Here is a 113,340-nt window from a genome sequence, read left to right on the forward strand (position 1 = left end):
CCCCCATGGCCGTTACAAAACAAGCCTGAAACTAATGTATATACATCTGCGGCGCCAGCCCGACATAGTCAGCTCGCCGGGGGATCTTCGGGAGGGACGGCTTCATCCTCCAGGAGCTTCGTTAAGGCCTCCGCTGGGGTGAACACCGACGCGTCGATCTCGTCCAGCTCAGCCTCGGAGTAGCCGGCGGCGTACCCCCCGCTCATCCCAGCGAAGTTGATGCCGGAGTAGTGGGAGCCGAAGACCCCGAAGGCTCGCCTCACGCCGGTGTGGAGCGCCTCCAGGGCGATCTCACGGGCTCGGCGGTAGGTCCCGAGGACACGAGTCGCCAGCAAGCTCGTCCCCTCCTCCTGGACCACGCTGAGGCCGTCACAGACGACGCGGACCGCATCCCACAGGTTGCCGTGCTCAGCGCGTTCCGTGTCGAGCGCCTCCCTCAGCCGGGTGAGCTTGCTTGCAAGGATCAGCCAGAAGAACCCGCTAAATCAAAAATCACCGCAACATCACAAAGACAAAGAAATGAACAGAGTCTTACCCTCGGACTGGGCCTTCAGCTGGCGCTCCCGGTCGAGCCCCTGGGCCACGGAGGCCTGAAGCTCCCGCGCTTGCGCTTGAAGCTGACCGACCTCCGCCCCAAGGTCGGCCACCGCCTTCTTGGCCTCCTCCTTCCGGACCTTCTCGGCATCCCGGTCCTGCCAAGCCTTTTGCCGCTCGCGCCGGATGCGCTCGACGGTCTTCTGGAGGGCTTCATGCCCCCCCTTCAGCCGTGCGAGTTCCTCGGCGTCGTGGCGGGCCTTTTCGGCAGTAGCCTGGAACTCCTTGCGGTCGAGGCGGGCCTTGTCGACGACGGCTTGGAGCTTGGCCTCCTCATGCGCCGCCTACTCGCGCCTCAGCAGGTCGTTAATGGCCCCCTGGGCGGCGGCAACCTGCATGGTTAGGTCCCTGGTTCGCTCCCTCTCCAAGTTGAAGCGCTCCCAGAGCCCCCGCTCCAGCCGGAGGAAATCAGATTTCCCCCGACTACACTCTTGGAGAGCCTACAAAGCAATACACCATCAGGGGCAAGGCAACGGGAAAGAGACAATCACCTACAGGAGGGGCGACGTACCTGTCTACCAGGGAGGACGACGTTGTCCAACTCCCCCAACACCAAGGACAGAGCCGCGCGGGTGTTGGCGAGGCTGCCCTGCACCGCCTGCCACTTGCGCCACTCCGCGGCGTCGTCCAGGGTGAAGAGGTGCCTCGGTGGGTCCTCACGAGATGTCCAACGCAGGACAGACCCCCTCCACACCTTGGGGACGGAGGTGGCCAAAGCCGAAGCGAGAGCCGACCCGGAAGCCGCCGGGTCCGCCGACGGTCCCGGCGCCTGCGCATCTGTCGCTGTCGGGGCCGCCGCGGACCCGCTCGATGGCGCCACCGCCTCCGACGCAGGCGGCGGGACAAGTATCCCCGCGGCCACCTCACTCTCCGCCACAACCGCCGAGGTAGGCTCCTCCGCTCCTGCCGAAGCCCCTCGAGCGGGCACCTCCACCTCCGCCGCCGGCGCCACCTCCGCCGGGACCTCCGGGGCGGAGGTCCCCGCCTCCGCCACCGACGCCTCCTCCGCCGCGGCCGCGGAGGCAGGCACTCCCTTCTCTGTCGCCGCCACCGTTCCTGTCGCGGCTGCAGGGACACCCGTCCCTGCTCCCGTCGCCGCCGTCCCCTCCGCCTCGTCGGCATCGAGGTCGATCACCTCCCCGGCCTGAGGGCCCTGGGGAACGATGCTCTGCACCGAAGGGTCGACCAGGGAAGCGGAAGGCGGAACAGGGTCCACACCCTCTCCCGCACCCGATGGCGCCACCACTCCGCCGGTCGCCGTCACGGGGGCTGCTTCCGCGGCAGGATCCGCGACCTCACCAGGGACCCCGCCGCTCGCCGTGGGCGGGACCGCGGTCCGCCCCCCAGAGACGGACGACACCCGCAGCGCCTTCTTGGGCGCCAGCTGCAAGACGAGACCACGGGGGGCGGCGCTGCGAAACAACAAATAAATGTTGGCGGAAACGAACGCAAGGTGGGGAAAGGAGCGAGGTTCACGAGGAAATCCAACTTACGTTCCTCCGGAGCAAGGACGGCGCGCGCGCTTCGCCTCGGAGCCGGACGCCGACCCCGGGGCATCCGGCAGCGGCCGCTTGTCGCCACTCCGCTGCTCTTGAGTCTCAGGCGCGATTGTGGGGGCGGGATCCGTGGACCTCCGAGGAGCGCTCCGTGCTGACTCCTGGGGGGCGCCCCGCGCCGGCTCCTGGGCGATGGTGGGGGCGGGCTCCGTGGATCTCCGGGGAGCGCTCCGCGCTGCCTCCTGGGGGGCGCCCCGCGCCGGCTCCTGGGTGACGGCGGGGGTGGGCTTCGAAGACCTCCGGGGAGCGCTCCGCGCCAGCTCCTGGGAGGCACCCCACATCGACCCTTGGGGCATGGCCCCGGAGCCTTGCGGAACCGAGCTCCGGGCAGATGATCCTTCCGCCTCATCCCTCACGGCCATTTGCGAGCGCGCCTCCCGGATTACGAGCGCACCCGACCGAGGAGATAAGACCAGCTCTTCCTCCTCATCTTCCTCCTCCTCCTCATCATCATCGTCGTCATCATCGTCCGACACGACCTGCCCTCTCCGCCGCCGTTGGAACTCCTTGGCGGCCTTCTTCCTCTTTTTCGCCGTCTCCTTGTCCTTACGGCGCTTCTGCTCTTCGGCAAGGAGACGGTTTTGCATCCGCCGATCGGCGTCCTCCAGCACCGGCAGGTGCGAGTCCACGACCTGGGTCAGTATGCCCTGCAAACACAAAGTGGCACCGCGTCAGAGCGACAACCAAGAGACACGAAAAAAGAAGGTCGGTGCCCCAATCCCTTACCAGGTCGACGAAGCCCTCGTCCGGGCGCATCGGCGGGTGCCCGGGCACCGGGTAATCGGCGTCCTTGTCCTCCAACACCTCCCGGATCCGCTGTCAGATCTCGGAGGCAGCGAACGCGCCCGCCGCCAGGATGGTGCCCTAGGTCGGCGTGCCCGGAGTCATGGCGGCGAGCGAACGAACCCGGAGCATCATTGGCGCCACCCGCCGGGCATGGTATGCCCCAATGACCCCAGTGCCGGTAAGCCCTCTCCTCTTCAATTGATCGATGGCCTGCAGCAGGTCGAGAATCCGCTTCTTCTCCTTCTTGACCGGTCCGTACAACCACACCTCCGGCGCCACGTCGATGGTGCGGCCGGTGAACCCTGGCAGGGGGGAGTTCGAGTAGTTCTTCACATAGAACCACTAGTTGTGCCACCCCTTGTGGGACGCTGAGGTCTTCATCACCATATACTCCTTGGAGCGAGTATGGCGGAGGTGGATCCCGGTGTACCCGATCGGCACCGGGGGCGACCGCTGCTGGTTCCCCCTCGTCTCCGTCTTCTGGTACAGGCTGACCGCGAGAAGTATTTCCACAACGAGAAGTTGGGCTCAATGCCCAGGACCCCCTCACACAACGTGACAAACGCCGCAATGTGCTGGATCCCGTTGGGGTTGAGGTGCTGAAGCTCGAGCCCGTAGTAGTGGAGGAGCTTGCGGAAGAAGCGGCTCGGTGGAGTCGCGAACCTCCGCTCGTGGAAGTGAGCGAAGGAGACGACGTAGCCGGCGAGAGGCGTTGGCACCTGCTCCGACCCCGGCAGCTCCCACTCGCCCACCTCTGTCCTATCGCAGAGGAGGCCTTGCCTCACCAGGCCCTCGGCGCGTGAGGAGTTGAAGTGAGAAATCGCCCAGGATCCCATCGTCGGAGGAGGAAGGAACTTGACGGGGATGGGAAGAAAGGGCGTAGCGCTGAAGTGGAAGAAGGCGAAGCGGGCGCGGATGAGCTGAGGGCGAGTTCAGAGGGCGAAAAGACTTGAAAGCAGAAGGCGGGCGGAACCAGTGAGGCGGAGTTTTCGTTTTATAGGGAAGGCCCGAAGGGAGCGGAACCGACGCCCTTGTCGCCATAAATGCGGCGCCAGGTATGCCCCCGTCTCTCCTACATTCTTTTCGGAAACCACGCGCACGATCGGCCACAAAAACATCCTCTCCTCCTCGATTCGTGGGTCGGCGCCCTCCATAACTCCGTCTCCCGGAAGACACGCCCACGACGTCCCCCACGTTCGGCCCAACACACAATATCCGTCCTAATTCAGCCCAAGGCCCACCAAAAGGTAATAAGGGATACGGGGATGGAAACGCCCCTACGACCCATTACAACACAATATCCGTCCCTCACATTTGAAGGCTGGCCCGCTACAGGTTCGACAACGCCTCAGGACATCCCCCGAACGAGGGGTGAGAAGGGACGGGTCCGCTAGCGGCCAACACCCAGGCGAGCGAAAGCCAAGGGCATCCCGACCTCACGTTCGAGTCCAGACCGGCATCAAAGTTCATGGTTTTTCCATGAGAAAAGGCAACGAGCCCTCGGATCCGACCGAACGGACTCGGGAACTATATGAACTGGCCGGCTGGAGCCTGGAGTACGCCACCAGCTTGGCCCGAGCCGGACCCCTCCGAACGGGGACCGGGACTCCACTCGAACCGACCCGTTCGCAGCTCAACGAGAACCACGGTTCGTCCAACAAGGATAGCATGGCATGGCTCAACCCCTCCGTCCCAGCGAACGGATGCTTGAGGGGTAACGATCAAAAGCCGATCTAGCCTCCCGATCGGCCTCCTGCAACGCGTGGGGGCTCGGGGGCTAGCGTTGCAACCAACGACCACGCGTGTGGTCGCGATTTGAGGACTCCCTGGCCAAGCCAGACCAACAACGCTCCCTACCCCTGATCAACCGCGGCTTGCAGGACGAGCAGAAGATCTCCGGTGAAACGACGAAAGAAGCCTCTGGAGGAGCATTCTTGCTCCACCACAGGCTCGGGGGCTACTGTTGGGGGGAAATATTAACAACCTCCTAATGCCGCTTAAAGCAGCAGTCACGGAAGCCCAGGTCCATCTAAGGTAACGAAATTGTCGTCGGCCCAAAATGGAAGGGAGAGGCCACGTTCCGCCTCGCCCGACCCGGGGTCCTGGGGTCGGACACCCCCGACTCCTTGAAGACTAAACTCCGCCTCGCCCGACCCCGAGGACCGCGGTTGGGAGCGCCCGACCCCCACCACGGAAACTCCGCCTCGCCCGACCCTGGGTGCGGGGGTCAGACTCGCTCGGGTCCACAAGATGAATATCCGCCTCGGGCGCAGACTGGAGGATCAGGATGACGATCTCGTGGGTCCCCCTATCGACCTCGCCATAAATGCGCCGCGGCCCTATCAGGACGAAAGGGAGCGGCGCCCCCGACGCAACCAGTCCTGAATACCGTTGCGCGGCCGTGCGGTGCGGGCTGCAGTGGCCGCGGCTCCTTCTGATTCGCCATAGGGTACTCATGAGCCGCGCCAAACGACACAGGAGGGTGTATCGCTTGCTCTCGTGCCCCGTGCTCCCAACGGCAGTGTCAGGGATGCAACGTCCAAGTCTTACGGTAATCGGTGGGGCAGCAGAATCAGACCTCCTCCCGGGCGGGCACAGATGCCGAGACTGAGGCTCATCATCATGCTCGACGGTGACGGCGACCAGGGAGATCATCGACAAGATCAGGAAGGAATTGTTTCCCCTCACCGGGCATGCTGACAGGGACCGGAGGCCAGAGCAAGAGCGGCGGCCTTAGGACCCTCCCCTTGTATTACTTTGCTACTTAGCTTATCCTTCTGCTTCTTCTCCAGAGGTCCGCCCCAACTATAACCTCGAGCTCCCTCTTGCGCTATAAAAGGAGGACCGGGGGTCAGGGGACGGGGACTTTTTTTCCTCAAGCCAACAGTACACTCTCGCACTCCCTTAGAGCACAAGCACACTCAAGAGACCTGGGATCAGTTCCCTCTCTCGCCCATCTGTAACCCCTACTACAAAACCCCGCGTGGGTAACACGAGCAGCCTCGATACTAGACGTAGGGCGTTCCCTTGCCCGAACCAGTCTAAACCCCATGTCTCCCACGCCACCATCCGAAGCCTTACGCGCATAAAAGAAATTTACTAGTCTAAGTCTCGATCCACAAATCTTGACAACGACACTAACATAATCACTCAACTCCCAAATTAAAATAAGAGGGGGAGAAGTATGGTCACTAGGGATATAGCTTATTACAAGCATCCGCGGAAATAGGGGGAGACATCCTCAAGGATAGTAAATGCAAATCAACATCATTGATGTTGTTAGACACTTTATAGATATTGAAATCCAAAGCCTATGAATGTTCAACATTCAAAATCCCAGTACATGTGCACATAAATTGAGGCACTGAGTCATTGGAACACCCTAACTCTATCATCATGGGAAATGAGATAAGAGTTCTAAAGGGTTAATATTTCACATGCTATATTGGTTCCAATGAATCAATCATACAAAGACTACAAATTGTCGACATATGCCCCTCAAAATTGCTATACACCTTAAACTGGATCCAGACCAAAAAGTCCTAGGCAGAGTGTATCAACACTCAAATTGGGTCAAAGCAAAGGCTGCAATTATGGAGAATTTCTCTCGTTCATTGGTGAGAGGTATTTACCGTAGTAATATTATCTTCTCACAAATGCATTCTTTATGAAAGTAAAGGTGGTGAGATAGTGAGAGCTTGTAGCAATGGTTTCACGTAGAGACTAAGCAAAATATCCTCGTGGTCTATGTAAAAATTATGTTTCCATATTTGTCAATGTGACAGATCAAATAACTTTTATAGGTTTGGATATACAAGTCCTCAACAGACTTCACATTCTAAATCTAAATAGAAATCACAACATATGTTGTGTATAACTCAAGTAACTCCATGACTTGAAATAGTCAAGTTGATTGTGGTACAACTGATTAATTAAGAGAGTATCTTCCATAGAAGGATTAATCCAATCAGTATGATTGCATATGTTTTCATAAACAAATCCGACTTGGATTTTCCATCATCTCAACACACAAACAAAAAGCAATCATTTTATGACGGAATTTGAGATGGAAATTTGGGTAAAACCAAACTATGCTTAAGTTTACAACTTATACATTTATATCATTTTATCAATATTCAATTAATATTGTATACCAATATTCAAATAATATTGGACAAGCATATCCATCAATACTTATGTTCATTTAGTCCCTAAAGATGGATCAATCCAGTACTAGAAATAGTAGCTTCCATGACGTTTTGCGCATGATGTTCTAAAATTTCGTAATTGAACATGCCACATCTATGACGAAAATCTCAGGTTCTTCATAGATCATCGGCGGGAGCCCTCGGCCGCTACGGAATTATGATGGAAAAAAATGCGCTTCATAGAAAAACATCTCATATCATCACAAAACGGTGTGCATATCTGTGACACCAGCGACTCATCATAGAACCGGTAGGCCACATGCAGCGTTGAGACCCATAGGTCCATTTGTCATGCCAGAGGGTCCAGCATGTCTACATGGCTGCCACGTGTAGTGACGAGGACCCGTCGGTCCACGTGTTAGGGCTATGGATCACATATGTCAACGTGGGGTCCACTAGAGAGGTGGACCCGGTCATCCACATGTGCGAGTGTGGTCCAGCAGGTCGACGTGGCTAACACGTGTAACTGTAGTTCCTGGTTGACTAGTCCAACATTTGTACCTGGCAGCCACGGGTGGTGACTGGGACCCAACGGGGACCGTGTCAGGGGTGTGGGTCAAATATATCAACGCGAGGTCCTCTGGATAGGTGGGACCCGGCCGTCCACGTGTACGAGTGTGGGCCAATAGGCCAACATGGCTACCACATGTAAATATTGGTCCCGTTGGGTGGGTCTTGGAGGTCCACATGTACGAGCAATGGGTGCAAAAGGTAGTTGTGGCAGCCACGTTTTGATATGGGGCTTGGCGGATTTATAAGCCCGGCGGTCCACCAGGGGGTTACCCAAGTGGTTGATTTGTAGGTGGAGGCGATTATGAAACCAAGAACTCGAAGGTGATCATGAGAACACAAGGGACACAAGGATTTTAGACAGGTTCGGACCTCTGGAGAGTAATACCCTACGTCCTATATGTTGGTGGTTTGTATTGCTTGAGAGTTGATGGGATTTTTTGGGTTGCCCTTGGGAGGCTCCCTTGGCTGCCTTATATAGGCTAAAGTCGGTTTGAATCTAATCTACTCGGTCGTTACATGGAAGGTGATCTGAGTCCGAGTACAATAAGTATCCCGCAATATCCGAGCTGATTTGAATCGCCCGACCTCCTTGGCGTGTACTCCAAGTATCTTCATGTCCTTGGCCCGCACATTCTGGTCGGACGGGTCCACTTGTCAGGATCGGCTAGTATCCTAGTCGGTGGGAACCCATGGGGTACCCATATCTCTCAGAGCTTGCTTGCCCGGTCCAGCGTGTCCACATCGTGGCCATGTGTGATGATGAAGCCCGCAGATAATAAGGCCTTGGCCTGTTTGAAAGTAAGGCCTGAAATGAAATTGTTGTGGAGCTAGTCTAGGTTTGAGTGAGCCACCAGGATCCACTTGATCCAGCACAGGAAGATAAACAAACCTACATTGAATAATAGGTCTGCCGAACGAGCCCTAAAAGGGGAGCAAAATTTTTGCTGCCGCACAGGTTTGAACACGGGCCAAAGGCGGTGTGGCGGATGCAATCAACCATTGTGCTACTCAAGTGCTTTTTACTATCTACACACTTGCAGTCTTTTTTAGCAAAACACTCACACAGGCACGACGGTTCCTGTTCCCACACACGTTCACTGAGACGCGGTGTCGCCTTAACTGTGAGTAGAGAGGCCGGCGGTCGGCGGGAGTTTCAAGAGGGGTTTTCAAGAACTCCTCGCTGTTGTCACCAGCTCCCACTCCAGTTCACAGAGGGGATTTCATGAACTCCTCCTATTGTTGTCCTCACCATTTCCCCAAAGAGGGGTTTTTAAGAACTCCTACTGTAGCCCCCGCTCGGCCCCCTCCATCACCCCCCTTTGATCACTGTACGTTGCGCCGCTCCACCTCTCTAGTGCTCCGGCTCACCAATGTCCACACGCCGCAGCTCCATTCACGCTGTTGCGTGAGCCCTCGAGTGCCCCCCGTGCTCTACGTTACGTGACGTCGACGCTGGCAATAATCATGGCGGTGAGATGGCATCCATCATCGCTGGTGGAGCTCCCTACCAAGGTGTCCATTGAGATTGCAGGCCATCTCACTGCGACCTCAAAGCGGCCCATGGAGGACCTCCGCAGCCTATGAGCGACCCGCTCGGCCATGCACTGCATGTGCGGCAACCACGCTATCAGCTGGCGCGTGGCACTAGACCAATTTGCCGTGCAGATGTAGTGGAACAACGGTGATGACTACGACGCCCTCCTTGCTCGCCTGACCCAAGCCGGCAACCCAATGGCCTACTTCCTCACTGGGATGGAAGTCGTATTCGGGAAAAACCGCAGCCCCCAGCTCTGCCTCAACGAGCTCACCCGTACCGTCGTGGGCGAGCACAATGTGGCAGCCTATGTGGTCGCCCTCTTCCTCTGCAGGTCCAATAGCGGTGCCGATGACGATGACACTGCGATGCGGTACATTAGACAAGTCGAGGGCGATGAATAATTGAGGGCGGCGGCAAACCAACAGCGACGTCGCTAATTTTGGGGAACTTGGGGTCTCTGCACCGCCATGGGCACGCCATAGAGGTCTAGCGAGTGGCGTGGGCTGGGGAGCGGGGGGCCACGCTGATGCCAGTGGTGGCGCGTGGCAAAAATCCTCGGTGCGCAGGTGGCCTCTACAGCATGGGGTGATGGGTAGAACTGTTTTGTAGTGAGGAATATAGGATTCGTGCCGAATGTGATGTGTTATATCAGTCGAATTGGACATATATATCCAAACTAATTCGCCGGATTAGTGTACCTTTTGCTTGATGAGGTTGAGGACTGGTTGCTTTTATGTTGATTTTGGTTGATGAGGTCCAATCCAGCACTGGTGATTTTCTATTGATGTTGCAAAGGTTTTTGGTATTTCTTCTAGTTTTTCCTAGGAATAATGAGATTATTGTTGTAGTTATGCAAAATTAGTAACTTGGAATTGATCTAAAGATAATCAAAGTATTACGCGAGAAAACCCTCACCATCCTCGCAAGAAAACCCTCGATCACCTTCAATTCCTCCCCTTCGTCTCCACAAATCCACGGCAGTAGAGGTCTGCAGGCGGCACGCACCGTTGTGGTGTTGTTCGGTCTCCGATGACGATGCCATCGCCGGAGTAATCGAACGACGCATGCCGTAGTGCAGACGTGGAAACAACTTATAGAACAAATTAAACACCGAAAACAAACAATTAAACAAAGAACGAATTGGCTCCAAATTATGACGACTAGATTACAAAAACAAACAATTAAACCCGAGTTCCACATCTCAAACAGGTAGCATGCAGTGCCATCCCACTACAACGACAAATTGACAGACTACTACTTCAACTGAAATTAGCTCCCGTGTGAACTTAGAACATGTGGAACGGTAGGTAGCCACAACAACAATCGATGATGACGACGATATGGTGCAGCGCAGAGGCACGCTTAGGCACGGCGCGCCTCGCTCTCACATCCACCCCACATTCTGGGCGACAACGCGGTGGTGGCTCCACTTCTTCTTGTTGTCGCCCCTTAGGGCCACAGACCTTGCCATTCCTAGGACGTGGTCCTTGATCTCATTGTAGATCCTTCACCGGTGAATCCTGGTGGGGCAGACGGGGTACCCGTAGGTGTTGTCAGCATGGCAGTAGATGCGCAAAGCATCACCACAGGGGAAGGGCACACGGTAGCTGCGGCGACGATCATTAGATGAGTCAATCTCTTTCTAGGACTCGGAGTCAGAGTCGAACGCTTCAGCTGGAATGGTGACCTTAAAGGTCAACTTCAGGGGTGGCGACAATTGCGCGGGGTTGGAGGAAGCCGTCCCCGCTGCCTCCGAAGGCTACAAACGCGCCGGGGAGCCCCTAGCATCTCCGCGGCAACCATCCATGGGCGACGGCGGCCGGTTGAGGTCACCGGTGTCGAAGCACGACCCTGATGACGAGCGCAATGGCCACCCAAGGTCACCGGTGTCGGAGCGGAATCCAGACGCGGAAGCGCCGACGCCCTAGCTGGACAATGACTGCGGCGCATCGAGGTAGCGTCATAGAGCTGCCGAATAGTTGTGGCTGGCGGTGCGGCGGGAGTGCAACAAGGAAGCTCCACGGGAGCATGACGACAAGGAGGAAGCATCGGCGGATCGCTCATTGTGTGAGGGGCAACCGGTGGGGGAGAGGCGGCGTGACAAGGAGCCAGAGGGGGCGGGGGTCGAGGGGGAGACGGATCGCTTCATGGCGTCGGCGGGGCTGCAGGGGTGAGACGCGCGCGTCGAGGATGAGATGGTAGCGGAACTAGCGACGAGGAGGATGATGGGATGTGATTTAATATTTTGCGCCGGCTTCCCTGGTAAGTTAAGGCAACTGGCACCTCTCAGGGATGGCAAGCGGCTCCTCGAGGAATGTGCGTGGGAATACGAATGTGGACAGCTGCCGTTGGAGGCTAACTCTTTCTGAATCGTCAACTTGGAGATGAATGGCTAGGCAGAATCGGGCTTCAGTAGAAAAGGGCCCACGGTAAGTTTTTCGATCCATCTAACACAAACATTCATCGTATTTATCATCACAAGTAATTTCAAAACTAATTTAAAATTGAACTATGTGTGCTTCCAATAAGATTCAAAAAATTACAAAAAAAATATTTTCAGGTTCATTTATACCATTATAGCCCAAATTCTAGAGATAGAAACAAAATTCAATTGTTTGACATGGATAATTCAACTATCACTATCTAAGTCTAAACTAGTACAAAATAATTATAATAATATCTAAATTTTGTCTGAAAATTCTACAAACTAAGACAACAACATATTTTAGGTCTATAAGCTTGTCACAAAAAATTCAAATGGTTTTAATAAAGTGAGGCTATACATTGTTCACAAATGAATACATCTCACACATAGTTTCCTATAACTTGAGGCAAACTTTCAAGTTTGCATAGCTCGGAATATGTTTGAACTCATATACACCTCAAATTTGGACACAACATCATATTTACCTTAATATTGGGAAATATGAAGTTACATTTGCAATTGTTACACAAAATCATTTGTTTATTATTCTACTTTGGTGTAAGAAACTAAGCGATATGTATAAGATCCAAAAAATAGTACCTAACTTGCAAACATACACCATAAAATGAAAGAGTGTGATTTTTGATAAAATTAGGGGAAAATCATCAAATTTAGAGTTCTTATGAGGGAGAAATACCAGCTAAAAGTTTTAATTCCAGATTAAAAAGAGAAAGATGGACTATTTACGAGTTCTTATGCCTCTAAACCAATCACGCGCTACCACGTGGAGCAGTAGGTGACGCCCGCATCCTCACCGCCTCGGTGGCACATTTTCATTTCCATATTGTACTATATACTTAGAAAGCCAATGCCTCCATAAGCGTGCAATTGGTCTGGTGGTAAGGAAAGCCCATCACAACCATGTGGTCTTGGGTTTGATTCCTAGGGAGCCACTTTTCCTTGCCATATTTTTTGAATTTTCCACCAGAGTATTCAAGGAGTAAGAACACTAACAAATTCACAAACAACCTTTTAATTTTTGCAAGTGCCTCAGGGAAATGCAGACAAAATCCAAATGGTTCACCATAGATAGGAACATAAAAAATTCACACAAAGGGAAATATGTTAAGATTGTTCACAATACCTACGAACTTCTCAAATTCATATATCACGCTAGCATCTAGAAGTTCATGAAACTAACATCCACCAAACTCTACTGATCACGAGCCACCTCACCAAAAGAACACTAGCAGTTACTATTACTAACTAGCTATCCACATCACTCCTTTGCATTTTCAGGTGCTCTGATCCTTTTTTTTTGGCCTTACCAAGTTCATCTTCAAGTGAAGTAATCTCGGCTCATGCTTTTGCAAGTATCTTGCACTTCAGGTATATTTCATCACCGATGTCATTCATGTGCTTCCTCAGGAACTCGATTTCATTGAAGGAGTCTGAGGAGTCGTCGTCGCTGGAGTCGAAGGAAAAGTCGGAGAAGTCGTCGCTGGACTACGAGGAGTAGTCATCGCCGGACTTGGTCTTTGGCATCTTCGGTGGCCAACGGCCAGCCTTTGGAATCCTCTTCCTGCCCCGTGGGATGACACAGATCTTGGCCTCGACAGCTCCTTCTTTGGTGGCCGGCCGTGGGGCTGCTTATGAGATGGCGAGGTCCTCGAGGGAGCCACGGGCTTGGGCGGCCGTCCGCGCGGTCGCTTCCCCGGCAGCGAGGCCGCGGAGGACGCCTTTGGCTTGGGTGGGTGATCGCAAGGCCGCTTGGGCGGCAGAAGCAGCGGCAAGGTTGGCTCCCTTCCCGCCACCACCAGCGGCTCCTCGGCTGCCCTGGTGTTACCCATGTCAGAGTCAGAGTCGGCGTTTACCTCGATGCGGACCATTCCACTAGCCTTGTTTGCTGGAGTCGAGAGAGGAAGGGAAGAGGGAGGAGGATTAAGGGGAGATGCTCAAGGATATTTAAGTAATTGCCATCCATTCAGATTTTTTCTCACAATGCGTTTAAGCCTAGGTTGTTGATGTGTCTCACCACATCCCACGCAAAAGGACCCTTCTGTCCCTGCCTTATCCTTTAGGCTACCCCCGGAGCCAGAGCCATAGCTAGAGCCAGAGCCTCACTGCTGCTTCTCTGCTCACTGCCTGCCCTTGCTGCTAGAATCTGCCCCTGCTCACCTCTCGCCATTGCCGCCGGTGCGGAAGGATGTCGCATGTGGCAGAGTCCTCAGCTGGAAGAAGGCAAATGTCATCAAAACTTGTTGGCGAGGAGACTGGCTTGTCCATGGTGATTTGCCTGATCTGCAAGAGGGCAAGGGTTTGTGAGGCCCGGTCAAAGAAGGAGAATGAGAATGTCGGTCGGGTGTATGTCAAATGCCTGGTGAGTGGATTTAGCTTTGATTTGGTTTTTGTGCTTTGAGATCTCTGATAGGGTTTAAGCAATGGTTTGTTGTTCATTCAGTGGTGTGGCTACTACAGGTGCCAGAGGGGTTACTTGCATGATTTGGTGGAAGCCAAGATGGTCCAGGTGTTTGTTGATGAAGAAGAGATTCAACAAGTCCAGTCCATGGAGCAGATTCATGCTGCTGGGAGCCCTGCAGCAGGTGGTGGCAAGCTGAAGAGCAATGAATTGGAAGCAAAGGTGGAGAAATTGACCCAAGCTATGATGTTCTTAGGTCTCTTGGTTGTAGCCTTTTTTGCCATGGGACTTGGGTATGCGTTGAAGTAGAAAGTAGGTGTGATGAACTATCGTCAGATTTTTCTTTTGATATGTGATGAGCACAAGAGCTTAGATATGTATCTGTGTGTGATGAACAATGTGAAGGAATATGTGTATGTTTTCACATTCCTGGCATTGCGCATTAACAGGAATTAATTAATTGTATAAGGACTTGGTTGAAGTCCAAACATGGTTTCCTTTTTTCCTATCAAATAATTGAATAATTCAGAAGTTTCATTAGTTTTTTTAAGCCAATTTTTTTTATTTTCCTTCTCACACTTTGAACCTAAATGATCAAATACGGATTCATCAAGATTAAATAAATGCATAATTGTTGATTCATTGTTATATATGGTAGTTTAGTTTATTAGATAGTACTTCCTAGCATATATGTGGCTCACCACATGTATAATGTTACCTTGGAATAATGTGGACATGAATGCAACATGGATACAAAATGAGTATTTGCTATGTATATATATGATGGCATATGTATATGTCATGTGTACTTCTTAATTAGTAATCTCAGTGCATGTACACAGATATATAGTAAGTATCTCTACTTACATTAGAGAAGAACACCACATTGTCAAAAAGATCGAGTCTATAAACACACATGTTCATATCCACGCAAATAATATAATAGAGCATACAATGCAAGTAGTATTCGTCCTTTCAATATCCCATACTCATCTTTTGCTAGCCATAGGTGACTATATATATAACCAACTAAATACATACCTTCCATATAGAACTACACTAAATAAACTATCATGTGGAACACATGAAACTAATTCGAAAAAAATTAGTATTGTAGGTAGTGTATTGAAGTAGTATGTTTGACCAAAGCTAGAGTGAAAGAACCATGCCAATTTCAAAAACAGAGTGCATTTTCATAGAAAAGAGATTAGACACAAAGCAACAATTGGATCGAGCTTGATTTTAGATACACTTTACAAAAAGAATCAAGTCATTTGGAGGTTTCACGAGGGAGAGAGACTAATTAAAATTTTAAATCGGAGATTAAAAAGAGAAACAATGTTGTTCACAAGAAATGGTTGCAGCATTCATATGGAATTCTAAGAACACCGACATGTAGGGTCCATGGGTTAGTGGGACACCATAGTCCAAAATTTTCACCGAGCGCCAACTCTGCCGCCAAAGCCAAAAACATTTCTCGCAAAATGTCCCTTGTAATCTCAAGCAATAAACACACCGCTACCCCATCCATCAAGGGTATTTGTGACAATCTCACTCCACGCCCCATATCCCTTGCCCCTTATCTATCCCTTCGCTCAGATCCGCCTCCACCTCTCGCCTTTCCCCTCCACCTCTCACCTTTCACCTCTGCACTAGCACTCGACCCCTCCCCTCCACCGAAGGCCACCGCGCTAGAGCTTCAACCTCGTCGATGATGCTGAGCGCACCGAAGCTGCATCCCCATCACCGCCGCACCAGATCTTCTTCCCCGTCGATGACTACCAGCGCACCGGATCTGCTACCCCGTCAACGACAACCGTCGCACCGGATCTGCTACCCCTTTGACTCTGCTACCCCAGCTATGACAACTGCCGCACCGGATCTGTTACCCCTTCGACGACGCCCGTCACACTGGATCTGCTACAACGTCGACGACGACCACCGCATTGTAGCAACCTCACCATCTTTGACGAGCAACTACCCGATGATTGACAATGGTCAAACGCTGATGCCCCGCAGCAAGAGGTATGCAAAATCCATCTACCTTCTATGGTTCTAGGTAGTGACACATTCATCCACGGTTTGGGGTTGGAGGTTGTAGTGGGTCTGTATTCTAATTCTAGTCATGAATATGAAATCAAACTAGGTCACTAATACTTCGAATCTGCTTACACATGTTAGAACCTTCACAAAATGAATACGAAAGAGAACGGGAAGCAACTATCAGGAAGAATTTAAGAAGAATGAAAGAACTTGGCATTAGTCGTTTATCATTAGCTCTTAATTCATTGTTAAGAAAAAAACACTTCAAAGGGGGAAAGTTCAAGCAGGAAGGGAAAAGGTCTAGGAGGAATGCTTGTCATGGTGAAGGTTCTGATTTATCATATTACATCCCTGAAGTTGAAGAGCCTGATGATGGAGATGATGATACAGACTTAGAAGAGGAGCCGATACCCCTAGCAACTGAGGTGGGTGGGGGATGCATAGAAGGAGCACTAAAAATTTCCATTTCTTAGAAGGAGAACTTGATATTTCCAAAGCTTAGAAGTGCTTCTAATTTGTTCACATGCTTACAACTTCTGCTTTTTGAAATCTGCAGGGCCCTGTGCGGACTAGGCGTTGGAAGGTCTGTGCGAAGAAGAGGAAAACAAGTGGTGCCATGGCTCCTGAAGGTAGACCTGCCAAGATGGTGAGGTCAATCCCACCATAGAGGTCACTTTTAGAGCTTTATCAAGGTTACTAAAAAGGCTGCAAATATCAGGACCATGTGAAAAGCCTGTGTAGGAAGAATTGCCACCAGTTGTAGAACACTCTAGTGGTGATGACAATGTTGTGCAGGAAGAATTGCCAGCAGTTGCAGAAAAGACTAGCGGTGATGGCAATGTGAACAATCATTCAAGTCCTCTGAGGGACTGGTCATCAATATGATACAGATCGTGATGATGCTCCTAACCTCAATGAAGATGAGACCGGTCGGAATACCGACTCTGGGTAGCCAGAGTCCAGAACTGAAGATTGGTTCGTTGACCCTCAAGCTTTTTAGCGCCCATGGTTCTATATTTGATTAATAATGAGAATTTGAATGAAATCTCCACAGTAACCACACAAAGAGGTGATTCGAGGAAGGCAAGGCTGGCAACCAGGGGAATTTTGCTTGACAAGATGACCAAATCTATGGGGAGAAGGATGCCCATCTTTGTTGCTGAGGGGAACACTAGGCCGCATGAACCGGTGCAAGCTGCCAAGTTTTTGATTAGAACAAGCGAAACTGAACTAGAGTAAAGTGGCCTCAGGCAACAAGATCTTGTTGCTACATTGCACAATTAAATTCATATGTAAGTGTCAACAGTCTTCTAATGTAACCATTTCATTCTTCTGCTTCAATGTGAATGATTCATGCCATCTGTCAATAAATCAAAGTATTAGGGTATAGTGTTTATCAGTTCTTTCTGCTTGATTGTCATGGTTTTTCTGTTTGTCTGACCACCACTTTGGTACATCAGTTCAAGAACAAGAACAAGGACACAGAACCCGTTGAAGTCAACGAGGATGAACCCCAAGAACAAGTTGATGGAGCTGACAAAGAAATCGATGCAGTGGAAGCCTTCAAGGTCTACCATACCACCCGCAAGAAGGGTATGAGTGACGCGGCTAGAGAAGCATTTGTAAGTCCCTATACATGCTTATTTGCTTTTCCAAGAATTAGCTATTTTGTTGGACATTTAGAATTTTAATTTCTGTTGGTTGCCATGGTCAACAAGTCAGTACCAGCATTGAATCTCCACGTGGTCATTTCACCTGCATCCATATAATACACATATAAAGTTGAGTCCATTGTTACGTCAGTCACTTCCATAAATGATAATATGCCATTAACCTACATGATTCTTAAACCATTTATGAAATCCTTCTTCCAGACTTTTATCCTTCTTTCTCCAACACTTCTATATACATGCTGCATCATATAGTTTTAACATTCATGGCTGCCCCCGTCTTTCAGTGGTGTGTTATATTAACACTATTTAGTAGCAATTATCCAATCTGCCTTTGTTCCCAGTTTGTTTAATAATCCTTTTTTTACTATAATTAGTATACTAATAGTTCATCTTTGCATTTTATAGGCGTCAATGGAAAATATGCGGGCAGAACCTGTTGCTGATGGGCAACCACCATTGCCTAGTGCTGATGTGGTTTCCAAGGTCCTCTCACAGAACATCTCCAACACCACTTTCTTGAAGAATGTTGGTATACCCACAAGGTCCTCCAAGTCTCAGTCAGCTGGTGAAGAAGTGCTTCGTCAAGAACTTACTTCTGAAAGACAAGGTCTAGTTGTTCTCTATCAACAAGTGGAAGAACTAAAGAAGAAGACTGAAGCAGCAGAGGAAGTGCTGGCGAGAACTCAAAAATAGTACGAGGGCATCAAGAAACAACAGGATGAGAGCAATGTCATCCTTATGAAGATCTTGAACCTGAACACCCCTGATACCTCTTCTCAGCCCTGATCCTATGTGTGTGGAGCTGTTGTTAGCACTACTTGGCATTCCACCATGACCTCCGGTGCTTGTGTTATGAATTTATGTGGCTCAGAACTGTTAGTTAACTAATGGTGGTGTCATGAACTAGTTGTAACTTAATTATGGTGAACTTTCTATGAATTTTGTTGTATCATTTGGTGTTCTATGATGATATGGATATGTATGAACGTGGACATGCATGATATGGGCACGTGTAACGTCTAGAAAATGACACGTGTAACATTCAGAAATGACATGGTCCAATAAGAAACTGACACATGTACTAATGGCGAACTGATGCGCGGACCAATAAGAAAAGAACATGTGTCATAAAAAGAAATGGAAACGTGGACTGATCAAAAATTGACACGTGGACCAATAAGAAAAAGACACGTAGGGCAGTCGTGAAATGACACGTGGACCAATAGTAAAATGACACGTGGAACACTAAGGAATTGACACGTAGAATCATAAAAAAAGACACGTGGACCAATAGAAAAATGACACATGGACAACTCGGGAAAGGACACTCGGGTAAACTGGAAAATGACACGTGGACAAACTAGAAAATGGCATGTCGCCAAATGGGAAAATGACACATGGACGCGTAAGGAAATCACACGTGGATGACGACACGTGTTCATACGAGTGTGCGACACGTGGGTGAATAGAATACTGACATGTGGACTTGCCTCATCTCGACACGTGGCCTTATGCTAGCTAGCCACGTGGTGGTCCTCTTTGCGCACGTGCTGGCCGACACATCACTTGCCAGCGTGGACAAAGCCACATCACGTGCCAGCGTGTTCGGACCACGTCACGTGCCAGTATGGACGGTGCCACATCACCTGCCAGCGTGGACGGGGACACGTGGATCCGGAAGTTCAGTTATGATTTTGCGACGCGTCATAGAACGCGAAATGGTTCCGCGATAAAAGTTGTTTCGTCACGAAAAAATCAATTTTGTGACATTTTTTGTTAGTTCGTCACGAAAGTACATACTTGATGCTCGATTTTTTACGGACTGAAATTCATCACAAAACTTGCTTTGTGATGAATTTGGCCTTCACAGTGATGAAAACTGTTCATCACCAAAGCTATGATTTCCACTAGTGATCCATTTAGACCCTGGGATGATATACTTAGTGCCAACAAAGTGCTTGTGTATTATACAAAATACAACAAACCTGATACTGCATTTGTAGATACCATGCTATAGCAGAAATTAGTGTAACCCTACCAACACCATACTGGTGGGAGTCAAAAAAGGATATCTACAGATATATAAATGGTACTAAAAAGTCTTGATTTATTATTTCGAGACATGACTGTCGGTGTTTTAGACCGGCAACCCGCCTAGGGGTACCCCTAGGTGGTATTTTGTGCGGCGGGTGTCGTCGAGAATCAAGGAATCGATGGTGACGCAAGGAACACGATTTAGACAGGTTCGGGCCGCTAGATCGCATAATACCCTACGTCCTGTGTGTTGGTTGTATTGAACTTTTTAGTTGTTTTCTAGAGGGGATCCCTGCCCGTCCTTATATAGTCAGGGGAGCAGGGTTACAGGGTGGAGTCCTAGTCGAACATGGTTATAGAGTTCTACTCTTAATCGGTAGAGTAGTTTCCTTGTGTATTCCGGCTAGTATTCAGGAGTCCGTGCACGCTACGTTACCCTACGGTGTAGCCTCCCGTGTCCTGATCACGTCCGAGTACGTCCCTGAGTGGGCCGTACAAGGCCTATTCGTGGGCCTGGGGATGTATGCTTGACAAGCCCCTGAGTACTTTGTAGTCGGAGGAACAGCTCTGGGTACTTAAGGACGCCGCCCGAGTTCCCCTTGGTGCTTTCTGAGTAGTAGACGCGGCCAATCCTTCGAGTACTGGTGTTGTCGCGTGACTGAAAGGTACTCCCAGCATCCCCTGATGTTTGCTTTGAGTAACCTTCACCTTCAAACTTTTTTATATGGTAGTGCGATGACAATCGCACTCCATATGGAGTAGCCCTCGAGCCTTAGGTTCAATCGAAGAATCAGGCTGAGTGTCAAATCTGTGATTTCGCTCTGACTTATGTAGTCTTCAGAAAAAAAAAGAAAAATTTATCCGACGGGTACGGTATCCACAGCCCCCGAGCACTTAGGCGATTACTTGTAGTCAGTGAATGGGTCAAACCTTTGGCCAGAGTATCCGTCAGAAATTATGGTGGTAAATCTGATTTGTATCTGACCATTGCTTGATTGACGCTAGGAATCCGGAGGTGATGCAGATATAATGGGGGGGCCTTGTGGTGATTAGCGGTACGTCATTTTTAGTAGATCTGTATTTTGCGCCCCTTTCCTGTGCATCCAGTGCCACCGCTCTTCCCTGCGCCACCGCCGCCATTGTTGCTTTTTGACTGTCCTTTGAAAGAGATCTGCTACAGCTCCTTCCCTCCTCCATCTTTCCCGGGATCGACTGATGCGCGTCAAGAAGATGGGGAAGAAACCGGAGAAGACCCAGGGGGAAGCCGTGGCCACCAGTAAGTTGAGATCTAAATCCAAAAAAGGCAAAGAGCTCGCGCTGCCAGCGCCAAAGTGTGGTCCAACAAACAAGATTGCGCCGCCACCCGCTGGGATCACCTGGCAGCGGTCCAGGCTTTGGTCGACGCAAAACTTCTTCAACCAAAGGTTGAACTTGAGTGGAGGCCTGCATTTGGGAATGCGTGGCAGTTTGAAGAGCACCCGAAGGAGACAGTCATGCTTGCACATTTTGTCGAGAGAGGACTAACAGTGCCCACCTCCGACTTCTTCAGAGGTATTCTCAGGTACTACAACCTTTAGTTAGTTCACTTGAATCCAAATGGTGTGCTCCATATGGCTATCTTTGTACACTTGTGTGAGGTATACCTGGGTGTTCCGCCTAGTCTTGATATTTTTAGAAAGTTGTTTCGCTATAAGCCGCAGCCCAGTGCAACTAGGATAGAGGTGTTTGGAGGGGCTGGGTTTCAGCTGAGGAACTCGAGTGCTTATCTCGAGTATCTCTCATGACGACTGGAAGAATAGATGGTTTTATGTTGGAAATCATGATCCTGTCTTGTAATTGGTCACCGGCCATGCTCCAAAGCATGCGGATAATTGGGTGAGCGAGCCCGAGGACACCCCTGAAATTGCTAACCTGCTGACTCAAATTGCCAAGTTGAGGTCGTTGGGTTTAACTGGCATCAATGTGGCCGCCAGTTTTCTCAAGTGGAGGGTTCAGCCTTTGCAGCAACGAGCTCGCTCAGGCTCAGAATACTCGGGTTTTGATGACCCGTCGCGAATGTCCCCTGATGACATATCTGATGATGATGTTGAGGCATTGTTGGGGAAGTTATTCAAGAACTATCAAGGGGTACCAGTACTTCCAGGAGTTCTTCGTCAGTTTGATAGTTGGTATGGACCAACAGAGGTATGTTCCTTTGCTTAATTTGTGAAGTCGAGGCATGGTAACACTTTTTCGAGTAACAATTGTTGGCTTGCAGTCTCGGGTGCTTTTTGGCTTCTTGCCATCGTCTGAGGGTAGGGAGATTGCTGTGGTTGACACTGACGATGATCCTTCTCTTCCTACCAAGAAACAGCGAGTAGTTCGAAAGAAAGCTGTTGTTCAGCCTATTTCCTCATCGAGTTTGACCCCCGAAGGGTCACAGAGTACCAAGGTACGTAGTCGTGTGTTGTACTTTGAGTACTTTTTTGAAAGTTATTTCTTTGCAGAATGCTGATGATATTAGTCGGTCGGGAACGCCGACGACTTGACCATCGGCAGTGATGAGGCTACTTCTGGCGAAGTAGTCTCGATTGCCAAAGATGCAGTTGTCAATGTCGCAGCTGTTGAAGAGTTGCCTGTGGGGGTGCCACTTTTGAACTTGGAAATAACAGCCTCCGAGCAGGTAGCATCGGCGTCGGCAGCCCTCGAGTCAGTAGCCCCTGAGATGGTTACCGAGTCATCCGTTGATAAGGTTACGTCTTCTGAGCTAGCAAATGCCATGAGGACACCGGTGGTAGCTGCTGGTGCCTTGTTGTCTAATGTTATTGCCAGTGGTAAGTACTCTATTTATTTTGGTAGTCGTGCGTACGTAGTCTCAACCTTGGTTTTTTCAGGACTCGGCGAAGGAGTGGAGGTCGTTCCTCCCACAACCCCTTTGGTGCCGAGTATCCAACCAGCGGTAGCTGAAAAGAAACGTGTTCGATTGCCGCCGCGATCATCCCGGTGAGTTCTTTATGTAATCTTTCCCTTTGATTATTTTTTGAACTCTGACAAGCAGATGATGATCTCGTGTTTTGATTCAGGGATGCTGAAGATACTATTACCGTGGAGGCAGGGATGGAGGCTGGTCTCCCGATTACGCTCTCTTGTCCCTTAGTCAACTTGTCGATGGATGACGCACCGGAAGTTGAAGACACAAGTCATCTTGGTGCTACTATATCCATGCTGCAAGAAGTTATCCGCTCAGTGGAGGGCCCAACAGTTCCCTCTAGTTCTGGAGGTGTGCCTTCTTCAACGACTGCTGGTGGCACCTTGGCTTTGATTGATGGGACTAGAGTGGGTGAAGTTGGCGCATCGGGTATGTTGCTGGAGTATAAATGCTTTTGAAGGGGATTTCTTTTGTATCCAATAATTACCCATGAGTTTTTGTTGTCAGGAGCTGTTGTGGGTGAAAGTCTGGAGCCTCAAATTACTAAGAATACTGGGGTCCGGTACTCGAGCTATCGTCAGAATCAGAGTTTCGAAGAGCTATCAAGAGCTTTCAGGTGTGTATGAACTATTTTCTTTGACTTGATTGTGTTTTGACAACTCTTGACGACTTGTTTTGAGTTACTTGCAAGACCTGTGTGACAGAGCCCAAAGAAATACTCGGACCCTCCAGGAGCATAGTGACGTCGTGCAACGGGTGGTGCAAATGGAGCAAGAATGTAGCCGCCTTACAAAGTCCTTGAGAGTTCATGAGGAGGCTGCAAAGTCTTTTGCAATCGAGCCGAATGATCATGAAGTCCTCCAGGAGCGATTGGAGAATCGCTATAAATCTTTGAACAAGAAATATCAAGGTGAGTACTCATGATCTTTTGAGTATTTTTGACTGTAATGGTAGGTTCTGATCTGTGATGCTTGGTGCAGAGCACAAAAGAAAAGAAGCTGTTGTGAGTAGCCAACTGCTTGATTGGAGGAACGCTCATGACCGGGTAGCTGATGAGGTTGCCCATCTTAGGGCGTCGCTGGCTGAGGCTCAAGCTGCTTATGAGCATGAGAGGACCAGGAATAATCAGAATGGAGTAATGCTTGCTATGGCAATGGTGGCATGTAGGGACCACGGTGTAACTATAGGGAGACTGCAAGGCGAGCTCCAAGAGTTGACCAGTGCTGCGCAGGACGTAGTCAATGCCATCGCTCCACTTGAAGATGATGTTGGGCCTCGCTCACTAGTTGAGAGACTAAGAGTTGCCCTGGGTAAAGTTGCTGGACTTTGTAAGGTTGTCTGCAAACAAGTCCTTGCGGTGGTCAAGTCGTATTACCCAAGGGCAGATTTGTCGGCGGCTGGTGATGGAGTTGCTCGAAATTGCACAGAGGATGCCTATGTGCAGTATCATGAGGAGGCTGAGCCGATTGCTTCAAAGATGTCCGAGTTTGTATCTTTAGAAGAGCCTTAGTTTTGTTGAACTTGAGTTGTAATCTGACGAGTACTCATGGGAGTACTCAAACTATTCTCAATGAATTTTATTTGAAGTCCGAATTGTGATCGACGATCTCTTATCTTGGCTGATCTTTGTAGTCGGGAAGAACAAGTCCAAGTACTCGAGTAGTAGTATCTGTTGTGGTCGTCAATTATTGGTGTTGCTTTTGAAGGTACTCTGACCTTTCTTTGTACTTTGGGAGGAGTGCATGGGCGAACTATTCACTTTTGTCCGTTGTGGTTGAGTGCCTTCACGTGAGTGGAGTCAGAAAAGCATCTGGCTGACCTTTGTCAGTGTTTCAGGCTAATTGTCACGAGCGAGCAGTAACTTCTGAGTAGTTGGTGGTTGTGGTATTTGGCTATAAATAGGCCCCTGGGGACTCGAACAAGGTCATGCTTCTCCGGTGTAGTGATGGATTGATTTAGGTTGCTGTTGTTTGATAGTATAAAGCTTTCAATGAGCATCCCGGTGCTAGAAGATTCCTCGTAGATTAGAGCCACCTTCCCTCCACATACTCTTGTGCTCGTAGGGATAGCCACGATGCTAGAAGAATCCTCGTAGGAGGGTTTGCCGTGTGCCTCATCCTACAAGTCGCGATCCAGCTGAATCCATGCTGGAACTCGCGAGTGATGGGTGATGAGCACCGCGGTCTTTATCCGGCTCTCTGATCAGAGGTGGAGGTGTGGCATACAGTATGGATCTATACACTGAAGCTAGCAAGGGAGCACTCTTGGTATTAAGATACTAGCTAATTGATCCCCATAATGCCAGATCATAAACTGATACAGATAATAAAGTTTTTATGCAAGTCATCATAATGGACTCTAATAGAAACTTTTATCTGTCATTCTGAAGTATCACATGTACATGTATGACTTTGGTGAATAATAAAATGCGATTCCATCAAATCACTAAACATTGTCTATAAATGATAATGAACCTTGTATTGCTTGGATGAAACCATATTACATTAACTTATTGCCCAAAATATTTTATCCTCATTTTTATAAAGTGAGGGAATAAACATCTTGCAAAATATACTTACTAATGTACTTATCCAACACTACATCGTAGAATGGTATTCATGGTAAATGGTGAGTGACAACTTAAATTTTGCAAGGATCAGGGGGAGACTTCTTAACCTATCGTCAAATTGTATTCTTTTTCCTATACGAGTTTTTCCTCGTAGAGGTTTCTCATAAAAGGTTTTAATGAGGCAATATCAATACAAGAATATATGTCATATCACCTATTTTTCCCACCGGGATTTTTAAAGATGGTATTCAAGACATTTTATATGTCATATCTTATATTTTCTCTACAAGAGTTTTTAAGGAGGTATAAAAGACATACGATTCCTTTTCATATTTTTCCATTGGGTTTTGGGGAAGGTTATTCGAATATGATCTTCACATCATAATATTATTGATCTCCAAACTTGCTTATGAGTTTTCCTTTTCAAGGTTTTTCTTATATGAGTTTGTAACGAGATTTTAAAGAAGTTTTAATATTATATGTATATACAAATTGGTTTCTCCTCAATATTTTTCTCATAGAGTTTTTGAAGGAGTTTTTCCCATATGATAATCAAAGATGATTGAACAAGAATTACATGAAGCTTGCAAGGAACTAATTGATCAAGAGGGAGTGTTGTGAAACACATTATTAGTGGTCAATTAATATTATAGGTAATTGTAGAGGACCTTTCAAAGGGTGTGGATCTTTCATGAAGAGGCCAACTCCCAAGGGATATGATGATCTTTGGGTATGTCCTTTCCCCTTTTATAAATAAGTAACCAGACCATTCATTCAATTAATGAAAATAATTCTCAAATTTATTCTTTCGGTCTCTCTTCCTACCATAAGAACCTATTGTTGTTGGTAGCCCTTTTCCATGAGGTGGCTTTGCTTGCCGCTGATCACATGCCAAAAATAAAAATAGTCAAGTAATTCCTCGTAATTCTTGTATCCCTTGCATGCCGAGGTATTTACTCTTTCTGGTCATAAATACGTCATGTTTGGTTCCAGAAAGAAGATACTTCTCATTTTAGTCAGGATCTTATCCAACTTTTTGAACTTTCAGTTCTCACTAACTTTTAATGTATCTCACCAGGAAACATAAAAAAGTTGTGTGTGTACTTGCCTATTTTTTAATTATAATGGATGCGTGGAATTATCTTAAAATCACTTCTCTTAAGGTGTTTGACAGCATTCCACAAAATTATCTGCCAAACACATCCAGCTCCATAAACTCTAGCTCTAGAAAAAACGTGAAGCTAGATATAAATCCATATTTTTCATGGAATATCTTAGAAGTGCATACCAGTTTCAAACTTCTCTTCTCGAGTTGGACCGTTACCGCTGAGCAACTCCAAGAGTATCTAAAAAATTCTTCCCCAAAACTATGTATTGGGGGTTCTCCTAAAAAAATTTCCCCCAAAAGCATACGAGTCCACAACAGATCGCTAATAAATAGCCCCCAATATTTCAAACACAGGCCACGTCATCGTATTGGGCCCATCGGACGGGACGCGCGGGTGTGCGGGAATCAGGATTGGGGGAGGAACGCCAACGCTAAAATATACGCGGTGGCAGGCTGTTTTTTAGCGTCGCTAAAAAATTGGGGAAGGTTTAGGTGATTGTTGGAGTTCATTTTTTCTCTGAAAAGGTATTGATGGTAAGATTAGCAGTCTCTCTATTTTCCGAGCCCCCGAGCCCCCTTCGACATCCTCTTTTTCGTCGCGCCGGAGAAAAAGGCCCTGGAGCCGTGGAGGACAACAGCTATAGAGAGGGCACCGCCGTCGGCCATGGACGGCGCCTGAGGACCTCCGCCGGGCCGTCACCCCCAAAAACGACTCCGCACGCCGAAGTTGCGCCGTGGCCTGAGCCTTCACTGCACGATGTGACCGAATCCCCGCGCCGCCCCTGCCCCCTGCGGCGGCGGCGGGCCGCGCGCCATGGCCGTGCTCCGTGGCCTGCGGGGCTCCTGGCACCGCCCCTAATCCGATTCAATCCTCCGCCATGAACTCGCTCCAGTCCTTCCTCGCCCTCTTGCCCATCACCCTCTTCAATCCTCCGCGGATCCTGTCGATTTGTGATCTTGATTCTCAATTCGTGGATAGAAAGAAATTGCTCTTGTTATTGCGGCTTGCCCTAGCCCCAAGTTTCCTCTTCGTTTTGTCAGTGCTTGCCTGTCTGTTTCTTTCTTTCTTCCTTTGGTCATGTCCGGAGTTCCTTCCTTCCCTGCGCCTGGATCTGGGGCTGAAGCTTCTTGAGGAACCACCCAATCCTATCCTGCCGTCTCTTCCTCTTGAGCTGCTGAGCAGAGGCAAAGCAGAGAAGGAGATCCGCTGATGGCTCTGCTCCTCCGTGTGGTCTACTTGTTCTGCAATTATCAGGAATCACGATGATTTCTCGTAATACAGACAGCAGTGTCCAAAACTGAAAAGAGGAGAGAGGAAGAGGAGGTGAGAAAATATGATAGAGTGACACGTGCACCTATTCATATAGGGTAAAATAAACTATCCACAATGAGTTCCTATGTTTTTGGAGTTGAAGCACTATTTAAATCAGCCAAACACGTACAATAACTTCATACTTTTTGAAGTTGATAGAGTAAAGCTGCAAAAAGGATGGAGTTAGTGGAGTAAAGCTGTTTTTCTGTGAAGCAGAGTGCTGCTAATTACCCTTATCTCACAACACTCAGCAGGCACATGACAACGAACTTAAGTGGGTCAGTCGAGCATTTTCCGTGGACCTGACCGGGCCGATATAAACTCAGGCCTAAAATTTATACCCAAGCCCACCCATGAGCAAGCACTGGGCCTGGCTTTTCCGGCCGAGCTAAACTTTAGCCGTGTCGGGCTTTAGCATGCCAGGCTCGATCGGGCTAGGCCGGACCAGATTTTGCTCAGATCTGATTTTTACAAACACATTGTGTTTTTGTTTCCTCTCTTATCTTCCCTCTCTCTTTTTTTCTACAACGAAAGGAAAATAGATACCCCTCTGTTCCTTTTATATATGACTTTAATTAGCTCAAAAGTGTTTTAGCATTGTTGCAATATATTGTTAAGAAGTGAGCATTGATTGAATTTTATCACTAAACACTATAAAGCCATTCACATCGGGGTTTGTAGAAGTTTTTCAGGATGAAAACTAGGTGTATGTTATATTTAAGACTATAAAACGCGTAAAAACTTGTATAGGGAGCTAGAAGGTTTCATTTCATCCAATTCCGTCCAGTTCCCTGCCACGCAATAATGATATAACTTGTCTATGAAACTGTTAAATGAAATTGTGCATTGGAAGTCTTTTCATTCATCAACCTAAATTTCTTAGATGATGCGTCACTCTTGAAAATATTAAAATAAAACCTCTCACTTTGGATGACCTAACCAATTAAGAGATGCCCCGCTATTAATTGTAGCGATCGAATTAAGCTGACCAGATGCTAAGCAAATGGGTATCTATATTTTTATGTAGATATACATAAGATGACGATAAATGTTTATGGTGATTTATAAGGATACATGTTCATATACATATACATACATAAGTGTATGCGTATTCGCCTATGTGATTTATAAGGATAGATGTTCATATGTGTATATATAAATAAGTGTATGCGTGTTCGCCTACGGTGGTTTATAAGGATAAATGTTCATATACATATATATACATACTACGTATATATACACACGTGTATACATATTTACTTATATTTAAAAAACAAAACCTCCAAGTTAACTCATGTGCCACTAGAGTAGCAGTACAAGTGTACAAACAGTGTCGCAACAAAAACTAGCCAAAAATCGCAAACGAGAACGAGATTTTCCCGAGAAGGGAAAGAGGGAAGGGCGCCCCGGCCCCGCGGTAAGCTCCCGGACCCGTTTGCTAAAAAAAGTGCGACCTCTTCACCGCGTCCGACGATCCCCCGCCTCGGTTCCCCCACCGCAATCCCTCTCTTCCCCGCATTTCGCAATGATCCGTGCAGCTGCAGTGCCGCGGCGCGGAGGAGGGTCCAGTGACCGGGGCCAAGATTGAGGGCGGCCATCACGCGCGTTCGAGCGACGAGCGGCGGAGGAGGCGAGGGCGGGGATGTCGCGGCTGAGCCAGCGCCGCGCCTCGGACCGGCTCGGCGAGCGGGTGGAGTTCAGGTTCTCCAACCTCCGCGCCGTCCAGGTGACGTGGAGATTTTGCGTTTTTCCCCCCTCATCACGCATTGCGTTTCAGCCGTTCGTGTGAGGTCTGTGCGATCGGTGGTTCCCGTCGCGAGAGCGGCTGCATTGGGGATTTTGAGCGATCCTTATTCTGGGCTAGGAAATCCGTCGTACATGATTGGTTAACCGCGAAGAGGTTCAGGTTTTTTTAATTAAAAAATCTGTATGCGGTGATTGGTGATCGTGCAATGGATCAGAAAATTGATTGATGGTATACATTGAATGCAATCTTAACGTGCATTGCTTGTCAGTAGGAAATGTATATGCACTTCATGCAGTGGAAAAAAGCTTCCTCCTTGGCGTTGTTGAGCGTGGTTCAGTTTAGCAATAAAGGTCACTGGTAGTTGTAATGATCAGTGGAAAATTCAGAACATATTATAAACCATGAGGCTATTTAAATGATCACTCTTCACTCACTCGAGATAATCAACCCCTCCTCTTGAATGGAATAGAACATAGTGGACGCATCTGTAGGTGGCACCATTTCCTTATTCTGTGGGGAGGAATGTGCTTCCATGCCATTGCTAATTGTAATGGTCATGAAGTTTTATGAAGTTTAGAAATAGTAGCTCTGAACTTCCAATGAAAACATTGCAATAGTTTGAAGGTCGTTTGGAACTTTGATTGTACAAGGGGCCTTGACATTTTTTACTCAGTGGGTTGTACTCATTCTTCTTGGAAGTAGGCATGGTGGCACGAATCATAGCATACAAGTGAAACAGTACACGACAATTTTATTTGTTCCATGACAGTGACAAAGAAACACCATTCATATTTCATGCCTGTGAACTTAGTGTTTATTTTTCCCTAAAAAATGTATCTCGGTGCATTCTAGTGGTAATATTGGGTGATGTCCGGAAATGCTCAAGTTTATTGACGTGATTGTTTTAGGTGCTCAGCAGGTACCATTGTTAATGTTGTTTCTAACTGATTTTTTTTCTTTACAGGTGCCAGTAGTATCTGACAGGCTGTTAATATCTATCATCTCAGTGGACACAGGAAAAACAATTGCCAGGTCCAGTAAAGCTGCCGCTCGAAATGGAATCTGTCAATGGCCTGACTCCATCCTGGAATCACTTTGGTTTTCTCAAGATGAAGCATCAAAAGAATTTGAGGATTGTCAGTGCAGGATTGCTGTTTCCATGGTATAGTACTGTTGCTAGTACTTGTGTTTTCTGTAAGTTTTCTATTGGATTTCTGTCTACTATACTACTGTGGTACTTGCAAAACATCTCCTATTACAGGGATCAACAAAATCTGGTATTCTCGGGGAAGTTTCCCTGAACCTGACTAACTATCTGGGCTCAGTAGACCCAACTGCAATCTCGTTGCCATTGAAGAAATGCAATTCTGGAACAGTTTTACAGGTTGATCTCGATAGCTTTGTCTTCTTTTCCAAATAAGAGAATTCCAGAAAGTCCATTGTTTTCATACGTTTCACTCGTTTCAGAAATTCCAGAAGTTCATTCTTTGTATGTTTAGCCTTCAACTTGAAAGTTGAAACATGGAGTTACCTTGCTGTTCTAATAAGTCGAACTACTTTGCTGCTCTCTTGACCTGCATCAAAATTGTATTACTTTGCAGTCTTACCATTCCTGCACAATTGATAATTCCATGAACTACTTTGCTGTTCATGTGATCTGGCATCAGAATTAGTTGGTTGTCGATGCTCATCGACAGGTGAATTTGTTTATAGCTGCAAGAGAGTGCTGCCGTGCTGGTGCCACAAATGATATACTATAGCTTGTGGTTTGCAGTTTGCCACTCTCTGCGTACAACGGTACAACCTGGTGTTACTAAAATCGTGCAGTTTGTGCATTCAAGACATTATCCATACTCTTTTTGATTTAACCATCATTTAAGTCTGCAAATGAGCTCATGAATCAACTTTCTGCCCTTTTGTCTTTGTGAAGATTCTTGATTGTATGCAATAAATGTTGATACTAAATCTTTTGGATTCTGAGATGTTCGTGTGTCTTATAATTTGCAAAAAGTCTGCACTTTTCCATCCGGAGAACAAAAATACTAAATGTTGTAGGTTTTGAGATTTCAAGTAGTGGTTGAGCAGTATCCCATTTGTGCGACACAACTTTTCTGTCCTTGGGGTGAGTTGGGTCCAAGTAGCTTTCTAGAGGGAGCTAGCTCGGGTTGTCGAGTTTGAGAAACTTTCAACAGAAAAGAATGTAGTTGTTTTCCCATATATTCACTTATAACTATGTAAATATTCTTATGTGCAGCTTAAGATTCAATGTCTTGGCATGAAGTCTAAATCAAGGTACTTGATTATTCCTGCTGTTGCTTTGGTTATATCTTATGTCTTAGGTGATCACCTACTTGGTAGTGTTAACTGTTACAACCTTTTTTGTGCTGTTGATTGAACTTAATTTTTTTCTTTTTCTCCACTATACGGTGGTATGAAACTATTCAATGAACTATCTCCTCGTTTCGGTGGCCATAGTCCAACTGATGATGTTATGGACAGCAAAGCTGATGATTCTAATAGCATGATCTCCAGGAATGCTCATTTTTCGTCAAGAAATCCTTTAGGTGTTGTTCATCAAGACGAAGTAGGAATTAGGGTATGATTCCCTTGCTCAAAACTCTTTTTTATTATTAATTATTAAGATTACTATGTGTAAAACCAATACATACTGCGAAATGTATTTCAGGACGCAAGCTTCACATCATCCCCTAGGGATGATTCCGATGGGGGATTGTACATAGGGAGGCAAGATACTGCTAGTTCTTTTATCGACAATATTAGTGTGGATCATGGTGATCTGGTTTTTAGATCTAATGATTCATCTTTCAGTTCTGAAACTCCAGGTCAAAACATGCTGCAGGAGAATACTGCTGAGTCATCCTTAAGTGGTCTTGCTCATTTATCGTCAGGGGCATCTGGTTCATCCAAAGATCTTCTTGACACTGCTGAAGAAACAATTGAGGAACTCCTTGCTGAGGCACAAATGTGGGAGGCTCATTCTCGCCAGTTGAAAAACGACCTAGAGACATTGCAGAAGGAATGTGATGAAAAATCTGAGAAACAGTCTGAGCTACTCCTGGAACTTTCTGCTTCACAGGCGGAACAGGAGTCGTTAAGACAGGAAATTGAAGAATTGAAATTGTCTCTTGAAGTAGCTACAGCACGACAAACTGTTGCAGGACTTGCCAAGTCTGGTGATGCAATAGATGTCCAGCATGAACTAAAAGATGAGGTGCAGTTTCTGCGAGAATCAAATGAAAACTTAACAATACAACTGAAGAAGACTCAAGATGCAAATATAGAGCTTGTTTCTATTCTTCAAGAACTGGAAGAAACAGTAGAAGCACAGAGAGCAGAAATCTCCTCTATTTCTCAAATGAGCAATGTGATTGATCCTGAGTTACCCATAAATGCATTATCAGTTCAAGAAGATGCAGAGTGGGCAAGGAAGCTGTCACTGAAAGAAGATGAAATTGTAGAATTGAAGGAGAAATTGGATCGTTTACTCAATATAGAAAATGCAGGTGGCGCTGGTTCTGATGCTATATATCTTGAACTGGAAAAGGAAAATGACTATCTGAAGGTCAAAATGGAAGAGCTTGAGAATGATTGTTCTGAATTAACAGAGGAAAATCTGGAACTTATACACAAGTTGAAAGAAGTGAGTGGGGTAGAAGGACAGGATTCCTGCATCTCTGATATTCAGGAAATGTTAAATGCTGGGGATCTTTCTGGGACATCAAAATCTAGAGTAAAATACCTACAAAGAAAATGTGCTGACCTTGAACTGAGGATGCTGAATTTTCAATCGGAGTCCAGAGAACTAGAAGAGAAGTTCCAAAAAAGCCAAGAGGAGCTAAAAGAGAGAACTCTTGAATTATCTGAACTAAGAGAGAACCTTAGCAATTCCTGTGCTACAGAACTGGAGGAATCTGAATCTGAGTTGAATTTGCTGAAGGGTAGAGTTCAGCTCAAAGAAAGAGAGATTGAAGGCTTGCAGCATTCTAAACTAGAAATGGAAACCTTTATAGATAATGTTCTTCAACGGAAGATACATGAGCTTGAAAACGACAAAGTGGAACTAGAATTGCATATATCAAGGCTGGAAGATGAAAAAATAGAATTGTCAGAGTCCATTTCTGGAATGGAGGCTGAGTTGACTAATCTGACAAGTGAGTACGAGTCATGTATAGTGCAAATGGATGATTCTAGAACACTTATCATAGATCTCAAGGATAAAGTACAATGGCAGCAAGCAGAGTTGGAAGCTCAAAAGGTAGAACTGAAGCAAAAACATCTGGCATTTCAGAAAAGATTTTCAGAAGTACAGGAGGATTCAGAGACTCTAAAAAGATTGAATGCTAAATTACAAGCTAAAGTTGACAATCTTGTTGAGGAGTGCAGTTCTCTTCAAGCATTGACAGCTGATCTAAAGAAGCAAAAGTTGGAATTGCATAGCTGTGCTACACAACTAGAGCAGGAACTGGAGCACTCGAAAAGGAAGACCACAGATTTTTGCAAAACCGTGGAGTTCCTAGAGGCAAAGCTTTCTTCAATTCAGAAAGATATATCTTCAAAAGAGCAATCTTTTCTCCTGGAACTGGAGAATGTATTTCAGGAGCACAAGGAGCATGAAGAACGGATAAACCGTGCACATTCCCTTTTAAATAAGATTGAGAAAGAAAAAATAATCGAGGTAGAGAATCTTGAGAGGGAGATCATGAGCCTTACTGCACAGTTGTCTTCAACACACGAGGAGCGGGAAAGTTCCACTTTGGATACTATTCGTGAGGCCTCCATCCTTCGAGCAGACAAGGCAAAACTTGAGGCTAATCTTAATGATGTCAATGAACAGTTGAGACATCACGAATCTCAGTTGGAAGATATACGTAAGGAGTCTAAAAGCAAGATTAAATCCCTCCTTGATTCACTCAATACATCAAAACAGAATGAAGAAATGCTGAAAACAGATGCTGAGGATATGAGAAGGTTGATGGAAGCTGCTAAATCCAATGAAGAAAATTTAAGAACAACTTCAAATGAACTAGAACTGAAGTTTAAATCTAGTGATTATGAGAAACATCAAATAATGGAAGAAAATTCTGGACTAAAAATTCAAGTCCAGAAAATAGCAGGCCTCCAGGATGAACTTTTGAAACTGCAAAGTTCCCTTGATGAGTCTAAGTTTGAAAAGGGAAAACTCGAAGAGCTACTTAGGTTGTTGTCTGAAGAATGTGATGGACTAAAGGTACAAAAGGCCATGTTAACGGACAAAGTTGCACACATGCAGGATACTTCCAACAACATCGGTGACGAAAAGCAAAGTAAAACAGCCATTCAAGCAAAGCATGAGAGCAGCATAAAACAGGTGAGTCATTTAGATTTATTATCCAACAATGGGAAAGGTCTAATGCTTTCAGGTTTTTTGTTCAGTAGAGAAAATTTTTGTTCATTTCTGTTGAAACATATGGAACTTGTGTTATGCTAAATTAGATTTGAAGTGTGAAAACCGACTTGACTAGTTTCTCTTGGCCATTTCCTTACCTTTTTTAGGGGAACAATGATCTAGCTACTGACAGCGGAGGTTCTTCTCCAGTTAATGAGGAACCAGACCTGCAAACAAAGATCAAATCACTGGAAAGTAGACTTGCCGAGGTTCTGGAGGAAAATAGCATGTATAGGACACAGCTGAAGAGGTAATGCAATTCAGCACATACCTTGTCGCTTCCCCAACTTCGTACCAGAAATATACACTCTCCCCGAGATTTAATTTTCTATGTATGCATATCAAAGTCTTGATTTAGTTCCTACATTCTGTGAACGAAAAAATGTGAGGCTAATACTGTTAATCATTATTGCCCTGAAATAGTCCTTGCCATACTAATTACTAACAAGAGAGTAAAGACTGTTGTAGAGTCTGGACAAATATTTTTCTGTTCTTTGAATTGGTATAGACTATCAATCACTATTAGAGATCCAAATAAGTTTTTAGGCTATAATGATAATCAGTATTGCCAAACAGGATTGACCAACTACCAACAAGAAAGAGCATCATTCTTCAGAAACACACCAAATCTGCGAACCTGTCATGTACGGACGTACGTATACCCGGCGTAGACGCGCACGCGACGTTCGCCGGGCAGCTGAGCACGCCGGGCAAGCCTTGACGGACTCCAACTCTAGCTCTTAAAAATAGAAACATAGCAGTACTTTCTATACTTTGCTTAGGCCTTTGGCCATATATATATTCGGCTGTACTCGTGAACAAAAAGCAAGCAAGAACTATATTTTCTATCTATCTCTCTCTGTCTACTAAGCCTACGGTTGAGGGGTATAACCTCGCCGGAGAAGACGGCCGACGGCTACGAGCTCCGTAGCCGCGGTCCTGCCAGTCGAGGGCTCGACGTCCTTGACAACTTGGTATCACGGTCACGCCGGTCCTCTCCCACCCGTTCCACCCCCTCTTCCACAGCTGCCGAACTCCTCCCTAGCCATCCACCATTGCCGTCATCTTCCTCGACGTCCGCGCCGCCGCCATCCACCATGGGCGATCCCTCCCTCGCTGATGTGATGGAGTTACTCAAGTCCCTCTCCACGGAAGTGACTACCCTGAAGGCCGACATGGCGGCTATTAAGGAGAAGCCGTCCTCGTCCTCAACCAGTGCCACCGGCGGCCGTCCGGACGGGTCACGCGACTCCGAGCGCCCCCCCAAGTTCCACAAATTGGATTTTCCCCGCTACGATGGCAAGTCCGATCCGCTCCTCTTCCTCAACAGGTGTGAATCATACTTTCGTCAACAGCGTACCATGGGGGAGGAACGCGTGTGGCTGGCCTCATACCATCTGGAGGATGTCGCGCAACTCTGGTACACTCAACTCCAGGAGGACGAGGGTCCGCCGCCGTGGGGGCGATTCAAGGAGCTCCTGCATCTGCGCTTCGGCCCTCCCCTCCGCTCGGCTCCGCTGTTCGAGCTCGCTGAATGCCGGCGTACAGGGACGGTGGAGGACTACTCCAATCGTTTTCAGGCTCTCCTGTCACGCGCCGGCCGCCTGGATGAAGCTCAGCGCGTCCAGCTCTTCACGGGCGGGCTCCTGCCGCCACTCAGCCACGCCGTCCGCCTCCACAACCCGGCGACACTCGCGGCTGCCATGAGTCTGGCCCGTCAAGTCGAGCTCATGGAGAGCGACCGCGCGGCGCCGTCTCTTCCTCGGGCGCCTCCGCGCGGCCTCCTTCCCGCTCCCGCACTCCGACCCGCGCTTCCGGCGCCCCCGCAGCCCCTGGCGCTCCCAGCCCCTCCGGTGGCTGCCCAGCACGGCCGCGCTGAGGGCAATCCGCGGCGCCTCACCCCCGACGAGATGTCGGAACGCCGCCGTCTGGGCCTCTGTTTTAACTGTAACGAAAAATACACACGGGGACATAACCGGTTTTGCAGGCGCCTATTCTTCATTGAAGGCGTGGAGCTTGCGGATGCCGGCGACGCCGCTGATGACGAGGAGCGAGACGCCGAGGCGCCCTGTTTCTCCCTGCAGGCGGTCGCTGGGGTGCCCATGGCGAGCACCATGCAGATCGTCGTCGTCCTCGGCGCCGCGTCCTTCGTCGCCCTCCTCGATTCGGGCAGCACGCACAACTTCATTTCGGAGGAGGCAACGCGGCGCTCTGGTCTTTGTCCCCGCTCTCGTCCCCGCCTCACCGCCTTGGTCGCCAATGGCGAGCGGGTCACCTGCGCCGGCGTCATCCGCAGCGCGCCCCTACTCATCGACGGCGAGTCGTTTCCGGCCGACCTCTACGTCATGCCGCTGGCTGGGTACGACGTCGTCCTCGGCACCAAGTGGCTCGGCGAGCTCGGACCTATTGTCTGGGACCTTGCTCACCGGCGCATGTACTTCCTGCGCCAGGGGCGCCTTGTCTCCTGGTCCGGCGTGGCCAGCCCGTCAGTGCCAACCTTACACGCTACAACGGAGGCATGTTCGCTCTTGGAGGCGCTATTGCTCTCTTTTGGCGGCCTCTTCGCGGATCCCGTCGGCCTTCCTCCCAAGCGCACGCACGACCACCGCATCATTCTCAAGGCCGACGCCCAGCCCGTCGCCGTCCGTCCTTATAGGTACCCGGCGGCGCACAAGGACGAGTTGGAACGGCAGTGTGCCGCAATGCTGGATCAAGGAATCATCCGCCGCAGCGACTCGCCATTCTCGTCACCCGTCCTCCTCGTCAAGAAGGCCGATGGCTCTTGGCGCTTTTGCGTCGACTACCGCGCGTTAAACGCGCTCACTGTCAAGGATGCTTTTCCGATTCCGGTGGTGGACGAGCTCCTCGACGAACTCCATGGCGCCAAGTTCTTCTCCAAGCTGGATCTCCGATCCGGGTACCACCAGGTGCGCATGCGCCCGGAGGACATCCACAAGACGGCGTTCCGCACCCATGACGGCCTGTATGAGTTCCTGGTGATGGCATTTGGACTATGCAACGCCCCGGCGACGTTCCAGGCCCTGATGAACGATGTGCTCCGGCCGTTCCTTCGCCGCTTCGTCCTGGTATTCTTTGACGATATTTTGATCTATAGCAGGACATGGGCTGATCATCTTCGCCACCTCCGGGCCGTCCTCGACGAACTTCACCGCCACCACCTGTTCGTGAAGCGCTCGAAGTGTTCCTTTGGGGCCTCGTCCGTCGCATACCTCGGCCATGTCATATCGGCGGCCGGTGTGGCCATGGACCCGGCCAAGGTGCAGGCAATACATGACTGGCCTCCTCCACGTTCGCCCCGGGCGGTGCGCGGGTTCCTCGGCCTCGCCGGTTACTACCGCAAATTCGTCCACAATTACGGGGCGATCGCGGCTCCTCTGACGGCCCTGCTGAAGAAGGAGGGTTTCTCCTGGGACGACGCGACGGCAGCGGCATTCTCAGCACTCAAGGCCGCCGTCACATCCGCCCCCGTCCTTGCCATGCCCGACTTCGCCAAGCTGTTCACCGTTGAGTGCGACGCATCAACGGTGGGTTTCGACGCGGTCCTTGTCCAGGAGGGTCATCCGGTTGCCTTCTTCAGCCGGCCTGTGGCCCCTCGCCATCGCTCGTTGGCCGCATATGAGCGCGAGCTCATCGGACTCGTCCAAGCAGTAAGGCACTGGCGTCCGTATCTCTGGGGCCGGCGCTTCCTCGTCAAGACCGACCACTACAGCCTGAAGTTCCTCCTTGATCAGCGCCTCGCCACGATTCCTCAGCACCATTGGGTAGGCAAGCTGTTGGGCTTCGATTTCTCGGTGGAATATCGTTCGGGCGCCACGAACGTCGTCGCCGACGCCTTATCCCGTCGCGACAACGAGGATGGGGCACTGATGGCTATCTCGGCGCCTCGATTCGACTTCATCGAGCGTCTCCGCCACGCCCAGGCGACTGACCCGGCATTGGTCACCTTCCACAACGAGATCCAGGCTGGTACTCGCACCACACCGTGGGCGCTGCTGGACGGTATGGTCGCATTCGAGGGTCGCTTGTATATTCCACCGGCTTCTCCATTGTTGCAGGAAATCATGGCAGCCGTCCATAACGACGGCCATGAGGGCGTCCATCGGACCCTCCACAGGCTCCGGCGGGATTTTCACTTCCCAGCTATGCGTCGCTTGGTGCAGGACTTTGTGAAAGCTTGTGTCACATGCCAGCAGTACAAATCAGACCACCTGAGGCCGGCCGGTTTGTTGCAGCCTCTGCCGATTCCGTCCGCGGTGTGGGCAGATATTGGCATCGACTTCATCGAGGCGCTGCCGAAGGTGCAAGGCAAGACGGTCATCCTCTCGGTCGTGGATCGCTTCAGCAAATACTGCCACTTCATTCCCCTGGCGCACCCCTACACCGCCAAGTCGGTCGCCGCCGTCTTCTTCGCCGACATCATACGCCTCCACGGCGTGCCGCAGTCCATCGTCTCGGATCGCGATCCCGTGTTCACCTCGGCGTTCTGGCGAGAGCTCATGCGGCTCACAGGGACGAAGCTCTACATGTCGTCTGCTTTTCATCCACAGACGGACGGTCAGACCAAGGCCGCCAACCGGGTCATCGTGATGTACTTGCGCTGCTTCACCGGCGACCGCCCCCGGCATTGGCTCCGTTGGCTGCCATGGGCCGAATACACTTACAACACAGCGTACCAGTCCTCGCTCCGCGACACTCCGTTTCGGGTGGTTTACGGCCGGGACCCCCCAACCATCCGCTCTTATGAGCCTGGCGAAACTCGTGTCGCCGCTGTCGCCCAGGAGATGGAGGAGCGCGCTGCCTTCCTCGACGACGTCCGTTACCGACTGGAGCAAGCTCAGGCGGCTCAAAAGCGTGTCTACGACCAGCACCACCGACCGGTCTCCTTCCAGGTGGGCGATTGGGCTCTCCTCCGCCTCAGGCAGCGGGCAGCAGCGTCCCTTCCTCACTCGGCCAAAGGGAAGCTCAAGCCTCGCTACGTTGGACCGTACCAGGTAACCGAGCTCATCAATGACGTGGCTGTGCGGCTCCTGCTTCCCCCTGGTGCCCGTCTTCATGATGTGTTTCACGTCGGCGTCCTCAAGAAGTTCGTCGGCTCTCCACCGGCAGTACCTCCGCTCCTGCCGCCACTCCTCCATGGTGCTGTGGTGCCGACTCCCTCCCGGGTGACTGGAGCTCGACTGGCCAGGGGGATTCGTCAAGTGCTCGTTGAATGGCAGGACGAGCCGACTGTTTCCGCTACATGGGAGGATTTGGACGATTTCCGGGCGCGGTTCCCTTCCTTTCAGCTCGAGGATGAGCTGGACTTCGAGGCGGGGGGAGATGTCATGTACGGACGTACGTATACCCGGCGTAGACGCGCACGCGACGTTCGCCGGGCAGCTGAGCACGCCGGGCAAGCCTTGACGGACTCCAACTCTAGCTCTTAAAAATAGAAACATAGCAGTACTTTCTATACTTTGCTTAGGCCTTTGGCCATATATATATTCGGCTGTACTCGTGAACAAAAAGCAAGCAAGAACTATATTTTCTATCTATCTCTCTCTGTCTACTAAGCCTACGGTTGAGGGGTATAACCTCGCCGGAGAAGACGGCCGACGGCTACGAGCTCCGTAGCCGCGGTCCTGCCAGTCGAGGGCTCGACGTCCTTGACAGAACCCATACTTTTATTTTCTAGAACACACGAGAGAAACGTGTATCTTTGCATCAGGGTTGAGTTGGTCATGGCACAAAGTCTGGTTATGAGAAAAATACTTTGGCTGGCTTGGCTAGGGTGTTCAACCGGGCAGAGCCAGAGGCCACTGACACCCAGGTGGTGAATGGATCATCAAAGAGGGAAGTCTGTGGTTGCAGGCCAGAGCAAAGCTTCTGGCAGGGATCGATGGCCGTGCGGTTCAGCACTCAGCATCGTGATCATCTGATCAGCTGATCCTTGTTTCTAGCTTTTGGTTGTTCTAGTCATCCACATAGTCCTCGCATGTGTAATCCATTGTGCATGTGCCTCTTAAGGTCCGCATTGTAAAACTAAAATCGTTTCTTCTTAATACAAAGATACACAGCTCTCCTCCATATACTCGATCAAGGGAATACAAGGACTTGGCTGGCTTGGCTGAGACCATTTCAGACAATTCATACACTGAAAGAGAACTTAAAGCAAATAAGAATCTAACCACTAAGAAACAAACTATGACCAACTCTCATTTGAAATATGCACCAACTAGATATGCAAATTCTTCTATTTTACAGTCTCCATGCTGTTTCCGGCAAACAGTATAAAATCACTCAAGTCTGTATTACATGCTTCTGTGGACTGATGCTTCACTTGACTGTACATCATGTCCTGTTAAGCATGTATTACTGTCTCTGAATAACACAACATAATGCTCACATCATGAAAGTTTTTCTCATTTGAACATAATATGCAAAAAAAATGTTTTCCTGACCTTATTGCGGCTACTTTCCAGTAGATCATATTATTGTTTTTTACTCTGTGCAGTCCCATGCCAGAGGGGCAATCTGGGAGCAAGGACGGCGAGGAGAATAATGATGATAAAATAGCACAACTGGAGTCAGAACTAAAGGACATGCAGGACCGCTTACTCAACGTAAGCATGCAGTATGCGGAAGTAGAGGCTCAGCGGGAGGAATTAGTGATGGAGCTTAAAAACGCAAATGCAAAGAAAGGGCGGTGGTTCTAGCAATTAGTGACAGAGCTCAAAACCTACTGGGTGCCATAGTTATGAGGGCTACAGGTCCCAGCACAGTGAAGGTACCTGCTCCATGTATTCATATGTTTGTTTGAATGCTGATTGCATTTGATTCCACAAAAACAAGTGTATCACACCATCTTGTTTCTTACTTGTGTTGAACTGAAGGAAGCCATTTGTTTTCGGAATCAAGGGCAGGAGCTCTGTCATTCATATCAAGAAAACACACCGTCCACAAAAGGGAAAAGAAACATATCCTGGTAAGGCATATTATCATATTGATGGACAGGTCACCGCAACACCTCACCTAGGAAGCAATTTTTCTATTGATTAGTTTCAATTTGGGTACATGAGATAATGAGATTTTATTTCCAAAATACAAAACCCTCATTTCGGACACCTAGGCTAATTCCTCTGCTTTACTTGATGAACACCATCAAGCAGCACAACACATTGTTTTTGCAAAAAACTGTCTTTATGCTCAAGGAATCATTTCAATTCTTCTGCGACAGCTGTATAGCATTAATCCTTCTCTTGTATGTAACCCGTTGCTTGTCTAATTGCCAGGAAGAATGTTGTAAAAAATGGCAGAGGCGTCCAGATCCTTGGGGCTGCCATCATGTTAACTAGGCAAATGCACCAAGAACTAAGGCTCTCCAATCCGAGACACAAATGGAACGACGACTATTCTCAGAACCTGGGATTCCCTGATACATATCGGACACGTTCTGAACTTTCGACACTATGTGACTGTATGGGTTAGAGTGATAACTCATGTTCATATGACCACACGGATCACCCTGCCTTTTACATCACAGACAACATAGCTGTTGATTGATGTAGCTCCTCCTGTGGACTGTGCCTGAAAAACGGATTAGATAGATGGTATACAGTAGTTCATCTCTCTCTTCAAAGAACTTGTAGGTGACTCTTCGTTGACCTATACATATGATTCGTATTTGTCTATGTAATCCCTTCACGTGCCCAGAGTCCACGTTCTTTTTTGGGCTGCTGCATGATCTGAACTCTCTGGTGAATTGGTGTGATAGCCTTTTCTTCGATGATTCAGAATCGGGCAAATGAATGTCTGATGCCCAGCCTGGACGGATGCCAGCTTATTGTCTTTTCACTCGCATAAGCATTGAACAGGACACAGGAGTGCTACATTCAGCGATCCGTATATATGAATGATCCCCGATCTTGTTCAATTAAAAGACGTTGACAAGTACCAGTAATTGTGAATTCGTGGCGCGTAAAAAAGTGCAAGCTGTTGCTAGACAGAGACAGAGATTCAGAAAACTGAGGCTACCATGTTTCCGTGCTTGTGCTTGCCTACGAGCCTTACAAAATAAAAAAAAGAAAAGAAAATTATAGGAAAATAAGATACTCTATCACACCTGTCACTGTCTATCAGCTTGCACCCGTGCGAGTGACAAATTGGCACGTCCTATAATTGGCTTTTTCTCAAAGGTCCGTTTGGATCCCTTCATTTAAAGGAATTGGAATCTACTTAATGGAGTAGGCTAATTTATCTTGAAACGTGGCATCCACAATTTTCCAAAGTTTAGATATAAGCCTATCTTAAATTCATGGGGTGGGAGATGAAAATTGATTCTATAGATTATAATTATTAGAATGGAATTCAATTCTTATAGCACGCTCTTGAACTCGCTTCTCTATATAGAAGTGCAGCACATAAATATCTCTCCCATATCGCCAACAATAATATACAAATATATTCCACATACAATTATATTAGCTTAGTTAATTTGTGTCTAAATTATGATTATTAGAATGGAATTCAATTCCAATGATCCAAACGGGACCAAAGTGAAATTGGCACATCCTATACCTGGCATTTTGTCAAACAAAAAATGTAACCCAAGGCACCACCTAACCTAACCAGCCTTGTCATTGGCCTCCTCCGAAGCCTTATTCTAACATGGAAGGGCGGCAGGTGAGGGGTCGGCGATGATTCTACAGCTCTCTTTTGCCTCCGAGGAGGAGGCCTCTTTCTCAATTTCTGGACGGGTGTCCAACGGCAGAATATTTAGATTACGCAGACAAATTTGTATGATTTGATACACCTGGGAATAAAGCTTCGCTGGGCTTATGATTTGTCCAACTAAAAGGGGTTGTTGGCTATATTCCCCAACCCAATATGATCAACCACTACACAATTAGTGGAAGCTGAGATACCAAAGGGTTATGTACTTGTGGGGTTATTTTGTCCATTGTTGCTTGCTTGCATCTAATATTGCCTCTTGTGAACCTTGCCTTGGTGAAATGAACTGTCAAAGTAGGTACGCAGCAACACTAATTACAGAGCATTTAAATGGTCATGACCATTTCTTGAACCAGTAAAAAAACATCAATCATCTCACGCTAGAACTTCAATTATACACAATTCAAGAAAACTTTGCTGTCAGAAAATGGTGAGGTGAAGAATCACATCAGCTAGCCCTATCTATATGCTGTCACACCGAAACTACAAACAAATTTACCCGCTAAAGTTAGCTGTACCTGCACCGCAAATATGTACGCGTCACGACCCCTCCGTCTCCGCCGGCAGCGCGCGCCGGGCCGCCGCCGCCGCCTCTTCTCTCTGTTCGTCTCGTATGGCTTCGATCATCGCGACCACGCGCTCCAGGACGGCCTCCTGGTCGTCGTCGTCGTCGTCGTCGTCGGCACCGTCGCGGGCGACAGCCACCGCCACGGCGTCCCTTGCGCGGCCGGCGTCGTAGAGGCTGGCCACGGCGCACCGGCACACGGGGCAGGAGTTGCGCATGTCGAGCCACCGGTCGATGCAGGGAGCGTGGTAGAGGTGTCCGCACGCGGGGACGACCCTGACGCCGTCGCCGTCGCCGAAGGGCTCGAGGCAGATGGGGCAATCCTCGGGGAGCCCCTTCTTGGCGGCCCCCGCGTAGGGCACCACGGGAGGGAACGCGGCGGCGGAGGGGCGGAGGAAGAGCGCCGCGCCCGGGACGAGCTCGCGCATGACGCGGCGGCGCGCCCCCGCGATGGCGCGCTGCCGGGCGCAGCGGCAGTAGGTGCAGAGCAGGATGAAGCAGAGCACGATGGAGACGAACACCACGGCCGTCGCCGCGCCCGAGGACAGGTTGAACTGCGTCCGGCCGCCGGGCGCCGGGCCGACCGCCGGCGTGGCCCGCGGCCCGTCGCCCGCGGCGAGGCGCCTACTCGCGCGCGCAGTGGCCATGCCCCCCGGCCTCTCTAGCTGCGTGCGCGGGGCGCGCGGACAGACAGGCGACTCTGTTTGTGGGCGTGGCAGGTGTAGGGGGAGAGGGAGAGTTTTGCCCGGTTCATGCGTGGCATGTTTGTAGCTGAATGTTGGCTTGGCTTGGTTTCGTGCTGTACTACGACTAAAGTTTAGTCTCCCGAGTGCTAAACTTTAGCACTGTGAGGTGTTTAGATAGGAGGCTAAACTTTAACACTTTGATTGTCAAAAGATTTTTTACCCTCATTTATCTCCTCTCCTCTACCCCTCCACAACTCCTTCCTTGTCAACTCCAATCGAGCAAGCACGGCAGCCACATCCTCCTCTCATCCCCGGCGTTGGCGGTGGACCACCTCCTCGCGTAGCTCGACCGCCGCACCCAGATCCCACGTCCTCCTGACAGCCGCCCTCGTGCGCCGCCAACGTAGCCCGCCTCCGCACCGCAGCCAACACCCCCGCCCGCCGCACCACCCGCCTCGAGGCCCGATCAATGGATTAACAGTGGAGGAGCGGCGGGGCAGCGGATGCCCCTCTCCTCCGCCTCCTCCTCCGCCTGCTGGAGCTGCGCATGGAGCGCCGCGGCTGGGGCTCCGCGGGGTCTGCGAGCCACGCCGGCGGATGAGTTGTGGGGTCGACCGGCGCGGAGGGGAGCCCGCGACGTCGACGCGACTGCGCGGAGGGGACACCGCCGCAGGGGGCTCGCCGGGGCAGAGGCAACAGCTCAGCCGGTGGAGGCGGCGAGTGGTCGTCAGGCGTCTGGGAGGAGGAAGCGGCGGATGCGGCGTCGGAGGAGGAGGAGGAGGTCCGATCCAGGCCCTCCCCGCGCCGCAGGAAGTGGATCCAAGCGGAGGCAGCTTGGGCACCGGGGTCCGGTGGAGGCGGCTTGGGCGGCGGGGCAGAGGTGACATGCCGGCCGGAGGAGAGAGAAAGGGTGCGGGAGGGGTAAGGGGTGGAATTTAGGACAAGGGAACCACTTTTAGCCTCTTTAACCCATTTTAGCACCCCTTGGAGGGACTAATGGATTATGGGGAGCTAAAGTTTAGCCCCTCCATTTTAGTCCTGATGTTTGGATGAGAAGGGCTAAAATCTAGCTAAAACGAGGGGGTTAAAGTTTACCCCCTCCCAAACACCCCGTAAGATCTGCTGATTTTACATGTCAAAGAGAGAGAGAGAAAAAAAGGCGTGATTGTGCTTTCGTCTTTCGAAGTGGTTAACGATGTTAGAAAGCGTTAAAAGAACGTGGAATGGACATGCTGACTTTAAGTTGTTTTTCGGGGATTCATTTCGGCGACTTTCTCGAGTTTGGATGCAGATGCCTGTGCATATTTTCCGCCCATTTTTTTATCCTTAAAAAAGATGACTTTGTTCCGGTTTCGCTTGATCAAATAAACTCCAGGCTCCAGCGCTAGTGCTAGTCTCAGTGCCGCTTGTTTATGACAATTCCACAACTAATCTATGGCTTTGCAGCGCGCCACCATAGTTATCCAGCAACGTAACCTTCGAATTCAGTCGCTGTCGCGGTGGGGGACGGGCGACACAGTCAGACAGTGAGACAGCGGCGCCCCTTGGCCCGGCCTGGCCCACGCGACGAAATTGCCAGCTTCTTTATATCCATGCCGTCTCACGACCGGGACAAGCGAGTAGTGACGTCACCCGGCCGCACGAGCTCGGGCTTGATAGCTCCCGTTGGGCGGTTTCTTGCGCTGCGCATTGCCAAGCTGGCACAGCTCCTTTGGTTTCCTTGAGTGCCGTGGCGAGCGGATTCCACTAGGTTTAGTTGATAACCTGAATAAGTCTACGTGACCAATTGTTGTCTCCATCGCCGCCATATCCTTGTACTATACGTCCAGTGGAAATAAGAAGGTCGCATATTGTAGCACTCCTACAACAGTTCATGAATGCTAAGGTGCTTTCCCTGCAGGAGCCTTCCACGGCCTTCACAAAAGAACATGTTTTGCAACACCCAGCTGGTACAGGTTCGTGAGCCCCTTGTCCGCGTCAATGCAATTGTGTCCCGTACACCATTCTTTCTGTCTCTGCTACGTGAACCATGGAAAAATAATGGACACCATTCTTTGGGTAGTGTGGCGCAGGAACGGCTGAAGTCTAAGCCAAATAATCACTTCCCACGGGCCAGGCCCAAGAAGGTACACAGACCTATGGCTGTATTTGGGCTATGTGTGGGCTACAGGCTGCGCCGCCCGAAGCTTTCACAATTGTGTCCTCCTGTATTTGACCTCTAGATCCGGAGCTCCCTCCCTCGATGGCTGCGCCGCCCGAAGCTCTCCCTCGACGGCCGCGCCGCCCCGAAGCTCTCCCTCGACGGCCGCTCCCTCGAGCTCATCCCTCACCTCCCGTCCTCCCTACATCGACGACCGACGGCAAAAAAGCAAAGAAAAGCTCCCCAAACAGCCAAACAGGTGACATTCGCTTCTCCCAAAAGCTGCTACTTGGGGAAGCAAGTGGAGATTTTCCAGGAATCGCTTTTGGAAAAGCAAAAGCTCCCCAAACAGGGCCTAAGCGTCCCGCTGTTTGGGAAGTAATAAGATGAAGGGAACAAATGATTTGCTATCTTAAAACCTCATCACAAAATCAACAATGAATTTATGCTAAAAATACCTTTGTGACAGAACTCGTAGGGAAAAAATACCGGAGCAAACTGTAGGTTTCTTTTAGGGGAGCAAACTGTAGTTCTTTATCGGTTCTGTAAAAACAAAGAAGAGTATAGAACAATATAAATTTACCTCAGTGCTAACTCAGCTTCTTGCTGAACTTTACGCAGGCTTACATTCATATACAGTCCCTGCAGCAATAAGCATCTTATGAAGCCATTCAGACGTGCTATCAGATTTGAAACAGAAATTTGGACTAGAACAGACCCAAATGAAATGAGGGGCTTCTTGATTCAAAATTTATCTGTCATTTGGTTCTTTTTTACTTTCTTGGAGAAAAATTTGTTGAAACTTGAGAATATAACTTGGCTATGCTTTCGGGTTTTAATAACTGAATCAATTCAGTAGTGTTCAGAATTTTAGTTTTGTCATCTGGTTGATGGTAGTATAGAGAAACACCAGGAACTTTGACCCCTTCCCTTTCAATTCCATCTAATGCGCCCCTTAAGTAGCACGCTTTTGCTATAGTTCTATATATAGAACAAAACCAGAGTGGTGGTGGTGGTGTGTGTGTGTGGGGGGTGGGGTGGGGTGGGGGGGTGGGGGGGGTGGGGGGGGGGAGGGGGGATGCATAGCAGTTTCCTTACATTTGTTGTATGGATTGTAGCTCCAGTGGTCATGTTAATCTTTTGATCTGGCACAAGCTGAATATCCATCTTCTGCAACACAATAGCAAGTGCCACTATTGCTTCTAGGAGAGCAAATTGATCTCCAACACATTTCCGAGGACCTCCACTGAATGGGATAAACCTGGGAAAGAAACGTTGCAGGAGCATGGCACAGTTCAATCACATTTGCCAGATGACATAAAACCAATCAGATGACAAATGAACATATGGATAGGATAAAAACAATATATTACAAGGTTGTATTCTGACCTGAAATCAGTGTTTGACTCATTTGGAACAGGTCCCTCTAAATCAAATCTCTCTGGAATGAACTCATCTGCTCTATCCCATACCTTTGTAGAAGGAAAAACAATTATTATAAAATGCAAGAGTGCTAAATGCTTACTTAGGCATTGCTATAAATGGATGAAAACATCATATGAACAGAGCTCTAGCAATGACAATAGGCATAGCAAAGCATACTTCAAATGATAGCAAAATATGATAACAATGTAATATGATAATACTTCAAACTTCAGGTCTATTTAGCAGCAAACTAACTCAGTATAATAAAAATAATTTTCCTGAAACCATGTTACCACTCTATTGTGGAAACTGATAGAACAATGTAGGCAGGACAGAGAACTTCTGCTAGTAAGCGATAATTTGTATTTTCTTAGTAAGCCTCCAGCAACTTGGAAAAAGATCTCAGTATAATTCATCGAATTACACACAACTATGCGATATTCCACTATGCCATCCTATGCAAAGCAGCTGCCTTAAAGAGCTCAAAGACTGCCAGTCGCACATGATTCATATTCAGATGGAGAAGTACCTCAGGGGACCTGTGTATATTGTACACAGAAATCATAATATCTTGACCAGCCTTAACCTTGTAGTTTCCAGGAAGCACATCATCAACTATTGCACGCCGCAACAGCACCTGCCAATACTTACGTCCATGAGTCACAAAAACCAATTAGAAAGTTGCTTGTCTCAAGCACAAGGAATTTACAGGAGGGTGTGGATATAGCCGCATAGACTCATTTATACAGCGCATCAAGTACTTCAGCTCCTTTACATCCTCATATCTGGGGAGTCTACCCTGTAGAACACGATCAACCTCATCTTGAGCTCTCCTTAGTGCAGTCAGATCCTTCAGTAGTGTAACACTGAGCAGTCAACATATTTGTTACTTTGGTTGATAGATGGTTTACTGCAAGCAATATAGCACTACAAGAGTACCTTACTTAGAAGATAGATTGTCCATGTCAGTACGGAGCCTGTTGTTTCATGACCAGCAACTAACATCGATAAGAGATCGTCACGTAACTGCACACTGCTTACCTGGAATGCATGTAATGTAAAATGGTTATATGACACTGCACGCAAATCGATCATGAGCAATTTAGCAACAAAAGCATAAATAGATCTTGCATTGTCAAATTTTAGCAAAACAAAAGGATCGAAAGAACTCTATCTGGAAGTTTTCACTCTTTTATGATAGCTGTTCATAAATCGATGGAAAAGAAAGGAGTAAATGCTCCTAGCAATCACCTTTGTACAAAAAGAAATGATGTGCTGCTTCTAATAGGTAAAGCATCATAATCCTAACTTATAGAGAATAAAAACAGTAGATATAGACTTCCAGTGCACATTCAGAGGGAGAGGAAGTGGCACGCTAAAGCTACTCTACTTTTTATTCAACTGCATATAGTAATATGTGTTAGGAATAGCACTTGTATTCATAACAGGGGCTCTAACTTTTTTTTTTTACTTTTTTTTTTTTACTTTTTTTTTTTTTTACCAAACTCCTTCAGGAGTCCTTATCCGGGCACGCGCACCACACCGCACAGCACAGGCGGCGACGCAAGCAGCGAGACAGCGCGGGCGTCAAATCCGCCGGGCGGCGAGGCCGGTGGGGCGGCGCGGACGGCGAAAGGCGGGGCGCGGGCGGCGGAAACGGCGAATCCGCGGCGGCAGCACGGGCGGCGGGCGGCGAGGCCGGCGGGGCACCGGGGCGGCACGGGCGTCGAGACCGCCGGGGCGGCGCGGGCGGCGGCGGGCGGCGAGACCGTCGGGGCGGCGCGGGCGGCGGGCGACGAGACCGCCGGGGCGGCGCGGGCGGCGGGCGGCGAGACCGTCGACCGCCGGGGTGGCGCGGGCGGCGGGCGACGAGACCGCCGGGGCGGCGCGGGCGGCGGGCGGCGAGACCGCCGGGGCAGCACGGGACGAGGACGAGTCCGGCGGGTGGAGAGCCAGACGGGCGGCGGCCGGAGCTGACGAAGAAGAAGAGCACGCAAGTGCAACGTGCGGGGAAAAAAAGGAACCCTAAGGCAGATTGGGAAGAAATCTAACCCTAGTTCGGCTCTAATACCATGTTAGGAATAGCACTTGTATTCATAACAGGGGCTCTAGGCCCATATATATACAGGTACAAGAAGGGAAAAATATACAGAAAACCCCCTAATACAAAAGGTAAATCACCAACAGTACATATACATCTAACAATATGTTCCATGCTAAACGTATCCTTTGTTTCCTGAAGATATTTTGAGCTGAATGACACCATGTCAGAAATTGCATGACCAACAAATCATCATCCCATCGTGCAAGGCAACAAAGCTAGCATTAGCAACATTTATGAGCTGATCAATCAAATACATGGTTTTAAAAGCCTGGTAACTCAAAATTTGATGGACCAGTAGAAGAATGGATAATTAAAGCCATAATCAGACAAAAGTTATGGAAAGTCACAAGCAGTAATATGTCAACTATTTTTCATGATGAGTGAGTAGCTTTATACAAGTAGAAAAACTGCAGAAATCAAAGATAAAAGAAACAAAATGTTGTAAAAAAGTGGAAGAGGTTAATCACCTCATCTCGGCTAGCAAGTAGGAAGCGTAGAATGCTAGGGTCCCCCTCGTTTACATATTCCTCGCCCTCAATCTGTTCATTTTCAGCCTCGACTATTTCTTTACATTTCATAATCAGCTCTTCAACAGTGTTCCTTATGGTCTTAACTGCATTCTCTGCTTTTATCTGTCTTGGAATTATTTTGCACAGAAAATCAATCTGTCACATATAAACAAGGATTATGTGAAACATCAGTCGAACAATTTATCTTTTCTTCCAGTTAACTAGAAAAACATAAGTGAGGTCCAAAATTAGAAGAATGAATTGAAAGAAGAACCAACCTTCCAGTATGGCAAAAGATCTGTAGAACGAAGCTCTGCTTCTTTGAGCGCAGTATAAACAGCATCGATGACAGGACTATCTGTTGTGAGGGAATCAAAATTGTAGTTGAACAATGACAAACCAATCACATCCAATGTCAACTGAGAAAACCTCGCTTCCATATTGACAGGTTCCCCACTCAAAGCATATGGCTCAAGTTTCTGTATTAATCTCTCGGTACATTTGCAAAATACCTTTTCCACCATGATGGACAAAAATCTTTTGTGCAGGGATGGCACAACAGCTCTGCGTCTCACCTAAAATAAATAACAAATTTGTAGTAAGATGAAGGATTAACTTACAGTCCAATTGAACTTAGCTCCCAAATACAACAGTGCAAAAAATATGCAAGATATAGCTGCAGCAAGATAAGAGATACAACCCTACTAATGTACTGCACTACTACTACTTATCAAATATGTCAGCCCTTGGAAGTTTTTTTTTTTCTCGAACACGCAGGAGAGCTGCGTATCATTTATATTAAGAAGATTAAAGGGTTTAGAAACCCGTACAACACCACACATTCACACCCTCTACACTCGCCTTTTCATACAAATAAACTTGACCTTGACCTGACAAAAGACCTAGTCATTAACTGGCACTAGAGCAAGGAGATGGGAAATTCCTCGAGCCCCGGCCAAACTCCAAAGGTGTATCTCTTCTCTTATGGATGCCATAACTCCGTTCAGGTTAGGCAGGACCCCCTCAAACACACAGAGATTACGATGATTCCAGACTGACCATGCTCCCAAAATGATCAATGAGTTGAGTCCTTTCTGTATCTGACCATTCACTCTATCAGTTACTCTTGCCCACCAATCATCAAAGGAATTATCGCTGGGTTGTGGGGAAGAGCCTGCAGGCTGACCTTCTGCAGTAAACCGAACCACATTTGTCGAGTGAAGACACATGATACTAGCAGGTGGTCGATTGTTTCCTCAGCTTGGTCACAAAGTGGGCAGCGTTTCTGCCATTCCCAACCTCTGAGATGATGGCCATGGAGAAGAAAGCCTTGACCGAGGGTGGACCTGGATGGGGAAGGCAGTCAGGTTCTGTGTTTTGCAACTAGATCCACCGCATTCTGAGGGCCCATCCTAGATATTGTAGGTGAGAAATGCCAAGACCACCTAATTCAGGTGGTCGAGTGACTGTCAATAGCCACCAAACAGTGCCCCCCATTCACATCTCTTCTTCCTTTCCACAGGAAACCTCTCCTAATTTTGTCAATAGCCTTGAGAACCCAAGGTTGGAGGTCCATAGCCATAGCCAAATAAACAATCATGGATGTGAGCACAAACTGAACAAGGATCTTTCTTCCTGCCCAAGTTAGCAAATCAGCTTTCCATCCACGAAGTTGGTCTGCTATCCTGTCAGTGATCGGTTGGACTTGGGCTCTTGTCAGTTTGCGCAAAGAAAGGGGTACTCCAAGATATTTGCAGGGAAATTCTGAGAGTTGGCAGGGAAGATGTTCTTGTATTGCGGCATTGTCCATCTCAGTGCATTGTATAGGGAATACATTGCTCTTCTGCACATTTTTTTTTTAGGCCAGAAGCTTCACCAAAGAGCTGGAGAAGGTTTAGTGTGACACTAATGTCGTTGGAAGAAGGGCGTAGGAAGATTACCACATCATCAGCATATAAAGATGTTGGAAGAAGGGCGTAGGAAGATTACCACATCATCAGCATATAAAGATATCCGATGCTGCAAGGCCTGCCTAGCAAGAGGTTGCAGAACCGACTACTTTAGAGGCAACCATGCAACAGGAAGTATACTCCCTTTATATGTATTAAAACACCATCTAAACTCGATTAGAGGCAAATCATGTCAAAACAACGAAACCAAACCGTGCAGTTCTATACAGTTCAAAAAGCAGAGACATTGCATCACCCCACAATGAAAACTAAAAAACTAATCCAAACAGCTTAGATCTCATATACCAAATAATGAAAAAGAAAAACAACGCAAGACACCAAACTAGGGGCTCTCTTCTTTGTCTACGAGAAACCAAAATCAAGAACAAAACCATTTTTGGGATGCAACTAAACTGCATCCAATAAAAATCCACTGCACATTTATACAAACTACCACATCCAAAAAAATATCAGCCACAAAAGTCGACATGGTGATCTATCAGACATTACATCCTTGCTTGAACAGGAATTGTTATATAGGATTGTACCACTGCATCCTTTACCACAAAGGTGGCAAGCACTTCAGTGTGGTTGAGGAGCCACGACCTCTAAGCCAGAGCGTGACAGACAGGATGGTTTGGTTGTTGCCATCCAATGGCAGTAGAGGACCGTCCCTGCCAGGTTTAAGCCTGGTCAGGATGGCTCAGACGTCTGATAGACCTAGCAGACACTAAAGTAGGGTTGCAAACATAACCAGATAATGTAATTCTCGTGGGCTGTGGAGTCTGGACCCATCAGGAAGGCCTAAAGACCAACATAATAACTGAACATAAAAAAACAAGAACAAACAGAAAATACTAAGAATACTAGTAGGCATTTGTTCCGACTCGTTATAGAGCCCTACAACTGTGATCGACCATTCCATTCTCTAAAAAGTAAAACTACAAAGGAACCCATCTAAACACAAATTCAAAGTGAAGCAGTGGCGAACCCGGACCCAGAGAGAGAGAGAGAGAGCTTACGGTCCATAGCGCGCCCTCCGCGGTGGCGAACCCGGACCCAAAGAGGAATTCGGAGACCTCGGCGACGAGCCCCTTCTCGTAGCGCGACCCGTACCCGCGAAGCACGTGCTTGGCGACGGCGGGGTCGCTGACGATGACGAAGTCTCGCGGCCCCGCGGCGAGGCGGTACACGGGCCCTTCCTCGCGGAACCATTTGAAGAGCGGCAGGAAGAGCGCGCCGCCGAGGAGGTCCTGCACGTCGTCGAGCTTAGCGGACGCGACGGGGATCCCCGAGTCGTCGGCGCCGGCGCGGCCAACCGCGCGCGAGAGCGACGTGAGCCAGTCCGGGCTCACCCACGGGGTAGCCGTCGTGGGCTCGTCGCCCCCGCCCCCATCGCTGCCGCTCCCGCTCCTCGGCGGCGGCAGACGGACGCGGGCGCGGGCCTGGCGAGGAGGCGGACGCGGAGACCACGGAGGCGGCGACGCGGAGGCGGGGGCGAAGGCGGTGGCGGGCATCGCGCGCGCCGGCCGATGCCTCCGGGCTCCGGCAAGGGTGTAGGAAAATTGGGATTGCCGAGGTGGGGAGAGGCGGGAGGAGGGGAACGGGGGATTTGGGGCGTGGGGAGCAGCCGGAGAGGAATGGGGAAGGGGATGTGGTGGGGCCCGCGTGGAAGTGGGTGGGAGAAGCAACTGTCAGCTCACGGAGCGCGTGAGTTTTTGAATCCGTTGGTTTTTGCGGGTACCGTGGGCCAAATGTGACAGCGGGCTCTCTCTAGTCGGCCGCCTCACGTGGGCCGTATTGTCCGTGCAGTGCAGCCCAGAGTTCTATACAGCCCAATGCGGATATGCACAAGCACAGCGAGCAAAAAAGAACTCAGGGACTTCTAAAAAAGTGTAAAATCGCATACGTATGCCATCATGCCAGTTCAGCCAGACATGTTGTCTTGTCTTGTATCCTCCGAAGAAAAAACTTGTCGTCTTGTACGACAACCCAACGGCAACTCCTCTGTCGCTCTGAGACAGCAATTTTCTACACACAAAAATTTAAGAAATTAGGGAGCAAGCACATAGGATGCCCTGCCCGTCATTTTCGCCTAAAGCCGCCGACGGTTAGGCGTTTGAACAAAAGGTTCATTTTCCCTTCTTCTTTTTTCATTTTTGCAACAGAACAAAAGGATCACTTTCAGACATGCTAACGCGACGGCCATGCCATTGCCACGGGAGAAAAGCAAGAAAAGGTTTCGGACGCGTCGCTATCGTTTCAGGGACGGACGGAGAGGGTTCGGCCGTGTCGCTGGCGCCGGCCGCAAGCATATCACGCTTGGTCCCGTCGGCGTCGGCGTGGGCATGGTCCACAGTTCCACACGGGGGGAGAGCAAAGAGGCCTAGCATTGCAGCAAAATTTTAAAGTCTGAACCGAACTCGGATGATGGGGGGATTGTGGGCTCTGGCTCTGGCAGCGGTGACGGGGCAGGAGTACTCCGTACGTTGTAATGGAAGCTGACCAGCGAGCGCGCAGCCAGCTGCGCTGCGGATTCGGGCGCCGAAACCCATGCGCCGCAGCAGCCAAGCAGCCCGCCGTCGGGGCGCTGAAACCCATGCGCGGCGGGCCGCATCCTATGCCAAATCTCTTCCGTCCCCCACGTGCACGCACTGACCGCCACCACCAAGTGACAGTTACTGCCGACCTACTGAAGTTACCGGCCTATCCGCGCGGTACCTACGTACTGCTGATTATGCAATGCAGAGTTTCAACATGCATTTACCAAAGTAGCACATCATCAAATGATTTTTGAAACTATGAGGTCTCACAATGCAAGATTTCATTGCACTATTTTATAGGTTAGGCAAAGCATTAAATTGTAATATGGTGTTGTGATCAAATATGTTACATGAATTATATAGCATAGTATTGTGATCGGTCTGTACTCAAATTCATGTTCAAGGTGTAGCATTCTCACTGAAGAGTGAAGAAACAAGCATGAGTCTTCATAAGAAAGCAGTATCATTCACATTAAATAAAATATACTATGAGAGAGGAGCACCGTACCAGTTTAGGCTGGAAAAAAAATTTAGAGTACTGATAGAAAATGAACACATATACGATATATTGACTCTAGTAGTAGTCAGTAGGTTCAGAGCAATAGGCTGCAAGCCTACAAGGTAAACATTCAGGCGGGTGGAGAAGCAAAGACGGGTGGAGGACAGCGGGAGAAGCAAAGACGGGTGGAGGAAAGCGTATGAGGATGAAATGATTTCCTCTCGGTGCAGGTTTCACCTGATCTCAACGGTATTGGTAACTGTGACGGGAGAGTTTCATCATGATGAAACTCTGTTGCTCTCTCTCTCTCTCTTCATAATTAGTATGCCAAGTCAGCAATTTTGCTGATGTGTCGCAGCATTTAATGAGAATGAAACCCTGATGAAATCCCTATTGAGACTGGCCTTACAGTACTGTACACTGCACGCACGCACCGCCACTGAGTCAAGCCACTGTTTGCCGATCCCAACAAAGGTGAAAAGCAATTGCAGGACCTGCTGGCAATAGGTTACTTGCGCAAGAGTGACGTGGCAAGGGTTTTTCCACGGGACGGCAAGGTGGAAGTAGTGTTCATGGACAAGAGAATCATTCTAGCTCGAGCATTGGGTGACATCAAGTAGCACACGCACTTTGGGGTTGTCAACCAGCCAGCCTCGAGCTCCATAAGCATAGGCTCCAGCCGTCCTCCAGCGATTCCAAAGGTTGAGGTTCAAGTCTTCGAGATATTCATTGGCTCGAACGAAGCTAAGCCTGCCGTCGTGTGTTGTAGTATGAGTGAGCATCATCGAGATTAGAAGCTGCCCCTCTTATCTGCTTGATCTTTGCATTCTTCTTGTACTGTTGCAAAAAATGTTGCTAGCTTTCTAAGTAGTAGTACTAATAATATGGATGTGCTAGCATTTGAGATCAAATAAGCTCAGTATTCAATACCGACATAAGCACATTTGGTGCCAAAATGGAGTCGGACGGATCGGGTGACTTTGTAGCTGGACATAACTAAAACAAGCTTAGTAAAAAGTTTATTATGAGTGAAGTCATCTTGCCCGATGCTCAGTATTGACTCAGTACGCTTGGATTAGTTTTAGTCTTGGCTCCAAACTTAGCCCTTCTCAAGCTTAATCCTTTGGCAACCCTACTTGTGGATAGCTTGGTGAGCATTCATATATGACAAAAAAGTCTTACCAACTAATGCACGGATGGAATACATTACTGTACCATCACGGTTCTCCCGCGTCCAACATTGTTCACCTCACCACCGCGGAGTGCACCACAAGAAAATCGACGCAACCATGGTAATTGGGGGTCCTTAGCTCCTCAAAACTTTCCCCTCGATCCCTTGTTGCGCTTATTCTCCTCGATGGATTCTATCTTAAAACACACATTGCTAACACTAGAAAACTACTCTTTTCTTTCTATTCTATTGAGATGACAAAGGAGAAAAGGTGGATTTCCGGCTGCAAAATTCAGAACAAATTAGAACCATTAACTATAATTTTAATTTTTTTTTTGAATTGCAGTAGTGAACGACTCTTAAATCGGTATTCTCCCCCCCTCCATTATTTTTAATGGCATAATAAAATAGAATAAATGTTTCCCTAAACTGTATATAGGGAAATTCCAGGTCCAAATAGCATTATTATCTATGGATCCCCCTTCTAGCTCTCCCCAACATCGGTGGCAACAATTTCACCGCTCTCTTGCCCCGAATTTGAAGGGTTGTGGACTAGATCCATGTTTGTCTGGTTTGGATCCAGCCACGCAAGCTCCTCCTTCGTTGCAAATTCACGTGGGACGTGCTAACCCTGTTAGCAGTAATGGCCGGGGTCATCATGTGCTTGGACATGGCACTAGCGAGGGCCACACAAGAGCTAGAAGGTTGCATGAAACTATGGTAGTTTGGCACGTGGCACCAGCTGTTGTCAAGCTACGAGCTCGTGTGTACACATGGTGTGGTACGAGCCATGGCTATGGAGGTATCGTACTACGTCTACTGATTTTGAACGGGCGTTCCCGCATCAGGCAACGACTAAGGTCATGCAAAAGTGTCGCTGCAAGTAGAGGTTGGCAAAGTCCACTTACCGTTGGGGGCATAGGGCATCGTCTTAGCTGCATGCAGTGGGTGCCTCAGGCTCGTGGCGATGAGGGGCTTGCAAAAAGAACGACTATAGCGGATGCGTGTGTTGGTCACTACCTACACACTACACTAGGTGCTTGGGCGATCAATGGTTGTTGTGCGGTATTTCTACCCCTTTTGTATAGGGCTAAGGTGGGACATGACGAGCCAAAATTCTCAACCACTATTGTTGGGCCGATGATGACAACGCGTGGTATCGTATTCTCATTGGAGGCATTGCCTAGGAGATCCCACACCGTACCGCCTCGGTGGATATCATTTAGTGCGGGCATATGTTGCTAGTTTGACGAGGCCCTGCCTCCTTGAGTCCGTCACTTGTTGCATAGGTATGTCACTAACTCTCTTGGGTGGCTTACGTTTGTTGAATCAAAGCTACTTTGCTGTGGGGTATGTTGAACTCAGCAACGATGACATGCCATTGGTATTTTCATCTTTTTTGGGTGGGAGGGTAAATCATATGTAGGTGGCAACACTTGGGGGCCTTTGGTTGATGTTTGCTGTATGAAGTTGGAACTGCTTATCTTTGTTGCAGCAAGCCTACGATGATGACACATAGTGACCTTTGTCGGTTGTGTGTAGCGGTGAAGCCAGAACAAGATATAAGAGGGTCACGTAGTGATAAACGAGTTGTTAGAGGATTAAAAAAAATCCTTGATATATATGGTGAAATCTGTGTGTGCATTAGTGAAGTTACATAGCATAGGGGTCTGTGTCCCCTTCCCTAGCTACGTGGCTGGCGGGTTGATCGATAGTAATGTTGTGCTTGTTATGTTTTTGGATGGTTTATAAATAGTACGAATGTTGCTTGGAAATTAAAGAAAATTTTACCAAGAGATTAAAAAAAATTTCACGGTCAGTCATAGTTTTATAAAGAAAAAATTTCCTAGCAATAGTACGTGTCCGTAGGGATGAGAACTGCCAGAACGTCTTCCAAACAGAAAAGATCAAATACGGTGGATATGGTAGACGCCGGCGCGGCGATGCGTGGAGCTTCGTCACACGTAGTCACGTCGACATCCGGCGGGGCCGCTAGCTACTGCTGCGAGGCGACGACAGGCGACGTGAGGAAGTGGGCGGCGGCATCCGAGGCTAGCTCGCGCGTCCGCGGCGGCGGAGGCGGGGGCGCAGCCGCGTATGGGCACGCGTGGTGTGAGCCCGCGGCAGGGAAAAACAGAGCTGCGGACGCGTCGTTTTCAAAGACTGCTGACGCCGCGCATTGCAGGCAACGCGCGCGCATGGCGCGAGATTGGCGACGCGACGGTGGCCGGCTCTGGCCGCAGCCTCGATCGCGTGGTGTCGCCGTGGTCCGCCCTTCCAAAGGACAGGCCCCTGGAGAGTGGAGACGAGGTGAATCCGAAGCCCAACTGGTGGTGGCCCTTCTGCTTGCGGTGTAGTAGTAAATGGAAGCTGACCTGAGCAACCCACTGCACGCCCGCGCCAGCTGCGGATTCGGGTGCCGAAACCCATGCGCCGGGAGCCGCATCCGATGCCGGGCGCCCCTTGACCCTTTCCATCCACACGTGCAGTGCGCGCCCAACACTAGTGTGGCAGTTAAAACTGCCGACCTGGAAGTTACCCCCCGCGCTCGAACAAAGTTACTGTTTACAGATCCCGACATGATAATCCTGGCGATAGTAAACAGCGCGCGCTAGCTTAGCTTAGCTTAGCACTTGCAGTACTTGGGAATAAAGTACTTATGATCGGACGTGGCAAGGATTTTCACGAGGTGAAAGCTAGCAGCTCACGGACAGGAGCATCAAGGTGGCTGGAGCACGAGTGACATCGAGCCACACGCGCTGTTTAGCTAGCTAGGGTTGTCGATCAACCAGCCTCGAGCTTGGTACCGGATTGATCCGAGCGTGTAGCTGCGCAGGCTTTGAGGTATACTATTCCATGAAGCTACGTAAAAGCCTAAACTCCGTTCAGTGTGAAAGTAGATTTTAAAGGTTTGAGGCGTACGTACACGTACTATAAGCTTATAAATTTATTTTCATTATATAAAATATAATCCCAATGAACTCAAGCCGGTAAATTCAGCTGGAGTAAGTTTCAGCCTAATTAACTTGCTAGCCGGAGCTCATATTATATACGACAAGCTTCTCCCGATTGACCAAACGCACCCCCTCCTTTTTTTTTTACACGGCGTCAGTATTCAAAAATTTCACTGCACTCAGGTACGTGTAACACCCTCCACAACGACGAGTACCTGTCACGAATTTCTTCTCAAAAGAAAAGTTAATTAAAAGAGCAAAGCGCGCGGTGGATTCCCTCGGCGAGTCGGCGCTGTCCGCGGCGCGCGTCGACGGCGAGGGGACACGTCGACGGCCGGGCGCGGCCGGCTAGCGGCGAGGCCACGACAGGCGGAACGTGGCCGGGCGAATAAATCAACGCGCACGGGAGGAGGCATCCGATGCTGCCCGGCCGCTGCGGCGGGCCGGGGGGCGCAGCCAAGTACGTGAGGCACGCGCGCCCGTCAGGGCTGAGCTAGCTGAAGCTGAGATGAGTGTGACAGGGACAGGGGGGGCGAGCCAGAGCCACTGCGCCTATCCGGAAATTCGCGGCGGCTCATGGAATCCCAGGCGCGGAGCGGCGATTATTTTACGCGGGCAACGATGCGGTATCCTATGATCGCCTTGTCGGCTACCTCCGGCCATTTTAGCTCTACCATGGTCTCTCTTGTTCTTGCATACAAGTCCCCTACGTTGTTGTATTCGCACAATGGTCCTTGGCTGAATCCTAAATGGGTTGGGAGGAAGGACTAGCTAGGTCAAATGTGACGCCTCCAACGGAAATCCTGGATCCTGCACCTCTAGGGGCAAGGCTAATGTAACCTTCAGAGAGAAAAAAAATAAGTGTAGTGGCTATAGAAAATAGTACTTCTTCGTAGTCAGACACTCAAATTCACTGAACTTTTACTAACACTACTTTAACAAGCGAAGAAGATTAGGCACGATCTTTCTGAATCTATTCCGTGAGATATTTTCTTGTAAGCAGATAACTAGGTTTTATTTTCAAATCTAATCCGAACGTATGTTGTAGGTCTAAATTCAGGACATGCATTCCTTCAAAAAAAAATTCAGGATATGCAAATTAATTGTGAAACTTTTTTTGGTGGTGCTACAACTTTATTAGGCCTATAACTTTTGCTAATTAGCAGCTGGGGAGACATTATACCACTTTGAAAAAGAGAAAAAAAAGGAACTACCACAATGAAAAGTACTCCTAATTGTGTTGTGACTTGTGAGAGAAAATTCTTTGGAAACTGTCCAAATCTATTTTGATTTGTACGAGCCGATCAATTCAAGCGAGCAGCCATGATATCGATAACAAAGGCGTGATGATGAAGGCCCACGATCCGGATTGCCCTTTTGGGCGCCTGGAGTGTGTGGACGATTCATCTCCTCGAAGGGGCTGATGGTTCGGTCGTGCTCCATTCCTACTAATTTTTTAATGGAGTGAGATTCAGCTTAAAGATTTTTGCCGAGTGAACATAATGATTGAGGCGAGTGGGGGCATGGGCCGTGCGTGTGCGCACGATTTCGGGTGGGGGCTATCAAGGACCTAAACGCAATAACAAAAACATTCAAACGTGCTAGGTACAAAAGGACACCCGCCCAATACAAAAGGGCCGATACAAAGGGCCCTTTCCCCCAAAAGCAGAACATATCCCCAAGCAAGAAGTGCAGAGCAGCAACCAGCAGCAAGAAGAAGTAGGCAAGTGCCCCAAGCAACTCGCGCCGGCCCTGTCCTCGTTTCCTCTCCATTCCACGCTCATCCCGCCACACCACCACTGTCTCTCCTCTTCTTCCCAAGAAAGAAGCATCACAGGACAGCCCGGGCAGCCGATATCCGCCATGTCTGCGTCGCCGGAGTTCTACAAGCCCGCGCCGCCGGCGTTCTCGCCGTGCAGCTCGCCGCTTCTCCTGCACGGCGCAGGGGCGGGAGTGGCGCCGGAGGAGAGCGCCGCCGCCGCCGCGGCGACCGTGTGGCAGGAGGAGGACTACCGGTGCCGGACGCCGACGAGCGGGGAGAGCCAGGTGAAGCCGCCCGGGACGTGCCCGCCGGCGCCGCGGAAACCGCGGGCGCCCGCGGCCCCCGCGCCGTGCCGGAAGCGGCTGTTCGAGGTGGAGGTGTTCAGCCTGCGGCTGGAGGAGCTGGAGCGGCTCTTCTGGCGCCCGCACCCGACGCCCCCGCCCGCCCAGAAGAAGCGCCGGAGGGTGGCCTGCCCGGAGCCCAAGAAGAAGAGGTAGCTAGTAGAGTAGCAGCTCGCGATGCTAGTAGTAGAGTAGCAGCTGGAGCAAGCCAAGCGGCTTTGGCTTGTGCAGCTGGACCAGTTTAGGAAGTGCATGGTAGGATGTTAGGAGTACTGCGTTTTTACTGCTGTACTTGTACTACTATATCTCTCTCTAATCTCTATAGCTAGTTCTACATACTTGTACTGGTTTAGTGTATGTGATGATAGTATTGTTATGGCTTCAAGGTTTAGTGTGATAGGCAGGCAGCTGCATGCCTGAATCCGCTTCCATGTGTAATAGCCTGTGTATTGAGAAGCTCAGTTGTACCACTAGCATCATACAGCAACTGCCATCCGAGTTCCCAATGGACAATAGCTTTCTCTTGCACGCAATAGCATTCATATGTGCTTAGTTTCCTCCGTCAAGATCGCTAAGCTAAGCTTGCTTTCTGCTTTCGACCTACTCTTGCTTGTGTAGAAGGCTGAAGGCAGACCAACAACGGGGATTCTGGTAGGAGAGGAGACAGCTCGTGCTCAACCACGCACAACTCGTGTTTTCTTGTTATAAAACTGATGAAGAATCCTTGTACTTGTAGCACTAGGACTTCGCCTTTTTTTCCATATGACGGAGCTGACGCACAACCGCTGTGCAAACTAGAGGCCTTCGTTTCGTCCAATCCCCAGCTCGGGCCTCCCTGCCGCAGCTGCCAACAAAGGAGAGGGATCTGTGAGGCGACAAGCGGAGCGATCCAAGGCGGGTAATCATGCGCCAGCGAAGTTAACCGAAAACCGGCAGCAGCTTTGCCCAATTGCCCGCGCCTGGCAAGCGCTGTGCAGGGGGCTGTGCGCGCAGGTGCGGCAGCGTGGCGGAATAATTTCCGCGAACTGTTGCTGCGTGTGGGGGATGGAGGGTGGGGAGAGCTCAGGAGATCACGTCACAAGCGAGCAGTTGCGGTTACGGCTGTCCCGCGTCCAGGGGCGGTAGGATGGATCATCGGCAGGCGGCGGCGCGCGCACGAGGGACGTGAGGGGGACACCGAGGCCGCGAGTCCCGCTGCCATGAGGACGCTGGACGCCCAGCGGTCTCACTTCTTCTTGCAGGTTGCAGCGGGCCTGGCAATGGCGCCAGCGGATCCATATCCCATCCACTGGGTTTGTGGACTCAGTGGGCTGGGCTAAGATCCTGTGGGCACGCGGCTATGCAAGGGCCGAGGAAGGAGTCTCCCTACGCAGTCTGCACAGTGGCGGTGATGATGGCAGGACGAGGAAGAAGGAAGGGGTCAACTGGAAACACGGACGATGATACAGTCCACAGACCTGAAGCTGTCTTAAAACTTCAGAGGAATCCTGCGGCTTGAATCGCGTGCGTACGAATTAGCCAGAGCTGCTAATAAAAGTTTCTGCCCAAATCTTTTAAGAGTTAATACATGGTCGGTACTTAAGGCTGTGTCACTCGTATCCTCGTACTCTCAAAATGTATATCAGGCTCTTTGGACTCGGGTGTCACTTAGGTCTTTGTACTCTCAAAATACATATCTTACTCCCTAAACTTAGCTTCAGGTGTCATATAGATCCCTAAACTCTTGAAATGCAGTGTCATTCCATGAATACAACATGATAATATCAAAGTTTCAATCAAGTCACTTTTTTAACTTGTTTTATAGTCCCTTCAGATTTTCCTAATATTCATTTAATAATTTATCTTATAAACCTCTAATTTTAGATTAGTAAGTGTAACTACCAGTTATTCAAATTTGAACAACCTTCTAAGAATAATAGAGCACGTCTGTCGTGCGCACCTAGCAAGTAAAGATATTGCCTCCAAGTAAAAGATCATCAGTCTTTTTAGATTCAGCACATTAATATTCTCCACACACGTTGAGTTGAAATTCAATTTATTTGACTATAATTAAATTATATCTATGTAAAAATAAGTTTTTATCAATTTAATTGAGATGACATATGCTTTTAGAGAGTATATGGACTTAGATGACACCCGAAGTCAAGTTTAAGGGGCTAGATCTGCATTCTAAGAGTATAGGGACATTAATAACACCTGAGTTCAAATTTAGTGAGCTATATATGCATTTTGAGGGTACGAGGATATAAGTGACACAGCTGTACAAGTTTAATACTCCAGAGGCCCGGAGAAGCCACACCGGCTGTTGGCTCACCACGCGAAGCCTCTCACCTTAGTCATCAATCAGCATATCCTTAATTCTTCTTGCTGCTGCATTTTCTCTTCCCACAGCGTTGACAGCAGAACGAGTATGAAGGCTACTGCCTACTGGCAACACGGATGCAAACAGACCTGATGTCGCTTTTAAAGCCCTGTGAAAAGTCGGAGGTTTCGTTACACACGAGGTACGACGATCGACGATGAAGCAGAGCTCAGACGGCCTTAAAGCTCCTGTAAATCCCGAGGCCGGTGCTGCACGCTGTACCTGTACGTACGAGCAAGACCAGAGTCGATACCAAACGTTCAGCACGATCCAAGACACGGAGTACAAGAATCCATTTACAGCACCACTGATTGGTTCAAGAATACCAGAGCTTTTACTCCCTCCAACTCATATTATTTGACGTTGCTCGGTTCATTTTTGAACTAGCCAACGTCAAATAAAATGATATGGAGGTAGTGCTATGCATCTGCGACGCATTCGTGCGGTCATTCAAGCCGCCATCTGCGGAACGCTGCTACAGCGATGGCATCTATGAGAGTGAGTGGTATTTATGAACCATTCATCATATTTATTGAGCCAAATGCTCCATGTAAAGGTTCAGTACACAGTTCTCTTCCTTTTGGTAAATGGCAACTCGACTCGCCCCCACATGCTTTGATATGATACAGGGTGTCATCGCTTAAATATACACCATGGATGGGCGGGTGATGGCCTGATGGTGATGGGGTTAGCAATCAAAATGGCCAACAGGTGAAAGAATCGACAAAAATGATTATAAAAAGGAGGGAAGAAAAAGAAAGAGAGAATAAGATACAGCTCTATGTGCAGCAGTTGAAGCAAACAAAACAAAATCAATCACAGCAGAACCTTCCGCCGGGTCTACGAAGCCGCCTCAATCTTCTCAACTGTTTCTAGTCTCGTCTTCCGTTTCCATCCTTTCATGGTGGCCACAAGGTTAACCAACCCGACGACCTGACTTTTGCTATATTCCTGTAGAGTTAAGAGGCAGCAGGTGCTTAATTTTATTTGTCTCAAGTAAAGCAATCAATCAATGGGAGATGAAGTTTCGCAGGGTTCTTACTGGATGAGACCGTGCCCAGTGAACGTACTCGGTCTCCGGCAAATAGTAGGCCTGTTTGATCCGCACAAGAATTGTTAACGGTGATTCCCTTTGCCAGGATTTCAATAATGTAAGAACAAAATGAACATAAAAGGAAGCTGCTTATTGCGGAGGACAGTAGAACTGCAGATTGGTGAAATGCTCGAGGCAATTAGCGAGTACCACCATTAAGTAACTGGTACAGTACAAACTATCTACTACTAATTCGCTCTTCTTACCTTTATGAAAGTGTCCACAGTTTGCAGCTTCGGCCTTACATTTGCTGATACAATGTGCTGCAACCCATTAATTAGTACCTGAAAGCACATCAAAGCTCACTATGGATTCTTTCGTGGCATTGACTTCATCACGAATATGTGATAGATCTGAATCAAAAGAATCAAACCTGCAGGTCAAGCGACATCAATGCACGCCCTTCATCAGTGCACCGTTTCACTCTAGAGAGACCTTCCACCAAGACTTCTGCTATGCTCTCTATACCGTACTCCATCAACAGATGTTGGAGCTGGGAAGCACACAAGTTAATTCACTCTGGGTATTGGTAAATTCATCATCAAACGATTCAAAGTAAGAAAGCTGAACATTCCTTTCTAGATGACAAAGCAGAACGAACTCTATTAAGTTTGAACTACTTAACACCAGCATAGAATTAAAGAAAGGGGAACAAAAAGACAAAAAAGAAGGAAATACTAGTCAATTCTCACACTCTTACCTCCTTAGAAATTCCTCCATGGTCTAATCTTGTTTTGTAGTGTTTGAACTCACCCAATAACAAATCAACATATCTGCAAATAATAAACACCTAGTCAGTGGCGCAACTAAAAACCCACACCAGTAATTGCACTCTTTGCCCTGGTTATGATAATGGCAATCAATTTCCTAAAGCCTCCTATACTTAGAATCAGGCACACTTAATCCCTGTCTATTAGATTGCAGATTTTTCTATACATTATCACAACTTGCAATGCATTCAATTACATCATGCTCAGCTGAATACTTCAGATGCGAATTTGTTAGCACAGGGCTAAAAGGTGCAACTTTCTCAGCAAGTATGGAGAGATATATACAGGAAACACTAAACACCAGATGCGTGCCAAATATTTACAAATTCAATGGTACATGCTAGATGGTCTGTTCATCAACTGCTGAAAGAAAATGAGCACAAATCGCTTTCCTACAGTAATAATATAACGAAGACATTAAGGCTTCCAAGATTAGATTTAGACATGGTGAATTACTATAAAATTGACGTACAAATGATTATTAAAGGTACCTAAGGAGTGTTCAAAGGAAGCATAAGAAGTTAACAACAGTAGCAAAAAAGAGCAAAAAAAAAAAACAGATACCTAAACAAACAATATCCAAATTGTTCATAATGAGAAGGCTTAAACATAAACATACCCATTGTGCTCTATTCCAAGCTCCTTCACCTCCCATTTAGCATTTGCAATCTTATCTGGATACCTGAAAACACATTCAGTACACGATTCAATTGAGCATACATGTGAGGTGACTCAAAACATCAATGCGTGGCTGAGCAAGGTACTATTGATCTAAATCCAAACACCATGTCATTATCCATGATGATGCAAATCCCGCACAGATTTTATATGGCCAAATAGAAAAAAGAGGAGACTGGATGATTTAACATACCCATCAATATGCAAAAGCATCCGTGCACTCATTCTGTGAATGTGCTCAGTCAAATCTGGAACAGAATCCACCTACCACAAAAAAGGGCAAAGTTTGAAATTATATTGCATCTTTTGGATTTACAGACTACCAAAGGGTGTTCACCGGGATCCCACAGGAAAAAAAATACTGCAAAGCCTCCCAAAGTAAAGAGACGTACCAGTGTTCTATAGAACTCTTCAACAGCATTAGTGTTATTTTTAGACAACACTGAGTGCAGATGGGCTTTAGATCTGTTCAAAACTCGAGCAACCAACGATACTGTTTCAGCAGCTGCACATCTCTCCTGAAGGAAAAATAAGTTGGCATGCACTTTTTAAAATGAGGACATCGAACTAGGGAGTCACGTACATGAGGAAGCTATCTTTCCAGACAAGTGTAAATAAAAAGGTATTCTAGCATACATAATGCTATCCCTTCTTAAACACCTAGAAAGCAGAAAGGTAACTTCAGAATCACAGATAGTTTCAGTTCAGCCTGTTAAAGTTCATTAGGAATGTTTACAATAATAGTGATGTCGGTGTTTAGACCCGGCAACCTACCGAGGGGGGTGCCCGAGGTAATGTTTTGGTTAGTGGGGCTCGCTGAGATCAGGAACTCGAAGGTAAACGTAGATACACGATTTAGACAAGTTCGGGCTGCTGAATAACGTAATACCCTACGTCCTGTGTGTTGGTTGGATTGAATTGCTTTCGAGGGGGGTCACTACCTCACCTTATATTGCCGGGGGCAGGGTTACAGGTCGGTTGGTTACAAGAAAACTAGTCGGATTCGACTGGATGAGTCCTACTCTTATTGCTACAAGTAGTTTTCCTAATCCTCGACTAGTTCCTCTCTTACGACGTAGACTACGCCGTCCTGCACCATAGTCTTCATGTCAGATACGTCTCGATGTCCAACCTCATATTTAGGACTGTCCGAACCTTCTGGTGGGCCCATAGATGTATGTACGACAAGTGAGACACATCCAATGGCTTTACAAGGAATAGGGATATTATCATAAATAGCTTAAAGAAAAAATAAATAGTCAAAAGGACCCAAAATCTCGTGCCTGCACTTCATTACTTCTCCCTAGACATCCATCTAGATTATTTACCTTGTCACTATTTTACACACCATTTGCTGAAGAAATTCATTATATGCCTACTTTTGCCCTCCACTATCTGCCACACTCTTATTTTAGAAATATGCTAATCTAATTGCAAGTCCACAAATAACCTCCAAGGGCTAGACACTCGCTAACCCCTTCTACATTGCATGCCAAAATTTTGCCATCCCAACAACCTGCAAGCCTATAGGCCTATTGCTTATTTGCATGCAATATTTGTCTCCAGACAATCATAATAAGCTAGTACTGTCACATCATCACTTAAGTTATGGCAGCATGGAGGCCACAACATAGAAATTAATTACTAAACAGAATATGTCAAACAAAATAGGAAGAATGGTCTCACGGAAATGTGAAAAACGTACATACTAAAAGCTGCACAGCTACCAGATATTTTTGGCTTGTATGCCTACTTTGAAACAGTTAACATGATAAAGATAATAAATGATTCTTGATAAGTTGCTAATACTATTGAGAGAATAGTGAGAGCAGATGAATCATATCTGCAGTGAACTTAATGGTACATATTCAAATTTTAGAGTTTAAGACCATAGGAGTTAGCGAACTTGAACTCTAATGAGGCAAGCTCAAGTCAAATAAGTAAAGAAAGTTTCACTTTTTGTCTATGACAGGGAAAAACTGCATAGTAAATAACTAAATAACACAGCTCAGTTCCACATGCAAGAAAACATGTTAAATCAACAAACAAGATGGAATTACATATGATTATGTAAGCATAATCATTAAAAATAAGTAGTTACCTTTAACCCATAGGAAGTGAACATTGAACTGGGAGGCGCAGTAGGCATCACATCCATTTGACCAAAAGTTGAACTCATTGACAAAGGGGATGAAGGTGAATATGAAACATTATGTGGTTTTGTCCACTGATCAGAGTCTTGTGTTATTTTTGATAAAGCAGCTTTAAGCCGAGCTGAATACAGAACAAGCATTAATAAGGACAATTACAAAAGTCCATGAGAATTTTTTGTTGGAGACCTCTAAATTCTTACATGATTGATGATCTGGTAAATGCCTGCCGCTTTGACTCCTGTCTTGGTGCCCAAATGTCTCATATACATAGTGATAAAAGATGCCAAACAGTTGGGAGATACCCTGAAAATTTTGTCGAGCATGAACCAAAGATATTCCACAAACTTCTTCACCCCGCAGTTCACTACATGACATAACTAACCTTAAAAAGCTCAACATTGACAATTTCCAGCTTTTGCATTAGCCTGGCGTATTTGTCCATCATCCTGATTCCAGTGGCAATTTAGCTTATGCAGTTATGCATAAAAACATTCTTAAGTTAACACAAGAATTTAATACCTTAACAGAGAAAGTGACGAGCCTGTCTGCGATGAAATATCTCCATCTTTCCAATGTGAATAATTGCCTTTTACAATTTTTGCTTTTGGTATCCTACTAGGCAACTGACTATCTTCATCGATGAAATCCGCTAGAAGGTCTTCATTCTCTTCATCGAGAGATGAATTATTCCCATTGCCATGATTATTGCTAACTGATGAGTCGAAAATCATATTGGACTTTGGGGATTCGGCAGAGCCATTTTCTAGCCTAAAAGAAAATGGATTTTCGATCTTAAGCCAAGAAGCGAATCCGAGCTTTTGCTTTCCCGGATTGGCTGTAGTTGAATTCGCATGGTAAGAATTTATTGGCAACTTGGAACTTCTACTGGTAGGAGAGCACAGTGCAGCACCGTCACCAGTTAGGCCAGCTAAACTAATTATCTGCGACGCTTCAGCAGACATTATTGTCCAAGATTCCTTTTCCAGTACCATCTTAAGTGCCTGCCAGAAGAATGATAAAACACGGTAAGTTAAAAATGCTGCATGCAAAAAAGACACAAAGTGAGTCCTACAATACCAATGGAAGAAAAAAGAAGCCTGAAAATGTTCCTAAAGACTACAGACACCTCATGCACTGCATATGCTTTTAAGTTATGTTTATGGCTACAGTTATAATAATGCTTAAATAGAATATGAGTTATTTGACGTACATATACATTTTGCCGGTGAAAGGACACTACGTAGTTCAAACAGACAGTCTTCAACTTCTGGCGGAACTCACTAGCTTCAAACCCACAAAATGCTTCACCCGCCAAAATGAAAATTGCAAGATCTTCATAGTTCTTCAGGAATTGGTATATGCTAGTTGAACAAACAGCTGAACTAGATAATAAAACAGATAAGCGACTTGTTGCCAGCTGCCAAAGATTTCTTCGTCCTCTTTGAAATGTTTGCGCAACAAGTTTTGTAGCATCTGTCCTCAGCTGATAGAATGGAGAATCCGTTCCTGATGTACTAGCATCAGGATTGCTGACCTCGGATGATGATGCTCTGTCACTTCTTTCAGCTGCAGAACCATCCTGAATGACTGCTGCAATTGACTGACCCCCTCCTGAATCAACTAAAGCTTCATCGTTATTCTGAGATGTCTCATTCTTGTCTGCTAGATGCGGGCCCTTGGACTCAATATTCTGAAGAGTAAACAAATAAATCATGAATAAGCGCATAAAAAACCTCGTACGCAAAATTAGACTAAGCATATATTGCACCCGACACATGCATATATATAGATTATTGGATCAATGGATCAGAAGACAGGTGAAATTAACTTGATTTATTTCATACGGAAAACATAAAATTATCCATCATACATCCAACATATAGTGCAACAGAAAATATAGGACAGTTCCCCAGCTCCGACTCCACACATAAGCGTGTTTAAAACTGATAGCATTTGACATCTTTTGAACCTTTCACCATCAATATATAAAGAAATGCATAGACTAAGATAGGTGTTGCTAGATTCATCATGAAAAGTACATCCATGATTTCGTATCATCTTAATTTGAGATGTCAAATTTTTCATATAAATTGCTGGTCCAAGTGTCACCTCGTAGACCATGTGGATGTCCTAAACATCATATATTTGAATCAGAGGGATATAAGAAGGATACTGAACTGTAAGTATCTGATTGGTTTAATTATTTTTATCTTCTTTTGGCTTTCAAATGTGACTAAATAGTTCATATGTTCAATGAGGCAGAAAATAAACTTTTTAGTTTCTCATATTAGTTTATTTTGGCATGACGAGCGTCGGAAGCATATGCCACTCAGTTCACATCTGTTAATCAGAGATATATGGTGAAGATGTCAACAATAAATGTTACCTTATCTCCTGGGGAAAAGCTCATAATAGCATAATATGAGCACATCAATGAAAATAAGCTCTCAAGGGTTTTCAACAAGCAGGGGCGAAGTTTGGGCTCAGGAACTTGAACACAAAGATCACTATATGTAAACCTGCAGGAAAAATAAGTATGGTTATGCGAGTGCTTTAAACTGGGGATGTATGACAGAATCTCTTCGGGACCTGCTTCTAGTGTCTATTCCAAACTCATAATCGTCTAGAGAAAAAAAAATAAAAAAACAAAGCAAACCATTTTGGGGGCCCAAAAACAATTTGCCACACAGACAAAAAAAAAGAAACTGGATCAATCACTGATAAAATTCAACTATGAAGTTGTCTGACAAAACACTAACCATATCTATATTCCATGCAATATTCATATCATCCAAAGCACTGTAATTCTATTTAAGCTTAGAATGCAGCCAAAAGAACCGAAGATAAGGGGCTGAATACACACCTATTTTTCTGCGTATTATTTCCAACCTCCTGCAATTACTTCGCAATTAGAATACTGAGAACATAATATATCAAGATATTGGTATGGACAATCATAAGAAAAAGTAAAACAAGACAGAGCATGCATAAAGCAAATCTAATACCTCTTCCAACATTTCTTTCAGGACATAATGTGTCCGAGAGAGTACTTCCTGCAAGAAGAAACTCTGCATCTTTTCAGCCATGCCACTAACATCACCCATCAGTGCATATGCATCAACAACCTACATTCATAATTAATTGTTAAATAATTTCATTTAAATAATGTTATTCTAGCGAATTAGACACAGCATAATTACCATGTCAATCCAAAAACCCATAAAAAATGATCTTGAGAACACTCACAGTTATATAGCTTTCTTCATTGAAAATCTGACAAATACCAAGTAAATGGGTGTCCAACTTTTGGATTGTCCGAGCTAACCATGCCTGCAATGTAGTCAGAGAAGAAATATTATCACAAGGATAAACATGAATCAGATCAGCTGAAATGAACAATGCATATAACTAGATTAAATTTGAAGGTGCAGAAGATTTTTCTCTGTTTGAATATATCTATATACTACCATTAAAAGAAAACAAGTAGGTGGTGATGGTATGTCTCCCATCCGACCACTCAGAAAGGTGAGCCCAGGCAGTCAGGAGACATGACTTTTCTCATGCTGTTGTTCCCCACTCTGCAGCTTCTATGGCCTCTGTGTTTATCCTTTCGATGGGACCCTAGTACCATCAAGGGCTGCTCTGTGGCTTCTGGATCTGTTCGTTGAGGGTGCCAACTGTGTCGCTCGATGCCTCGTTGCCAGCGGCAGCGACAGGATGGGGTGGGCGTATAAATCAGTCTCATAAACTGCTGCTGATTTACTGGGAGGCGGCTGTTATCATCGAGGATCACCAGATGTGATGATGCAATGCCAGCCTGGGGTAACAGATGCGGCGTCTCTGAAGAAATTGGGAGCACTGGAGAGATGAGGGCTATGGCAATCAATTTTTCTGCCAGTGCAAAATTGGTCTGGGGCAAAGTGTCTATGGAGGCGGCACGCCGGCAATGCTACCTGCGCCAGAGAAGAAACAGAGAGAACGGGGAAGGAGGCGGCATTGTGACTTGTGAGGACTGAAGCAGGGGAATAAGTGGGCCAGGAAATGGCAGCCCATTTAATCTTTTTTCTTTGTTATCTCTTCGCTAATTCATTTTTTGGAGTGTGAAAGAATGATGGATAGTTTTTCCTTATTTTGCATGAAACTTCTACCAGAGTTGCACAAAAGCTGCTTAAAAAATAATTGCACAAAGCTTTTCACATTTGTGAAAAAAAAAATCCATGTTGCAACTTGCATGGATGCAGGCCTGAATGCTACTCCCTCCGATTTTAAATATATGATGTTTAGGACAAGCCAGTCATGCATTTAAAAATGGAGGGAGTATCTTCTTGCAACTGGATACCGTTAGCTAGATTCTCTCTTATTTAGCACCTATCCACTAAATAGCAACATAGAGTAGGAGAACAAAGATATTGGTAAAAAGTAACTCAGGTAGGGTACATGATTTATGACCTTACAGTATTCATAGACACAATGACCATAGCAGTGCACAGATACTTAACTAGATAATCGTAAGAATTTGGTGTACTGGATGTTCCGTGGCAAAACACAGGCAATTAATTAGTACCACCAGAAGTTCAGATAGATTAAGACAACTTAAACTTTGAAGATTTAGGGAGGTAAACATCTCAACAGCAAAAGAGTGGTTATAGTAGGTGAGCAAAGAAAAAGATAATCACCTCGATCCCACGTCCCATTTCTTGTACAGCAGAAAGGCCTGAATAATTCTCCAAAATTTGCAAATATTCTGGCAATAATTGGAACGCCTACAAACATCAATAAGATAGCATTAGAGACCCAACATAATTATTGGAGGAAAATTAGTATTTAATAACATAGAGAACACAGATATTATGCTTGTTCTAGTCAAAAGGCAACAAATCCATATTCCTAGATGTGATTTATGGGTTTGAAATTTATCGTGGTAGAATTAAAATGAACAGCTCTCATATCACCTTAGAGTAAAGAAGTATACTAATGAAGCGAGAAAAAAATAACAATAGCTAAATTAAGCTCACCTGAAAGTAATTGTCTTTCTCAACAAAAGTTTCAAGTTCCATCTGCATGTCTAGTGCATGACGAAGCTCTGTAAGAATAGGAAGAACATCCTGCATTACACAAAAACTAACTTATTTATTTATAGATCTTCAATTCGATGTACCCACAGCTAGTGATAGTGGAAAATAAAAATATTTGAATTTACTGTGTCACTAATAATTTCCTCCTTAAGACATTAATTCATAATATGATGTTAGTTTAGTAGTCTACAAGGAAGGGTTTGGGAACAGACACCAAGCTTTCAAGTAAATGATGCAAATTAACATAATATATAAGAGCAAGCACCTACCAGCAAAGCTTGTTTCTTCTTTGATTTTACATTGACAACCAGATCCCTCGACAACTCATTCTTCGAAGAGGTTATATGCCTTCGTCCATTCTGAAATATTGATTTAACTGTAAGGCCTAGTGCGTAGATATCTAAGAAGGTAGTATCAAGCAAAGCCAGAAAGGACAGAGTTTCATGAGATATTACCATGCATATTACATTTGCAACCTTTAAGTCTTGTTCTAGTTCCATCACTAACTGCATCCCCTTCACTGACCAAAACTAAATATCAGTAGTCTGAAATGTCTTTAAAAGGGAGTCAACAAAGGTCACATTTTGGTAATATAACTGAGCCAAAACCAGCAATAGATATCTTCATTATTTTTCATAGCCAAAGGGAATTAAAGTCTGAACATGTTGAACGAGATGGAAACAAAGAAGGAAATATATGCATTGAAAACTATCCCATCCTATACAGAGAAAAAGATAACCAAAAACTGAACCTCTTATATACTCTAGCGTGAGACATACCCATTTCTTCATGGTGGCCCATAACATGATGTGACAATCGTTCTGCAATCTTGTCAAGCTGCGCTAATCTCAATGTAGACTGCAAAAAAGAAAATTACATTACCAAAACAAAGCACATTAATTTGGTTAAAAAGCAGGACGTTTGTTGCAAATTACGATCATGGATAACTAGAACGCTACTAAACGACAAAAGGGGATTGGTTTCTTCTACAGAGGTCGTACCTACCATTGTTGAAACCGTCACTAAACCGTTACAAACATAGCTACGCCTACGTGCACATATGCATGCAGACGTCACTCAATGGTATGGTAGATAAGCATCGTAAATAATGCCTTAGACAGAAAAACATAAGCTTTCCCCACCAACCTGCTTATCAAAATAGGTGGCATCACCGCCTTCTTCTGGAATACTTTGCAGAATGTAATTTATTGGATCGAACTCCTGCGAATGATTCAAAATTCAAACTCAAAACACAGCAATCCTAGCAGGGACAGACAACCACATCCATGCAAATGCAGCACCCACCTCCTCATAAAACACCTCCTCGAGCTCCTCCACGGGCTCCCCCTGTGGGTTACTCCCGTAGATGGAGACCAAGTCCTCCGAATTGGCCGGCAGGTTGATCCTCTCATGCGGTGGCAACCCCGCGATCGCACGTGCAGCAGCTGCCGCCGCCGCAGCTCGTTCTGGAACCTACATAAGGTTCAACAAAAATGTGAGCAACTTCTACCCCATTGATCCAACGAGGTGCGAGAGAGGCAGAGCGTGAGGGACCTCCGGGCGGGGAGGGGGCGCGGCGGGGATCGGGGGGATGAGGCCGAGGGAGCGAGCGGAGCGGACGGAGCTGAGGAGCTTCTCGCCGACGCGGGAGAGGTCCATGCCGCCGCCCTGGATCAGGAGAAGGGGCAGGAAGACGAGCGGGCTGGGCCCGGACTCGAACAGCTGCTCGCCGCCGCCGAAGAGGGATGACGAGGAGGCTGAGTGGGCGGTGGGTGGCGGCGGCGCGTCGCGTCGCATCTCAGCAGCGCCGCCGGCCGCCGCCGGGGACCATGAGAGGGAGCGCCGACGGCGGCTCCCAGATCCGGGCGGCGGTTGGGGTCGGGGCGCGTCGGCGGTGGCGCGGTTCGGCTGGATCGCGCAGGGGGAGGGGATGACTGGACAAGGTGGTTGGTCGCGTTGGGTCTGGGAATTCGCGGGGGGTGTGCAATAAAGCGGGGAGGAGACTGGAGGAGAAGAGGAAGAGAGCGGTGAGGTAACACGCACGGGGCCAACCGGCCAAGGAAGGGGATGACCAGTCCAGTCCGTCTCCGTCTCTCGCTCTCACTCTCCACTCGCGAGGGAGTGAACGACTTGTCTCGTGCTGTTTTTCTTTTTCCAGAGTTTCCAATGAGAGCTGCTTTTTTCATCAAATACCATCCAGCATGAGGCATCCACTACTCTGCAATTTCCACCATGCGAGTATGCTCATTCGTTTTTTCTTAAAAAAAGAACTTGTTCCAGGGCATTTTCAATACTCTATGATGGCATTTAGAGCTAGCAATGTCCATAATCAACGCCTCATGGAGAATCCTTGGAGAGTGAGTGGCTTGCCGTCTACCAGAGTCACATGCTGAATGAAGGAGGGTTGGGTTGTGTTGGGTTCCACAAGAGGATAGAGTGCGCGATCCAAGGTAGTTTGTGACTGCAAAGTTGTATGCATGCCAAAATCGATGGTCGATAATGGAAGTGAATGCAGAAGGTGATGAAACTACTCTAGTAGGATGCCATGTGGAATGCGATGTCAACTATTGGAAAATAAGAAAAAATTGATCTCACAGTATCAAAAGATCGTCGTTTCCGCAAAATACTATCCAAACTTCGCCGCTCCGTAAAATAGCATCTGAAGAGGTGTTTGGATACCAGGTGCTAAACTTTAGCAGTGTCACATCGGATGTTCGGATGCTAATTAGGAGGACTAAACATGAGATAATTACAAAACTAATTGCACAGATGGAGTCCAGTTCGCGAGACGAATCTATTAAGCCTAATTAATCCATCATTAGCAAATGGTTACTGTAGCACCACATTTATCAAATCATGCACTAATTAGGCTTAATAGATTCATCTCGCGAATTAGACTCCATCTGTGCAACTAGTTTTATAATTAATCTGTATTTAATAACACTTCTAATTAGTATCCAAATATCTGATGTGATGGGTGCTAAACTTTAGCCCCCAGTCCCTGAGTCACCTGGAAATAGCATTCACGTTCGGAGGAAACGCCGTCGCCTCCGTCAACCTCCTCCCCATTCTGGCAAGCGCGCTGCTCCACCCCGACCCCGCTGCCTCGCCGTCCTGCCCCGACGAGCTCTTCGTCGGCGGCGTCCTCCTCCCGCTCCCCGTCCTGCCCCCGAAGCCGGCGTCGTCCCACGCGGAAAGGAGCAGCGGTACCAGCCAAAGCGTGCCGCCAGCTCTGGAGCCGGAGACGGAGGCCGAGCCAGCGGAGGCGTCACTTCTTGCAACCGTCGCTCCGCCCACGGCCTCCATTACTTCGCCGGCGCCACCTGCCGCCGCCTCCACCGGAGGGTCCAAGCGCTGGACGGGCATCTTCTCCAAAAAGAAACCCGCAGAGGTGAAGGACAAGGAGAAGGAGAAGGAGAAAGAGAAGGAGAGGGAGAAGCGCAAGGACGGCGCCAGCGGCCGAAGGCAGGCGGCGCACGCCGGTGGCAGCAGGGGAGGCGGGGCTCGGAGCTGAACATCAACATCTGGCCCTTCTCCCGGAGCCGCCCGGCCGGCGGCGGGTCCGGGTCGTCAAAGCCGCGGCCGCCCGCGCGGAAGGTCAGCAGCGCGCCGTGCTCGCGCAGGAACTCCCGCGGCGAGGCCGCTCCGCCACGGCGGTGGGCGGCGAGCCCTGGCCGCGCTGGCGGCGGCGTGCCGGTGGGCCGGTCCAGCCCGGTCTGGCAGATCCGGCGACCTGCGGCCAAGCCCGCGCCCTCAGCCTCGGAGCTGGCGTTTGCCGACAGGCGGCCGCCGCCGCCGCAGACGCACAAGGACAGCAAGCCCGCCGGCGCTGCCGGCGGCGGCAGGAAGCCCGGCCTGGTCGGCGGCATCACCCGGAGGAGAAGCTTGTCGCCCGCCCTCGCCGTCGCCTCCCTGTGCGACGCCCCGGCTCGGATTCGCCGATGGAGGAGAGGGAAGCAGAGGGAGGTGAGGTGGAAGAGGAAATGCTTGGCGTGGTGAGGCGCGGGAGGAGGCGCTTCTGGAGCTGCTTGGCGCCAGCTTCGGGGGCAGGACGGGGAGCGGGAGGAGGACGCCGCCGGCGAAGAGCTCGTCGGCGCAGGACGGCGAGGCGGCGGGGTCGGGGTGGAGCAGCGCGCGGGCGAACTTTGGATGATATTTCGCAGAAACGGCGATCTTTCGATGCTATGAGACCAATTTTTTTTTTTTTTGATAAACATTGGATCTATCACGATGATGCACGAGGATGACATCTTCGTATACTAAGTTGAGAAAGAGATACGATTATGTGCAAGTATCCTATAATCATATGATGCCATGAATCAAAGGGCACTTACATTGACACTCAGCACTTATAGCATCTACATAAGAGCACAAGCTTCCAATAAAAGCATATATTCTTTCTTGTATGTATTAACAAGTTTTTAAAATGAAAAGGCTAACTCACGTTCGTGTGTTTTGGCCGGCTCCAACCGATGAATGTCATAAACTGTGATGGGAGTTTTATATTCACTAAACTTCGAGCCAGGGTTTTCACTAAGGAAGTGTTGGGAACTTGGGATTAGAGGGAAGAGCGCTAGCACAAAGCTAGCCTGACAACGGTGAGCATGGGAGTGGGGCAGTCATGACGTTGTTGACCATAAGAAGAGGAGGATATTGATTGGACACTGCCGAGGTGAGATCATATCAAGGCGTGACAAGTTGACACGACATTTGAGCTCACTGCCGAAGTAGGTTAGATTGCTTGAGCTCGCCGAAATAAAGGAGATTAGAGAAGATAAATGGCTCGAGGTATAAGAAGCACTCCGGCCATTGATCTTTAACTGAAAACATCACAGTGTACAGTAGAGGAACCCTTGCAAAATCACATGCTACTCCCTCCATCCTAAATCATAGGTTGTTTTGTTTTTTCTGAATTATAATTTTTACTAAATTATAGATCATTTTGTTTTTTCTGAATTATAATTTTTACCATGTACCTAGAAATAGTGTATATCTAGGTGCATAGTAAAAAATATGAATCTAGAAAAGTCAAAATAATCTATAATTTGGGATGGTGTGAGTATATCTTTGCTCCTTACACAGTTACACTGCAAGACTTGTTATTTTTTCCCAACAATTTCTTCTGACAAGTGGCTGACAATTTTAGTATATTTGTTAACTAATTACAAAACTGTGGGCAATGATGTCGTGGGGGATTATGTTGTTGGCAATTTTGAAAAAACTGTAGGGAAATCTAAGAACCATACTTAGAAAAATGTTGGCCATTGGAAAGAAAACACTAATGGATACTAATACAGTAGACCATTTGTAGAAAACTATAGGAAAAGATGTAGAGTCTTGTAGTGTTACAAAGGGTCGATGTCATATTATAAGCGTATTGTAGATCTTACACGAAAGAACCATAGTTTCTTTTGTAAGCATCTCACCAAGCAACCTTCCATTGAGCTTTTTCTCTGCATCTTTTCATTTAGAATTTTGTTCCACGGTTGTTTTTTTACCATTTGCATTCGAAAATGTAAATTGTTTTAGTTTGTTTATAATTCAAATTTCTCTAGATCAAATTTATAGAAATATATATATAAATAAATACATTTAAAATATATTTCATGGTGGATTTAGTAAAACTAATTTGATGTTATGATGTTTTTTGTTGTGATACTATAATTGTTAGGATGTTTTTCATACATTTGATTAAAATTAGGTAAATTTGATTTATAAAAAAACTAAAATAGCTTATATTTTTGATGAGGTATCAAATATTCCAAGGCGCAGGCATTGACAGTTCGACACCTCCACACAAGACCACAACTCCCACATCGCTGTCCGTCCGTCCTATCTCCCCCGTCCGACTTTTTACCTGCTCGCGCGGCTCATCCGCTCGCATGCGCCGAGGCGGTGACGCCTATGCAAGTCATCGAAAGCAGCAGGAAGGACAGAAATCTCACGACAGCAACAGCAGTGCAGAACTGCAGTAACAAACAATATCTCTCAATAAACATAATTATTGTGCCTCCCTCTCTTCTGGGAATTTACATGTACAACGATGATCAGGTCAGTATGCATCCTACCAAAATTTTGCTTCTCATCCAGCTGCCCTTTCGTGGCAGATGGGGAGGACGAATAAAGAATAAGAATCACTGCAACTATATGGCGCAATTTATAGCCTGTCTACGTGAACAGGACAAAAAATTGATCAGCTATTCCCCATCCCCATCCTCCCAATATCCTCCAGCTTCACCAAGCTCCTTAGGAGAGGGAGATCAAGGAGGCGTAAAAAGAATTCCTATTCACAACAATGGTGCCTTTTATGATTTACCTCTTCTTCCGCGAGATCATGGTGAATTGCTGCATCAGAAAACAGGAAGCGAGAGCATTGTCCGACTGAAGATGCACCCAATGGTGGATCATAAGAGATCTCGGATTGTTAGCTTCTTTCAGTGTCATTGTCCCAGGGGCTTCTGCTTGTAACCAGACTTCTGCCTTTCGAGCAATTTCACCTTGTTCTTGAGCTTTTTGTCCAGCTTTTTTATATATTTCTCCTCCCTTTCCCGATCAGCAATGCCAGACCAGAACACCTGACCAGTTAATGGCCACAGCCATTGATCATTTCCAGGATGCATGCCATCATCTGCTTCTTCTGCTAGATCCTCATCCATGCTCTTAAGAAGGGTGAAATTGAAGAACTTTACCCACATCTCATTCCTTTCACCAAGTGGATGCTGCTCTCTGGTATCCCCAGTGACAGGGTCAAGGTAGACCATCTTCCTTCCACTGTGATAAGCCCAGATATTTACAAGGACTTCCAGGATTCGACAATAGCAATGCCTTATCTGAATTTTTTTTAAAAAAAAGAGTACCAAATTTAGCTAAAATTTCATCAAAGCATATTGATAGTACTAAAAAAAAAAGATAAGGCCACCTCAGGTTCTGATGCTCCAAGCAAACATGCAGCTGGTTCAGTACTGTTTGCATTCAAACTATGAAGTGAATCGACAAACATTCTGCACAATGCAACCCAAAATCAAAATTATGAACACAAAGTGAATTGTCTCCTGAAAATGATAAGCAAAGTGAGAGAACTCAGAAGTTACCTTGAGAACATGACAAATTTCAAAAATGATGGGGTGGGCATCAACCAGCTATGAAGAGTGGACCATTGATCGCCGTCACTGGGCATTGGTGGAAGGGCTGCGACATTCTCTGGCAGTCCATACATAGTCCTAAATGCATCTTCAAAAAGAGATCTGTGACAAGAAAATAATGTTGAAGATAATGTCAAGATGGAATAGTGGCCTCGTGCAGTGCACCATAGGAGTTGCACAAGTACAACAAAGAGTGATTGATAAGGTCCTGAACATGAGTGACAGTGGTTGAGTCATCCTTAAGCCTATTCCCTAAACACATAGTTTAAGGAAGATAACAGTAAGAAAATAGAAAGGAACATGCCAGCACTCAAAAAACACCTGCAATTGCCTGCATTTAGGGAATCGCACATCGACCAAAAGTCCAAAGTTTGGTTAATATCCATTGGTGACCAGTAGTATACAACATCCCCGTTATTTTCTCCAGTCGTAATTTCCTCTAAGGTTTCTTCAGCACTTTCAGACAAGGATACCTGATAAGAGGAGACAAAAACGGCATTTATCTATATCCTTCTGAACAAAAAACAACTTCATTGTTTATGCCAGGCTTAGCAGATCCAATACATGTGGGGAAATGTAAAAATGTTTTCAACATATTAACAATAGTACATTCAGGTAATGTGCCATTTGACTACAGGATGAGTGGTACTGCTAAATATATCCCATTTCGTGTGCTCATTGTTGCATTATGTGCTAGCCTAAGAAATGGTTGGCTGGTCTTTTTAATTATAGATCTACAGATCAATTTTTAGTATTGATAATCCAAATAGAGGTAAACTGAAATACCAACTGTATTGAGATCTAATCAGTTATCAGTTCAGAGTGGAGCAATATGTTTTAGCACAAAGTAATTTAGATCTGGCCATTATTACCATCCACATATACAGCAAACCAGAATCTATAGTTCAAAAGTTCGTTTCAAAAAAGTATAAAAAAAGTTCGTTTCAAAAGATGTATATTCCCAATCTAGTCTCTAAAAAACAATCTCGAGTCTGATCATCCAAATCATCCTTCACACATCAACAAATTTACGGTGCAAATAACATCTTATTTTTGTTGTGAGGGTAGTTTTGCTATATAGTTGTGATGTTGTGACCAGGTTTTTTAGCCACCATATGCACCTTTAGAATCTTTCTACTAACTTGGTTGCAGGACAAATAGTTGATATCATCAGATGAGCATCAGGACTCTAGATAGATTGATTCAATTAAACTTGACAAAGATCTACGAACTGTCAAGGGCGAACATGGCAAGATCACCGAAGTCTGATGCTTACAAGTGTCACATGAGATGGAGACTCAACAGCAGCAAGCACAATTGGATTCAGGTTGTCATGAATTGTTGCATGTGGAACACACTGAACCTGGGATATGCATCAGCACAGAAGATTGTGGAGGACACTGTCAAAGTAGGATACTCAACGGATCACCAGCTTGACCAGATTGGGAGGAAGCACCTCAGTGTCAGGTTAGAAGCAGTTTGAGGAGGGAGAGCAGCATGAGCTTGCCTTGTGGAGCTGCATTCATGTCAACGCGGTGCTGAGGTTACAAATATGGTGAAGGGATGTGAGTAGAGGGAGTCTGCCAGAGACAGTCAAGTTGCTGATGGCAAGCTTCGCTACAGGAGGCCCTCATTGCAAATTCTCTGCTGATGTTATTAGAGGGAGCAACAACATAGCAAAGGAAGCAAGAGATGGGAACTGACACAGGGTGCTGACTTGCATCCTATCGCAACTAGTGGCATGCACCTAAGAGACGACTGGGAAGGTAACTAAACACTTGTGGTCAAACCACTTCAACACCAGATCGGAAGTGAGATGGGCTCAGGGGTTACTCTCTGGTTTTGATTGTTCAGATATGTCAATATACGGTTTGTTCAAGTCAGCGTGAATTTAGAACTTGAAGAGTTCAAAGGGAATATGTACCATGTTCTTTATCTCAAAGAGTACAATTCTCAAAAAGCAGGCATATCCAATATGACCAAAATTGACATAAAAATCTATGAGAAATTCATACCTTTCTTCCAGCAGCCTGCCATGACTGGAAACCTATCCATGGTAACTTATGTACAGTATCAACTCTGTTTGCGATGGCAAACATAGCACCAAATTCACAAAGAAGATCACGATAGTATGGGTTGTCTAGAACTGAAAGCCTGGTAACAGCATCAACGTCATCTGATCTCGGTCGCCTGCCTCCTTTTGACTTGAGACAAAATGCAAAAATAGGCATAAGCTTTGAATGAACATGTTCACCAACACACATGAAAACAGAGAATTTAACTGCTGTGGAGGGTAACAATTGCAATAAGTTCCATCTTTGCTATGTGTACTAATAAATGCAAAAGCATTCCAGACAATACTAACTACCAATCATTCAGTGTATCAGTCCAAATTAAATTCATGCTGGATCAGGGTGATGGCAATTTGCTGGAAATATCTATATATAGAGGACACCAGTATATGTTCAACAATGCAGACAGACTGAACTGGGTACTCCGATGCTTCCCTAGTACAAAGTATGCGTATCTCAAGCTTTATATATAGTGATACAGATGATGAAAATAAGTGATGTATAATATTATAGAGCACCACATGGAAAGTGGAAAATGGTAAACTTCCAGATAATACATGCAGTAAAGTAAACTTAACAAGACTTACTAGTGTAACACCACGATATAAAGATCCATGGTGTAAAAATGGCCATGCCCCCTCTCCATTATAAATCTCATATATACACACGGGTTGCCCAGTCCTTTCTAGTTCACCTTCATCACGTTCATTTACTTCCGGCTTTAGCCTTTCTGATTTACGAGCATTTCTGTAGACTTCATCCCATGATAGCAAAGGTCTTTCCACCCTTTCATCAATCTACATTGCAAAAAAGAAAAGGCGGATTTGATTTCTTTTGCCTATTTAGAAAAAAAAAAGTCTTGTTGGAGAAGATAGGAGCATGCCACAAGAAGGGGAAATACTTGCCTCCTCCATTTCTCTCCTTTCAATGTCTTCAAAGATTTCAATTTCACTTAAATCATTCCAATCGGATAAATTAGGGTAATCATATGAAGTATCATTGGTACCAGAATAAGTTGTTTGGTTACTTTGAGGGAAGTCTCTAAGAATATCAAGAGTCTTTATGCTGGTATGGCTTTCATCTTCCAACAAACTATTTTCTAGTGCAGCTTTCATCTCGAAAGGATCCCATAACCATGTTCTTTCTTGAACTTTAGAAGCAGAAGATGGTAACTTTGCATATGAAGGAAAATGAATAACACTTTCAAGAAGCTTAATATGAGCTGTAATACAATCATGTGCTAACATGTTCTTGGAAAGTAGCTTCCCTTCCAAAGCAACAGAATAGGCAGTATCCAAAAGTTTTTTTGCTCCTAAAATCTGTATGAAAGCTGAAGAAACAGTGCTTGGGTTGGCAGAATCGAAAAGGAAGCCATGGACACCATCAGTGAACTGGAACAACAACACGTTGTTAAAAGTAGCGTTAAAGATTTACAGGTGAATAACATATTATGAACCGGATGAAGTGGCATACATATTTTGTTATAACAGTAAGATTTGGTGCAACAATCGGAATCTCAGAGGACATGGACCGCAATAACAGAGGAGGGAAACCAGGTTCCTGTTTTAAAGATCCGTAGAGAACAATATCCACAAACATTAACAGGTTTCTAATATCATGAGTCATGGAAAATTGCTTTATGGAGCCATCAGGTAACCCCATGAGCGAGGCAAGTTCCTATACAACAAAAAATTAGGATGATATTAGCACATGACTTTGTAAACACAAGAACAATGAATTACTCAACAGATACACCAGTTCCCGTTCTAACATGTTTTTGGGGACAAAGGTTTGTTATGGCTTATGTATTGCACTTGTATTCAATATGAGAGCTCTAGGCCGCCCAAATATATACATGTATAGATGTGAGTAAATATACACAAAACCCTTATACAATGGGGAAAATACAGAAAGGTACATATACATCTAACAAGGTTAACAGAAATTAAATTACCAAAGTAATTAGGATACTCATTAGCAATAAATAGCTAAGCAAAAGAATGCCCAATGAAACAAAGGCTTAGAAAATTCAGAGAACTTGCTTTAGCAAAGTTAAGAGATGCAATGCATAGCTACTCTAAATGCCAAGAAAAAATGTGACGGAGAAAAGGAAAATTAAGAAGGCCTAGTTGAGTTAACTGCCAATTCTTTTGACTTGGCACAACATGGTACAGATATTGGCTGGACAAACCAGCCTAAGCAGATACGATAAAGCAAACCCATAACTGAGATACAGATGGTATTTCTAGGAATGTTTTGATAGGCAAGGCATTTCTCCCAAAGGTCACTGGATATCTTGTGGAATATTCATTACCTGGAAAGCAGAGTTGTAGGCATCAGAGCCATTTCCACAGAAAAAAATAAACTGCACTCTCAGATTTTTAGTTTTGGCTATATCCAAAATGTGTGGAGCTGATGCACGCATGACTGTAGCATAATCCCACGGTAAGTCATCAAAAAACAAGTAGCTTCCAACGACCAAAATAACAACGTCATCTTCTTTAATCCCGTGCTGCTTTCTTATAGTCTCTTCAGAATGTGATGAGCCAAATCTTTTAGCGGCCCAGATATCAACTGGAGAACCAGAAATGACCAAAAAGTTCCCAGAATCAAGAGGCGAGTATAAGAACTGAAATCATATATCTAAAGGTCAGACAGAAACTCCATTTCATCAACTATTCTAAAGTCTTAAGTTGCGGGTGGTACATACAGGAAGGTAGCTATCTGGAAACACAACATAAGCACATGCATGAAAATGAGCCCTCCAATCCTCAATGACTTTTGGAATGGACTCCTGTAACTCTGCATAGCTTCTGAGATGTTGTCCAAGAGTGTCTTCATGTATAAGCCATACCACTGGTATAAGTCGAAAAGGTTCCTGCATAAGACTGAATATAATATGAATTTGCTAAGTGCCGAATAAATAAATGCTACAGAAAAAAGGGAAATAAATTCCAAGAATGGGAGATTACATGAACAAAATGACAAGTCATTTAATGAAATAAATAATTTCACAAAACAAAACAAAACAACAGGAGTACATCAGGTTTTTTTCCCCGATTGGAATGCTAATAACAAACCGATTTTTACATTAGCATATTGTGTTTTTATTATATGCCAACCCTGGAGCGTAAAGCATGTAGTAGCAGAATACTCACATTGAAACAACCCTTTTTCCTTCAAGAGAGCTTAATAACACAGCATTGTACCTGCAAAATTTGAAACAGAGAATAAAAGTATAATAGATTAATAAGACAAGACACAAGAATAGCAGTGGAAATACTCCACTATTAAAGTATTAGCGACTCACTTTGACCAGTCGACAGATTTCAAAGTATCGATGTTCACAATATTTACAAGGCAAATATTCTCCCAAATATCACGAGCTTCCCCATCCGTAAATGCTAAAACCTAATTTATAGCAACACCATTAGTGGCATGGGGTATGAAGCATTCTCAACATAGAAGAATCAAGAATGACGACCAAACGATTACATGTTGCAGTTCAATTCCGCAACCTAATGGCATATTCACCCAATTTACTAGACTTTTTGCAATTGTATAAAACGGTGCTGAATGGAAGCTCACCTCGACCTCATAACCCAGACCCACGAGACTTTTTGCAACAGTTGCAAGCATCAGAGATTGTGCATCTATGTTCATATTTCCAACAGCCTGAAACAGCCGGAGCCAAGTCAACTCTCATGACATGCAGTTCAGTATTAAAAACGAATGTGCATTAAGCCTGACTAATAAAGAAACAGAGGAACACGCAAAACAATACTATACATGACGTGCATATTATCTAGGTAAGCATGTCTGTTCCTCCCTCTAATACTAAACTCTGACCAGGACACCACATTTCATTAGTAAATCCAAGGAGAGCTCTACCAGACAATTAAAAAACCAGTCATTTCTCGGTGGAACCGAAATTCACAGCTCCTGCAGCGAAATGGTAGGTGGGGAGCGATTTTATCAGGGTTTAGGGAAACTGCGCAGGGTAAGTAGTGGAGCACTCACGAGGGCCACCCTGACGGGCGCGAGGCTGGCCCACCGCCGGCGCTCGGATCTCGCGGCCTCGAGCCGGCTCTCGCCGTCGAACGCGCGCAGCGCCACGCGCGAGGACGAGAACCGCATCACCCCGGCATCGCCTCCCTCCGGCAGCGGCGGCGGCTCCCCGTCCGCCTCCGCCGCCGCATCGCCGTCGCCGTCGCCGTCGCCGTCGCCTATGGGGAGCAGCTGCCACACGACGAGCAGGGAGGCCGTGAAGAGCGCGACGAGGAGCGCGAAGAAGAGGTGGCTCGGCCGGCACGACAGCCCCGGGCGCCGCCGCCTCCGCGCCGCGCCGGCGGCGGCGGCGGCGGAGGAGGAGGAGGACGACGACGCGGCCGAGGCGCCCGGGCCCGCGGTGGGGAGGTGGTGCGCGGCGTCGGCGTGCGCCCCGCGCCGCCACATTGGAATGGAACACCGCGGGCGGCGGCGACCGGAGTGGCAGAGGGTGAGAGGGTCAGTGGGGTGGGGAGCTGCTCGTCGTTGCTGCTGTTACATGGGACGCGTCCCGATGCGTGGCGCGGCGCGGTCGAGTCGGTCGGGTTGGGCGCGGGCTCGAGAGTGGCGAGGTGGCCGAGGAGGGGAGGAGTGAGCAAGGCGGGTGGGACCGGATCAGGCAAAGCAACCGGCGCGGCGAGAGTACAGGAGCTCAGCCGGAGGCGTATACGGACATACGGTATACCTCCTTCCGTAGTGTATAGCGTATAGTAATTAAGGCTCAGAGGACCAAATGAACAATGCTGCCGCCACGTCTATGGATCTACGGGCCTATGGTGTGATCTTACACAGGAGACGGAGATGGTAGTGGAGAGATGCCAAACTTGGTTCAGCAGCAAAGCGAGCAGCTTTTCATCGTGCGGTATGTGAAGATTTGTGTATACTTCCTCTGATTATTTTCATATAACTATTACATGAAAATTTGCAATCTTATCATCATCAAAAGTAAAAGCTTCGCTAGAATGCAATCGCACAAATGGGTTTCGCCACTTTGCCATTATGAAACCTGGGTTACACGCTAGAATGCCTTTTCAAAACTTAATTAAACATTCCCATATTTTTCACTTCCTTTCTCATTTGAACTGCCGAAATTGCCTCTAGGACTGAACGGACCGAGCCAAGCCGTTTCATCGTTCTGTCCCGCCTCCTCTTTCTATTCTCGTCGAGCACCATCGCCTGCCGCCACTCGCCGTTGCATGCGCCCGCAGCATCTCGCCTCCTCCAGCCAAATGCCACCCTAGACCTTCTAGCTCTCGCAGTTTTCGCTGCTCCTCAAGACCTCAACCACGGCACCTTCTTCACTTGATTTTGCATCAAATCGAGTCAAGTCCTGCTTAGGTCAAGCTTAGCAAACACTAAACGATTAATCTGCTCCCATCCGCACCTGCTTACTGCTTTTCCATGTCTCCCACATGTAATTTTGACCTTCCAGTCTCTTATTTTCCCCCTCTCGTTCTTCTCTGCCAAGTTTGGCTGGGTTAGACCACGCATCAAAGTCTAGAGGCAGCCGACGGAGGTAGCGCAAGAGCTTACTCGCTCGGGGTGGTGGATGTGGCATGCCCACTTGCAGTACCCGAGCAGTGGCTAGAGGAGTACGATTTTGTGTCAAGGGAGAAATAGGAGTCGCCATCTGCAGTAGCTTCACAATGGCAGCCACCTCTGCCCTGCTCATGATTGCGGTCGCTAGAGGAGGGGGAGGAGAGGGCGGCGGCGACAAGACTGGCAAGACAAGAAATGGGAGCTCGGAAACAGCGCTGGCAGTGGCGTTGCGCGCGTGGTGGTTGCTAGGTTTAGTCCCACATCGAAAATTGATAGTGGGGGGTATAACATATAGGTAGGGGTAGCTCTCACCCATCAGACTAGTCTTTTAGGTTGAGTTAGGCCCAAGGCCTTGTTGTTGTGGGCTCCGATGAACCTGGGCCTGGTGGGGCGCCAACTCGTGGGTACAACGGGTCGGACTGAAATCCGCTACGCTATTATTCTAACAAGTGGTATCAGAGCTGAGGGAAACCTGGAACATCTCTGGGTCACATGGTGATGGGGGAGCCCGTGAACGTCTCTGGAGGGTCACATGGGTTGTGTTGTGACAGGAGAGTTGGACTCAGGGCCTGAGATAACATCTTTGGGAGATCACATGGGTTGTATGTGATGTAAGAGTTGGGCCTGATGTGTGACGGAGGAGATTGTTAGGTTTAGTCCCACATCGAAAATTGATAGCGGGTGATAGAGTCGGAGTGCCCGATCTTTCGGTGAGTGAAGATAAATTCGACTTGGTGGAAGTAGACCCTCACGATCCGACTACGACGAGCGAACCCGAAGCGCCAATGCAATCGCTGAACCAACTCCCTGTGGTTACCAACCTTGCCAGCGCAAGATCAGCCTAATCATGAAGATCGATTCCTGTCCGCAGTCGAAGAACGAACAAGAAAAAGAGACGAGCAATCTAAATATCACTCAAAGGTGGAGTTCTGAATCACACAAGGACAGCGCGTATTTACGCGTGTTCGAGAGTAGCTAAAGCTAGATGTAAAATAAAACTCAAGTCTGGAAATAAACATAGACTCTATCTAAATAGAGGAGAGGAGGGGGCGCAGCCCCTAGCGGCCAAGAGGAGACGTGCGACCAGGAGGGGCGCGCGGCAAGGAGTGGGGGGCGTGGATGCCCCTGGTGCCCAACCCTAGGCGCCCACACATGGGCCTCCTGTTGGGCCAGCTTCTATTCTTCTGGGCCTTCATTCTTTAGTAGCATGACGAAGGTCAATTCTCTCGCACGGGCCCGGGTAATTGGCCCAGAAGGTGGCGCCTGGGGTGGAGGATCATGTGGTGGCGCTGGAGAAGGTGCTGCTGGTGTAGATGTATCCGTGTTGTAGTTGGTGTCCTCATCAGCGGGGGAGCACAACATATATATGGGGGCAACCCTCACCCATCATACTAGTCTTTTGGGTTGAGTTAGGCCCGAGGCCTTGTTGTTGTGGGCTCCGGTGAACCTGGGCTTGGTGGGGCGCTGACTCATGGGTACAGCGGGTCGGGCCGGAATCCGCTGCACACTCTAACAGCGACGCTTGCCGCCGGCCATGCCCGCAATAGATTGTAGATAGAGCGGATAAGGTTGGGTGCCTCGAGGGCACAATGGTCAGTTGACGTGGTTAGAACTCACGAAACGAATTGGAAAAGGAGGAAAAGGCATTGTAGCGGGAAGACACCATTTCGTAATGGCATTATAGGGAAACCCAAAAATTTGATGGCATTTTAGCGAAACCCGCTTCTGAGCATGGTGAAATAGGAAATTTCTCACTATTACAAAAGAGTGACATTCATCCCTCATATTTTATTTGGTGCAAATCAACTCCTTAACTGATGAAGTGGAGAAGAGAGGAGAGGAGAGAAAGGCAAGCTTGTTGCACTTGTCTTTAACAAGTGTAAAGCCCAGCATGAGCCAAGCTTACAATCGAAATCGAGCTTGTTACTAACTCAAGCAAGTTATCCTAAAGCCAAAACCGAACATTATGATGTTTTGGAGACAAAATGATACTCTTTTAGTGGCTGTAGATCAATTGTTATGTATCTACAAAAAACAAAAACATACTCGTATTGCCATAAACCATGGTTACACACAAATAGGATATCTTATGACTAACACAACAAACACTAATAGCAGCAACGGAGATGTAACACTGACTATGCCACTAGTGATGGTGCTTCTCACAGGCCAATAAGGGCCAATGCCCCCCTCCACCCTACCCTCGAGTTTACCGACAAGCTTTGACACTAAAGACCACGATCACATAGTGGATATCTCAAACCTAACACCCTAGCGCTACAAACACGAACAATGCTATAATAGAAAGGCATTATTAAATGTTCGCCTCTGAGAAGATACAACATGCCTTAACATCGTAAGCTAATCTAGTCAACTCGCCTTCATCATTGATGTTTGAGGAACCTTGTACAAAAAGAAGAAAAATATCATGAGAGAACACTGAGATTTGGTACACAAACATATCATGTTTAGTAACAACTTCATTACAGTATGGGGAAACAACAATGAGCACATGCATTATTTTGAAAATCCAGAAATTTTAAATATGAGAAACTTATATTTGTGATCTTCCATCCAATGACTTAATTTCCACGTCGTAAACAACGTCCTTGTTTGACACAACTAAATCTGAAAAAGTTTTGAAAAGCACTATATACATAAGTAAGGAGGGTAGTTTAACTCATAGTGCCTACCTCCTAATATCACCATAACCTTCCTATGCAAGTTTGATAGAGTGTAACATCACAATTAAAATCCAATATCTAACACGATATGACCAAGGTTAATAACGCTTGGGTTGGGGCATATGCCCCTCTACATTATCGGACACTCACATGAGTTACGACCAGCTTTACTTTACAATTGGGATATCCTAGTTAGATGTTCGGTTGAGAGACTAGGATATTCTTTTTTTTCTTTGGTTAGAACATCTTCAGTAGATTACCAAAAGCCAATATACAATGTATTTTATTTTTTCCTTACTAATAATATTTTTTGTGTTATGAAACATCTTTGCTTTAGCAAACTCCCAAAACCCTATCACCAATATCTCCTCTAGAATTGTAGACTCATGCGTAAGTTGGCTAACTCCTTTATTTCCCCATATCACTCTTATCCTCTCTTGTTCCTCTCTTTTCTCTCCAGTTGGCTCTCCCTCATGCATCGAGCGCCACTTGCTGCCACCTACAACTCCTTCACAAGTTGGGCAACTCCCGACACCATCCCTTGAAGGATTTAGGACCCTAAGCATTGTGCTTTGGTGAGTTTTGGTGATTAATGATAACCGAATGTGCGGAACTAACTATTTCCATGAGTTGATATGTTAGTTGAGTTCCGGCATCAAGATAAGGGTCGATAGCTCATTGGTTGAGGAGCAACAACTTGTGGTTGTTATTGATGACAACAAGACAATATGTGTCGATGGATACTTGTTGAGAAGGTGTGAACAAATATGAACATCATGAGTTGATGGAGATCAAAAGCATGGGCATGATGATTCAACAAGTATATGGTGTTGAATGAAGTGAATGAGAAAGTGAATACACTGAAGATGTGGGATACAAAGTGGTTTAATGTGGCAAGATGGTGAAGGGCAAGCAAGACTCGGCTGCGATGGATCATGCATGGCTGAAGGGCAAGCAAGGAGCTTGGCACCGAAGGACCAAGGCAATGGTGAAGGGAGAGTTGAGCCGATGGACCATGAGAGGCCATACGAAGCTATGAGTGATTCACATCAATCATATGAAGAATGCAAGAAGATAAGCAATGAAAGCAAATGACATACTTCACATGTTGAAGGACATCACGTGGCTTGAAGAAATGAAAACATAGGACCATCATTTCTTGATGATTGTTAAATAATGTGGTAATGAGTTGGAAGATAAAAATTATGTGTTGACTGATATCAAGTGTATTGATGAGATGAATTGGGTGGAATCCATATTTTGATGAACATCAAGTGCCCTTGAAGAAATGATAGTGATGGACATAATATGCATATGAGCATCAAGCTTGACCCAACTGGATTTGCGCAAGGCAAAGGTATGAAATGTAGGGCATTTTATTTTGCTGGTATCGGTGATTAGTGGAGAAAAAACTGGGTTGATAAGATAGAAGGCTGTACTATTAAGAGGGGTCTTAATGATGCTTGAGTCTTTACTAGGTGTTAAAGAGCTCAATCTTGCATATGCGTACTAGCCTTGGCATGGAACTGGTAGTTTGCAAAAGTCGCTTAGCAAATGGTTGATGGTAATGGGTTGTGGTGCATCTTGGATTTCAATTCTGCATTGATCCAATATGTTTTGGGTCAAGTTTTCAATTAGGATGTGTTGTCCTCTGAACGAGCTTTCTGTAGAGTCCAAGATACCTAATTTGGATATCGGAGTTAAAAGTTATAGCCATTTTATCGAGCCTCGGTTGTGTTGAAAATGGACCAGCGGACGGTCCGCCACGGAGGGGCGGACGATCCACCGGTATCATTTTTGAAGCTGGACAGAATCATGTTGGTTCTGTGTTTTTGCTAGAAAATGACCTGCGGATGGTCCAACCTAAAGAGGTGGACAGTCTGCCGTTATTGGTTCCGAAGATGGATAGAAACATGTTGGTTTTGTGGTTACAATAGGAAATGACTAGCGGACTGTTCGGGCTTTGTACAACGGACCATCCGCCGTAGACATAACGTTCGACTCCGAAGTGCATTTATTGAAAATATAGCCGTTGGGTTGAATGGCGGACCGTCCGCACCTATAAGGGCGAACAGTCCGGCTAAACTCTATTTTCATGGGATTTGAATGTAACGGCTAGTTTTGGAGGGGTGGCCTATATATACCCAGTTTCCTGTGGGTTTGGGAAAGGCTAGGCATCCATTTGAGCATCCTTGAGCTTGTGCAAGTCCCCCCATAAGTTTGTGCATGTGTTGCACATAAGAGAGGGTGAGAGGCAAGATTCAAGTGCATTTGCATAAGAGATTGAGCTTTAGGCACTTGGTGGAGAGTCAAGTGTGTTTTGACTTGTTACTCGTTGTGTTTGCCGACACCTAGACGGCATGGTGGTGCTGTGATCCGGTGATCTTCTCAAGTGAAACTTGTGAGAGGCATTGTGCTCGCCTCACCGGAGTGGTGAAGAGCAACTCTAGTAGAATCGAGGTATGGAGAGGTTCTTTGATTCAAGCCGTCTCAAGATCAAGCAAAGCCTTGATAGAGGAGCGGTTGGAACATTGAATCCACCTCAACATGGATTAGGGTGACTGGCAATTCACCGAGACCGCAAGAAAAAAATTTGGTGTTTCCATTGTGGTTTGTCTACTTGAGCTTATTTACTTTGTGCAATTACTTTAAAGAAATTTACCTTACTAGATGAACTTGAATTGCTTGCTTGTCACCCTAGGATTGTAAACCTTGATCTAGACATAGGTGTTGTTGCACATAGTTGAGACATTGAATTTTGGGGGTGTAGTCATGTTTTAGCCGATCGTTTTAATTCTGCATCTTTATTGGTTAAGTCTTGCTAGAATTTTTAGAATCGACTATTCACCCCCTCTAGTCGGCCTCCTCGATCCTACAAGGGGTATCAGAGCTTGGTCTCTCTTTTTGGTGGACTTTATCATCCCGAGAGTATATGAATGGCCACTAGTTGTATTGAGCACACCGGTGATGGACCTATTTTTGATGGCACAAATTATGCTCTTTGGAAAATTCACAGGTCTAGCTATTTTCATGCCATGAGTCCAAAAATATGGTGGATTGTAGATGTGGGCTTTTCTCATGCTTTGGATGATAATGCTCCAACGAAAGGGCAAGAGAAATGCCTACATCTCGATGCTCAAGCTAGTGATGTTTTATTTAGTGCTTTGAGTGTAGATATGTTCTACAAGATATGCAATTTAAAGAGCGCTCATGATATGTGGATTGAACTTAAAGAAAAATATGAAGGATCCAATATAACAAATGAGGATTGTATTGATGATTCGATAATTTTGGATGATTGCTCTACTTCAAGCTCAAGTAATGTGGATTATTGTTCTATCTCAAGCTCACATGATGAAGTTGATGATTCATTCTCTTATACTCATGTTGATAAATTCTCAAGTTTATCTTCATCACCACATTGCCTCATGGCCAAAGGTAACACAAAGGTAAAATTTGATGATAGTGATGATGATAATGATGATTGTGAGTATACATATGATAAGCTTGTAGAAATTTTAGAAGGAATGCATACATATGTTGATAAAAGCGAATCTAAAATAACAACTTTGAAGAAGGAAAATTCTTGTTTAATGGAATTATGTGAGGAGCTAAAGAGGTCTCATGAGGTGCTTAAGAAATCTCATGAGAAGCTAAAGTTGTCTCATGAGAATCTTGATGAAACTCATGAGAAGTTCAAAGAAGCTTATGATTCTCTTGTTGTTAATGTATCCAAAAATTCCAAAGTGGATATAGACATATCATGTGATTTAATTGATGACATACCATCCAAGGTTGATGTGTCCACATCTTGGGTTGATTTGCTTAATATGCCTTGTTGCTCAAATTTGGATGCTTGTTCTTCTTCTATGCCCGTTGAGACTAATCTTGCAGCTGAGAACAAGGAGCTCATAGATGAGATCATGTAATTGAATGATAAATTGAAAAGATACTACAATTCAAAGATTACTGCTGAAAATATATGGAGTAATCCAAGAAACATTGATGATAGAAGTGGACTCGGTATCCACTCCATGAAGAAGGAGAATAGCCAGAGAAGGCACAATAGAAGGCATCAAAAGAAACATCAAGATGCAAAGAAAGTGAGAAAGAAGGAAGAAAAGAGGAGGAATATTGCTCACATCAAGTGCTTCAAGTGTACAGGAATGGGACACTTTGCCTCAAGTTGTCCTAGCAAGCTTGATGAGAAGCCAAACACATCAAGAAAGAGGCAAACCGGCACTAAGCAAGGAATGAAGAAAATTCATAGAGGACAAAAATCAACTTGCTACAATTGTCGGGAAAAGGGACATATTGGTAAGAATTGTCCCATGAGTAATGTTTCTAAGCCTATTTTTTATAATGATCATTATTTTCTTAGGAAGGTTAGAAATGGTTCAATTTATGCTAAGGTTGTTAGTTCACCTAAAGTTCATGCAAATGCCATTTGGTTGCCAAAATATGTTGTGACTAACATCCAAGAACCCAACCTGGTTTGGGTACCACAATGTGTTGGAGTTGCATAAAGGTACTTGGAGAAGCATTGGAGGCTTGGATCATTTTGAAGAATTTATTTCATATGATATATCAAAATGAAGTCAAGTATGAGGATTATTGTTCTACATCAAGAACCAATGCTATCTTGGTAACAAGTATTTACATTGAAATACCTAGATCCTAATCTTGTGTAGGTTATATTGCTTGGTTGCACTTTGTTGCTTGCATATGCACCATGTCTTAATTTGTTGGAATATTTCTATTACATTTTCATATCTTCATGATCTTGCTCTTTCGGAAGCATGTCACTAAATTCCATGGACTTCAACTTTAGTTATTGTTGATATGGTGTTGTTATTGGAGATGTCAAGAATTCATATTGGTTGGAATCATCAAATCAAGTTATATTGGAGGCATGGATTTATTGATAGAGTTCTTGAACTAGAATCCCATTATCATGTGAATCATTCCCTTAAAGATTTATCAATAAATTTATTTTTCCTATCAATTCTTGGTTGATCATTCCTCCATATCTATCTCTTCTCCTTTATCATTATCTTGAGCTGCTCTTATATATGTTGCAAATGGTGTGTGAGTGAAGGAATTATGAGAATTGGTTGAAGTTGGGAAAAATCAAGTGAATGAGAGAAATGTGGTTGCATGAGGGCTGAAATTTATTTGGATTGGAGCATTGTCTCATGCACTTGGTCAAGTATTTGAGCTGATAATAGAAACTTTGTTGATGCAATCTATCATTCATATATCTCAACAGCAAGCTAGTGAAATTGGTACATGATAAACTCAAATAATTGGGCTGCTCAAAGAATTTCATGAATAGCATATATGTTGCATTGTCATATAGCAATAACTTGAGTGCAATATATTTGGTACATGGGAGATAATGAAAGGCTTACTTGATAAATGACATTGGAGAAATTTAGTTTTGAGCTTATCCCTTTGATGATCAAGGTCTGAAGAATACATATACAAGTGGTGTCATTTTTGGTTCAGCAAGTAGAAATAATCTCCATCATGGTGCTCAGCTGAAAATTATTTGCAACTAGAGGTACCAACAATGTTTATGTGCTCAACTTTTAAAATTATTAAGATAAGTCATTTGGTGCTGCTCATGTGCCTTGATCTTGATTGCTTGGGATAATGATTTGTCATGGTTAGAATTGAAAGAAGTGTTTGCTGAAACTGTGTTTGGTGCAAAAGTGGAGTGGTGCTTGTTAAAAATGGATATGATCACTTGTGCTTGATTTAGTGCAGCTAGCTGAAATTTGACATCATTGGCACCTGATATATGTGATCAAGGACAACTATATGCTTTGGATTGTATTGATGGTCATAAAGTCAATTTGTACATGACAGTGTGCACTTTGAGCTGGTAATATACAAGTTGACAAGTATATCAATGACAGTTTGAACTACAGAGGTCGCATTACTTGCAGTGAATTGTGTTGGTTAATTTCTTAGTTGGATGACCTTTGTGGTCTATCTTCTGTACTCAGCCTATTCAAGATCAAAATTAGTGAAGATGTTGAGTTTTGTGATCTTGTGATCAACTTGGTTGAAGAAAAATATTCAGCAACAAATATCTATGAACGGTGATGAAATTCAGGGTTTGAACTCAGTTATGCTCAGATTGGTATGTTAGCTAAGCAACTTCTTTGGAGCACCCACCACTATGCAAATTTGAATCAACTATATTCCAGGCATGCTAATGTACTCAAATGATTTGTATCCATCTTATTATTCATGGTTAAAGCTGAAATGTGTGAAGGGCTATTTTGAAGTTTCAAAGTTATTGATAAAGAGCAGCTTGGCACAATGGACATTTATGGATAGCCATGTATACAAATCATGATAAATGTATGAAGCAACCACCTGGTGACCTTTTCTGAAATCTCTCATTCTACAAGCTAAGGGAAATGACACCTTGGATTGTAAGTCACTTTCAGATTTTGAGCCTTACCAAGTCATAAAGTTTCAGACATAAATAAGTGTGGTAGATTCTACATATTTCAACTCCATTGGGAGTGAAAATTCTGCTAGTTGTAAGAATATTTGCAGCTATCCATATCTGAATATAATGACATGTTTGAGGGTGGAAACTAAACAAGAATGATGGACGTGTTGCTTCATGGGAAGAATGATGGACATGTTGCTTCATGGGAAGAATGATGTCACATATGTATACCCATATCTCAAGTGCTTTGATGAGCTGCTGCAAATGTGCATTCTTGGAGAAAAAATTAGAAACTGACATGGTGGTATTGCAATGACAAAGTTTGTAAGTATGACACCATCTCTTGCAAGTTCCTCATATAGAACATAAGCATTTCATATTAAAGATTTGTTGAGTACATTTGGATATAATTGGAAATGCCTCTGCCATATTCATGTGAGGGACATTTGGAATACATTGTCAAATCTGAAAATCTATTTTGGATAGAAAAATTACTTGTCTGATATTTCACTATGCATATTGTGATGGTCAGAAATCTACTGCTTGCTAGATGGCTTAATAAACTTCATGATACATACTTGCCCTAATCTTTATTTGATGCTTGAAGTGCTAATTTTTTATAATCAAGATTGATATTGGAGTATGGGGGACAAGTAGACTTTCAGCTGACTAGTATATAAGTAAGAATGTTTCACTTGATACTATGGAAGAACTAAAATGATAGCCACTAAGACATGTCTATCAAAATTGAATTCTGCAATAAAGGCATCATAGACAACACAACCAAAGTCATGTTCATTTGGAAAGCTTTGCTGCTATTGTGTTGGAAGGAAATGAGTGTTATATAGAGATGAGATCAACTTCAAAATAGGCATTGGGCAGAAAATTGGTACACCATGGTGGAGAAATACTTGAAACATGTTGGAATGTCTAGTGAACTGAGTTTTATGCAAGAGAAGTTGTTGAAAACTGTTTTGAGCCTATGGTTCTTAAAGAAAACTTTAGAGGCATGGAGATGACCAAGATTACCATTTTGGATGATTGACTTGATAAATGTGGAGACAACAAAGTCACTCCATTTGTGTAGCATATCAGGAGCAATTCTCTTTCACCTCATATCCTAGTGTTCATTTCACTTGCATCATTCCAATATCTAGCTCTCTTATATGACCTTTGGCTTGGATATCTTATCTTTGCTCATCTTCTTCCAAAACCAGCTACAATAATGAGTTATATTGATGATCTATGGGCTTCAAATTCACACTATTATTGAAGGATCAAGTCATTTTTGGTGACTCCATTCATGAGAATTGAGAGGTGAGTTCATGAGTTGTGCTTCATTGCTATCTAACACACTTGTTTATTGGTACTTTTGTGCAATATAGTTCATTGTGAGCTGCATAGTATATGTTTACCTCACTTTTGTTCATGAATGCATGTTTTTCACCTCTTATGCTTAATGTACATACTTGCATGACTGTTGCTTCCTTGAACGTAAGAAATGGTGTAGACTCCTCTCTTGACCTTGATATGTGAAAGTGCGTATGTATATCTTGTATATTATTTTATGCACACTTTGAAAGGGGATCTTATTCCATATCTTGTAATACTAATGTTTTAATTGAGTCCATATTGTCTAGTCTCTTTTGGTGAAAAGGTGAAGATATCAAAAGATATTAAGGGATATGGGTTCCCCATGGGTCCCTACCGACCAGAATACTGGCCGGTCTTGATAAGTGGGCCTGCCCGACCAGAAAGTGTGGGCCAAGGACGTGAAGATACTTGGAGCACAAGTCAAGGAGGCCAAACGATTCAAATCAGCCTTGATATTGCGGGATACTTGTTGTAATCCGACTTAGATTGCTTTCCATGTAACAACCGGCTAGATTAGATTCAAACCGACTTGTAACCCTAAGTCGTCAGCCTATATAAGGCGGCCAAGAGCACCTCCTGAGGGCATCCCATCGCACCTCATCTCATACCAGCAATACAATCCACCGAAATACAGGACGTAGGGTATTACTCTCCGGAGGCCCAAACCTATCTAAACCCTTGTGTTCTCGCGATTTCCTTCGAGTTCTTGGTCTTGCAATCCTTCCTGCCTACAAATCAACCACTTGGGTAACCCTCTGGTGGACTGCCGGGCGACCAAATCCAACAGTTGGCATGCTAGGTAGGGGCGATTGTGAGATCCCCCTAGCGAGCTCGATGGCATCTCACCCCGACGTCATCTTCCTCGAGAGCATGAAGGACTTCCTCGCCAACCCGATCCAGCTCCACTTCAAGAGCATGCTGATGGACTCCGACTCCATTGCCTTCTCCACCGACTTAGTGTTTGTCGCCAACTCAGCATCCATCAGATCTACTTCGACGGAGCAAGGTCTTCACCTGAGGATCATCACGCCACTTGCCCACTAGGTCAACGATCTCTCTCTCTCTCTCTCTCTCTCTATATATATATATATATATATATATATATATATATATATATATATATATATATATATATATATATATATCTTCGAGAGGATCCCCAACATCCTTGCGGCAACCCGCCCACCCACGCCCTCCGATCTGATTGCGGGGCTAGATCGCATTAGCAACACCATCGCTGAGTGCATCAACCTCTCCAAGGTGGTGCTACGCCCAACTAGATCGGTGCAGGGTCCTTCCCTCACCCCCTTCGGTCTGAGGAACTCGGATACCACATTTTCCGTGAAACTCGCGCAGTCCCTTCAGATCCAATCTAGAGGCCCACCCGCACCCACCTAGTTTTTGGACTGTGGTGAGTTCCAGGTCCCACGCGTCGTCCTGACTCTGAATCCTCATGGAAGCGACAATGAAGGCAACTCCTCCACGCCAGACCGCGAAGCCTTTGTGGTCTCCGCTGACGATCCACCCAGGGATGGCGAAACCTCTTCTTAGGAACTAGGAACATGCAGTACGGCGCCAACGGGAGCAAGCAACGCCCAGCAACACCAACAACCTGCTGCTAACGTGAGAGCGGAGGTAGCAGGCGACTAGTGCCTACCATCGCCGACCCACCGCGCGCCAATGACGGTGACAACACCGACTAGGACGGTGCCTGGGGCAGACGTAGGCACCCTCCACGCGCCCGCAATCTACAAGTCGACCTCGAGGAGGCCGGCCACAACGTCTTCACCACGCCCCAGGTAACTGAGGGGCTGCCTTCGCCAACTTGGAAAACCTTCCAGACTTGGAGCCACTCCGGCGGATCCGGGCACGTATCCGCGTCACCAACGCCCAGATCGAAGTGTGGGCCCACAACCGGTCAGTATACTCCCAGTCCACAGCTACCCGGCACTCTCAAACCTGATCCGCTCAGAGCAGATTTGGCCACTACCGGGGCGACCATGGTAACCACGTAGAAGGTCGGCTAGGGCTCGTCCGTGAAAAGGAGGTGGAGCAACCTGCCAACCCACCCACCAACAATGACAACCACGACAACCACCGCGGTGGTAGGAGAGGCGATGGCGAGAACCGCGGCACACAAGGTTGGCAATGTGACCTCCGCGAAGAACTACATGACCGCCGCGACCTCCGCACCGACCTCAACAACCGCCACCATGAGTGGGAAGAGGTCGAGCTCTGCTGCCGCGCTGAGTACAACCATGACTATGGCGCTCCTGGCGGGCTAAACTGTGACACGGAACGCGAGGACCGCTGATGCCAAGAAGATGAGATGCGCCGACGTGCTGACTATGACTGCATGTACGACACCCCTGAAGAGGCCTACGATCCACCTAGGCGCAACAATGGTGGATGCCCTAGGGCACCACCAGTCGAGTACAATCTCGAGGATGATGATAACATGGCAATCGATGGTTTCACCGCCTTCACTCCTTGCCTCAGGGCCATTGAGTGGCCCACCTCGTTCAAGCCGACCATCAATGAAAAGTACGATGGCTGCTCCGACCCACCATATGGCTCAAGACGTACAACACCCCGGTGAAAGCCACCAACGGCACCTACGACCAGATGGCCGCCTACTTCCCGGTGGTGATGGGTCCCGCCCCTCTCCTATGGCTGGAGAACCTCCCACCAAGCAGCATCAACTCCTGGGGTTAGCTCGCTAGGGCTTTCACCCAGAACTACCAGGCTACCTACAACCGACTTGGTAACATGGAGAATCTTGGGCAAATCTTCAAGAACCACAATAGGCTGGTCGGCGTCAAGGACCGCGATGTTATCTGGTACTTCCGCTCCGGCCTGATGAATCGTAACATGTTCTGCAAGCTGTATGAGGCTGCCCCCAAGATAGTCGGGCAGATGATGTAGCTCATCAACATTCAGTGCGAGACGGAGGAGACGGTGCAAGTACAATTCTAGAGCGGCAAGCATCGCCAGAACGACGATCATGAAGCACCAATCTACAAGGAGCATGAAGCACGACCGGAGTTCTCCCGACTTTGAAAAAAGGCCCCTGAGGTCCTCACCATTGAACCCGACCCCGCCAGACCAACCACCTTCCTCCGGGAAGAGTTTGATGACATCTTGAACGCTCCATGCTGCTTCAATAAGGACACACGTCACAATCTTCAGGACTGCACAGTTCTCAAGAAAGAACTCGGTGCCCCAGTGGAGTACAAGCGACCCTGCTGCAACGACTATCGCAGGGACGACAATCGTCGCGACAACCACCGCCGCGATGACAGTGATGACCGTGGGGACCGTCGCCGTGATGACCGCCACCATGATGACCGCGACCGCAATCGTGATGATCGTGACGATCGAGACTGCCGCCACGATGACTGCAACAATTGCTGACACAACGACCGCAACAATCAGCATAGGCAGGAGCACCGCGACCAGCCATACCTAGGCGTCAACCAGAACGGGGAGTTCCAGCAGCCGAACCATGAAGTCAACATCATCGTGGGCGACCCCAAGGCATTCTGCTGCAACCACAAACACAAGCTGCACCAGCGAGAGGTGCACTTTGTCTCCATATGGCCAATTCAGTATTTGTGATGGTCAGAGATGCCCATAACGTTCTCCAGGAAAGATCATTGGGTGCATATTCCAGATCCCGAGTCCTACCCATTGGTGGTCTGCCCGACTATAGATTGGCTCTCCTCCCCAAAATGCTGATTGACGGCGGCAGCAGGCTCAACATCATCTTCACGGAAACCCTAAAGTGCATGGACTTAAATTATGTTGGTTTTATGGTTCCAATAGGAAATGACTAGCAGACCGTCCCGACTTTGTACCGCGGACAGTCCGCCATAGACGTAATGCTCAACTCTGAAGTGCATTTATTGAAAATATAGCCGTTGGGTTGAATGGCGGACCGTCCGCACCTGTAAGGGCAGACAGTCCGCTAATACTCTGTTTCCACGGGATTTGAATGTAACAACTAGTTTTGGAGGGGTGACCTATATATACCCAGTTTCCTGTAGGTTTGGGAAAGGCCATGCATCCATTTGAGCATCCTCGAGCTTGTGCAAGTCTCCCCATGAGTTTGTGCATGTGTTGCACATAAGAGAGGGTGAGAGGCAAGATTCAAGTGCATTTGCATAAGAGATTGAGTTTAGGCACTTGGTGGAGAGTCAAGTGTGACTTGACTTGTTACTCTTCGTATTTGCCAACACCTAGATGGCGTGGTGGTGCTGTGATCTAGTGATCTTCTCAAGTGAAACTTGTGAGAAGGCCCTGTGTGCTGGTGAGAGGCATTGTGCTTGCCTCACCGGAGTGGTGAAGAGCAACTCTAGTGGAATTGAGGTGTGGAGAGGTTCTTTGATTCAAGACGGCTCAAGATCAAGTGAAGCCTTGATAGAGGAGCAGTTGGAGCATTGAATCCACCTAAACGTGGATTAGGGGTGACCGCAAGTCACCAAGACCACGGGAAAAAAATTAGTGTTTCCATTGTGGTTTGTCTACTTGAGCTTATTTACTTTGTGCAATTACTTTCAAGTAATTTACCTTACTAGATGAACTTGAATTGCTTGCTTGTCACCCTAGCATTGCAAACCTTGATCTAGACATAGGGTGCTGTTGCACATAGTTGAGACATTGAATTTTGGGGGTGTAGTGATGTTTTAGCCGATCGTTTTAATTCTGCATCTTTATCGGTTAAGACTTGCTAGAATTTTTAGAACTGACTATTCACCCCCCTTTAGTTGGCCTCCTCGATGCTACATCCCTTCCTTCACAACTCGATTCATGGACGTGCAGGAGGAAGCTGGCATTGCGGCACATGGAAGCTCAGGCAGAGTTGTGGCAAGAAGCTCACTGGAAGATGCCCTGTTGTGGTGGCCTCAAGCTCACCCATGTTCCATGAGCTATCATGCTAGCCTCCCTCCACTCGGTTTAGTATGTGGTGGGTTGCGGGCTGCAATTATATTCCATGAGATATCATGCCAGTCTCCCTCCACTGTTTTGTCAGCTGCTGCCATGTCGGCCATACATCTATAGGCCCACCGACAGGTTTGGACAGTCCTACAATATGGGGCTATACACCGAGACGTGTCAGACATGAAGACTACGGTGCAGGACGGCATGGTCTATGTGGAGGACAAGGACTAGTCGAGGATTAGGAAACTACTCGTAGCAATTAGATAGGACTCTCTTGTCGAATCTGACTAGTACTCTTGTAAAACAACCGACCTGTAACCCTACCCCCGGCAATATAAGGCGAGGCAGGGACACCCTCCAAACATCATCAATCAATATAAACCAACCAACACACAGGACGTAGGATATTACGCGACCTAAGCGGCCCGAATCTATCTAAATCGTGTGTTCGAGTTCACCTTCGAGTTCCTGATCTTGGTGAGCCCCACGCACAAAACACTACCTCAGGTACCCCCTCGGTAGGTTGCCGGGTCTAAACACCAACAGCTAGTGTTCCAGGTAGGAGATCTCACCAAAGATCCATCGGCGAACTCGATGGCTCCAGTCATCGTCAAGCCCACCGTCACATTTGAAGAAGGCGCGACGTTCGTCTTCGGCTCTTGGGTCTGCGTCATGGACGGCGCTGGAAACTTACACCGCCACATCGTGCCCACTCCGGAGGAGAAGCACTACGATATCAACCTTCATCACCAAGATCTGGAGGATTTCGTTGAAAAATTCAACGAAATTTTCAAACTCTTTCAAGGTTCCAGGGATGAGTCCGAGTCCAACTCGATTTCTCCCAACAGTAGGACTGGTTCCCACGAGACAGCGCTTAAGCCATCGTGTGAATCGGTCTTCGATACAACTCGATTCCCGTTCGGACTCCAAAACGCGGGTGCTATCTTCCAAGCCACCCTGTCGAGATCCCTATCCAACTCAGATTCGATCGAGGATCTTGACTACTACTGGGATCCGGATGAGGAGATCTATAACAACCAGGTTGACCAAAAATGTTAATGACAAAATTTAGATGATAAGAAGGTATTATGGGCCAAAGTTAACTTTGGGTCAAATTTGACCAAAAATGCAAATTTGAGATTCAAAACTGAAGAAATTTGACTAAAATATGAAGTCAAGCCTTGAAGGTATTTAGAATTCAAAGGAATCAAATTGGAAGTCAAATTCAAGTCATTAGCTTCTGAAACTCATAGTCAAAGATGGATTGACTTGGAAGTCTGAGAGTAGTAACAACTAGTCCACTTTGAATTTAAATTTTGCAAGATTTTTTAATTGAAGCTGGGAGATGTGTTGGAACACAAGTGGACTCTGATTTATGATGAATCTATTGGACATGTTGTTGGCCAAAGAAAACTAAGAATCCATATTTTAAATGGGGTTCAAAGTTTGAAAGTGGAGCAGTTTTCAGCTCAACTGCTGAAACTGAGTCTGGTCTGAAAGCAGTGTGGAGTATGCCACTTCGAAATTCAGTTCTGGAGAATTTTTCATTTGCACTCTGAGAAACCTTGGATCCCAAGTGAAACTATGATGTCTAGTAAACACCCGGAGCATGTTGTTCGACAAGGAAAGAGAAGGATTCAATTTTTTCTTGAAGCTCAAAGTGTGAAGGTTACCCTATCAGTTTAACTAACAAAGTTGAATGGTAGTCGCCATTCAATGCTAAGGATAGTGCAAAATGGCAATTTTTGGCTTGAGATTTTGAAAGATGTGTATGTAAGAGTTGGGCTTTAAATGGAATCTTTGTTATGCGGTTAACAAGCTCTAGTGATTGTTGGACAAAATAAACCGTGTTTGAGTGGTTGAATTGAAGCTCAAAGATTGAGCCACATGCTGTTTTGAAAGTCTGACGAAACTGAAAGCGAGGGGGATGATTCAGTTAACGGAGCAGAACCCTAGCTCGACATTGGAGTTAAAATTCACGGGGATGGAGTGATCTTTGGCAACTGAGGCAAATTAATCAAATGTAAAGCATACGATCCTCTACAACTTTTCTTAAAGGATATCCGGGAGCTTGAATTGCAAATTGGTCAAAAAATTTAGTTGACTTTCGGGTGATTTGGGGGAAAAAGAAAGGGAGAACAGAGATGGACGGGCGCCACACAGCTGCTTGCTGCCGATGGCAAGAGCGGCGTCGACATGCCACGCGCTAGCAAGAGCGAAGGATGTGAGAGCAAGCAAGATAGCAGGAGGTGACACTCGAGAAGATGGTAAAATTTCATATAAATTACCTTCCCACCGCCGGCGTTATGCAGTTTCACCGCCTGCTCTTCTTTTTCACCACCCCCGTTTGCCGATTGGCTCCGCCGCCGTCCCGCCACCGCCAGCCAGTTCGCTCCGCCAAGAACACCGCCTTGAACTCCTAAACCTATCCTGCCAGTTGTTCTGCAGCCACCGTCCCCACAGCCTCGAGTCACTACCATCTTCTTCCTCGGTTCCAGCCGCCGCCTATTTCTGGTAAGAGTGCCACCATGGAGGGGCAGGTTGCTGAGGTTCCGGGCGTTGTCCACGGTCTCGGGGTGGTCAAGCTTGAGCTAAGGATGGTGTAGGCCTCGCTTGTTGGCTTGGAGTCCCATCGGGTTCGCTGGAACACTAGCGCCACCGTGCGCCATGCTTCAGCCATGGCCGCCGCCGTGGAACCTTCTGCTCCGGTCACGGTGTGCTTCAGTTTGAAGGCTCACCATGTTGCTTAGGTCACAGTGGAGCCTCCTGAGCCGCTTGTTGCCTTAGCGCTGCCGCCGTTGAGTTTTGCGCTGCTGTCTGCCCAGCGCTGCCGTTTGCCTTGCGACGTTCGCCGTCGTTGTCCAGCCAACCACCCCTAGAGTACCATCAGGGAGTGCGTAAAGGTGTCACAAGTCTTGTGGAGATGTCCCCATCGCCGAAAACCTCGCTGCTGGCGAGCTGCCGCGGTTACCTGCCGGCCGGTCCTCGGTCAAGGCCGGGCTACGGTTTGCTGACCCAGGGCCCCGCGCATCAGTGAGTGGGGGTAGAGCAGGGGCGCGTGAGAAAAGTCCGGAAAGGGGGGTTTTCGGGATAATGTTGGTTTTGATTTTAGAAAATAGATTTAAATTCCTATTTTCATATTTAATTCATTCTAATTTACAGAATTGTCCAAAATTAGTGAAACCAATTTTATTAGGTGTATTTTATTTTTATTTATGCATTAAAATTTTTAAACCCTAGGATAAAATCATAAAATTTAAGTATTTATTAATACCTTTGATCAAGGTATTTAATAAATACTTAATCCTTATAAAATGAATAAAATTCTGAATAATATTTTATTATTCAGAATTAATTATTAATCCATAGGAAATAAGTTTTTTAGATTAGAAATAAATTATAATCCTTTTCTTAATAAGGAAAACGCTTAAGTTAGGTTAGTTAAAGAAATTAAAATTGTGGGTTGATCTTTGTGGGTAGATTAATGTTAGCTTGCAACTTTATCATGAAGATAAGTTGTATAGTCTCTTGTTTCAAAAAAATAGTTTGCATCTCTAACTAATGCATTCTAACAACCCTAGCTAAATTAGCTTTGCTTAAGCTGAATAGGATGATTAGGCACTAATCTAGCACTTGAAAGGTCAAAATTGCCCTTTAAGGAGCTTATTTTGGGGTCAACTCAAAACTTGAAATTTTAAATGTCCACTTGAATTTTTGTCAATCTAAGAGTTGTAGAACTTTACATTTCAAACAACTTTTATTATTAGCACTTTGGCTAATTCTAAGAGGAAGAGGTTCAAAAACTAGTTTTAAATTCAGAGGCAAATTGAACTCATACTCTAATTCCGTAAGTCCTGAAAACATAGCTGAGTAGAGTACTTTAGCTTTTGTTATTTCAAATTCTAAACCTGGACTTGAGTTGGAGCTTTTACAGAAGTTTTAGAGTAAGCTCTGAAGAACAAGTTTGACAATTAGAGCTTGAGCTAAAGCAATCTGGAACCTGCTCAAATCCTAGGCTAAACTTAGCATAATTCTAAAACTCAGCACGTAAACTCTAAGTCTAAAACAGTGAAAGACATCAACTTGGCGTGCAAGTTTCTCACAGATTTGAAACTAAACTTGTGCTAGACCGTTTACAAAAGTTTGAGTACTAAAAGTCTTCTGCAACTCTACTTGTTTGACCTAGGCCTAAAGCTCAGCAGAACCTTTTCAAAAATGGATCCAAAGTCAGCTAAAATGCTGAAAATCAGCCTTAAGCCGAAAATCAACTAAGTCTGCGAGCCAGCGTTCCCAAGAAATTTGAGCTTAAATTTACTTTCGCTTTTGCCCGAATTTGTACCTAGTGCCTTTCTAGATTTTGTAGAGGGTAGTTTGAACTACAAGTTTGCTATTCGGAGGTTTGCAACTTTATTTGAAAGTTTTTGAATAAAATTTGCTCAAACCCCAGCCCTTCGCGCTGCACGTGCATCTGGATCGGGCAGATCGCGCCCGGCACGTCGTCATCCGCCCCGTGGTGCCACCCCACCGGAGCTCCGCTGTTGCCCAACTGCGGCCGGGACAAGACTGGACGAGCCCGCAACTGCCCAATCACGCGGCGAGTGCACCCTTATCCCGTGCGCCGCATCGCCGCTGCCCAGTCCTGCACCTTGCTTCGCCCCTCGCGCACGCCAAGCCACGCGCCATGCCTCCTTCCCTTACTAGTGTGAGCCTCCGCGGCCAACCGGCGCACAGACGTGACCACACACGCCCGCAGTTGACCAATGCTCGCACCTGGCAAAGAAGCTCCCGCGCGTCTGGTATCTTCCTTGGCCAATGATCGGGAGATCTCCCTCGCTCCGCACGCCTCCGCCCGGCCAACCATGGCCACTGGCAAATGGCGCTGCCCGGCTTTCCTACCCCACTCCCCTCCGGCCACGCCTCGCACGCCCGCTGGCTCCGCCTCGCTCCCCCGCATCTCCCCGGCCCTATAAAAGGCATCAATACCCCGCCGGAGCTCACTCCCCGAATGCGCGCTCCTCTGCTCCGCCCGCCGCTGCACAAGCTCGCAGTGGAGACCCTCTCTCCACTCAGCGTCACCGCCTTCCCAAGCCACCAGCAAGCCTTCCACACCTCGCTACTGCTTCCCGAGCTGTTGCCGAGGACATCTCACCGCGAAGCTCGCCGGAACAGCAAGTTCCCCACTGCCGCCACTCGCTTTCCGTCCCCAAGCCGTTCGCCGGCAAGCCTCCACCGCCGCCCCGGCCTTCACCAACCTTGCTCCAGGTGAACACACAGGTGCCCGTGCCCTTGTTCCATTCTTTTACGCCGTAGTTCACCGGGTTTTCACCGAGCTCACCGCTGGCCGCTGCGAGGGCATGGCTGTGAGGATTGAGTTTTGTCCAGGGGCCTAGCATAACATTTTGAGGACCTATCTGCAAGTATTTGAAAACTTGTAGTGGCCGCGTGTAAATATGCTAAAGCTTTTCTGATTTAAACTTGATTTAAATGGGCTGAACTTTGCAAATGCATAACTAAATGTAGAAAAATCAGAAAAATGTCAAACTAGTTTTTTTGGAATCCTTAAGATGTGTAGTTTCATAGAAAAATGGTGAAATAGCAAAACCACTTCTGATAGGTTTTTTCAGGGAGCTGGTGCTAGGAAAAATAATGTTTACTCTAGGAGACCGAGTGAAACATGCTTAACATTTTGTACAAGTTTAAATGAAGGAAAAATATGAAAAATAGATATCCTTCACCAAAAATCCTGAAAAATTCACCATAGATGCTGTTGCACCTATGCAACTCACTGTTCAAATTTCAGCAACAACCGCTCTGTGTAAAGCAAGATAAAAATAGTTAAGTGCTTGCTACGTTAGGAGGATGAAATAGTTATAATAATTTTTGTAGTAATCAAATGAACTCCAAATTTTTACAGTAGCTTAGTAATGCTATGGAGAAGTCTCTGTAAAAGTTTCAACCCCATAGATCATTATGTGCAACTGAAGCGAATTTTGGAAGTTAAGCGAAGAATAAATGAATGAAACAAATTAAATGGTAGTAAGGGTAAAATGGTAATTTTGGAAGAGGTACATAAAAATATTCAGAAACAGGATAACTTTCCGATCTAAAAGTATAATGAACATAATGTACATATAGGTGTACACAATCACCATTAAAACCGAGCTAAGTATCTAAGTCGCCAATTCACTTTTAAGCTATAGAGAAAAAGTAATTAGGTGTTTGTCTAAATAAGTTGGTCTTGAATTAGTTTTACTTGCAAAATATATGAAATGCCATTCAGACCTTGTAAAGGGTCAAAATGTTGAACTATTGCATATGCATCACGTGTAGAGGTCAATCTCACCGATAGGACATCCGAGCTTCACGGCACTCAAGAAGAAGAGCCCCCGGTGGAACTGCATCACTTGGAGGCCGAGCCCGTGCAAGACCAAGCTTCTGAGGACTTACTAACTCCCTCTGGGATCGAAGGCAAGCCTCGGAGCATATCCCGGTTTTCTAAATTTTTGCAATGAATTATGTTGATTATGTTCGTGCATTTAAGTTGATAAGCGTTGCTTGAGAACTTAGTTGCATAATCTTAGTACCTTTAATCTAAACACTAGCATGATAGGCCGAATAGATGCCATGCTTAATTGGACACGGTAAAAGTCGAGTGATTGCCTATCAATCACGAGCTATAGGAGTTGTTTGGTTTAGTTATGTTACAACCATAAGGACAACGGACAGGGCCGGACTTTATGTTCGATACTCGGTGGTTTGCCCCATCTGTCTACATGAAAATTTGCTAAGGTCAAACCATGTCAGTGTTCGTGATCAAGTGTTTGAAAGTACTAATCTCATACCTAGTATGGGATGGGGAAGCCTAGTACCTGATTGAACCGGGACGTGAGCGGACCGCCCTACTGTCTCTGGAACTTAGTTCCCCTGGTGCATCATGTGGGTACAAATACAGTCACGGTACAACATCGACTGGGACCGTGGGGCATTGTATCCAAGGGAAGTAGGCCCGACATGTATTTGGGGATTGATGGGGACGGCTGACAAAGGAAGTGGACCCAGTGTGGTTCGCGGATATCGTGAGGTTAGGTTCACCGTGCAAGGTTTAAAACTCGATTCGAATCATCTGCCTCTCACAGTTTGGGACTACTTGATCGCTATGCTGCACTGAGTAAGAAGTGAAACAATATGATGATAACATTGATGCTTGTACTTAAATGTATCATCAACATGCTTGATTAGAATAGATGCTTACTTAGAATGGTTAATAAAGATAGAACCTAATGCTAAAACTTGAAAGGAAGGATCAATTTTAGTCGCTTTTGGCAAAACAAACCCCTCAGTCAAAAAGCCTTGCATGTCTAGAAGTTGGTGGAGTAGTTACCACCCGACGAGTAAGTCTTGTTGAGTATTAGTATACTCAGCCTTGCTTGTGGTTTTACTTTTAGGTAACTTGGATGTTAGTGCTTTTGCTGAAAGTGTGACTTGGCCGACCCAGCTCCCTCCAGGTTGGACGGTCGCGTGGGACCCATCCTCGGTCGGCGAGGATCGTGGTAACTGACGTCATGGTTGGCTTCGCCATGATGTTTCTGCTTCGACGTTTAGTTGCCATCCTTTTTCCGCTGCTTAAACTTTGAACAATTTACCTTATGCACTTTCGAACTACTGTGATGTAATAAATAAAGTGGGACCTATGTAAACTACTGGAATGTTGTAATCTGTAGACTCACCTTCGTGTGAGATGCTTTTCGTTTTGATCCGAGACAAGTGGTTTATCGGGTATAACCCGGTAGACTACCAAATTGACTTGATTAAAGTGCCAGTTCGCATGTGAGGCGAAGTTGAGAACACTTTAGCCAGGTTAATTTGGGTGGTTCTGCCACATGCATGCATTCTATCGTAGACACAGAAGCCCTGGAAGTGGATTTCTTGGAAGTATCTGAAGAGCCTCAGGAATTTGAAGAGGTTATTGAATTGATCCCTTGTGTGGAAGGATCTTCTGAGGATACTAACCTTTTTGTGGATCAAGGCAAGCCCCGGTACATCTAAGCCTATCTACTTTCAGAAATTATTATTCATGAGTACAATTATTGGTGATTTCCTTATGAATGCATTAAGTCTAGGAGTTGATTGCAAACCATTCTTGTGCATGATCCCACCTTGTTAATAGGACATATTTGCCACCTGTTCAATTATTTAGTAACCATCCTATGCTTAGCAATGCTTAGATACCTTTTAAGTAACTTTTGTTACTCAACACTAAGGTTAATTTCTCATACATGTTAATCAAGGAATGAGCTTGGAATTTTGGAAAGGTTGACAGAAGCTAGAGATGGTAGTTTTGTATACTAAGTTAATCTGGTTAAGGCCCATTCATTGTCTTAACCTTTGATCAAGTGATTTTACCTGGTTGCTTACTGCCATTGGGAACTAGCAAGCATGAAAGGTTAGTTAACTTTTTGAATGGAAATATCCTTACCCGTTCTTGGCGTGCAGTGGAAGGGCAGGGGCATAGCCTGAAACTCATATGGAGATCAGGCCAGACGTGGGGTCCCATGTGGGGGTGCATCCCTGGGTTCGGGTATTTATATTTCCAGTCTTTGGGCTGCAGGATGTAAATCGGTTCAGATCGCCGCAATTCTCGGTTATGAATGCACTTGATTATCACTTAAGCATCGTAGAGTAATC

General features: G+C 46.6%; 7 protein-coding genes and 1 non-coding gene across 12 annotated transcripts; 4 read left to right on the forward strand and 4 right to left on the reverse strand.

Moving 5' to 3' along the window:
* Nucleotides 1-29,027: 29,027 nt before the first annotated feature.
* LOC117836011 (uncharacterized) lies at nucleotides 29,028-42,658 on the forward strand. Its single transcript, XM_034715359.2, has 10 exons — nucleotides 29,028-29,411; nucleotides 30,397-30,594; nucleotides 30,694-30,816; nucleotides 31,687-31,724; nucleotides 31,908-32,028; nucleotides 32,119-34,800; nucleotides 34,986-35,128; nucleotides 41,393-41,665; nucleotides 41,772-41,863; nucleotides 42,171-42,658. The coding sequence occupies exons 1-8, from the start codon at nucleotides 29,328-29,330 to the stop codon at nucleotides 41,592-41,594; spliced, it is 3,591 nt and encodes a 1,196-aa protein (XP_034571250.1). The 5' UTR covers nucleotides 29,028-29,327; the 3' UTR covers nucleotides 41,595-41,665; nucleotides 41,772-41,863; nucleotides 42,171-42,658.
* Nucleotides 30,754-54,586, reverse strand: LOC117836012 (carotene epsilon-monooxygenase, chloroplastic). 4 transcript variants are annotated; one of them, XM_034715369.2, is made up of 13 exons: nucleotides 54,009-54,586; nucleotides 51,316-51,612; nucleotides 50,996-51,193; nucleotides 49,364-49,465; nucleotides 49,134-49,274; nucleotides 48,954-49,061; nucleotides 48,389-48,471; nucleotides 48,098-48,260; nucleotides 47,583-47,641; nucleotides 35,150-35,246; nucleotides 34,977-35,045; nucleotides 34,164-34,233; nucleotides 32,018-32,451 (listed from the first exon to the last, which is right to left on the reverse strand). In XM_034715369.2, exons 1-10 carry the CDS (start codon nucleotides 54,501-54,503, stop codon nucleotides 35,240-35,242), a joined length of 1,653 nt encoding a protein of 550 aa, XP_034571260.1. In that variant the 5' UTR covers nucleotides 54,504-54,586; the 3' UTR covers nucleotides 32,018-32,451; nucleotides 34,164-34,233; nucleotides 34,977-35,045; nucleotides 35,150-35,239. The 4 variants fall into 4 exon arrangements, with proteins under 4 accessions (XP_034571261.1, XP_034571260.1, XP_034571258.1 ...); XM_034715370.2 differs by lacking the exons at nucleotides 32,018-32,451; nucleotides 34,164-34,233 and adding an exon at nucleotides 30,754-31,006; XM_034715367.2 differs by lacking the exon at nucleotides 34,164-34,233.
* Nucleotides 43,971-45,297, reverse strand: LOC140221490 (RING-H2 finger protein ATL5-like). Its single transcript, XM_072291182.1, has one exon. It carries the CDS (start codon nucleotides 44,818-44,820, stop codon nucleotides 44,149-44,151), a length of 672 nt encoding a protein of 223 aa, XP_072147283.1. The 5' UTR covers nucleotides 44,821-45,297; the 3' UTR covers nucleotides 43,971-44,148.
* LOC117841197 (small nucleolar RNA U3) lies at nucleotides 53,495-53,707 on the forward strand. Its single transcript, XR_004637222.1, has one exon. It is a non-coding gene; the product is annotated as a small nucleolar RNA U3 (small nucleolar RNA).
* A 7,211-nt stretch (nucleotides 54,587-61,797) lies between the features above and the next one.
* Nucleotides 61,798-62,789, forward strand: LOC117837562 (cyclin-dependent protein kinase inhibitor SMR1). The gene has a single exon (XM_034717246.2). It carries the CDS (start codon nucleotides 62,017-62,019, stop codon nucleotides 62,410-62,412), a length of 396 nt encoding a protein of 131 aa, XP_034573137.1. The 5' UTR covers nucleotides 61,798-62,016; the 3' UTR covers nucleotides 62,413-62,789.
* A 2,337-nt stretch (nucleotides 62,790-65,126) lies between these two features.
* LOC117837561 (uncharacterized) lies at nucleotides 65,127-77,654 on the reverse strand. Of its 2 annotated transcripts, none has more exons than XM_072290580.1 (25): nucleotides 77,398-77,654; nucleotides 75,693-75,860; nucleotides 75,534-75,608; nucleotides 75,167-75,245; nucleotides 74,843-74,907; nucleotides 74,657-74,746; nucleotides 74,328-74,417; nucleotides 73,989-74,075; nucleotides 72,559-72,642; nucleotides 72,318-72,437; nucleotides 72,176-72,204; nucleotides 71,699-71,831; nucleotides 70,523-71,002; nucleotides 69,832-70,313; nucleotides 69,695-69,758; nucleotides 69,513-69,615; nucleotides 69,261-69,433; nucleotides 67,552-67,677; nucleotides 67,353-67,423; nucleotides 67,101-67,163; nucleotides 66,412-66,484; nucleotides 66,085-66,204; nucleotides 65,918-65,995; nucleotides 65,661-65,711; nucleotides 65,127-65,569 (listed from the first exon to the last, which is right to left on the reverse strand). In XM_072290580.1, exons 4-25 carry the CDS (start codon nucleotides 75,186-75,188, stop codon nucleotides 65,459-65,461), a joined length of 2,715 nt encoding a protein of 904 aa, XP_072146681.1. In that variant the 5' UTR covers nucleotides 75,189-75,245; nucleotides 75,534-75,608; nucleotides 75,693-75,860; nucleotides 77,398-77,654; the 3' UTR covers nucleotides 65,127-65,458. The 2 variants fall into 2 exon arrangements, with proteins under 2 accessions (XP_072146681.1, XP_034573136.1); XM_034717245.2 differs by lacking the exon at nucleotides 77,398-77,654 and adding an exon at nucleotides 75,942-77,118.
* Nucleotides 76,727-78,789, forward strand: LOC117835612 (uncharacterized). Its single transcript, XM_034714962.2, has 2 exons — nucleotides 76,727-76,744; nucleotides 77,379-78,789. The coding sequence occupies exons 1-2, from the start codon at nucleotides 76,727-76,729 to the stop codon at nucleotides 78,384-78,386; spliced, it is 1,026 nt and encodes a 341-aa protein (XP_034570853.1). The 3' UTR covers nucleotides 78,387-78,789.
* Nucleotides 78,790-80,354: 1,565 nt separating this feature from the next.
* LOC117838940 (uncharacterized) lies at nucleotides 80,355-88,189 on the reverse strand. Its single transcript, XM_034719145.2, is given in 15 exon segments — nucleotides 80,355-80,908; nucleotides 80,911-81,217; nucleotides 81,307-81,388; nucleotides 81,479-81,631; nucleotides 81,851-82,002; nucleotides 83,545-83,733; nucleotides 84,189-84,398; nucleotides 84,507-84,992; nucleotides 85,075-85,278; nucleotides 85,916-86,230; nucleotides 86,312-86,489; nucleotides 86,760-86,810; nucleotides 86,912-87,012; nucleotides 87,190-87,276; nucleotides 87,622-88,189. Coding segments are annotated over 15 exon segments (3,159 nt in total). The 5' UTR covers nucleotides 88,057-88,189; the 3' UTR covers nucleotides 80,355-80,699.
* Nucleotides 88,190-113,340: the final 25,151 nt, after the last annotated feature.

This window comes from Setaria viridis, chromosome 9, assembly GCF_005286985.2.
Source record: "Setaria viridis chromosome 9, Setaria_viridis_v4.0, whole genome shotgun sequence".
In the NCBI taxonomy this organism is placed as follows: Eukaryota; Viridiplantae; Streptophyta; class Magnoliopsida; order Poales; family Poaceae; genus Setaria; species Setaria viridis.

Coding starts and splice junctions, on each gene's coding strand:
- LOC117836011 (XM_034715359.2), top strand. CDS start 29,328: ATGTCGCGGCTGAGCCAGCGCCGCGCCTCGGACCGGCTCGGCGAGCGG. Junction 29,412..30,396: donor CCAACCTCCGCGCCGTCCAG/GTGACGTGGAGA, acceptor TTTTCTTTACAG/GTGCCAGTAGTATCTGACAG. Junction 30,595..30,693: donor GCAGGATTGCTGTTTCCATG/GTATAGTACTGT, acceptor CTCCTATTACAG/GGATCAACAAAATCTGGTAT.
- LOC140221490 (XM_072291182.1), bottom strand. CDS start 44,820: ATGGCCACTGCGCGCGCGAGTAGGCGCCTCGCCGCGGGCGACGGGCCG.
- LOC117836012 (XM_034715365.2), bottom strand. CDS start 54,503: ATGCCCGCCACCGCCTTCGCCCCCGCCTCCGCGTCGCCGCCTCCGTGG. Junction 48,261..48,388: donor GAGTCAAACACTGATTTCAG/GTCAGAATACAA, acceptor TTTCTTTCCCAG/GTTTATCCCATTCAGTGGAG. Junction 47,642..48,097: donor CTACAATCCATACAACAAAT/GTAAGGAAACTG, acceptor TTATTGCTGCAG/GGACTGTATATGAATGTAAG.
- LOC117837562 (XM_034717246.2), top strand. CDS start 62,017: ATGTCTGCGTCGCCGGAGTTCTACAAGCCCGCGCCGCCGGCGTTCTCG.
- LOC117837561 (XM_034717245.2), bottom strand. CDS start 76,184: ATGCGACGCGACGCGCCGCCGCCACCCACCGCCCACTCAGCCTCCTCG. Junction 74,418..74,656: donor AGAAGAAACAAGCTTTGCTG/GTAGGTGCTTGC, acceptor TGTGTAATGCAG/GATGTTCTTCCTATTCTTAC. Junction 65,570..65,660: donor ACTGGGCACGGTCTCATCCA/GTAAGAACCCTG, acceptor TTAACTCTACAG/GAATATAGCAAAAGTCAGGT.